The 119,016-nt window shown below is 52.8% G+C and overlaps 6 protein-coding genes, 1 long non-coding RNA gene and 1 pseudogene across 39 annotated transcripts; 4 read left to right on the top strand and 4 right to left on the bottom strand.

Moving 5' to 3' along the window:
* Positions 1–8,653: 8,653 nt before the first annotated feature.
* LOC136403866 (uncharacterized) lies at positions 8,654–22,626 on the bottom strand. Of its 2 annotated transcripts, none has more exons than XR_010751191.1 (3): positions 22,563–22,626; positions 10,942–11,084; positions 8,654–9,614 (listed from the first exon to the last, which is right to left on the bottom strand). It is a non-coding gene; the product is annotated as an uncharacterized lncRNA (long non-coding RNA). The 2 variants fall into 2 exon arrangements; XR_010751192.1 differs by lacking the exon at positions 22,563–22,626 and adding an exon at positions 15,697–15,794.
* ATXN2L (ataxin 2 like) lies at positions 21,406–38,974 on the top strand. 23 transcript variants are annotated; one of them, XM_066383127.1, is made up of 24 exons: positions 21,596–22,183; positions 23,979–24,015; positions 24,227–24,283; positions 24,365–24,436; positions 24,815–24,965; positions 25,546–25,670; positions 26,752–26,843; positions 27,304–27,504; positions 28,785–28,960; positions 29,112–29,222; positions 29,616–29,828; positions 29,910–29,981; positions 30,222–30,292; positions 30,461–30,756; positions 30,839–30,908; positions 31,318–31,464; positions 31,565–31,637; positions 31,731–31,918; positions 32,252–32,381; positions 32,470–32,591; positions 32,756–32,968; positions 33,128–33,371; positions 33,524–33,683; positions 33,936–34,412. In XM_066383127.1, the coding sequence occupies exons 1-23, from the start codon at positions 21,891–21,893 to the stop codon at positions 33,676–33,678; spliced, it is 3,309 nt and encodes a 1,102-aa protein (XP_066239224.1). In that variant the 5' UTR covers positions 21,596–21,890; the 3' UTR covers positions 33,679–33,683; positions 33,936–34,412. The 23 variants fall into 23 exon arrangements, 22 of the variants coding, with proteins under 22 accessions (XP_066239244.1, XP_066239224.1, XP_066239222.1 ...); XM_066383125.1 differs by having other exon boundaries at positions 33,913–34,412; XR_010751190.1 differs by lacking the exons at positions 33,524–33,683; positions 33,936–34,412 and adding exons at positions 34,495–34,651; positions 38,652–38,974 and having other exon boundaries at positions 21,598–22,183; positions 33,128–33,317.
* TUFM (Tu translation elongation factor, mitochondrial) lies at positions 37,884–42,065 on the bottom strand. The gene is made up of 10 exons (XM_066383172.1): positions 41,916–42,065; positions 41,618–41,812; positions 41,016–41,182; positions 40,216–40,320; positions 39,969–40,133; positions 39,695–39,827; positions 39,507–39,611; positions 39,235–39,386; positions 39,028–39,147; positions 37,884–38,254 (listed from the first exon to the last, which is right to left on the bottom strand). The coding sequence occupies exons 1-10, from the start codon at positions 41,956–41,958 to the stop codon at positions 38,081–38,083; spliced, it is 1,359 nt and encodes a 452-aa protein (XP_066239269.1). The 5' UTR covers positions 41,959–42,065; the 3' UTR covers positions 37,884–38,080.
* Positions 42,066–52,188: 10,123 nt separating this feature from the next.
* On the top strand, positions 52,189–61,658 carry SH2B1 (SH2B adaptor protein 1). Of its 7 annotated transcripts, none has more exons than XM_066383160.1 (11): positions 52,189–52,817; positions 52,930–53,042; positions 55,221–56,251; positions 56,507–56,608; positions 56,828–56,919; positions 57,015–57,190; positions 59,225–59,428; positions 59,617–59,828; positions 59,977–60,201; positions 60,596–60,695; positions 60,874–61,013. In XM_066383160.1, coding segments are annotated over exons 3-11 (2,055 nt in total). In that variant the 5' UTR covers positions 52,189–52,817; positions 52,930–53,042; positions 55,221–55,309; the 3' UTR covers positions 60,876–61,013. The 7 variants fall into 7 exon arrangements, with proteins under 7 accessions (XP_066239257.1, XP_066239254.1, XP_066239255.1 ...); XM_066383158.1 differs by lacking the exons at positions 52,189–52,817; positions 52,930–53,042 and adding exons at positions 53,084–53,223; positions 54,824–54,851 and having other exon boundaries at positions 57,084–57,190; XM_066383155.1 differs by lacking the exons at positions 52,189–52,817; positions 52,930–53,042 and adding exons at positions 53,087–53,223; positions 54,824–54,851.
* Positions 61,659–65,572: 3,914 nt separating this feature from the next.
* Positions 65,573–82,775, top strand: ATP2A1 (ATPase sarcoplasmic/endoplasmic reticulum Ca2+ transporting 1). 2 transcript variants are annotated; one of them, XM_066383151.1, is made up of 23 exons: positions 65,573–65,882; positions 66,228–66,245; positions 66,650–66,732; positions 68,068–68,172; positions 68,861–68,999; positions 71,125–71,205; positions 72,483–72,568; positions 72,725–73,022; positions 73,197–73,363; positions 75,600–75,688; positions 75,946–76,048; positions 76,285–76,416; positions 78,090–78,212; positions 78,321–78,539; positions 79,563–79,898; positions 80,090–80,310; positions 80,415–80,617; positions 80,800–80,885; positions 80,988–81,121; positions 81,210–81,327; positions 81,657–81,774; positions 82,053–82,097; positions 82,479–82,775. In XM_066383151.1, exons 1-22 carry the CDS (start codon positions 65,765–65,767, stop codon positions 82,055–82,057), a joined length of 2,982 nt encoding a protein of 993 aa, XP_066239248.1. In that variant the 5' UTR covers positions 65,573–65,764; the 3' UTR covers positions 82,058–82,097; positions 82,479–82,775. The 2 variants fall into 2 exon arrangements, with proteins under 2 accessions (XP_066239248.1, XP_066239247.1); XM_066383150.1 differs by lacking the exon at positions 82,053–82,097.
* Positions 82,729–95,806, bottom strand: RABEP2 (rabaptin, RAB GTPase binding effector protein 2). The gene is made up of 13 exons (XM_066383184.1): positions 95,187–95,806; positions 94,506–94,715; positions 90,730–90,887; positions 88,888–88,998; positions 88,450–88,800; positions 86,695–86,790; positions 86,504–86,602; positions 85,535–85,690; positions 84,611–84,788; positions 84,460–84,471; positions 84,323–84,378; positions 83,754–83,870; positions 82,729–83,362 (listed from the first exon to the last, which is right to left on the bottom strand). The coding sequence occupies exons 1-13, from the start codon at positions 95,245–95,247 to the stop codon at positions 83,261–83,263; spliced, it is 1,707 nt and encodes a 568-aa protein (XP_066239281.1). The 5' UTR covers positions 95,248–95,806; the 3' UTR covers positions 82,729–83,260.
* Positions 95,807–101,613: 5,807 nt separating this feature from the next.
* Positions 101,614–107,868, top strand: CD19 (CD19 molecule). 3 transcript variants are annotated; one of them, XM_066383169.1, is made up of 15 exons: positions 101,614–101,755; positions 102,008–102,265; positions 102,605–102,808; positions 102,932–103,225; positions 104,189–104,296; positions 104,577–104,625; positions 104,941–105,029; positions 105,395–105,508; positions 105,643–105,744; positions 105,826–105,894; positions 106,013–106,072; positions 106,180–106,236; positions 106,810–106,902; positions 107,411–107,512; positions 107,681–107,868. In XM_066383169.1, the coding sequence occupies exons 1-14, from the start codon at positions 101,668–101,670 to the stop codon at positions 107,500–107,502; spliced, it is 1,677 nt and encodes a 558-aa protein (XP_066239266.1). In that variant the 5' UTR covers positions 101,614–101,667; the 3' UTR covers positions 107,503–107,512; positions 107,681–107,868. The 3 variants fall into 3 exon arrangements, with proteins under 3 accessions (XP_066239266.1, XP_066239264.1, XP_066239265.1); XM_066383167.1 differs by having other exon boundaries at positions 101,639–101,755; positions 104,186–104,296; XM_066383168.1 differs by lacking the exon at positions 106,810–106,902 and having other exon boundaries at positions 101,639–101,755; positions 104,186–104,296.
* A 3,038-nt stretch (positions 107,869–110,906) lies between these two features.
* LOC136403375 (nucleoporin Nup37-like) lies at positions 110,907–112,455 on the bottom strand (annotated as a pseudogene).
* Positions 112,456–119,016: the final 6,561 nt, after the last annotated feature.

Genomic DNA, 119,016 nt, shown 5'->3' with positions numbered 1-119,016 from the left:
AGGTTCAAATACCCTAGGTTTCTGGCTTGAGCAGGGGATCACAGACATGAGCCCATAGTCGCTGGCTTGAAGCCCAAGATCGCTGGCTTGAGCAAGGGGTCAGTTGCTCTGCTGTGAATGCCCCCCCCCCCCCCGGGTCAAGGCACATATGAGAAAGCAATCAGTGAACAACTAAGGAGCTGCAACAAATAATTGATGCTTTTTACCTCTCTCCCTTCCTGTCTGTTCCCTATCTGTCCCTCTCTCTGTCTCTGTCACGCACACAAAAAAGAATGACAGGTGAAGTAGTTAGAATGTTGTTTGTGTTCAGGAACACAACAAGCACGCAGGGTGGGCTGATAGGTTGAGTTTGAGGGGTTTGGGAAATAAGCAAGGCAGCTGGAGATGAAAAGTTTGGGATGCGTATTAATTAGGCTATAGGCTAAGCTGCTATAGCAAAGGGATTCGAAAATAATGATTCAAACAAAATAGAGCTGACCCTTGAGTAGCATGGGGAACTGTGCAGGTCCTCTTATACACAGATACCAGGAGACAGCTTCAAGTTTTGGGGGAGTCAGAAGTTATAGACGAGTTTTTGACTACATGGGGGAGTCAGCGCCCCTAACTCCCATTTTTTAAGGGTCAGCTGTCATTTATTTCTCACGTGACAGTCCAGAGATAGGTGAGTGGTCCAGGGTCGGGGTTAAACAAGCTCATCTAGGGATTCAGGTTCCACTGTCTTACTGCTCCACCACCCTCCTGGGTGGTTGCTCCTGCACGTGCTAAGAGCTGGCTCACCAGCCCTGCATCCTTGTTCGAGCCCACAGGAAGAAAAAGGAAGTAGAGGGCCTGGAGATTACACTGATAAAATTGGCTAGAACTTAGTCTTCTATTCTTGCCACCCTGCGGGGAAGAAACTTGGGGAGTTCTGTTACTAAAAGATGGAGTGTGGACCCTGGAGGGACAATTGTTAGTCTATCGTAGATGGGGGGAAAAAGATTTTGAACCTAGTGGCTTATAAGTGGTTGTTAAAAATACGGTAGTGAGTAACATCAGCATTATTGCTATTGACTGCTTACATGCTGTGTGCTTTACATGCCCTACCCCATTTAATCCTCTTAGAATAGCCCTACCTGTGGATGGGGAGACTCGAGGCTCAAAGATATTAAGTGATTTGACTAAGGTCACATAACTTGTGAGGGAAATGGATGCACGCCAAGATAGCCTGACTCTAGCTCTTAACCTTAGCACTGATTATTTTTCTGGACTGGGCAGCTTAGAGGAGAGGGCTAAGGACTGGATGCTCTCTGGACAAGTGAGTGCTGGGTGAAAGGACAGCCGGAGAGGTGGTAGAACCGGGAGGAGAGGTGAGGGGAAGGCTGAAGAGCTTCTGCATCCCTGACCGTGCTACCTTATACTGAATTTGGTCAGCTCAGCATTCCCTGGCAGGAGGCGGAGCTGTTGTGTTGCCCCATTCTGTAACGTTCCTTTCATCCTGTAGTCTGGTAACCATCAAACAGGCCAGGATGACCCCCTGAACCTGTCTCAAGGCCCCCTTTTCTTGACTTTCCAGTGAGCCAGAGCAGCCCAGCTTGGCTCAGTGCTTTCGTATAAGGTTTCTAGAGAGCCAGAGCGCCCCACCTAAGCTCTCTGTTGCTGCTATCCTAAGCCCTTCCTGTTTCACTTCCCCTAGCTTTAATTAGTGTGCTCTCAAAAACAGAATCAGGGTTGTCAAAGCTTTTTCTGTCCAGGTAGATGCTAAATATTTTAAGCTTTGTGGGCCACATATGAGCTGTCACATACACCACTTTTTCTTTTTAACAACTTTTAAAGATTTTATTTATTGATTTTTTTTAGAGAGAGGGGAGAGTGAGAAGGTGGGGAGGAACGGGAAGCATCAACTAATAGTTGTTGCTTCTCATATGTGCTTGGACCCGGCAAGCCCAGGGTTTCAAACCAGCGACCTCAACATCCAGGTCAGTGCTTCATCATCCACTGCACCACCACAGGTCAAGCAACAAGTCTTAAAATGTAAAATCCACTCAGCTAACTGATAATACAGAAACAACCCACAGACCATGTTTGGCCCAATCCTAGATAGAGCTATTGGTGCTCCCTCAGTTGTACTGCATGTCTCTACGGACAGATGCCGAGATTATGTTGGACATGATTTTGCTTCTGCTCTGGCCTTTTGGAGAAAGGAGGAAGAGATGACCTCTCCCAATGCAAACCCTTTCATTTTTGGGAAAGGCTTAAATTCACAGATTTTTCTTATTTCAAAGTGTTATGAGAAAATAGCTGAAACAGTAGCTTTTGTAAACAAAACAAATCCTCAGATTCACAAATTATTCTCAGAAAGAAACTCTGAAGTGTGTTTGAGCACATCTTGGTTGAAGTGTAGCAGTTTTTGTAGAAATAAACCTGTATGCACAGAATATTAGAAGTATCTTCCCAGTCAAATTTAAAAAGCAAATTTAGATGAAAACCAGTAGTTTTGAAAACTCTGAAAGTCACTTCCCAATGTGAGTTTGAGCATATCTGGCTGAAACCCAGTTATTACTGTGCAAATAAGCACAGATTCAGGAGTTCACAAAATTAAGTTCTCAAGGTGAGTTCATTGCGCAGACCTGGCTGAAACAATAGTCCTCTGTGAAAACAAGATTAGATTCAAGAGTTCTCAAAACCAATGCCCCCGCAAATCTAGAGGATAAAAAATGTCTGTTAAAAGAAACTCCAAATTGTCTCAAAAATGTGTTCAAGCAAATCTGGATGAATAAGAATGAAGCATTTGCTGTGAAAATTAAGCTCAGATTCATAAGTTCTCTAACTTCCTGCCATGAGTTTGAGCAAATGTTGCTAACAGCTGTTTTTTGAAAGCAAGCTCAAATTCACAAAGTCTTCTCAAATATAACCTTCCTTCATCAGTTTGAGCAAATTTAAGTAGAAAACAACAGTACTGGTTGCTCTTGTGGAAAGAAATTTATGAGTTCTCAAGTTGCTTTCTAACCTCTGGTGCCGGCCAGGATTTAAGCAAGCTAAGCTCATCTCTCCCACTGATTAAAACTAAAAATTGGAAACAATATAATTACCTGAAGACTGGAAAATAAAAGTAGTCAGATTATAGAATCCATACAGAACTGTTGCCTGGTGTGTGTTCCTTTTTCATGGCTTTTACCTTTGAGGTCAGGCTGCAGAAGCCCCAGAGAACCCATCTTGGTTCTGGCCAGAAAACCAGAGAGAGAACTGGAGAACACAGTATGAAATCTGTCTTTTCCCTCCCCACCCCTCCTGACCTTTGAAGGCTGATGAAAGTTACAAGACTGCAACAGTTTGACTGGCAGCTAAAACTGTTTCTGGACAAGGACCAGGAAAGGGGACACTGTCTGAAGAAGTGTAATCACCATTTTATTTTCTCTTCCTGTTTTGCGCAAGGGTGGCCCTGCCATAGAACTATAGCTGCAGTGATGGTACAAGCAGCTAGAACTTCTGAAAAGCCCTGTCTTTCTGACCAGAGGTTAAATCACTTGCTGAAACAAAAATCTTGAGTCTCACAACATTCAAAATGTTCAGGATACAATCCAGAATTAGCATGGGACTGATTCTCAAGGGAGAAGTAGTCCGTGGACTGTAGAGCAGCTATTATAACGACTGCATAAAATAATATAAACATTAAATGAAAAGAGTTCTTAGCAGATCCTCAACAAAATACAAGCAAACTAAATCCAAGTGTATTAAAGAGTTATTTATTACACTCTATGACCAAAAGGGTTTATCACAAAAATGCAAGATCAAACATAAGAAAATCAGTCATGTGATGCATCACATTAAAAGAAAACCCATATAGGGCCCTAGCCAGTTGGCTCAGCAGTAGAGCATCAGCCTAGCGTGCGGAGGACCCGGGTTCGATTCCCGGCCAGGGCACACAGGAGAAGCGCCCATTTGCTTCTCCACCCCTCCGCCGCGCCTTCCTCTCTGTCTCTTCCCCTCCCGCAGCCAAGGCTCCATTGGAGCAAGGATGGCCTGGGCGCTGGGGATGGCTCTGTGGCCTCTGCCTCAGGCGCTAGAGTGGCTCTGGTCACAACATGGCGACGCCCAGGATGGGCAGAGCATCGCCCCATGGTGGGCGTGCCGGGTGGATCCTGGTCGGGCGCATGTGGGAGTCTGACTGTCTCTCCCTGTTTCCAGCTTCAGAAAAATGCAAAAAAAAAAAAAAAAAAGAAAGAAAACCCATATAATCAGCTCAATTGATGGAGAAGAGGCACTTGAAAAAAAATCTAATGCCCTTTTGGCCCTGGCCAGTTGGCTCAGTGGTAGAGCATTGACCTGGCATGTGGAAGTCCCAGGTTTGATTCCCAGTCAGGGCACACAGGAGAGGCAACCATCTACTCCCCTCCTTCCCTTTTCTCTCTGTTCTCCTGCAGTCATGGCTTGATTGGTTTGTGTACACCGGTCCCACCCAGGTGCTGAGGATAGCTCCATTGAGGCACTAAAAATAGCTCAGTTGCAAACGGCCCCCAGATGGGCATAGCATTGGCCCCAGAAAGGGGGCTCCTGGATGGATCCTGGTCAAGATACATGCAGGAGTCTGTCTCTTCCCTGCTTTTACTAAAAATAAGAAAGAACCCAATGCTCTTTCAATATAAAAACTCTAGAAAACTAAGAAAAGAACTTCCTTAATGTGATAAAGGGCATGTACAAAAACAGCCAACATCATACTCGGTGAAAAAGAAAGCTTTTCCCCAAGATCAGGAACAAGGCAAGAATACCCACTTTCACCATTGCTATTTAACTATGGTATTAGAAGTTGGAGCCAAAGTAATTAGACAAGAAAAAGAAATTTAAAAAACCTTAAAATTATAAATCTGATTTAAAAATGGGCAAAAGACTGGCTTGATTAGTTTGATCGTCAGCCTCCAGTGTTGAGGATAGCTTGGTTGGCCCAAGCACATCAGCTTCAGGCACTAAAATTAGCTGGGTTGATTTGAGCATCAGCTTCAAACGGGGGTTGTGGGGTAGATCCCAGTCAGAGTGTATATGGGAGTCTGTCTCATTAAAAAAAGAAAGAAGGCCCTGGCTGGTTGGCTCAGTGGTAGAGGGTCAGCCTGGCGTGCAGGAGTCCCGGGTTCGATTCTCAGCCAGGGCACACAGGAGAAGCGCCCATCTGCTTCTCCACCCCTCCCCTTCTCCTTCCTCTCTGTCTCTCTCTTCCCCTCCCGCAGCCGAGGCTCCATTGGAGCAAAGATGGCCTGGGTGCTGGGGATGGCTCTGTGGCCTCTGCCTCAGGCGCTAGAATGGCTCTGGATGCAACAGCAACGCCCCAGAGGGACAGAACATCGCCCCCTGGTGGGCATGCCGGGTGGATCCCAGTCGGGCACATGCGGGAGTCTGTCTGGCTGCCTCCCCATTTCCAGCTTTGGAAAAATGGGAAAAAAGAAAGAAAGAAAGAAAAGAACATGAGAAAACAAGTACAGACCGGAAGAAATATGCAAATCACATATCTGATGAAAGACATCCAGAATATATATATAAAGAATTCAAAACTCCATAAGAAAACAAACAAGCTGATTTAAAAATGAGTAAAAGGTTTGAGAGATACTTTACCAAAGATACATTGGTGGTCAATAAGCACATTAGAAGGAGGCTCAACATCACTGTTCATTAGAGAAATGAAAATTAAAACCACAAGATACCACCACATACCTACTAAAATGTCTAGAATTAAAGAGATTGGCCATATTAAGTGGTGGTGAGGATGTGGAGGAACTGGAAGTGGGAATGTAAAATGGCAAGCCCTCCCTGAAAACTGTGGCACGTTCTTTAAAAGTTAAACATGCAGGTACCACATGGACAGAGTCTCAAGAGGTTCAAAGCATTGAGGACACCTGTACATCTGCAGGGCCAGAACTTAGATTGGGTTCCTCTTCCACCACAACTGTGCATGTGTGACCTGGGGGGCAGATTTTTTTCAACCTCTCTGTGCTTCAGTTTCTTCAAGACCATGGTTAATCAGTGGCACACTATAAGATTTAATAAAAATGAGCCTGAGTTGCGGTGGTGTGGTGGATAGAGCATCAACCTGGGACGCAGAGGGCCCCATTCAAAACCCCAAGGTCTCTGGCTAGAGCATGGGCTGCTCAGCTTGAGCACAGACTTGGCAGCGTGAACACGGGGTCTCTGGCTTGAGTGTGGGATCATAGACACGATCCAAAGATTGCGGGGCTTGAGCAAGGAGTTATTCAGCTGGAGTCCCCCGGGCAAAGCATGTATGAGAAACAGTCAATCAGCAACTAAGGTGAAACAACTATGAATTGCTTCTCATCTCTCCCCTCCCTCCTTTCTAACAAAAAAAAACAAAACTAGATCACATTACACCATACACAAGAATAAACTCAAACTGGATAATGACTTAAATGTATAACTCAAAACCATTAAACCTCTAGAAGAAAAAGGCAATAAAGTCATGGACATTTCTTTTTCTTTTTTTTGGCTCCCCGTCAGGGAATCGAACCCCAGTGGACATTTCTTATAGCATATTTTTTCTGATATATCGCCTTGGATGACAGAAACAAAAGAAAAAAACCAGTGGCAGAGGTGGATTAAGGTCAGTTGCCCTGGCACAGAAGAAAATACTGGGCCCCTGTCATTAGAAAAAAGTGTAGCCTGACTAGGCAGTGGCGCAGTGGATAGAGCATCGGAGTGGGATGCGGAGGCCCCAGGTTTGAGACCCCAACGTCACCAGCTTGAGTGCAGGCTCATCTGGTTTGAGCAAAAGCTTACCAGCTTGGACCCAAGGTCACTGGCTTTAGCACAAGGGGTTACTCGGTCTGGTGAAGGCCCACAGTCAAGGCACATATGAGAAAGCAATCAATGAACGACTAACGTGCCACAACGAAAAACTAATGATTGATGCTTCTCATCTCTCTGTTCCTGTCAGTCTGGTCGCGACGGAGCAACGCCCCGGATGGGCGGTGCGTTGCCCCCAGGCGGGCGCATGCGGGAGTCTGACTGCCTCCCCGTTTCCAGCTTCAAAAAAATACAAAAAATAATAAATAAATAAATAAAACAATGAGTGTTGGTGGGGATGTGGAGAAAAGGGAACCCTCATACACTGTTTGTTGGTGGGAATGCTGACAGGTGGAGCCCCTCTGGGAAGCAGTATGAAGTTACCTCCCAAAGTTAAAAATGGAGCCGCCCTATGTCCCAGCAATTCCACTTCTGGAAATATATCTGAAAGAAAACCCCAATATTAATTCAAAAGGATATATGCACCCCTATGTTCATTGCAGCATTATTTATAATAGCCAAAATTTGGAGGCAGCCCAAGTGTCCATCAGTAGAAGAGTGGATAAAAAGTTATGGTATATTTACATAATGGAATACTACTAGGCCGTAAAAAGAAGAAAACCCTACCCTTTGGGACAGCATGATGGGCCTGGAGAACATGCTAAGTAAAGCCAGTAAGAAAAAGACAACATAATTTCACTCATATTTGGAATCTAATGAACAAAATAAACAAATAGACTCATGGATAGAAAACAGCCTGACAGCTGTCAAAGAGGAGATTGCAGGGCTGGGTGAAAAAGGTGAAGGGAGCCCTGGCCAGTTCCTCAGTAGATAGAGGATTGGCCCTGCATATGGATGCTCCAGGTTTGATTCCTGGTCAGGACACCCAAGGGAAGCAACCATCTGCGTCTCCTCAGCTCTTCCCCTCCTGCAGCTAGTGTATCAGTTGGTTCAAGCATTATCCTGGGTGCTGAGGATAGCTTGATTGGTCCGAGCATGGGCCTCAGGCACTGAAAATAGCTTGATTGATTCCAGCATCAGCCCCACACGGGTTGCTGGGTGGATCCTGGTTGGGGCTCATGCTGGAATCTGTCTCACTATCTTCCTTTCATTTAAAAAATTTAAAAAAAAAGTGAAGGGATTAAGAAAAACAAGATTTGCCTGACCAGGCGGTGGCGCGGTGGATAGAGCATCAGACTGGGATGCAGAGGACCCATGTTCGAGACCCCAAGGTCACCAACTTGAGCGCGGGCTCATCTGGTTTGAGCAAAGCTCACCAGCTTGGACCCAAGGTCGCTGGCTCGAGCAAGGGGTTACTTGGTCTGCTGAAGGCCCACGGTCAAGGCACATATGAGAAAGCAATCAATGAACAACTAAGGCAGGGGTCAGAAACCTTTTTGGCGGAGAGAGCCATAAACACCACATATTTTAAAATATAATTCTGTGGCCCTGGCCGGTTGGCTCAGTGGTAGAGCGTCGGCCTGGCATGCAGAAGTCCCAGGTTCAATTCCCGGCCAGGGCACACAGGAGAAGTGTCCATCCGCTTCTCCACCCCTCCCCCTCTCCTTCCTCTCTGTCTCTCTCTTACCCTCCTGCAGCGAGGCTCCATTGGAGCAAGGATGGCCCGGGTGCTGGGGATGGCTCCTTGGCCTCTGCCCCAGGTACTAGAGTGGCTCTGGTCACCAAGGAGCGACGCCCCGGAGGAGCGACACCCTGGAGGAGCAGAGCATCGCCCCCTGGTGGGCAGAGCGTCGCCCCCTGGTGGGCGTGCCGGGTGGATCCCGGTTGGGCGCATGCGGGAGTCTGTCTATCCCTGTTTCCAGCTTCAGAAAAATACAAAAAATAATAATAATAAATAAAATAAAATAAAATATTCGGTGAGAGCCATATAACGACCCGTGTACATTACGCATTATCCAATAAAAATTTGGTGTTGTCCCAGAGGACAGCTGTGATTGGCTCCAGCCACCCGCAACCATGAACATGAGCGGTAGGAAATAAATGGATTGTAATACATGAGAATGTTTTATATATTTTTTTATAATTTTTTTTATTCACTTTAGAGAAGAGATAGAGAATGAGAGAAAGAGAGAGAGAAAGGGGGGAGGAGCAGAAAGCATCAACTCCCACATGCGCATTGACCAGACAAGTGCAGGGTTTTGAACCAGCAACCTCAGCAGCGTTCCAGGTTGACACTTTATCCACTGCGCCACCACAGGTCAGGCAAGAATGTTTTATATTTTTAACGTTACTTTTTTATTAAAGATTTGTCTGCGAGCCAGATGCAGCCATCAAAAGAGCCACATCTGGCTCGCGAGCCATAGGTTCCCAACCCCTGAACTAAGGTGTCGCAGCGAAAAACTAATGATTGATGCTTCTCATCTCTCTCCGTTCCTGTCTCTGACCCTGTCTATCCCTGTCTCTGACTCTCCCTGTCTCTGTAAAAAATAAATAAAAATATATGCATTTGGCCCTGGCCTGGTGGCTCAGTGTATAAGTCGGCCCGTGTGCCAATGTTGGTGGATTCAACTCCCGGTCAGGGCAGAGAGAAGCATTCAATGACTACACAACTAAACATGAAACAACTAAATGGAACAACGATTTGATGCTTCTCTCCCTCCCTCCCCCTTTCACATTAATAGAAAAATAATTAAAAAGATATGCATTCAAATAAAATAATGCCTGACCTGTGGTGGCGCAGTGGATGAAGCGTTGACCTGGAACACTGGGGTTGCTGGTTCGAAACCCTTGGCTTGCCTGGTCAAGGCACATATGGGAGTTGATGCTTCCTGCTCCTCCCCATCTTCTCTCTCCCTCTCTCTCCTCTCTCTATAGTAATGAGTAGATAAAATCTAAAACAAAAAACAACAAAAATAAAATAATAAAAATATTGATTTAATAATATTTTTACTGCTTCAACAAGGTCTTTCTATGTAAAATGGATTTTTTAAGTGCATACTGGTAAAAAGTACGACTATTAATACAGTGTGCCAGTTAACCAATTTATTGCCCCTCGGCTGCAAATCCATGAATTGCTCCGCTTGCTACTGGAGTAGGAACGGCATATATTTCTTTGTCAGTAGAGGGCACTGGAGCGACACAAAGCAGAAGTTTCTCCTGGTTCCTCTGGGTTTGTTTTTCTTCCTCTAACTGGCAAGCAGCAGGGTACAGGACACCTGTACCTTGGTGGCATTCGACCTTCGGCTTGCCAGCCCAGCCCAGGGTTCCTCGTCTGAAAGACTTAGCACAACAGCACCCCAATGGGAGGGTTTCCAGCTTGTGGTTCCCTGGCCACCAGCCTCAGCCTGATGGCTAGGGACCAGCTCCGGCGTGGGGCGACCCAGCAAGTTTACCCACCAACCACTGAGCTGCAGCTACATCTCTCCAGTGAGGCCTGGATCCCGGCTTTGGGAGGCTCTCCCTCTCCTCCCTCTCAAGGTCGTTCTTTCCGCAGGTATTCTCTCTCAGCTCTTGGTACTTTGTAGAGTTCTCTTTTATTCACACTGACTAGTAGCCCCTATACATTTGTTATCTTCAAACTTCCCTGTTTAAATTACTGTGTGCTTTCTGCGTCATGATTTGATCCTGATAGATACAGAATTAGTACCAAGAGTGTCACTAAGAGACAGACCCACGAGAATGGGATCATGGGATTGGTTTGGTCATACCCGTGGGTCTGAGCACTATGCTGACTGAGCTCCTTGACAATGGGAAATGGGATATTGGTGATTAGGACATGCAGTAGCATTGCAGTTAATCAAGCTACCACCTGTGGCTTATTTTGATAAAAGGACTAACTAAAGCACCTGCCTTGGGAGCCCAAGTGACTGCTAGACTGATAGGCCAGTAATGATGACCATGAGAACTGTGGTATAGGATGGGTCTTCGAAGTGCACTGCATTGTTTACAGAGAGAAAATTACAGCCCCTGGTCCTCTCAGCTCATGTCCCAATGTCAGAAACAGGGAGCTTTCATAACAGCCCAAAAAGGATCTATTACTTGTCACAGCCACAGTACTGATTTTGCTTAAAATCAAAACCAAAACTATGGGGAGGAGTTCTGTTTCCAGCCAAGTTGGAGTAACAGGGACCCTTCCAAGAAAAAGTAAAATTCCTTTTTTTCACAGCGTACATGGTCATCATATATAAAGTCCAATAAAATCTGCAAAAAATGCCTGACCTGTGGTGGCGCAGAGGATAAAGCATCGACCTGGAACACTGAGGTTGGAAACCTTGCACTTGTCTGGTCGAGGTACATATGGGAGTTGATGCTTCCTGCTCCTCTCCCCTTTCTCTCTCTCTCTTTCTCATTTTCTCTCCTCTCTAAAATGAGTAAATAAAAATTAAAATCTGCAAAAAATGCTATTAGAATGAATAAGTTTGGCATGGTTGTAGAATATATCAATATACAAAAATAAATTGTATTTCTATATTCTAGCCAGAAGTGATTGAAAATTAAAATTTGAAACTACCATTTATAATAGCATCGAAAATATTAATTATTGCCTGACCTGTGGTGGCGCAGTGGATAAAGCGTCGACCTGGAAATGCTAAGGTCGCCGGTTTGAAACCCTGGGCTTGCCTGGTCAAGGCACATATGGGAGTTGATGCTTCCAGCTCCTCCCCCCTTCTCCTTCTCTGTCTCTCCTCTGTCTCTCCCTCTCCTCTCTAAAATGAATAAAAAAAAAAAAAAGTTAAAAAAAAAAAGAATATTAATTATTTAGATATGAATCTATTAAAAGGTGTGAAAGAAATGTACCCTGAGGACTACAAAATATGTCTGAAATTTAAAATAGATCATCTCAATAAACCAAGAGCTGTGCTTTGTTCCTGGACTAGAAGCCTCAGCATTATCAAGATAGCAGTTCTCCCAAACTGAACAATGCAATCCCCAACTAAATCCCAGCAGACCTGGGACTTGTAGAAATTAACAACTATTTCTAAAATGTATATGGAAATGTAAAGGACTAAAATAGTCAAAGCAACTCTGAAAAAGACGAGCAAAGTAGAGGGCTGCCACTACAGTAATTCAAGTATAACTATAAAGCTAGAGTAATCAAACCAGTGTAGTCTTGTTGTAAAGACAACTAAATTAATCAGTGAGATAGGAAGTCCCGAAATAAACAGACACATAAGCGGACAAATGATTTTTGACAAAGGCACTAATGCAATGCAGTGGAGAAAGGATAGCCTTTTCAATAAATGGTACTAGAATAAGCTATCCATATGTAAACAACAAAACAAACAAAGACTTTGAACTTATACTTCAGGCTCTATTTAAAAAGTAACCTGAAAAGGATTAAAGACCTAAATTTAAAACTAAAACTATGAGCCTGACCAGGCGGTAGAGCTATGGATAGAGCATCGGACTGGGACGCAAAAGACCCAGGTTCAAAACCCCGAGGTTGCCGGCTTGAGCACAGCTCACTAGGTTGAGCACGGGGTTGCCAGCTTGAGTGTTAGATCATAGACATGACCCCATGGTCGCTGGCTTGAAGCCCAAGGTTGCTGGCTTGAGCCAGGCATCACTTGCTCTGCTGTAACTCCCAGGTCAAGACACATACGAGAAAGCAATCAATGAACATCTAAGGAGCCACAATGGAGAACTGATGCTTTTCATCTCTCTCCCTTCCTGTCTGTCTGTCCCTATCTGTCCCATTCTCTGACTCTGTCTAAACAAAACTAAAACTATGAAACTTCTAAGAAGAAAACAGAGGAGAAAATCTTTGTGACTTTGAATTAGGCAAAGATTTATGTTCAACACCAAAAAGACAGTTCATGAAAGAACAAATGTATAAATTGGACTTCATTAAAATTTAAAAAAATAATGTATGCTTTCCAAAGGCATATATATATATATATATATATATATATATATATATATATATATATATATTTATTTATTTATTTTTTTAGTGAGAGATCTATATAGAAAGAGGGACAAGCCCTGGCCGGTTGGCTCAGCGGTAGAGCGTCGGCCTAGCATGCGGAGGACCCGGGTTCGATTCCCGGCCAGGGCACACAGGAGAAGCGCCCATTTGCTTCTCCACCCCTCCGCCGCGCTTTCCTCTCTGTCTCTCTCTTCCCCTCCCGCAGCCAAGGCTCCATTGGAGCAAAGATGGCCCAGGCGCTGGGGATGGCTCTGTGGCCTCTGCCTCAGGTGCTAGAGTGGCTCTGGTCGCAACATGGCGACACCCAGGATGGGCAGAGCATCGCCCCCTGGTGGGCAGAGCGTCGCCCCTGGTGGGCGTGCCGAGTGGATCCCGGTCGGGCGCATGCGGGAGTCTGTCTGACTGTCTCTCCCTGTTTCCAGCTTCAGAAAAATGAAAAAAAAAAAAAAAAAAAAAAAAAAAAAAGAAAAGAAAGAGGGACAAATAGGGTCAGACAGAAAGGAAGGGAGAGAGATGAGAAGCATCAACTTGTAGTGGCTGCACTTTAGTTGTTCACTGATTGCTTCTCATATGTGCCTTAACTAGGTGGCTCCAGCTGAGCCAGTGACCACTTGCTCAAGCCAGAGACCTTGAGCTCAAGCCAGCAACCGTGGGGTCATACCTATGATCCCACGCTCAGGATGGTGACCCCATACTCAAGCTGGTGACCTCAGGGTTTTGAACATAGGTCCTCAGCGTCCTGGGTTGATGCTCTATCCACTTGGCTTCCACCTGGTTAGGTTCAAAGGCACTTTTTTTTTTTTTACACAGACAGAGGGATAGACAGACAGGAACAGAGAGAGATGACAAGCATCAATCATCCGTTTTTCGTTGTGACACCTTAGTTGTTCATTGATTGCTTTCTCATATGTGCCTTGACCGTAGGGCTACAGCAGACCGAGTAACCCCTTGCTCAAGCTAGCGACCTTGGGTCCAACCTGGTGAGCTTTGCTCAAACCAGATGATCCCGCGCTCAAGCTGGCGACCTCAGGATCTTGAACCTGAGTCCTCCGCATCCCAATCCAACGTTCTATCCACTGTGCCACCGCCTGGTCAGGCTCAAAGGCACTCTTAAAAGAAAGAAGAGATAAGCTATTGACTAGGATAGAACCTTTGCAAAGCATATGCCTTATTTAGAATGAAGAATTCTTAAAACTCAACAATAGAAAGCAAACAACAGAATTAAAATATGGGCAAAAGGTTTGAACAAATACTTCACCAATAAGATATTGATGGCTAATAAGCACATAAAAAGATGGTTTAATTGCAAATTAAAACCACACTGAGGGCCCTGGCCGGTTGGCTCAGTGGTAGAGCGTAGGCCTGGCGTGCAGAAGTCCCGGGTTCGATTCCCGGCCAGGGCACACAGGAGAAGCGCCCATCTGCTTCTCCACCCCCGCCCCTCCTTCCTCTCTGTCTCTCTCTTCCCCTCCCGCAGCCGAGGCTCCACTGGAGCAAAGATGGCCCGTGTGCTGGGGATGGCTCCTTGGCCTCTGCCCCAGGCGCTAGAGTGGCTCTGGTCGTGACAGAGCGACGCCCCGGAGGGGCAGAGCATCGCCCCCTGGTGGGCGTGCCGGGTGGATCCCGGTCGGGCGCATGCGGGAGTCTGTCTGACTGTCTCTCCCCGTTTCCGGCTTCAGAAAAATACAGAAAAAAAATTTTTTTTTAATTGAAATACCACTCTATATGAGAATATCTAAACTCTGAAGGTTGACCATAACAAGTGTTGGCAAGGATGTGGAGCAACTGGGACTCTCATACACTGTGGGTAAAAACAATATGGCAGTTTCTTTCTTTTTTTTTTTTTTTTTGCATTTTTCTGACGCTGGAAACAGGGAGGCAGTCAGACTTCCGCATGCACCCGACCGGGATCCACCCGGCATGCCCACCAGGGGGTGATGCTCTGCCCATCTGGGGCGTCACTCTGTTGCATCCAGAGCCATTCTAGCGCCTGAGGCAGAGGCCACAGAGCCATCCTCAGCGCCAGGGCAAACTTTGCTCCAATGGAGCCTTGGCTGCGGGAGGGGAAGAGAGAGACAGAGAGGAAGGAGAGGGGGAGGGGTGGAGAAGCAGATGGGCACTTCTCCTGTGTGCCCTGGCCGGGAATTGAACCCGGGACTCCTGCATGCCAGGCCGACGCTCTACCACTGAGCCAACCGGCCAGGGCCAATATGGCAGTTTCTGAAAAAGTTAAATATATACCTACCATTTATTTGATCCAGCTATTGTGATTAAGGTATTTATCCAAGAGAAGAGGAAATATATATCTATTCAAAGATTTGTACATGAAGGTTCATATAAACTTTATTTGTAATAACCAAAAAACTGGAAACAACCCAAAATGTCCATCAACAGGTGAATGGATAAACACACTGTGATATACTTGTAACATGCTACTCTACAATAAAAAGGAGTGGACTACTGATATAACAACACGGATGAATAAGCTATTCAGTGAGGGAAGTCCAACCAAAAGAGGTCAAACTGCATGATTCCATGGATGAAGAACTCTAGAATATTCTATGTGAAAAATTGAACTCTACTTAAAATACACATGAGAAAGTGTCTAGGGTGAAGTTAACTTGAAAATGCATTTTTAAAAAGTGACCGATTGGGGCCCTGGCCGGTTGGCTCAGCGGTAGTGCGTCAGCCTGGCGTGCGGGGGACCCGGGTTCAATTCCCGGCCAGGGCACATAGGAGAAGCGCCCATTTGCTTCTCCACCCCCCCCCTTCCTCTCTGTCTCTCTCTTCCCCTCTCGCAGCCAAGGCTCCATTGGAGCAAAGATGGCCCAGGCGCTGGGGATGGCTCCTTGGCCTCTGCCCCAGGCGCTAGAGTGGCTCTGGTCACGGCACAGCGATGCCCCGGAGGGGCAGAGCATCGCCCCTGGTGGGCGTGCTGGGTGGATCCCGGTCGGGCGCATGCGGGAGTCTGTCTGACTGTCTCTCCCCGTTTCCAGCTTCAGAAAAAAAAATACAAAAAAAAAAAAAGTGACCGATTGCCTGACCTGTGGTGGTGCAGTGGATAAAGTGTCGACCTGGAAATGCTGAGGTCGCCGGTTCGAAACCCTGGGCTTGCCTGGTCAAGGCACATATGGAAGTTGATGCTTCCAGCTCCTCCCCCTCTTCTCTCTTTCTGTCTCTCCTCTCTCTCTCTCTCTCTCTCCCTCTCCTCTCTAAAAAAAAAAAAAAAAAAAAAAAAAAGAATAAATAAATTAAAAAAAAAAGTGACCGATTGCCTGACCAGGCGGTGGCACACTGGATAGAGCGTTGGACTGGGATGTGGAGGACCCAGGTTCGAGACCCCGAGGTCACAAGCTTGGGCGCGGACTCATCTGGCTTGAGCAAGGCTCACCAGCTTGGACCCAAGGTCACTGGCTCAAGCATGGGGTTACTCAGTCTGCTGAAGGCCCAAGGTCAAGGCACATATGAGAAAGCAATCAGTGAACAACTAAGGAGTCGCAACGAGAAACTGATGGTTGATGCTTCTTGTCTCTCTCCGTTTCTGTCTGTCTGTCCCTATCTATCCCTCTCTCTGACTCTCTCTGTCCCTGTAAAAAAAAATTTTTAATAAATAAATAAAAATAAGTGACCAATTAAAACATCCATAGAGTGGATAGATGGATATCTATGTGATAAGACAAGTATAGTAAAATGTTAATGATAGAATCCTATTCAGCATAAATTTCTCTCAAACATTTTGTATTTTTGAAAAATTTTATAATAAACATTTTGGGGAAAATGGGTAGGACAATAGGTTTGAATGGCTATTTCTTTTTTTTTTTACAGAGACAGAGCTAGAGTCAGAGAGAGGAATAGATAGGGACAGACAGGAATGGAGAGAGATGAGAAGCATTAATCACCAGTTTTTCGTTGCGACACCTTAGTTGTTCATTGATTGCTTTCTCATATGTGCCTTGACTGTGGGGCTACAGCAGACCATAACTCCTTGCTCGATCCAGCGACCTTGGGTCCAAGCTGGTGAGCTTTGCTCAAACCAGATGAGCCCGCGCTCAAGCTGGTGACCTCGGGTTCTTAAACCTGGGTCCTCCGCATCCCAGTCCAACATTCTATCCACTGTGCCACTTCCTGGTCAGACTGAATGGCTATTTCTGTTAACCATAGGATCCAAATGAGGATGTCAAGTAGGTGGTTGGATATTTAAGCATAAAGTTCAGAATACAGATTATGTCTTGAGATATACATTAGTGAGTCACAGTGTTTAGATCAGAGGTTGGAAAACTATAGCCTGCAGGCTAGATCTAGTCTACTGCCTATTTTTGTATGACTATGAACTAAGAATGGCTTTTACACTTTTAATTGGTTGAAAAAGATCAAAAGTATGACCTGTGAGGCCCTGGCCATTTGGCTCAGCTGTAGAGCATCAGCCTAGCCTATGGATGTCCTGGGTTCAATTCACAGTCAAGGCACACAGGAGAAGCAACCGTCTGCTTCTCTGTCCCTCCCCCTTCCCCTCCCCCTCCTTTCTCTCTCTCTCTTCCCCTCCTGCAGCCATGGCTTGGTTGGTTCAGTGCATCTGCTCTGTGCACCCAGGATGGCTCGTGGCCTCCACCTCAGGTGCCTGGTTCCACAGCAACAGAGCAACGCCCCAGACGGGCAGAGCATCACAGGGTAGGGGATTTGCTAGGTGGATCCCAGTCCAGGTGCATGCAGGAGTCTGTCTCTCTGCTTCCCCTCCTTTCACTTAATTAAAAAAAAAAAAGACATGAAAATTATATGAAAGTCAAACTTAAGTATCTGTAAAGTTTCACCAGAATACACCAATGCCCATTAGTTTACATACTGTCCATTGCAGCTATTGAGCTACACCAGCAGAATTAAAAAGTTGGGCTAGGGACTAATTATGCTGGCACTCTCTTCACTTCAAACTTCTGCAATGGGCACTACAAATCACAATGACACAGTTTAACATGGTAGTGTTTCAAGTGCCACGCATATTACTATACTGTGACTTTTTTAAAAAAATTACCATTCATATCCATCATGTCAAAATAAGAAAAGTGGCACTCGTGTAAATTATTTTTTCCATCAAATTAGATAGCAGAGGATTGTGTTTATTTAATAGCACTATTGGTGTGTTAGATGATACAATGATCTTACCAAGTTAAGCACTTACCATAATATCCCTAACTTATAAGTCAGAAAATTTAAATTAGAATATTTTACTACAGCAGAATTTCTTCACAAAAATGAAAAATAGAGGCTGCCATCAAGTTCAAGTAGCTCATTTGCTAACCAGACAAGGAAACGTATTTACTGAGAGTGAGTTCATTAAATCATATTCAACTGCAGTAGCCAAAGAAACGTGTTCAGAGAAAATAAAACTAGTTTAACTGACCAGCAGTGGCGCAGTGGATAAAGCATTGACCTGGAACACTGAGGTTGCTGGTTCAAAACCCTGGGCTTCCTGGTCGAGGTACATATGAGAGTTGATACTTCCTGCTCCTCCCCCCTTCTCTCTCTCCTCTCTAAAATGAAGTTTTTAAAAACTTAAGACTATTATCCACTAAGTGAGGACAGTTGCTCAAAGAGTTGAAATTGATAACAATTTAAAAACAGGTAAATGCTATCAAATGTTTTTTCTTGGCTCTTTATGATTTAGATGTTACCAGTATTGTTAGTGTTATCTGAGGAACCAACAATGAGTGTTAAGTGCCTCAAGAATTAGCCTCTATGAATAGTCCGGTGGAATAACTACAGGAAAAAGTATTTTTAAAGACCTTGAGAAAACACTAGTTCAATACAAACTGAAGTGGAATCTGCTAAGATGTGTTACAACCAATGCTGGTAAAAATATACGTGGAGTGGCCTGACCAGGCAGTGGTGCAGTGGATAGTGCATCATCCTGAAGCACAAAGGTTGATGGTTTGATCCCCCGTCAGGGCACATACAAGAATAGATCAATGTTCTTCTTGCTCTCTCTCTCTCCCTTCCTTTCTTGCTTAAATCAATAAATACAAATTTAAAATAAGTTGACCGTTAACATGATTTGAAAGGTCAAAACTATATGAAAAGGTATATTCAATAAAGTTTGCCCTTGCCCCAATGGCTTCCTTCAAGAATGTAACCCCGGCCCTGGTTGATTAGCTCACTGGTAGAGCGTTGCCTGCCAGTAATGTCCCAGGCTTGATTACCAGTCAGGGCACACAGGAGGAACCATTTGCTTCTCCACCTCTCCCCCTCCTGCAGCCACGGCTCCATTGGCTCCAGCAAGTTGTCCTCCCCAGGATGACTTCCTGGGCTCCACCTCAGGTGCTAAAAATAGCTCAGTTGCCAAGCAACAGAACAATGCCCTAGATGAGCAGAGCCTCTCCCCATGGGGGCTTGTGGGTGGATCCCATGGGGATGGGGGGACATATGCTGGAGTCTGTCTGCTTCCTCTGCTCTTAATTTAAAAAAAAAAAATAACCCAAACAACTTATCCTTTGTTTTCCCTACTCCTCATATGTAACCAGGTATTAATTTTTGTTATTAGTTTTGTCCTTCCTGAGTTTTTCTTTACAAAAATTTATTTTTCTACTCATTGAGAGGAGGGGAGGCAGAGAGACACCCACATGTGCCCCAGGATCCACCTTACAAGTCCACTAGGGAGCAATGTTCTGCCCATCTCAAGGCATTGCTCTGTTGCTTAGCAACATGCTCTTAGGGCCTGAGGCAGAGGCCATAAAGCCATCCTCAGTGCCTGGGCCAACTTGCTTCAACCGAGCCATGGCTGCAGGAGAGAAAGAGAGAAAGAAGCGAGAGGGGGGAGGGGTGGAGAAGCAAATAGCCATTCTACTGTGTGCCCTGACCAGGAATAGAACCCAGGACATCCACACGCCAGGCTGATGCTCTACCACTGAGCCAACCTGCCAGGGCATAGAGACACATTTTTCTTATTTCTTGTATGAAAGGTAGCACAGTTTATACTTTTTGAATTTCACTTTCTTCACTTAATATATCATGAAAATCACTCTATATCAAATCCATGATATAACTTCTAAATTACATATAAGACACTTCACTCATCTACCAATTGAATGACTGTATGCCAGGCACTAAGCTAGATGATAGGGAAAGGACTAAAATACAATCCTTTAATGACCTTAGCCTCCGGTGGAAAGGAGAGCCACATGAAACCATCTCAGTGCTCTGAGCGTCCAGAGGAGGGAGTCAATAACAGGATGTTCAAAGAGACTGACAACTGAGCTTGAAGAATGAGAAAGTAGGTGACAAAACAGTATGTACAAAGGCAGAGCTGAGTAAGGGCAAGGCATGTTGTGGAAATGGAAGTTTAATGGGACTAAAACAATTGAGTGTGGGAGCAGGATGTAGCTGCGGGAGACGGGTGCCCACAGTGAGGTTGAAGAGGTGGCATGGCACCAGGAGGTACAGGTAATGCTAGGAAAAATCTGGACTGTGTTACTTAGGCATCCAGGAGACATGGTCTTTAAAATACCACTGGAATGTATTCACTTCACAAGTATTTAATTGGCTGCTTGCAATAGGCCAGGTACTGCAGAAGGAGCAGTTAAGAGTAGATCCGAACCCTTGGAGAGCAAGAAGACAGAATTTAAGGAGCTCTTAGATAAAGTGGGGGACATTGCTGGGCAAGTACACAGGAAGGGAGCCGAGCACACATGAAGCTAGGAGTGAATGAATACTCCCCAAAGAGCAAGGCAGACTTTTATTTGGGTGCGTGTTTGAGGGAGGAGTGTTTGGGGAGAGTTCCTATGCTACTGTCTGGAGTGAAGAGGACCGAGTAGTAAAATTTTCTCTGGGACTAAGATCACAGACCCATCACTGCTTCACTCCTTTCTGCATGTAGCAATGAGTAATCCTTTAAAAATAGAAATCTGGTCTCTTTTGTTTCCTGCAAAAAACTCCCCACTGCTTTCAGGATATAGTCTGTCTCTTAAAAATCTGTCCCAGGTTACTTACCTATCCAGTTTCATTTTTTAAAACCTGCTCCCTCTTTCATTTTATTCTCTTAGCTTGTTGCATCCTATTCCTCCTGCCTAGAAATCCATCGCCCAACACTTGTTTTGGTGTTCACTCCTATTTGCTTTCATAGTGTCCAGTGCTCCACCTAATGTTACTAGCTTGAACTCCCTGAGGGCATAAAGTGGTTTAATTACAGTCCTATCCAGAGCATCTAGCCTAATGGCCAACTAATTTTAAATGAATGAAGATTGTCTTTACTGCAGAATTAGGTGGAGCATTTTCAACTGGACCCTAGAAACTTTGGCCTTCAAACAGTCTCTTTATTACTACAATTTAAGGGTTCATTTTAGTGCTTGGGAAAACAAACCACTTAGGACTAAATTATTAAAAGTTTCAAATAATTTGTGATTGGGCTAGGTTTAGCTGCAAAGATCAGCGTGCTCAAACTGACAATTCCGGAACCCCACTAGTCTTTAATTTAAAAGATAAAATGTCGAGAATAGCTTCACCTGAAACCTATCACCCGCCCAACAAGCCGCCCGTCTAGTCCGTGAGCTTTTTTTTTTGCACAATGACCCCGCCCACGGAGAGGAGGGGCAGATGGCGGAAGAACTGCACGCTACGTCGTGACACCTCACAGACTGCGGAGGCATCCCAACCTACGCCGGGGGCGTGGGCGGAGCGGCCGGTTCTTCCTTCCTCTCTGCTTCCTCGGCTCCTCCCCCCGCGCTTCACACGCTCATTGTGAAGCGACAGCGGCTGGCAGCCTCCGGGGCTGCTAGAGAACTACAGACCCTAAATCCTTGGCGCGCGTGAGCGCCCGCGCTGCTCCGCCCCCACCCGAAAGACTAGGGGCGCGAGGTTCACCTTTCTTTATTCTCTTCTGCCGCCGGCCTAACCGCCCCGGCGCGCGCCGAGACCACGCCGGCGCTCCCCCGCCCCTCCCCCTTCGGGAGCTCCCGCCCGCGCGCTCCTCCCCCTCCTCCCCTTTTCCCGGCGACGCGCACGCGCGCCAGCCCGGCTCGCGCCCTCTCGCTTTCCTCCGGCCCGCGAGACCCCCTCCCCTTCCGCCTCGCGGCGCTTCCTCGCGCCGCGATCTTCTCTAGCCACCCCCGACACCGCGGGCCTCCCCACCGCCCGCCAACGGCGGGCCCCCAGCTTCCCGATCCCCTTCGCTTCCCGCGCTGTCCGCCGGGGGCCTAGCCCCGGCCTCCTCTTCCCTCCCTTCCCACTAATTCCCCTTCCGGACGCTGCCATCATGTTGAAGCCTCAGCCGCCACAACAGACCTCCCAGCCCCAACAGCCGCCCCCCACGCAACAGGCCGTGGCCCGCCGGCCTCCCGGGGGCACCAGCCCTCCCAACGGTGGCCTCCCGGGCTCCCTGGTCTCCACCTCGGCTCCCCCAGGGCCTCCCGCTGCCGCTTCCCCCTGCCTGGGGCCTGTAGCCGCTGCCGGGAGCGGGCTCCGCCGGGGAGCCGAGGGCATCTTGGCTCCGCAGCCGCCGCCGCAGCATCAGGAGAGACCAGGGCCAGCGGCCATCGGCAGCGCCAGGTGAGGAGGGGTGGGTTTCCGGGCGCTGGAGCGCAGGCTGCGGAGCGGCGGCCGCTCGGTCCTGGCCTGGCAGCCGGGGGACCTCAGTGCCCCGAGCGAGGCGGGCTCCTATAGCCTGGCCACCTTTGACGGGCTCCAAGGGGCGGGGGGACCCCCCGTGAAGCCGGGGATGGGCTCACTCAGGTCCTAACAGGTCAGAGGACCCCCACCCCCATCCCCCTCGCAGCCACAGGGACATTTAAGGGCCATGCTCATCTCTTTCAGCCTAGTCGGGGCTTGCGGCCTGCGCCGTAAGGGCAGGCCGGGCGCATCCCGCTAGCGCCGTCGGAACCAGGAGTTGGGGGGGTGAAGAGGTGGTCGGGGTCCCCAGCTCCATTACCGCGAAGGGTCTCGCGGTTCCCGGCTTCACCCAATGGGGAGTCGGCTGCGGGAAGGGGTCCGGGCCGTAGCCAATGGAGGGGGCCGCGCGGCCCACAGTTTGGCCAATGGGGAAGGAGGGACTTGGAGCGGGTTGCCACCTCCCCCTTCCCAGTCTGGCCAGTAGAATGGGAGCGGGGCGGGCGGGGGGACGGAAGGAGAGACAACTGGGAGGACTGCGGCCCGGGAACCTCCAGAACGCGCGCGCTCTGTACGTACGTGCGCGTGGATGTTCTGTTTTATGACCCGGGCATTGGCAAGCACCGGGTAAATTAAGGCAGGGGCTGGGAGTGTGCGTGGAGGGGTTCGTGGCAGAGTGGTAGACAGTTCACTCGGTTTCTTCTGTGTATGGGTTAATGGAATTGAGCGTGGCAGTACACGCAGGCGCAGTAGGTTCTGACCGAAGGAGGGGGTATTTTGAAGAGGCCCGTGGGTCCTAGTGCGCAGGCGCAGGCCGGGCGAGGCCTCCCGGTGGCTGCCTTTTGCGGCTGCGCTGTCCCCCAGCCCCGCCAACGGCCCCCTCGTCACTCTTCTCAACCACTGGTTACATCAGCCAGCGAGGAGCAGGGTTACCAAGCGATTGACGACCCCTCCCAGAGTGGGTAACTGGCTGAATGAGTAAAGAGGTAGAGAGGGTGGGTTGAAGAGGGACCACCCTCCTCCCAGAGACTGGGGCGTAAGGCTCGGAGAATGATTGCCTCTGTTTGGGGAGGTAACGTGCTTGAGCTAAACTACTTAGAATGTGCACTCCCTGAGCCCCCACTTTTTTTTTTTTTAATTTTTATTTATTTTTTACAGAGACAGTGAGTCAGAGAGAGGGATAGACAGGGACAAACAGACAGGAACGGAGAGAGATGAGAAGCATCAATCATTAGTTTTTCATTGCACGTTGCAACACCTTAGTTATTCATTGATTGCTTTCTCATATGCGCCTTGACCGCGGGCCTTCAGCAGACCGAGTAACACCTTGCTGGAGCCGGCGACCTTGGGGTCTCGAACCTGGGTCCTCTGCATCCCAGTCCGACGCTCGATCCACTGCGCCACCGCCCGGTCAGGCCCTGAGCCCCCACTTTTACATTTTAGACAGGTTATTAGTTGTCAAATACTGTAGCATTGGTCTTTTGAAAGCATGCAGCCCTGGCCCTTTGGAGAAAGTGAGACAGCAGTTGTTGATTGAGGTCTGTTTTACTGGCATTTGGATGAAATGTGTTTACTGGTTTATGATGCCTTTTTCCTCTCTAAGGTGAGAGTTTGAAATTTAACTGTAACAAGATCAGCCTTTTCATGTGTTATGTTGTTCTAGGATACCAAGTCCTTTGAAATTGTGTAAGAGAGATTGAATAGATTTAAATAACTAGTTTTTTGTTTCCTTTTATAGGGGACAAAGCACAGGAAAGGGACCCCCACAGTCACCGGTGAGTGCCCCCCTCAAAGAACAGAGTTAAAAGACTTATACGTAAAAACATACAGAACAGATTACATGTAGGAATAGTCACTTGAGTTCAGGAGGACAGAAGGCTCACTCAGCACAGAACAAGGTTGGGTGTATGTGGAGTGTGGACATTTAGAAGGAAGGTGAGGTGTAAGCCTACACCTATTTATTTCTCCCTTTTATGTTACTGACAGGTGTTTGAGGGTGTCTACAACAATTCCAGAATGCTGCATTTCCTTACAGCTGTTGTGGTAAGTGAGTACCTAATCCCTATGTTGTCTGAGGATGTAATACGCCTGTTTGCTGGAGACTTATTTTTCTCGCTCTCTTAGGGCTCCACTTGTGATGTAAAGGTGAAGAATGGTACCACCTATGAAGGTATCTTCAAGACTCTGAGCTCAAAGGTCAGTTTACCCAACATAGCTAATTTCGGGAGTTGCGTAGAAAGAGAAGAGAAGGAAGGCGCTTGTTGAAGAGTGAATGGTGTTGGATGACATTGTGGCCGCTGCTCGTGTCTGTGTGCATGATGTGCTGGAGTGGTGCTGCAGGCAGGGAAGGACTTGAGTCTATAATGTGAGGGCTACTTCAACGTAAAAATGCTTAAATTTTAAAATGTCAGTTTAATTTGGGGATTTTTGCTAAGTACTGTGGTTGATACTGAGAAGACGTTATATATGATGCTGGGAAAAGTTGAGAGAAAGGGTAAGAGAAGAATAGTCATAGTTTTGCCTTCGTGTCTCTGGATACTGACCCATGCATGTCGGGCAATGGGACTTTTTTAGTTTGAACTGGCGGTAGACGCTGTGCACCGGAAGGCATCCGAGCCAGTAGGTGGCCCTCGTCGGGAAGACATTGTGGACACCATGGTGTTTAAGCCAAGTGATGTCATGCTTGTCCACTTCCGAAACGTTGACTTCAATTATGCCACTAAAGGTATTGTGCCCGGATATTATGTCAGGCCCACTTTGAGCAGAGAGCAGGTTACATGATGGCTTGATTCACCCCCTTAACTACCCACTTAACTGTCTTTTTGCCTGAGGAATAGGCTGATTGGATTTTTTATTTTTCTTTTATAATTTTTCCTTTGACTTAAGAAAGAAGGAGTTAGAGAGAAGCATCAACTTATTTCACTTAGTAGTTTTATTTAGTTGTGCACTCATTGGTTGCTTCTCACATGTGCCCTGACCACGGATCCGACCCATGACCTTAGCACACTGGGACCACGCTCTATTCACTGAACCACCTGGCCAGGGCCTGGATTTTTCTTCTTCAGAACATGTTTTGATATCAAATAAAGTGGGATGAATTCGGCCTGTATTGTGGTTCTTGTTTTCTGACTCCTTGCTGCTTATAAACTATTGATATGAGGCTTTTTACAGTGTGCCTGCCTGTCCCCACCCCCAAAGCCTGGCACGCATAAACTTTGCTTGTGAACAACTTGCGGGCAGGGAAGGGGTATTGGAAGAAAGCCTGTGAAGTATGCGACTCCTGGTCTTCCACTCTGCCTTCACAGACAAGTTCACTGACTCGGCCATTGCCATGAACTCGAAGGTGAACGGGGAACACAAAGAGAAGGTGCTGCAGCGCTGGGAAGGGGGCGACAGCAACAGTGATGACTACGACCTCGAGTCTGATATGGTACAGTGTCCTTCCCCGAGACCCCGAGGGCTGGGCGGCTCTGCTGTCAGAGTGTGGTTATTGACACTGATGTCATTCTTGGACCAGGTTGCTTCTGGGGAGGGGGGAGAGAAATTCTTTACTCTTGGCTGTTTGTGACAGTCAGATTCCAGATGGAAAGGTACAGAAGATAGCAGAGGTACCTGTTCTCTCTCACCATCTACGATTTAAAACTTAATGTTTGCTTCAAGTCATCTTTCCCCCCAAACTGAAAAGTATAATAGACACGTATTATATAGAGAGTGTAATAGACACAAGGGAGTACTATATAGGCCCATTTCCCTTTTGAAAAAACAGCTGCTATGAATCATTTAAAATTTCTCATGAGTGAATGCATTATTTTGCTGTTTAATTTGCACAAGAATTTACTTATTTACTTTTTCTGCTTGTTTTTTAATGTTTCCTGTTGCTACATACATCCAGTTCATTGCTTTTAACTGTTTTGTATTATTTTTTATTTTTTATTTATTTTTACAGAGACAGAGTCAGAGAGAGGGATAGACAGACAGGAACAGAGAGAGATGAGAAGCATCAATCATCAGTTTTTCATTGCGACACCTTAGTTGTTCATTGATTGCTTTCTCATATGTGCCTTGACCGAGAGCCTTCAGCAGACCGAGTAACCCCTTGCTCAAGCCAGCGACCTTGGGTCCAAGCTGGTGAGCTTTTTGCTCAAGCCAGATGAGCCGGCGCTCAAGCTGGTGACCTCGGGGTCTCGAACCTGGGTCCTCTGCATCCCAGTCCAACGCTCTATCCACTGTGCCACCCCTGATCAGGCTGTTTTATACTATTTTATTTACATACCATCCATGTATACCCAACAAGTGGTGTTTTATTTTTTTCCTGTTTTGTGGTTTTTTTGCACTGCTGCTTTACTGAATTTTTAGAATGTGTATCCCATGTACATATACCAGAATTTCTCTGGGATATAAACCTGGAAATGGACTTGTTAGGTCCTGAGACTTCAGTTTTTAAGTTTTTAATGATAGGTCATTGTTGCTTTTCTTACTGGGTTTTAAAACATTCTCCTTCTTCCCCCTAGTCCAATGGATGGGACCCCAATGAAATGTTCAAGTTCAATGAGGAGAACTATGGAGTCAAGACCACCTATGATAGCAGTCTCTCATCTTACACGTGAGTGTCTTGGTACTCCCAGTGTGGTACAGTTCGAGACCTGGGTCACTAACAGAAACTCTGAGTGAAGCGTGTCTTTTGTTCTGGGTGTTCCTGTGGCCTCTCTCCCTCGTATTGTGTCTTTGGACTGCTCAGAGGCTTGCTTTTAACCTGGATTCCATATTTAATATGTATTTTCCGATGGCTTTAGGCGACCCCTGTGTTTTGGTCGTTCGACCCCCGCTGGGGTCGCGACCCACAGGTTGAGAACCGCTGCTCTAGAGCTTAAAACGTACTTAAATATTTGTGTGTCTTCCAGATACAGAGGTGCCGTGCTGCTCTGTCTGGGCCCTAGTAGATGCCATTAAATATATGCGGAGTTGTTGAAGGGCTCTAACACCCATACTTGAGCTTGTAGTCACGCTTTTCCTTTTTTCCATTTTGTCCCTTGGCTCTGTGGTGGTGTCTGGTGGTGCCGTAGGGTGCCCCTAGAGAAGGACAACTCGGAGGAGTTTCGTCAGCGGGAGCTGCGTGCCGCGCAGCTGGCTCGAGAGATTGAGTCGAGCCCCCAGTACCGCCTGCGGATCGCCATGGAGAACGACGACGGGCGCACTGAGGAGGAGAAGCACAGTGCCGTGCAGCGCCAGGGCTCCGGGCGGGAGAGCCCCAGCTTGGTGTCCAGGTGACTGCGGGCAGCCTGATGCGGTTGGGGCTCCCTCTCTAGGGCAGGAGTTTTCTACACCCTAGATTTAAGCCTCACAGCCATGTGAGGTGTAGGTTAATAAATCGTTATTCCCACTTTCTGTTTTGAAAGATGGAAATGTAGTGGTTAAGTGATTTGTTCATAGTAAGAAATTTGAGGGGGGGTTTTTTTCTGTATTTTTCTGAAGCCGGAAATGGGGAGAGACAGTCAGACAGACTCCCGCATGCGCCCGACCAGGATCCACCCGGCACGCCCACCAGGGGGCGATGCTCTGCCCCTTCGGGGCGTCGCTCTGCTGCGACCAGAGCCACTCCAGCGCCTGGGGCAGAGGCCAAGGAGCCATCCCCAGCGCCCGGGCCATCTTTGCTCCAATGGAGCCTCGGCTGCGGGAGGGGAAGAGACAGACAGAGAGAAAGGAGAGGGGGAGGGGTGTAGAAGCAGATGGGTGCTTCTCCTGTGTGCCCTGGCCGGGAATCGAACCCGGGACTTCTGCACGCCAGGCTGACGCTCTACCACTGAGACAACCGGCCAGGGCTGAGGGTTTTTTTTTGTTGTTGTTTTTTACAGAGACAGAAAGTCAGGGAGAGGGATAGATAGGGACAGACAGACTGGAATGGAGAGAGATGAGAAGCATCAATCATCAGTTTTTCTTGCAACACCTTAGTTGTTCATTGATTGCTTTCTCATATGTGCCTTGACCGCAGGCCTTTAGCAGACCGAGTAACCCCTTGCTTGAGCCAGCGACCTTGGGGTCTTGAACCTGGGTCCTTTCGCAATCCAGTCCGACGCTCTATCCACTGCGCCACCGCCTGGCCAGGCATCAGAGTTTTGATATATGTTCTCTTTTTTCCTATGCATATTGGTCTATATGTTTGTCCTATTCTGTGAAAAGAAATCAAACTGTATGGGATGATCTGTATCTTGTAAAGGATGCGCTTTATGTATAGTGAGATATGCATACTACTTTTCTCATAGGTCAGGAGCGGTAGCATCGTGGGGCACTAGCCTGGTTGGTTCAGTCAGGGTTGACACAGCATAAAGTCATAAGCCTGTAGCCATAGAATGTTTAACCAGGACAGATCTTTAAGTGGGATAGTGCAAAAAGCTGGAGCCAGGTAGAGAGAGAGAGAGAGAGTGTGTGTGTGTGTGTGTGTGTGTGTGTGTGGAATGTGGACTTTAGAAGGAAGGGCTTTATCTTTCCAAAGTGGGTTTTGTAGCTACTTGACCTCATTTGAACTCTTCCTTCCCCGCACCCCCAGGGAGGGAAAGTATATCCCGCTACCCCAGCGAGTTCGAGAAGGTCCCCGGGGAGGAGTTCGTTGCAGTAGTTCTCGGGGTGGCCGGCCTGGCCTTAGCTCTTTGCCACCTCGCGGACCTCACCATCTTGACAGTAGCAGCCCTGGCCCGGGTTCTGAGGCACGTGGTATTAATGGAGGTGAGTTGTGAAGCAGACTTTTGTGGGGAGCAGGAAAGGGGTGGGAAGGATAACTGGAAGGATTTAGATGGGTTGGAAGGATGGTGGATCGATGGTGGTAATGTAATGGCGGATACTTTGCCTCTTCTTTTCCATCTTTAAAAAAAAATAGGCCCTTCTCGCATGTCCCCTAAGGCACAGCGGCCTATGAGAGGTGCCAAGACTCTGTCTTCACCCAGCACTAGGCCTTCTGGAGAAGCCTCTGTTCCACCCCCTTCTGCAGGTAAAATTTCAGTAGTGTTATATGGAGAAATGGATAGAGATTGGTAGAGGAATATAAATAATGTTAGTTGTTGGAATACTGGGGTGAGAGACTGAGGATGTGCAAGGTATTTGGAGTGGGGGGTTATGCTTGGAAATTTCTAATTTCTGTTGAAATACAGAAGTTCCTCCAACACGGACCTGTCTTGCTAATAGCTTTGGTTGGCTGGAACTGATGGTAACCACCCCTTAAAGTCTTTCATGATGCTGATGAAGCCATTTTACCTACTTATTACCTGCCTTGCCCTTTAGGCATTTAGGTTTGTGGCCTTGTGTATAAGAAGTGGATAAACTTGGTGTTTTTAGTAAGTCCTTTCTACCTACTGCAGATTGACCAGCAGTAACCATTGTACAGCTTTTCCTTTTCTTCCAGTGGGCCGGATGTACCCCCCGCGCTCTCCCAAGTCAGCCGCCCCTGCCCCGGTCTCTGCTTCCTGTCCTGAACCTCCCATCGGATCAGCGGTACCGACCTCTTCAGCTCCCATCCCTGTGACATCATCGGTTGTGGACCCTGGAGTAGGCTCTCTTTCCCCAGCTTCTCCAAAGATCTCACTGTGCCCTGCAGATGGTAAGAGCCGGGCGGTTGAGGGCTGTGGGCAGTAGGAAGGTTCTTGGAAGAGAGACCTTCAGACCATCTTCTCTTGCTCAGTAAAAGAACTTGCCATCAAGGAACCTGGGAGAACTCTGGAATCCCAGGAGCTGTCCCGGATATCTGGGAAAGGTGAGGATTTTTTTTCCTGCTAAAGTCTATTGCCTCTTTGATTAGGAGAGGATTTCAGTTAGGAAAGTTGTTGGGAGTCAAAAACAATGTTTGTTAGACCTTTGACCCTAACTTCTTTTAACAAGATTCTCAGAAACTCCTGTTTTTTGTTTTTGTTGTTTTGTTCTGTGGGCTTGATGGTACCATGTAGCCACCTTTGAGAAAAGAAATGGATGTTTTCTTTTTTACTGTTTCTCATAGTCCCTGGCCTTCAGAATGAACAGAAACGCTTTCAACTGGAAGAACTGAGAAAGTTTGGGGCCCAGTTTAAGGTGAGAGAAGTGTGGGAGTGAGCTGAGATGTGAACAGTGAGGGTGCGGTGGGCGTGGGGGCTGGTGGAAGGCACAGGACAGGGTGGGCTAGGGGAGATGGAACAAGGGTGGAAGCAAGCAGGGCCTGACGTCTGGCCCAGTGTTGTACGTGTGACTCTCTCCTTCCAGCTTCAGCCCAGTAGCTCTCCCGAGATCAGTCTGGACCCTTTTCCTCCCCGGATCTTAAAGGAGGAGGCCAAAGGGAAGGAGAAGGAAGTTGATGTTCTGTTGACTTCAGAGCCCTTGGGGTCCCCAGGCTCTTCTAAGACAGAGTCCATATTGGATAAAGAGGACAAAGCACCCCTGCCACCAGCAGGAGGCACCGAAGGGCCAGATCAGCCGCCACCACCTTGCCCAAGCCAAGCCAGCAGCCCCCCAGTGGGCCTCATCAAGGGAGATGACAAGGACGAGGGCCCCGTTGCTGAGTAAGTGGAACGGAGGTGGAGCAGGGCAGGTGTCAGGTGATGAGGGCAAGCCTTGGAGGGTTACTTTATTTTTCTCTCATAGACAAGTGAAGAAGTCAACATTAAATCCTAATGCCAAGGAATTCAACCCCACAAAGCCTCTGCTGTCTGTGGTGAGATTGGGAGAGTGGGGCGGTCGGGCTGGTTTGGGAAAACTGACCCGTTTCAGGGTGGTGTCAAGGGATTGCGATGTGCCCGACCAGCATCGGTGGGTTTCTGAGACTTGGCATTGGCCCCGGGAGTGTCTGAGTGTGATCCTTATGAGCCTGGGCTTCATTTGGGCCTACTGACTTGGCTTGAACTTTTGTATTTATAAGCTTTATGACAAGCTACTTAATTTGTTTTGTCACCTATAATTTGTGTCTATTCCATAGGATATGATATGAGGCTTAATCAAGATAAGAGTATAGAATGTTTGGCCCACAGCACTCCCCCTGTAAATGCTGTGGCCGTCAGCAAGGGGGTTGCTGTGGGAGACAGAAACTGTAAGGTATTTTATACACATTTTCCTTTGTCTCAAAGAACAAGTCCACCAGTACTCCGACTTCTCCAGGGCCCCGGACTCATTCTACTCCCTCTATCCCGGTGCTGACAGCAGGCCAGAGCGGGCTGTATAGCCCCCAGTACATATCCTACATACCTCAGATCCACATGGGACCAGCTGTTCAGGTAGGGGAAGAGGTCTGGTTGGGCTGGCAGAGGGCCGGGCCAGGCCTGTCCTGAGCATTTGTAACATGTCATTCGGCCTCATCTGTGTTCTTATTCCTAGGCACCTCAGATGTATCCATATCCTGTCTCCAACTCAGTGCCTGGACAGCAGGGCAAGTACCGGGGAGCGAAAGGTGAGCAGGGTTGGGAGGGGCCGTGGGGATGGCTGCCCGCTGCTTCCTGGCAGATGGAGCTTGAGCTCTGCACTCTCTTGCCCCCACCCCCAGGCTCCCTGCCCCCCCAGCGCTCGGACCAACACCAGCCAGCCTCAGCCCCTCCGATGATGCAGGCTGCCGCCGCTGCCGGCCCCCCTCTGGTGGCTGCCACACCTTACTCTTCTTACATCCCCTACAACCCACAGCAGTTCCCAGGCCAGCCCGCCATGATGCAGCCCATGGCCCACTACCCCTCCCAGGTGACTGCCGCCCGGGAGGAACGTGGGGATACAGAAGCCCTGCTAGCGGCCCCAGCTCCACCCACATTCTGGCTGGGTGAGAGGCAGGCAGTGTTCTGGACAGTGGTGTCAGGCGGGCTTTGGCCCTGGCTCTGTAGGGCCTGTTGCAAGGCACTTCAACACCCACGCCTTAGTGTATTTTCTCTATTAAAAGTGTTGGTAGAACAGCATCTGCGTAGTTAGGCTGTTGTGAACGCCCAACAAGGGAGCGGGGATCGGCCAGCGCAGTGTTGTGCAGAGGTCCTGCCTTCCGCGTCTTCCGCTGTGCCGACCCTTCTCTCCTTGCCACTTCAGCCGGTATTTGCCCCCATGCTTCAAAGCAACCCGCGCATGCTGACATCGGGGAGCCATCCCCAGGCCATCGTGTCGTCGTCCACCCCTCAGTACCCTTCTGCAGAGCAGCCCACCCCCCAAGCCCTTTATGGTGAGTTCTTCTGGCCCTCCCCCCCAGGCTGGGCCTCTGCTCCCTTGGGTGTGCCCGGCACTGATTCTCTTTCCCCTTCCCGCGGCAGCCACTGTCCACCAGTCCTACCCACACCATGCCACGCAGCTCCATGCCCACCAGCCGCAGCCGGCCACCACGCCTACTGGGAGCCAGCCACAGTCCCAGCATGCGGCCCCCAGTCCTGTCCAGGTGCCTGCCGTGGGGGATCCGAGTGGTTGGGCAGGAGTGGGTAAAAGGGGGTAGAGCTTGGGGTATTCCCCGGTGGAGAATATCAGGTGGGGTCAGCAGGCAGAAGGCCTGGGTACCGGAGGAGGGGATGGCACTCATCCTTCCCCTCCCCCCCTCCCCGACAGCACCAGGCAGGGCAGGCCCCACACCTGGGCAGTGGACAGCCACAGCAGAATCTGTACCACCCAGGGGCCCTGACGGGCACGCCACCCTCTCTGCCGCCGGGGCCTTCTGCGCAGTCCCCCCAGAGCAGCTTCCCCCAGCCAGCCGCTGTGTATGCCATCCATGCCCACCAGCAGCTGCCCCACGGCTTCCCCAACATGGCCCATGTCACCCAGGTAAGGGCCCGCGGAACCTGCTTTGGCTGGCTCTGTTCTGCCATGAGGACCTGAGCCCTGGGTAGTCCCGTTCCCATGAGTCCCTGATGTGACCCTACTGCGTGCTCCAATGCAGGGCACTCTGCAGTGGCGCTCCCAGCTGCTTTCTGTCTTCCGCAGGCCCATGTCCAAACTGGAATTACAGCAGCCCCGCCCCCGCACCCTGGGGCTCCCCACCCGCCCCAGGTGATGCTGCTGCACCCACCCCAGAGCCATGGGGGCCCCCCCCAAGGCGCGGTGCCCCAGAGCGGGGTGCCTGCACTCTCAGCTTCCACACCCTCACCCTACCCCTACATCGGACACCCCCAAGGTGAGCAGCCCGGCCAGGCGCCTGGATTTCCAGGAGGAGCCGATGACAGGATTCGTGAGTTCTCGTTAGCTGGGGGGATTTGGCATGGAAGAGCTGATGGGCTGCAGGTGGGGCAGGATGCACGGGTTCTGGGTGGGGAGTGATGAGGGGTCTTGGAGGCAGGGCTGTCCCACAGGGCGCCTGCCGACCTGCACCTGTCTGTGAAGTATGTAGGGTGGGCAGAAGCCACAGTCGCCGCCGCCAGGGGCTTGCTCCTGGCTCTGTCCTTTGCTTCCCTCCGTCCTCGCTCAGTTGTGATCCAGCAGCCCCCCTCCCCACTGCCTCCCCAGCTCTCAGTGACCCCGACTGTCTCCTGACTTAGCCGAGGTAAGGTCAGCGCAGACAGGGCCAGGCTGGGGTGTGGGGGGCTGAGCTGGGCACACGAGGAAGGGCTCTGGCTCACTGGGAAAGTGATCCGTGCTTCCCACAGCCCCGAGGCACCTTGAGGAGGCCGTTCCTGCCCAAACTCCCCGCCCCCACGCTGGACGGCAATGGATGCAGGGACAGCTGCTTGGGTTCTAATGCTCCTGCTTTCTTCTCTTTCCCCTCCAACCAGTTCAATCTCATCCCTCCCAGCAGCTCCCCTTCCACCCCCCGGGGAACTGAAGATTGTCCTGGCCGCGACCTGAGACCTCCATGAATTGGAGGGAAGAGTGATCTAAGTCTCTTCCCCCAGCAGCTCGGACCAGTCCCAGCCCCCAGCCCCCAACCTCCCCTCTCCCCTGGGGGAGCTGGGGAATTCCTGCCAAGCACCTTGAATGGGAGAGGCTTCAGTGGGTGGGCCAGGGTCCAGCGGGGGTGGGGGTTCCTGCTCTGCCCCTGCCCGTCCCCACCTTATCTCCCTCCCATCTTCTTATCCTCCGCTGGAGACAGAAGATCTTTTATTTTCTATTATTTATAATGTCAAGACTTGGGCCCCCTGTTCTTTATTCCCCATTAACTTGAGTGACCTGCGTGAGAGACAGATGCCCCACAGGATGGTTGGACAAGGACTTTTACTTTTTATTACGTAAAAATATTAAAAAAAAATTTAAAAAAAATAAAATTTTAAACTAACTTAATCTGCCTGTAGTTTCCTCTTTGGAGAATAGAGTAAGATTGTAGCTTTCAACTTTTATTTTTTATTGATTGATTTTAGAGAAAGGGAGAGAGACTGATCTACCCAGCCATGCGTTCATTGGTTGATTACTGTGTGTGCCCTGACCAGGGGTCAAACCTGTAACCTGCTGCATTGGGACAAAGCTCCAGCAAACCGCTGTGCAGCCAAGGCTGTGTAGCTCTCGGGCTTAAATATGGTAAGCTGTGGCTCTGAGGTGGGGCAGGTGTGGCAGGCAGTACAGCCTCAGGACACTGTCCTGGCTCTGCCACACTGGGCACCTAACCTCCCAGTGACTTCTCACCTCAAAATTGGTCCTCACGAAGTAAGCGTTCCTCTTTACACTGAAAAACTTGAGCACGTGTGGTCCCTAGAAATGAAGGCCTGACTGGCAAGAGGTCTTCATTGTAGGGAGACCTACAAAGACGCAGCTGCAGTGGGGCAGAGAGCTGGGTAGGGGCTGGAGCTAAACGAGGGTCTGTGGGCAGGACGAGCCAAGCATGGGGGTGTAGAAAAACTCAGGCTCCTGGTGTTTTTGTTCAAGGCAGCATTTTGAATTGTTCCTCAGACCTGGCCTTGGTTTCCTTGTCTGTGGAGATGATTTCACCTTGTAGTTGAAGGAGGAGACTGGTGCTCGATGTTAGGCAGGGGGACTTCAGCTCTGACCTGGGCCAGAGAAACTCGGCTGAGACCAGGACTGGAAGAACGAAGGTTAGATAAGTGGGAAAATCCCAGACTGAAGATCTGAAACCTGGTGGGCATGGGGTGGGGGTGGGAGGGAGTGAAGGGGACTGAGAAGGGGACTGAAGAGCTGTGGGGGATGTCGTGACGCTGAGAAGGGGACCGAAGAGCTGTGGGGGATGTCGTCACGCTGAGAAGGGGACCGAAGAGCTGTGGGGGATGTCGTGACGCTGAGAAGGGGACCGAAGAGCTGTGGGGGATGTCGTGACGCTGAGAAGGGGACCGAAGAGCTGTGGGGGATGTCGTGACGCTGAGAAGGGGACCGAAGAGCTGTGGGGGATGTCGTGACGCTGAGAAGGGGACCGAAGAGCTGTGGGGGATGTCGTGACGCTGAGAAGGGGACCGAAGAGCTGTGGGGGATGTCGTGACGCTGAGAAGGGGACCGAAGAGCTGTGGGGGATGTCGTGACGCTGAGAAGGGGACCGAAGAGCTGTGGGGGATGTCGTGACGCTGGGCGGTGAGCAGCGCAGGAAAGCCTCAGCTGGGCTGAGGGTGTTTGAAGTGCACGTGGAGCCTGACCGGGCGGTGGTGAGCATCACCCTGGAATGCTCAGGACCCAGGACCCAGGTTGGAAGAACTGAGGTGACTGGCTTCAAGCCCAAGGTTGCTGGCTGGTCTAGACCCCTGCCCCAAAAAAGCACACATGAGAAAGCGATCAGTGAACTATGAGTTGATGCTTCTCATCTCTCTCTTCCTCTAATAAGATTGCAGATGAAGAAATGGGTCTCTAAAATAAGGCCTACCGGAAAGTTCTGTCTGTTTCTATCACAAGTTTCGACACGTAAGCACGTTTATTTGGCGCATGTGTGCCTCTCTATTTTTATCACTTAATGTATACATATGTAGCAAATTAACTAAAACAAAGTTGTTTCACGTTAGTCTTATGTGTGAAGCGATAGTGTACCCATGGCTACTGATAAAGTTCATTTACGCCACTGTAATTTTTACGAATTTCAACAAGGAAGAAATGCTACAGAAGCATGTCTGTTGCATCCACCATATTCCACGGACTTAGCACCCTCCGACTATCACTGGTTTTTGTCCTTACAAAATTTTTTGAAGGGCAAAAAATTCAAAAATGAAGAAGATACCAAACAAGCACTGGTTCAATTTTTCACATCAAAAGATAAAACATTTGGCCCTGGCCGGTTTGCTCACTGATAGAACGTCAGCCTGACGTGCAGGAGTCCCGGGTTCGATTCCCGGCCAGGGCACACAGGAGAAGCGTCCATCTGCTTCTCCACCTCCCCCCCTCCTTCCTCTCTGTCTCTCTCTTCCCCTCCCGCAGCCAAGGCTCCCAGAGCAAAGTTGGCCTGGGCGCTGAGGATGGCTCTATGGCCTCTGCCTCAGGTGCTAGAATGGCTCTGGTTGCAGCAGAGCAACGCCCCCTGGTGGGCATGCTGGGTGGATCCCGGTAGGGCACATGCGGGAGTCTGACTGCCTCCCCGTTTCCAACTTCAGAAAAAAACAAAACAAAACATTTTTCAAAAATGGGATATACAAATTGCCCTCACACTGGCAAGAAATCATTAATAATAATGACAATTATATTACTTAATAAAGTTTATTAACGGTAAGAAAAATTTGTATTTTGTTTTATTCCAAAAATGGACTGAACTTTCCAGTAGACCTTATACTAATAGATATAAATGCAGGTGTTACCACCCAGTACTTTTGATGCTTTAAGGATGAATTGCAGATTGGTTTTACCTTCCCTTGCTCCTAAGAGCAGAAATGTCAAAGTTGAAAGGGATTCTTATTCCCTCGTCAGGAATTCCCGTGAAACCTTTCAGCCTCTCCTTGGACAATGAGGATAAAACAAACCTGCCTTAAGTTCTTAGCAGTCAGACTGGGTTCTGAGCTTCACAGAACAGCTCACATGGAGAGCCTCCCCTCAGGCTGCTTGTCAGGCCGTCTGGAATACACTCATCTGCCAGGACCCACGTTTAAAAGGCATGCCCATTAATCCTGCTGAAGGGTACCTTTTCTTTTGTTTCAAGTCAGCATCCTGGTCAGTCATTTCAATTTTTAAAAACCTACTCATCCTGACCAGGTGGCACAGTGGATAGAACGTCGGACTGGGATGCAGGAGGACCCAGGTTCGAGACCCCGAGGTCGCCAGCTTGAGCGCAGGCTCATCTGGCTTGAGCAAAAAGCTCACCAGCTTGGACCCAAGGTCGCTGGTTCGAGCAAGGGGTCACTCGGTCTGCTGAAGGCCCGCGGTCAAGGCACATATGAGAAAGCAATCAATGAACAACTAAGGTGTTGCAATGAAAAACTGATGATTGATGCTTCTCATCTCTCTCCGTTCCTGTCTGTCTGTCCCTGTCTATCCTTCTCTCTCTCTCTCTGTCCCTGTAAAAAATAAATAAATAAATCTCAGCACTTTATTTCCTATGTATTTGATACACAGCATTTTTCTCTTTAAATCTGAATTATTAAAAATGAAACCTTGATTCTACAACATCTCGAGCCTTTTTGGAATTAATGGCGACACCATATCAAATACAGATTAGGTGTTAATAAAGTAGTTCTTAGGTGCTAGGTGCTGGTTCTAAAAGGTAAGATAGAGTCCTCAGTATCAGCTTAAACAAGAGTGGCTAGACATTAAATGCCTAGTAACTACACAAATGGTGCTGGCTTCAAGTGGTACGCCCCCTCCTTCCAAATGACACAAGACCCAGGCTAACTTACTATTATTCACAGAGCAGTTTATTGACCTACCTCACCTGGCAGGCCACGTGGCCCCTTCTGGCCAGGGGAAGTGTCAGTCTCGCTGCAACTCTGCTAGGCTGCAGCCTGTGCCCTGGGACGGGGCATCAGAAGCACGAGGGAATACTGGCCAGCACAGCCCTGAACATGAATGGGCCTGAGCACAGGTCCACACTCAACTCCACTTGATGTTCTTGTCCTCCTCAGTCATGACTGGCGTCTCAGTGACGAGGCCGGTGCCAATGGTCCGGTTGCCATCTCGCAGAGTAAAACGCTGGCCCTTTTCTAAGATCATTGGCTGCCGCAGGATCAGGGTCAGCTTCAGGTCCTCCCCGGGCATGGCAAGCTCCTGGAGAAGGCAGAAACAGGGACCACGCATGGCCTTCAGGGAGCCTTCATTCCGACTGCTGGCTGGCTACAAGGCACAGGACTGGGAAAATGCAGCAGAATGATTATTCTTTCTGGGGAGAGCTTCATCCCAGCTGCCAGGCAGATGCAAACAGGATACATCAAGGCAAAAAAAAAAAAAAAAGAACCACTCATCAGTGTTTCTAAAGTACGTGTGTGAGGGAAAATGCTGAGGAAATTTTGGGTTGTGCAGGCTTCTTAGCCATGGGGGGGGGGGGGGGGGTTGTGTGTGTTTGTGTGTTTTTCTTTTTTTTTGAAACTCTCAAGAAGAAATCTTTTCCAGGAAGTCTTTCTGGATAAATGCTAATTAGCTAAGTTCTTAATCTATTTCAACATAGGGAACACTGGATGAGGACTCCCTCCCTCCCTCTAAATCCACTGGTCCAGACCCTTCCGTCACTCGCTGCTTCTACATCACCAGCCAGCATCTCCGCACCACACTGCTGCACACATCTGTGACACTGAAGCAGACCGAATACAAAGGGCGTTCCACCTGGACTGGAGGCGCAGTGGATAAAGCGTCAACCTGGAACCCTGAGGTCGCGGGTTTGAAACCCTGGGCTTGCCCGGTGAAGGCACACATAACAAGCAACCAATGAACAACGAAAGTGAAGCAACTATAAGTTGATACTTCTTGCTCCTTCCCCTCTATAATCAATAAAATCTTTAAAAACAAACAAAAAGGATTCCTTCACATCCCTTGACCCACCATACCTTCCCTGGAGGCAAGATGACCCGACAGGACATATCCCAAGTCAGGGAGAACATGACAGGCATGAAGTGGGACACAAAGGGCTTGTGGCGGCCACCTTCCTCTTTGCTGAGGATGTAAACCTGGAAGAGAGAGCCAGCAGCTAGAAGTACTGCCTCTCTAGGGGAAACTGATCTCAGCCAGCCCGCCCCAGCCTCTGCAGCCCTCACCTGGGCCTCCACCTTCTGGTGGGGCCGGATGGAACCCGGTTTGGCCATAACCAGGCCCCTTCTCAGGTCCTCCCGTTTCAGGCCTCGAACCAGGGCCCCAAGGTTATCCCCGGCCTCTGCCCTCTCCAGGCTCTTGTGGAACATCTCAATGCCTCAGAGAGAGGAGACAAGGGAGGGTGAGGGTAACCGGGCAAAGGGAAGGCACCAGGGATCTGAAAGGGGAGAGGTCACCCTGGAACAGACCCCTGGGTGTCAAGGCTTTCTTCCTCTACCTGTCACCACACTGCGAATGTTCTTGTTGTGTCCCAGGAACTCACACTCATCTCCCTTCTTCAAAATGCCACGTTCTAGTGTACCTGTCACCACCGTGCCCCGGCCTAGGAGGGAACAGGAAAGGACATCAGGGACTGTGAGCCAGACTCTTGCGACGGACAGGAATGCGCATGTGCGTGGTCCTCACCAGGGATAGAGTAAACCGACTCTACCGGAAGCAGGAAAGGCTTCTCCAGATCCCGGGTGGGCACCGGGATGTGGGTGTCCACAGCATCCAACAGCTTCTGCACAGACTTCAGGCCTAGCTCAGGGTCACGTTGCTGGGTGGGGGGCAGGGATGACAGGCCTCTGAAATTTATATTCTGCTAACCAAGACCCACTCCCCAGACTCAGAGCTTAGCTCCGATGCTCATCCAGCCCCATCCTCTGCCACAGCAACCCTTGCCTGACCCTGCCCTCACCTCAAGGGCACAGAGGGCAGAGCCTATGATGACTGGGGTCTCCTCCCCTTTGTAGCCAAACTCGGTGAGCAGTTCCCGGATCTCCAGCTCGACTAGCTCCACCATCTCGGCGTCCTGGACGGCGTCTGCCTTATTCACATACACTACAACGTGCTCTACTCCAATCTGCTCACGGCAAAGAGATGCTGTCTGCAGCGGCCCGCCAACCCATTCCTCCTCCCTCCACTCCTACCCAGGCGCTGCATACCTGCTTGGCCAGTAACAAGTGCTCTCGTGTCTGCGGCATGGGGCCGTCATTGGCTGCCACCACCAGGATGCAGCCGTCAAGGGGGGCAGTGCCTGTGATCATATTCTAGGTCGAGTAAAGAGAGGAAACTATCAGCCTAGGTCAGTGACCTCTTCAGCTCCACACCTATCTAGCCAAACACGGCAGTTAAGAACTTCTTTGTTTTTAAGGGGCGATAGACAGGAAGGGAAAGAGACGAGAAACAACAATTGGTCATTGTGACACTTCAGTTGTTCACTGACTGCTTTTTCATATGTGCCTTGAGTGGGGCAGGGGGGGCTAGAGCCGAGCCAATGATCCTTTACTCAAGCCAGCGACTTGGGCTTCAAGCAAGCAACCTTTGAGCCCACACTCAAGCCAGCACCCTCGGGGTTTTGAACCTGGATTCTCAGTGTCCCAGGCTGACGCTCTATCCACTGCACCACCACCTGGTCAGGCAAGGCTCACCTTTCTCTGCCATATCCTTACCACCCACTTTATTTATTCATTTATTTGTTTGTAGGTTTTATTGATTTTAGAGAGATAAGAGGGGGCAGGCACGGGAAGGATCAACTCGTAGTAGTTGCTTCTCGTTGGTGCCTTGACTGGGCAAGCCAGGGCTTCGAACTGGCGACCGCAGCATTCCAGGTCGATGCTCTCTATCCACGGCGCCACACCACAAGTGAGGCTCACCACCCACTTTAAGTGGCATGCCTCCCCACAAGTCTACCTCTTTCCTGACAGAACGAAGCTCCTGGCCCTGTCCCCAGCAATGCACTCACCTTAACATAATCTGCGTGACCTGGGCAGTCTGTGTGGGCATAGTGGCGGGCAGCAGTGCTGTACTCCACATGAGCTGCATTGATGGTGATGCCACGGGCACGCTCCTCCGGGGCATTGTCAATCTCCTCATACTTCTTAAACTTGGCCCCACCTCCCTCGGCTAAAACTAATGGGTGGAGGGAAGAGAACACAGCTCTCAGCTCAAGTTCCAGAGGTAGAGGCAGGTCTCAGGACACACCCCTGGGCCCCTCCCACTTAAACTACAGGCAGCCTGGGAGGACTGCCCCTCCCTCAACTCCTCCTGAAGAAGTAACCAGTCCAAGAGACGTTGAAGGGTTTCAGTCCTGCCCAGCGACTTTTTAGAGACAGTCTCTCTAAGGTCTAACCTACGGCTAGAAGGTCAGTAGGGTACCCCAATTTATGCATCACAAAGCTTTTCATTTTCATGGGAAATCTGTCTGGTGCATTTGCCAACCGACCGCCCACTGGAGTTCTGGCTCCTGGGACTACACTAAACCTCCAGCAGCCACTCTGTGGGCCCCACCTCCCTGACTCCAGGTCTGCCTGCAAAGCGGGCGCTGCCGGATGCACCCACGCTTACTCTTCGTTATGGCCGCGGTCAGTGTGGTCTTGCCGTGGTCCACATGGCCGATCGTACCCACATTCACGTGGGGCTTGTCGCGCACATAGGTCTTCTTGGCCTCCACGGCCAGGCCCCGGCAAAAGGGGGTCAGTGCCGGAGTCTTCAGCGGCCGCAACAGGCCCTGCAGTAGTGGGGTCGGGCCGGCGCCGAGACCTGCCGGGGCAGAGGCTTGGAGTCAGAGCGCAAGTCCGAGCCGGGTCACTCCAGACGACCCCCATGTGTCCTCGGACCGCCATTGCCCTCCCCGCCTCCTCACCGCTGAAGAGGGGCGTCGCGCGCAGCAGGGTGGTGGCCGCCATTGTGGTCGTACTCACGCCCCGAGCACCGGGTAGCGGATGCCCGCGCGTGCACTAAGAGGGCAGTTGCGCCTGGAGGTCACTTCCGGCGGAAGTGAGAACCCGGAAGGCAAGTCCGGGCGCCTCTAGCCACTAATTTTTATGGCCATCTCCATCCACTTCCGGGCGCGAGACGGAAGACGTCAAGGAAAGGAAATGCTGCTGCTCGGGGGCGGGGAAGGAGAGAGGTTTCCACAATCCCCTCTGGCCTCGCGGTGGGGAGGAGGCGCCCCGCAGTTCTCTCCGGCGACTCCGGGGGGCGCTGTGGAGCGTCCCGTCATGCACTGGGACCCGGAAGACCCGTGGGCCGCCGGGGTTCCCAGAGCCGAGGGCTGTGTTCGCGCTTAGAGGAGGAGTTAGGCGGGGTTCGGCCGGCTCCGGACGGAGGGTCCCGGCCTCTGCAAAGCAAAGACGGCCTCGGGGACAACTGCTCCGGAAGGTCTTAGACCCGAACCTCCTGGCCCCACAGCCAGGCTGAGGAAGACGGTCCCGGGCGCCTTTCGCGGGGGTGGGACGGGGCTCCAGTGGGACCCATCTTTCCGCTGCGTTTGGTTTTCTTATCTGTAAGGTGGGATTGCAGTGGTAATACCTGCTACCTAAAGAGGCCCTGGCGTCCTGCTCTGAGAGTAACTGAGCCGCGAAGGAGGCGGGAGTGGGGACCTTACTCCCCAAAACACCCTCCTCGCTCAGAGCCTACGGGGATAGACTAAGCTTTGCTGTCCGCCCCTGTCGCCCCTCAGCAGTCCCAAGAAACAATTTCCCTGTGGTTGCTCCACCCGCACACCCAGTTTTACCGATGACACCAAGGGACCAACCCCAGGTCCCTTCAAGAGCAACCAGAGCCTTTCTTGTTCCTGCTTGTCCCCAGCACCTAGCACAGGGTGGGATACCCAGAGAGGGTTCAGTAGGTGTCTATTGACTGAATGATTGAGTGCAAGGATAGTGTATAAACTTTAACTTTCACATCCATCATCTCAGCACCCTGGGATGATAATAGCAGCTGCTTACTTAACCCTGGTTAATGTTTGCAAAACTCATTGGATCTTAGGACTCAATTGACTTGACTACGTTTCAAATAGATTCCTGGAATCCCCCCCCTCTTAGAAATTACGACTCAGTGGGATCTGGGCACAGACAGGGAAACCATATTTATTACACACACACACAGGGAAACTATATTTATTACACACACACACCCTTTTTAGCTCAGAGGAGTTTGGGACACAATGAACTAGAGCTTTTTATGGATCAGGCATTGTGCAAATGCTTCATACTGGGTCCCAGTCAGTGCTCCCACTGTCAGCCTGGTACTTCCCCATTTTACAGGTGAGAAAACTGAGCATCAGGGCGATTAAGAAACACAACTAAACTCCAAAAAAGTATGCACTTGGTTACTGCACTGTACCATGTCATTTTACTGCTCAGGTAAAATGAGGAACTTGCTAAGACTTCTGTCCTGGTCCTCCAACACTTCAGCCTGCTTAGGAAGGGGCTGGTGCCTGACCAGGTGGTGGCGCAGTGCATAGAGCATCGGACTGGGATGCAGAGGACCCAGGTTCGAGACTCCGAGGTCACCAGCTTGAGTGCGGGCTCATCTGGTTTGAGCAAAAGCTCACCAGCTTGGACCCAAGGCCCCTGGCTTGAGCAGGGGGTTGCTCGGTCTGCTGAAGGTCCGTGGTCAGGGCACATATGAGAAAGCAATCAATAAACAACTAAGGTGTCGCAATGAAAAACTGATGATTGATGCTTCTCATCTCTCTCCGTTCCTGTCTGTCTGTCCCTGTCTATCCCTCTCTCTGACCCTGTAAAAAAATAAAAAAATAAAAGGAAGGGGCTGGCACAGTATAAAAGGGTGTTTGTTTGTTTTTTGTCCCTCATTCATTCCACTCCTGAGACTTTATCCTATGACACTCTTGGCGACAGTGACAAAAGAAGGGCTTAGGACAGAGGAAGCAACAGGAGAGACTAGGCAGGGCTCTGCTTTGGCTCTCCAAAAATGTTATGGGTAATAAGTGAGCCAAGGCAGGGCTGCTATTGGCTCACTAGGAGGTCAGAGGACAGGGAGCCTTGGGGACAGGTCCAGTGGGTTAGCCTGGGATTGCCACTGTTCATTGCTCCCTAGTAGCAAGTCTCCTGGGGACCCTTAAGGGGAGAAGAGGGGGGAGGGAAACGCGTGGGTGTGCTCCAGGGGGAGAGAGCGCTACATGAATCAGTTCTAAAAACAATATATTTGGTAGGTAATGTTAAGGGTGATGGGAATATGAGGCAAACTTTGGGGAAGATGGTACCTGAATAACTAAAATTTGAGAAAAACAATGCTCCCAAAAGTCCAAAAGGAGAAAACCTTTTATAGAGCTGTTGATACAGCATCCCCTGTAATAGTCAGGAGTCTTGATTCACAGATACCAGATTTACATTGGCTGATTTAAGTGGAAGAGGGATTTGTTTAAGGGTGTGGGCAGCTTACAGAATTGTGGGATGGGCCGGAGAAATAGCTCACGAGCCACAGAACTGATCTGACCTGGCAAGAAAACCGCTGCAACTGCCACCAAGCACTAAATGCCAGGACTTAGACTTGTCTGCTGCAACTACTACTGGTGGCACTGAAGCCACTGCTGCCTCAAGAAAGGGGTCTCCCGCCTGACGGGTGGTGGCGCAGTGAATAGAGCATCGACCTGGGACACCGAGGTCTCCAGCTAGAGCATGGGCTCACCTGGCTTGAGCACAGGCTCATCAGGTTCACCTTGAATTAATGAGCCTTCCAAACAAGGGTGCCACCACGTGGTGCCACAGACTTAACATATCCAAAATCGGAGCCTCATCTCTCTCACTCTCCTTACATGTCTAATAAATGGCATTACTGTTCACCTTCCCCTCGCTTTGCGTCTTAGCCAGTACCCGGTCCTGCTGGTTCTTTCTCCAAAACGTATCCCGAATGTGACCACTTCTCTGTCTGTCTCTACTGTAGGTGGACATTGTGGTTCAATCTGGGATCATCTCATCTAGGTTACCTCACGGGTTCTGCAATGGTCCTCCCAGCTTCTAACTGATACCGGTCAAATCCATCCTCTACACAGCAGCCTCCTGTCTTTAAAATGTGGGTGAGAAATTAATTCCCCCTCAATGACTCCTTATGACACAGTATAAAAGCCAAACTCTTACTTGGAATGGGTGAATTGTATGGAAGGTAAATTGCCTCAATAAAGCTTTTATTAAAAAATCCCAACTCCTCTGGCCCATAAGACCTGCATGATCTGGCCCCTGCCTACCTTTTTGACCCCCATCTAGTATGATTTTTCTCTCCCAGTGCCGCTGGCCACCTGCAAACATTCAGTTGTTTCCAAATCAGTGTCTGATATTTTTCCTTGTAACTTTCCCCATAGCTCCTGTATACTCCTCACTCAGGTCCCGATGTAATGCCGGTGGTTGAGGCCAGGCAGGTTTGCAGTGGATTCGGGCAGACGGTGGAGAAACTGGAGCCAGGAAGTGTTAGTCCATTCCCCTTTAATAGAGTCTCTCAACGGCGGACAAGCACACAGGCAGGGAAAACCGCTTCTCAGGCCAACAAACAGAGAAATGGCCCCTTTTAGTGGCGGGAAGGCAATCTGCAATCCGCCACCTGCAATCCACCCTGAGTGCAACCACCCGTAGCCTTACCTAGACTATACACACATGGCGCTGCCACGCGCTCACACACTAATGAAACAAAGTGCTTGCAGCTGGTAAACCAGTGAGCAAGCCTAAAACAGCTGTTTCCCCACTCTGTCTCTGAAACAAAGAAATTAAGCCCTGGCCGGATAGCTCGATTGGCTGGAGCATCATCCCGGAGCGCAGAGTCCCGGGTACAGCACATACAGGAGCAGCGCAATGTTCCTGCCTCCCTGCCTCACTCAGTGTGAGTCACTCATTTTTGGGTCCTCTATTATCTATGAAATGGGGATGGAGTGCCAAGGTTAAACTGGATGATTCTAAGGTTTCTTGGAGCTCTAAGTTCTCTAAAAGCAGGGTGGGGTCTGGTAGAGCTGAAATGTGTACTGGACTGGGCTGGCCAGCAACATGCTAGCAGATTGAGCGTCAGGACCCAGAGCTTTGTCCGCAGTGTCACTAAATAGACTTTTTTGGAAGCTCAGGGGCACCCTGCGCTCTTTCCCTACCAGCCAGCCTGGCAGTGCGTCCTCAGAAATCTCTCCGGACATTCTCCTCGGTACTAACCCCACGGCACTGCCCTGGCCAGGTCAGCATCGACCCTCTCGCAGACCACTGCCCCAGTGCCCTCTCCGCTTTCAGCACTGGAATGCTGGTGGCCGAGGCCAGGCAGGTTGACAGTGGACTCGGGCTGACGGTATGGAACTGCGGGCCAGGAGAGCGTCAGGCCATACCGGTTTACCAGAGGCTCGCAGAGACAGACGAGTGAATAAACAAAAGAGAACCGCTTTTTGCAGTGGAGGGCAAAGGATCGGGAAAACCGCACCTCGCAGGGGCAGGGCAGTGATCTGGGGGAATCGCCCGAGGGCGAGCACCCATAGCTTTTCATAGAGACACACACGTGGCTTTCTGCCACGTGCTCAAGCACTAATTGCGCAAAAGACTTGCAGCCAGTAAACCAGCAAGCAAGCCTAACACGGCTGTTTTCCCACAGGCACCCCCAGCCCCATGCTGGGCCTGATGTCCTTCCACACACAGAGCTTTGAGCACACTCATGTCACTCAGCTGTGACTGGAGCTACTCCAATTGAAAAAAACATTTGGTGAATGTCACACAAAAGCTACTGAGAGGTGGCCTAGGTGGTTCAGCCATGCCTGGCTTCCTCCAGGAGGACACACTGAATCCTAAAACTGGAGGACAGAAGATGACAGAAGCGCGGGAAGGGGTGTGTGTGGGTTCCGAGGCAGAGCCTAACAAAGCTGGAGTGCTTGCAGCTGTCACAGTCCTGAGAGAGCAGAGGCTGATGTGGAGGGGCAGCAGGTCCAGGCCAGAGCACCACGGCTGACTGACAGCCCAGAAAAGAAGACAAAACACAAGAAATCCCCTTCTCTTGGGTGTGGGAGGATCAGAATGACCCCCATAAGAAGCCCACAAGCAACCACTTCCCCCTCAGTCAGACCCTGGTTTTCCTTTGAAGAGCCACCTCCTGCCGTGCTCAGCGCATCCCAATCTCAGAGGGTTTCACGATCCAGCGCTTACCAGTCAGCGTAATTAACCCTCCTGGGCACCAGGATTGGTTCAGGGCTAGTATTCCGGTTCAACCCCAGTTGAAATTCAGTTCCTGCGCCAACGGCCCGAGGTTGGCACAGAATCCACAAACTGAAGGTTCAGTCCTTCACGAGACTGGCTCCACTTCAAATGCCAGCTGCACGTGGAGTCCCCCAGCCACCTGTACTTCTGATCAACCTGCTGCAGACCTGTCAGTTCCCCACTCCCAACTCACAGAATGCAGGAGAGAGATTATATTGATACTTCTACAGTTATACAGTGTGTCCGTAAAGTCGGTGCACTTTTGACTGGTCACAGGAAAGCAACAAAAGATGATAGAAATGTGAAATTTGCACCAAATAAAAGGAAAACCCTCCCAGTTTCTGTAGGATGTGGCAGCATGTGCGCATGTGCAGATGATGACATAACACCATGTATACAGTGGAGAAGCCCACGGCCATGCCAGTCGAGATGTGGACGGTACAGAGGAAAGTTCAGTGTGTTCTGTGGCTTGCTAAATTCAAATCCGTGACCAAAGTGCAATGTGAATATCGGCGTGTTTATAATGAAGAGCCACCAGATAGGAATAACATTACTCGGTGGGATAAGCAGTTGAAGGAATCCGGCAGTTTGGTGGAGAAACCCCGTTCTGGTAGGCCATCAGTCAGTGACGAGTCTGTAGGGGCTATACGAGATAGCTACCTAAGGAGCCCTAAAAAATCAGTGCATGAGCCCACATCGAACTGCACTGAATAGGTATAAACTGGGAGAGTTTTCCTTTTATTTGGTGCAGATTTCACATTTCTATCATCTTTTGTTGCTTTCCTGTGACCGGTCAAAAGTGCACCATGACTTTACGGACACACTGTAGTTTTATAATAAAGGATACAAGTCAGGAATAGCCAAATGAAGAGACGCATAGGGGAAGGTCTCAGAGGGTCCAAATACAGAGTATCCATTCCCTCTCCCCGTGGAACTGGTACGTCTCCCTCCTGGAACATCAATGTATTCACCAACCAGGAAACCCCGTTGGGCCATGTCACTGAACTCAATCTCCAGGCTCCCTCCCCTTCCTGGAGGTCAAGCTGGCTCAAAATCCCAACTCTTATCACAAGATGAGTGTTTCTGGTGACCAGCCCCATCCTGAAGATAATCGAGCTGCTTGCCATGTGTCACCTCATTAGTAAAAACTCGGGTGTGATTGAAGGGGCTCATGAATAACAGACACTTCTATCACTCTGGAAGTACTATGCATTTTTAATCCCTGTGCCGGGAACATGGGACAAAGATCAGATAGATTCTTGATTATACAACAGATGGTCACTGGATGACCCAAGCTTGCTACCTATGAGCGTACAACCTGGGAAACCTGACCTGAGAATGAAGAGAGTCCAGAGGAAAGCAGAGCTCAAAGAATGAGAGCCTGACCAGGCGGTGGTGCAGTGGCTAGAGCGTCAGACTGGGATGCGGAGGACCCAAGTTCGAGACCCCAAAGTCGCCAGCTTGAGCCCAAGGTCACTGGCTCGAGCAAGGGGTCACTGGGTCTGCTGTAGCCCCTGGGTCAAGGCACATATGAGAAAGCAATCAATGAACAACTAAGGAGCTGCAATGAAAAATTGATGCTTCTCCTCTCTCCTTTTGTCTGTCTGTCCCTATCTGTCCCTCTCTCTGACTCTGTCTCTGTCACACACACCAAAAAAGAATAAGACCAAGTTCAAATGGACATCATTTGAGCTTCTGGTTGTAGTCATGCCTAAAGTCATTCTATCTTTGATTTTTCAACTCGGTGAACCAACAAACTCCCCCTCTTTTCATGTCAAGCCAACCTTAAACTAGAGTTTCTATTACTTGTAGCTGAAAGCATCGTTGAGTATTACATGCCCTGTTACTGAGGAAGAAATGTTTCTCACTTTCTCATTAATACCTTGGCTTAACCTGGGCCCTGGGTCCCATCCTTCACACCTTCCCCAAAACTCACTCCTTTAGTTACCATCCTTTCTACTGGCTCCTTTCTCCTTAGACTTCTGAAATAGTTGGAGAATCCCCTAGGATATAAACAAGCAAATCTTTACTCCCTCTCAAACTACAACCCTCCCTCCACAACTCCTTCCTTCTCTTTTTACCCAAACCTCTGTAAGACAGCTCTCCACATCCCTCTTCTACTAATTCAGCTTCCATTCATTCCTCAATCCTCTACCATTTGGCCTCTGCTTCCACCACTTCCCTGAAATTACTCTCACCAAGGTCACTCAGCAAGGTAGTCATCAGTGTCTTCTACGGGGGACAACAGCAGCACCATGGAACCCTGTCTATCATTTGTTTTTGCCCAGCCCCCTCCCCACGCACATACTCTATACTCCCACACCCCTTGGTCTTTGGTGTGTGGTTTCCTCAAAATTTTCAGGGTTTTGTTTTTTAGGAATGCCCTCAGGCTCCTGGAGGCTTTGCCTTGGAATTGACATCTCCCGGGTAACGCTTGGTCAACAGCTGAGTATGCTGGTCTATGTAAAGCCCAGTTCTCTTGTCTCCTGACAACCTGAAGCATAACTTACATCCAGAGCTCCCCTTTGGGTTCAGGCTGCCTGAGACTCATTATATGATTGTTTGGTTTCCTCTCCTTCACTCCCCTGCTTTCCCACTCCCTTACTGGTTTCTTCTGGTAGTACTTTTAAAATAAATCACTTGCATACAAATCCTCATCTCAGGGTCTGCTTCTGGGAAGCCTGACCCCAGGCATCATCTCAACACCTTTTATTCTTTGTCTGCCTGTTAAGTGTTGCTTGTTCCCCAGAATTAGGCCCTGACCCTTTTCTCATTACCTAGCCCAGTGGTCAGCACACCGCGGCTCGTGAGCCACATGCGGCTCAACCAGATTGAGGTTTTTAGCAAAGGCCAGCTTAGGAGTTCCCTAATTAAGTTAATAACAATGTACCTACTATATAGTTTAAGTTTAAAAAATCTGGCTCTCGGCCCTGGCCGGTTGGCTCAGCGGTAGAGCGTCGGCCTAGCGTGCGGAGGACCCGGGTTCGATTCCCGGCCAGGGCACACAGGAGAAGCGCCCATTTGCTTCTCCACCCCTCCGCCGCGCTTTCCTCTCTGTCTCTCTCTTCCCCTCCCGCAGCCAAGGCTCCATTGGAGCAAAGATGGCCCGGGCGCTGGGGATGGCTCTGTGGCCTCTGCCTCAGGCGCTAGAGTGGCTCTGGTCGCAATATGGCGACCCCCAGGATGGGCAGAGCATCGCCCCCTGGTGGGCAGAGCGTCGCCCCTGGTGGGCGTGCCGGGTGGATCCCGGTCGGGCGCATGCGGGAGTCTGTCTGACTGTCTCTCCCCGTTTCCAGCTTGAGAAAAATGAAGAAAAAAAAAAAAAAAAAAATCTGGCTCTCAAAAGAAATTTCAATCATTGTACTGTTGATGTTTGGCCCTGTTGATGAATGAGTTTGCCGATCACTGGTCTAGACAATCTCATTCATATCCATGGTTTCAACCACTACTCATGTCTGATCACTAACCTGCTTCGTGCGGCTCAGGCCACAGACCTATCTCTGCTGGAGAGCTCCCCCTGATTGGCCGTGGATTTCTCCTGTACTGTCTAGTACAGGAGTCACTAGGTATATGTCCCTTAGTCACACTAGCCACGTTTCAAGGGCTCAAGCAGCCAGTGGCTACCACACTGAATAGTGCCAATATAGAACACTTCAGTTACTGCAGAAAGCTTCACTGGACAGCTTAGACACGTTTCCAAACTTAACCTCATTAGCAGCCCCTCACCTTCCTTGTATTCCTCAACTGTTTCTGTCCTAGGCAACAATGCGCCAAACGCAGAGAAAGGGCGTGTAAAGGTATCAGGGAGGAGGAAGACGACCACAGAAACTAACGTCTTCTTCATTGATATCTTTCTCTGGCCCTGGCCGGTTGGCTCAGCGGTAGAGCGTCGGCCTGGCGTGCAGGGGACCTGGGTTCGATTCCCGGCCAGGGCACATAGGAGAAGCGCCCATTTGCTTCTCCACCCCCACCCCCTCCTTCCTCTCTGTCTCTCTCTTCCCCTCCCGCAGCCAAGGCTCCATTGGAGCAAGGATGGCCCGGGCGCTGGGGATGGCTCCTTGGCCTCTGCCCCAGGCGCTAGAGTGGCTCTAGTCGCTGCAGAGCGACGCCCTGGAGGGGCAGAGCATCGCCCCCTGGTGGGCAGAGCCTCGCCCCTGGTGGGCGTGCCGGGTGGGTCCCGGTCGGGCGCATGTGGGAGTCTGTCTGACTGCCTCTCCCCGTTTCCAGCTTCAGAAAAATACAAAAAAAAAAAAAAAGATATCTTTCTCTGAACTGGGAAGATGGGCAGACAGAGATGGTGATGGGGACACTGACAAAGGCCGTCTGTGAGCTGATACTAGTTTGGTTAGAGCAAAGGTAGATCTGGGGAACTAAGGCTGGCTAGGCCGGAATTTGTCCTTCCACAATGAATTTTCCAACTCCATGGGCAGCCTCAGCCCTGAACAGATAATTCTTGTGTTGAGTTAAAGCATTTTCCCATAGCCAAACTCTTGGGTCACTTGCCTCTGCGTTCCAGGATGAGCACTTAATCTAAACCAGGGGTCGGGGAACTTTTTGGCTGAGAGAGCCATGAACGCCACATATTTTAAAATGTAATTCTGTGAGAGCCATACAACAACCCGTGTACCTTACATATTATCCAATAAAAATTTGGTGTTGTCCTGGAGGACAGCTGTGATTGGCTCCAGCCACCCACAACCATGAACATGAGCGGTAGGAAATGAATGGATTGTAATACATGAGAATGTTCTATATTTTTAACATTATTATTTTTTATTAAAGATTTGTCTGCGAGCCAGATGCAGCCATCAAAAGAGACACATCTGGCTCACGAGCCACAGGTTCCCGACCCCTGATCTAAACCAATAAACTAACATCAGTTCTGGAAATACTGCAATCTCAGAAAAGAGACATGCTCCTACTAGAGTTGCTAAGCTATTAGGACTTTAAGTCTGAAGCTATGGAAAACCATTATGCTGCTTAGAGAGGAGAGCCTGCCCAAAAGTGATGCGTGGTGAAAGCAGAGCCTAGAGAAGGTGAACCACAGGTTCCTGACACCATTTGGCCCTTTTATTCAGCTAGTCCTGAAGAAACTTAATCTACTGTAGAATTTTCCATTGCTTGTGCAAATAGATTTCCTTATTGCTTAGGTCAGTTGGAATTGGTCAATGAGAGACTGGATTGATGATCTCTTTGTGCTTAAGATTTAAACCACCCTCTAAGCCTTAATGATTCTCAATTTCTGTATCTGGCCTTCTGGCTCTCCTGAACTCCAGACTGTATGTCCACTTGCCTCCTGACGTCCAAAAGCATGTCCAAAACTGACCTCATTATTTCTGGCTCTCCCTACCCCCGCCTTTATTTCCCGTCTCAGATTTGGAGTCTCTTCCGACCTCCAGTCGTGTTTCCTCAGAGAAAGCCAAAGTTGTAAGTTCAGGCCCCTCCTCCTCGCAGGTCCTCACCAAGGTCACCCGCGTCTTCCCTGCCCAGCTCCTTGAGGGCGGTATCACAAAGCCGGCAGCAGCACGGCCAGGCGCTCTAGGCTGCAGTGGGCTCTACAAAAAGTCTTCTCATCTCACTAGTTTCCGGTACCAAGTAGCCGCTCTAGCCTTCAACAGGACTTCGAGCCTCTTACCCTTCTACCCCCTAAAGTGGCTTCTCTATGGTTGACTTCTCTTCTTTGTCCCGAATTTCCTCCAGGAGGACGCTCTGGTGGGACCCAATCCCTCCTACGGCTGCTTCTGTCACCGAGCCCTCCAAGAGTCACACCCTCTTCAATCTTCAGGGTTGCGCGGAGTGGGAGGATGGCAGAAGTGAGCGTGAAGGTGCCCTTCCCTCTCGCCGCTCTTCTCTATGGTCGCTTCCTTCGGTGACGGGAAAAGGGGTCCCGGAGCCTGCGCAGAACCGGGCTGGGAGATAGTCGCGGAGGGAGGGGGCAGGGAGCGGGAGCTGCCGCCACCGCCGCCGGAGCTCACCGCGGGGACCGAGATGCAGGTGGGACCGGAACCGGAACCCCCCTCTTCAAGTCCTTCTTCCCTCTCCGCGACCCGGCCGCGGCGCCTCCGAGGAACCCTGGGTGGGAGCGGGCGTGGGGGGAGGGGAGGCAGAGGCAGGAGGGGCGCTCGGCCCGGAATAGTGCAGCAGACAGGGCTGGTCCCCAGGAGACTGCGGCCCTGGGGAATGGGTGGGTAGAGGGGGTCCAGGGAGTAGGGTCGGGTCAGAGCTGACTGCACCCGGCCCGGAGGGTCCGAGCCAGGAGCGGGGCCTGCACCCTGCACCACCCTTCCTTCGGGAAATACCAGAACTGAGTCAAGAGGCAGGTGCACGGGATAGAACGTGTCCAAGTCCTGCTTGACAGAAGAGAAACTGAGTCACCAGCTCAGGACCCGCGTGGTCAGCGGGCCTGAAGGGGGCTGGGTCTGCCTGCGGTGTAGAGGATTGGGTGGGCCTGTGTGAGTTGAGGCGGCCTCTGCCTGGAGATGGGTTTCTGTTCTGGTCCGCACCTCTTGGCTCAGTTCCCTTGTGCTCTGTGACTCTCGCATCTTCTGGCTTCTCGTTGGTTTGGAATTGTCCCTATGAGTGGAGCCATCTCAGTGTGTAGGGCCTAGGCCAGGGAGGAACAGGTAGGGTTGCTGACTGGGGGGTCTGAACAGGAGTTTGAGGTTCTGGGTAGACTTTTCTGAGCTGTCCTGATCCTAGTCCTGGTGCCAGTCATCCCCCAGTATAATATGGGGGAGGAACACTAACGGAAGAGCCATGGGTTGTAAATTCCGTGCCCAGCTCTGCCATTTGCTAGTTGTAAGACCTTGGGATGTCTCTTTCTTTCCTTTCTCTTTTAGAAGATTGGGACCCGTAAAGATAGTAATGATGATAGTTGTTGATTACGTGCTTACTTTGTGTCAAGCACTGACACGTTCCATTTAATTCTGGGGTTAGGGATCATTAGTCTGTTTCATAGATACAAAAACTAAAGCTCAGAGAGGACATATAATTTGTTCAAGATATCACAGTTGATAGGTGTCAGAGCCTGGATTTCATCCCAAGTCTGACTCCATGACCCAGGACCTTAACCAGCAGGCTACCCAGCCTTTAGGGCACACTCCCCCGACCCCCATGAGAGAAGAGGGAGGTGAAAAGTCCTAGGACCCCAGCTCCCTGTTATGTTTTATTTACTTTGTGGCCAGCAAAGACTTGCCCTGACCCAATTCATAGTCTTTCCTCACCTGGTGCTGCTGCCTCTGAGCCCCAGACGCAAGGGGCGCCGAAGAAGTGGGCTGTGACCACCCCAAGCCTTCCCCACGCAGTGCTTGGGTGCTGGGCCCTGGGGTCAGCTTTCCAGACAGTTGCAGTTTCAATCCATCCTCCATCTGTCCTCAATGAGCACTCTCCCTCCTCAGAGCTGGACCTCAGGATGCGTGAGACAGGGTCTCTAAGCTCTGCAGGCCTAGCTCCTCGGAGAGCTGGGGCATTGAGGGGACTGTGACTGAGGCCGGTCCAGTGAGTAGTCCCTGGGGACAAGAACTATGCAGTGGGAAAAACAGTAGACTTGAAAGTCTGAAACTTTTCTGAGCTTCGGTTTCCTCATCTGTTATAGAGGTTATTCAAACCTCTCCCAGGGAAAGGTAAGAACAGCACACGGGGAGTATGTTCTTGCTGTTGATAAATATTGAAGGATCTGTTGTAGAGAAGGGAGGTGACATGGAAAAGATTCCTTTTTAGAGGAAGAAGCTCCCACAGCCGTTTATCACTCCCGGAACCAGAACCTGGGGAGTGGGTTGGCAAGGCAGCAGGCTCGGCGCAGGCTGAGCCCTGGGGCGCTGGCTGGCTGGGGCTTGTGGGCTGCGAGGGTCTGAGAAGGAGAAGGGATGCACATGGTGTTCTTCCCGTTGCTTTCTGGGGCGTCTAGACCAGTGGGGTCTGGCTCGGGCGGGGCTCTGACCCAGTCCCAGCTCAGCAGTGACGTGGTGTCTGTGCCTCTCTTCCTTCTGCAGCTGCTGCCGCTCACTTCGTGTCTTCTGGCCGCTTCCCTCTTTGCCGCCCCTCCCCACAGGCGCCCCCTCTCCACCTCCTGGGGACCATCATGAATGGTGCCCCCTCCCTGGAAGATGGGGCCTTCCCCTCCCCTCCCCCCGTGCCACCCCCCCCTCCTCCTAGTTGGCGGGAGTTCTGCGAGTCCCATGCCCGGGCTGCTGCCCTGGATTTTGCCCGCCGTTTTCGCCTCTACCTGGCCTCCCACCCCCAGTATGCGGGGCCTGGGGCCGAGGCTGCCTTCTCCCGCCGTTTTGCGGAGCTCTTCCTGCAGCATTTTGAAGCTGAGGTGGCTCGCGCCTCTGGCTCCCTCTCCCCACCCATCCTGGCTCCTCTGAGTCCCGGTGTGGAAAACCACCCTCAGGACCTGTCCCTGGAGAGCTGCAGGGTGGGTGGGCCCCTGGCTGTGCTGGGCCCCTCTCGATCGTCGGAGGATCTGGCTGGGCCCCTCCCTTCCTCGGTCTCTTCCTCTTCCACGACCTCCTCCTCGAAGCCAAAGCTAAAGAAGCGCTTCTCCCTCCGCTCAGTGGGTCGCTCTGTCCGCGGTTCAGTCCGTGGCATCCTGCAGTGGCGGGGGGCCGTTGACCCTCCCTCCCCAGCCGGGCCCCTAGAGACCACATCAGGCCCCCCGGTATTGGGTGGAAACAGCAATTCCAACTCCTCTGGTGGGGCCGGGACCATTGGCAGGGGACTGGTTAGTGATGGGACATCCCCGGGGGACAGATGGACTCACCGCTTTGAGAGGCTGAGACTCAGCCGGGGAGGAGGGGCCTTAAAGGATGGAGCAGGGATGGTGCAGAGGGAAGAGCTGCTGAGCTTCATGGGGGCGGAAGAGGCAGCACCTGACCCAGCTGGCACGGGCCGGGGAGGAGGGGCGGCCGGGCCCACCTCAGGGGCAGGCGGGCAACCCCAGTGGCAGAAGTGTCGCTTACTGCTTCGGAGTGAAGGAGAAGGAGGAGGAGGAAGTCGGCTGGAGTTCTTTGTACCACCCAAGGTGAGACCCAGAGGAGGGGTGACTGGGAGTGAGTGACTGAGCTGCCCACGGGACAACAGCCCGCACACATAGCCTTGCTGCCCTTGGTTTCTAAAGCTGGCCCCTGATCCTGAGATGGGAGCTGTGGGCAGGACTGGGAAAGGAGCGTTACTGCTTTTTGCTGACTTCCTGTAGAAGGAGAGGGGAACCACTGGAGGGAAGGGCAGGGTAGGCTTCGCCCACCCGGAACCTGGATCTTGCTCCCTTCCGACCTAGGCATCTCGGCCTCAACTCAGCCTTCCCTGCTCTGCCATCACGGACGTGCGAGCAACCACAGCCCTGGAGATGCCCGACCGGGAAAACACGTTTGTGGTTAAGGTGGGAGCTCCCGTGGAGCACCTGGGTCGGGGAGAAAGCACTTGGCACACATAAGCAAGGGACGCTGGTGGAAGGAGGTGCGCGTAGATCAGGTTCCTGGAGAGCATGTCCCTGAGGCTCCAGCTTCTCAGGGAGAAGGAGGTTCTTGTTCTCAGTAGTGGTGACTGAAGGCCTCAGGCCGACTGGAAACGGCTGTTGGGCCACCTCCTGTCCCCGCAGGTGGAAGGCTCCTCGGAGTATATCCTGGAGACAGCCGACGCCGTCCACGTGAAGGCCTGGGTGTCTGACATCCAGGAGTGCTTGAGCCCAGGGTGAGGAGCCTGGCCGCGCGGCACTGGGGACCAGGGCTTGGGGTGGGGCGTGGCCTTGTGCTCACATGTGAGCGCCCTTTTCCCTGTCTCTGCAGACCCTGCCCTGCTACCAGCCCTCACCCCATGACCCTTCCTCTGGCCCCTGGGGCCTCGTTTCTTACAAGGGAGAACCCAGACAGCCTGGAGTTGCCATGCCTGAATCACTCAGAGAGTCTGCCCAGCCAGGATCTACTGCTGGGGCCCAGCGAGAGCAACGACCGTCTGTCGCAGGGTAAGGGTGGATCCCTAGAGATCTGCGAGTCTTAGGACCTGCCACGTTAGACCCCCTGCTGTCAGGCCCCAGGCACCCTCCATGCTCTACTGTGTAACCCATTCCTGCCCCTCGGCTGCACACCCTACACACCAGATGTTTGTCCTCTGTTCCTGAGCATGCCAAGCACAGTTGGCCATTTAGCACCGTGAGCATCGCCACCCCCACAAGTTCCAGGGAAGCTCCTAGACTGCCTTCCATGCCCACCTTTTCCGTAGTCCTTGTACAGACCACCTGTGTCTCTGGACATGTGGCAGTGATACCAAATTTCCTCTGGACGCTGTACTTCTCGGCCTGACTGACCACAAACATGCCCGTACCTGCCCACATAAACACACGGACAGCCTGACCCCAGCTCACCTTTCCACACTCCACTCCAGTGTTTCTCAGCTGCCGGTCCGCCACAGACTTCACTGGTCCACAAACACGTTAACAACACAGGTGTTTTATGAAGGTGATAGACCCGGTGGTCTCAGTTGGATTCACTTACGCTCAGGGTGGTTCTGCCTGAGCAGTGTCCAGAATTACTCTGTTTGCGTCGGTCCCAAGTGTACAAGAGTTGGAAACTGCTGCCCGCCGCTCTGAGCCAGTTTCACAGCACCCAGCACACAGGCTGGATTTGGTGAGGAAAACAAAGGATTGAGTCTTTTTTTCAGAGACAGAGTCAGAGAGAGGGATAGACAGGGACAGACAGACCAGAACGCAGAGAAATGAGAAGCATCAATCATCAGTTTTTTGTTGTGACACCTTAGTTGTTCATTGATTGCTTTCTCATATGTGCCTTGACCGTGGGCCTTCAGCAGACTGAGTAACCCCTTGCTTGAGCCAGCGACCTTGGGGTCCAAGCTGGTGAGCTTTGCTCAAACCAGATGAGCCCGTGCTCAAGCTGGTGACCTCAGGGTCTCGAACCTGGGTCCTCCACATCCCAGTTCGACGCTCTATCCATTGCGCCACCGCCTGGTCAGGCAGGATAGAATCTTAAAGCTCCAACGGACCCTACACACCGTCAGCTCCAGTCCCCTCAGTTCTCAGGTTGCTAACACCAGGAAGGAGAAGTGGCTTTTCTGATATCACCTGAGAGTCACTGACATACGTGGGCTGTGCCAGTTTGATGCCTGAGCCACTGCTGTCTACATAGACGCCTGTTTTATGAGCAGCGACTGTGCAGCATTCCTGTAGGCTCAGGCCTGCCTCTCGGCAGACACTCAGGAGTTCCCTGTGCCTACCTGGCCCTGTGCTAGGCTCGGGCAGGGTGGGGAAATGCGGGCATGCCTGAGACCACCTCCTCGCCCTCCATGGACTCGCAGCTGAGTTGAGTAGACAAGACTCTCAAATGGGGAGCCTTTGCTTAGTGTCCCCGGGCAGCACAACAGGAAGTGCCTCGGGGACTCAGAGAGGGAGGAGAGTCGGGGAGGTGGAGTGGAGCGGAGCAGACGGACTCCTACACCCCGAAGGTGAGAGGAGAGCACCGCGCGGTGCAGGCACGGGGTCAGAGCACAGACCAGCAGTGCGGGGAGCCTCCCAAGATTTGGAAAAACTGGGTGGGACGAGGGGGCTGAAGTGGGAGCTACGTGACTGCAAGTTAACGTGGCGATCGAGTGGCTTAGGTTGGGGGGGTGACTGGCATGAGGGTCTTTGATGCCTGATATTTGGAGGCTTTGACCTGTTGGCCAAAAAAAGGACCCCGATTTCATGTAAAAATATTTGAGGGACTCTACTGTCCATTTCTGTAGCAATAGCTGTCAATGAGGCACTTTTGGATTCCAGGGTTTCCTTTCAGCATCTGTAGTCCCTGCACAGCATGTGGAACACAAGTTAGCTGTCGGTAGACAAAACAGAACATCGGAGTCCCTGTCTAGAGAAGGACCCGGCATTCCAGCCGGCTGACCCCCCCAGTGCGCACAGGCAGGCTGGCGGGAGCTGGCCTGGGCAGACCAGTCCCGCTAAGGACTAGCTCCCGGTTCTCAGCGCGGCCCTCCTCTGCTTGCTTTTCAGGGGCTTATGGGGGCCTCTCGGACCGCCCCTCGGCATCCATCTCCCCCAGTTCTGCCTCCATTGCCGCCTCCCATTTTGACTCAATGGAACTGCTCCCCCCAGAGTTGCCACCCCGCATCCCCATTGAAGAGGGACCCCCAGCAGGGCCAGTTCATCCCCTCTCGGCCCCCTACCCACCCCTGGACACTCCAGAAACGGCCACAGGTACCAGAGGTGTGAGTGTGTCTCCGTCCAGGCCTGGTCGCCTGCCTGGCTGGAACTCTTGTCTTGGGGTCCCCAGGGGTCTGACCGGGGTGGGGGGGGGCAGAGAGAAGTGACCCAGGAAGGGTTTCTTCTCCCAGGATCTGGGAGGCTTCCTGACCCAGGTTTCCCTCCCTCTCTCCTTCCGGAAGGGTCGTTCCTGTTCCAGGGGGAGTCGGAGGGAGGTGACGGGGACCAGCCCCTCTCGGGGTACCCTTGGTTCCACGGGATGCTCTCGCGACTCAAGGCTGCCCAGTTAGTGCTGGCCGGAGGCGCCGACTCCCACGGGGTTTTCCTGGTACGGCAGAGCGAGACGAGGCGGGGCGAATACGTCCTCACTTTCAACTTTCAGGGCAAGGCCAAGGTGAGTGGCCGAGGACACGGCTCTGAGCTGCGGGCGGGCGTGGGCGCAGTGTCGTGGGTGGAGGCGGGAGCATTGCCCTCTGAGGGGAGATGTGCTCTGGTCGGCAGGGGCTCGGGCTCCTGCTTCACCTTGCCCGTCCTGCCCTCAGCACCTGCGTCTGTCACTGAATGAAGAGGGCCAGTGCCGTGTCCAGCACCTGTGGTTCCAGTCCATTTTTGATATGCTCAAGCACTTCCGGGTGCACCCCATCCCTCTGGAGTCTGGAGGCCCCAGTGACGTTGTCCTTGGCAGCTATGTCGTGTCCTCCCAGCGACAGCAGGGTGAGCAGAGCAGGTCTGCAGGGGAGGTGCCCGTGCACCCAAGAAGTGAGGAGGTGTGTGTGCCAGAAAGGTGGGGGGCCTGTGAGGAAGAGACGCTTTGTTCGGGGAGCAGGGGGGCGAGGCCTGTGTGCTGGGGTTTCAGAGGGAAAGAAATGTGCCAGAGGAGGCAGGAAGGCAGCGGGCTCCTGGCTGGAGCCGGGGAGGAAGCCGAGAGTGGGCTGGTGCATTCCCATTCCATCAGACGCCTCTGTCCCATCACTTGTCTGTCTCCTGGATACATCCCCCCTTGTCTTTGCCTCTTCTCACAGCCTTGCCTGGGCCTGCCCTTCTTGGGAATGCTTGGTTTGATCCCCCTCCCTCTTCCCTTGATGCCTGATGTCCCTGTCTGATCTCTCCCTTTTCCCCACCCGACATCCCATCTGTCCCCACGTTGCCCCTCCCCCCCAGGCCGAGAGCAGGCCGGGAGCCATGCAGGGGTGTGCGAGGGAGATCGATGCTACCCCGATGCCTCCTCCACCCTCATGCCCTTCGGAACGAGTGACTGTGTGTAAGTGTGGTCCTCCTCTCACCGCCGCCCATGATCCATCTTCCATGGATGGGGGGTTGCTCAGGAGACGGGATGTGGGGGAGATAGCACATGGTGCGGGGGGTCGAGTGAAGGGGAGGCTGCGCTAAGAGCTTGCCTCCCTCCACAATCGGTCCGTCTCACTGCTGTTCCTCTGCAGAACCGAGCACCTCCCACGACCCACCCCCGCCCCCTGAGCTCCCCTCACGGACAGATCCCCCACCTCCTGGGGCAGAAGAGGCGTCGGGGGCGCCAGAAGTGGCGGCAGCAACAGCCACAGCAGCCAAAGAGAGGCAAGAGAAAGAGAAAGCGGGCAGTGGAGGGGTCCAGGAAGAGCTGGTCCCCGTGGTTGAGCTGGTCCCCGTGGTTGAATTGGAAGAAGCCGTAGCACCAGGCATGGAGGTCCAGGGAGGCCCTGGATCTGGTGGGGTCTCTGGGGCAACACTGATGGTGCAGCTCCAGCAGCTACCACTAGGGGGCGATGGAGAAGAAGGGGGCCACCCCAGAGCCATTAATAACCAGTACTCTTTTGTGTGAGATACCCTACCCCCACCTTTCTCCACTTTCTTGCTCCCCAGCCCTCAGTTCCTGAGATAGGCTGGGCAGGGACATAGGGGAGTGGTAGGAATTCCCTCCCTCCCCATATGCTTCCTCACCCTTGATGGCCAAGGGCATATACGTTGGTACAAGAAGAGGTTCAAGAACCCTGTTACCCTCCCAGTTCATACACTACAGGTGCCCCGTCCCCTGGGGAGGGGATTCGGGCCCCATTATCTCCCCGAGGGGCTCTCATGGTCAGCCCCACCCCTGGGGGCCATTTCCCCATTAACTACCCCCCAGCCCAAGGAGGGGTGAGGGAGAAGGGCTGTCAGTTAATATTAAGGTGTTGTTGTTGTTGTTTTAAACAAAATGGAGACGCATAAATAAATAAAAGGGTTTATCTCAGTTCATTGTGGTGGCTGTGGCCAGTGTTTGCAGTGGGGGCTGTGACAGGCGGGTCAGGAAGGTAGCCCACTCGTGCTGTGAGCTCCAGGGCTGAGAGGCCGGGGGGCCGGGTCAGCGGCAGTCCGTGGCGCTCCCTCGTCCTGGCCTTTCCGTCTGTGGCCCTGTGAGGGCTGTCCTGTTGGTAGAGCGGTAGGCGCAGAGCCAGACAGCGCTTCTCGGGGTCTGCAGCCGAGTTCTCTTAACGGGACAGCACAGCAGCCAGCGGCCTAATGATCTCCAAGGCCCTTCCTGCTCTGAATTCTTCCCACCGTAGGGAGAAAGCAGGCAGATGGAGAGGACGCTGGGCTGGGGGCGCGGTCCCTGTTGGGAAAGAGAGTGTGGCGGCCACAGAGCGTGGCTGCAGAGGGGCCCAAGGGCAGGCGGCTCCCGTTCTCGGAGCCGAGCTGCGAAGCCGGGGGGTAGGTAGCCAGGAGCACTGGATCCCACTCCACAGGAGAGCTTTGCCTCTCCTGTGCTGTGTGGCCTGGGCGAGGTGTAGCCAATCCAGGTCTCAGTATTCCCATCTGTAAAATGAGCTGCATCTAGGTTGGAGCTGCTGACTTGATTTGCTTGACCTGGGTAATGTTTCCACTGGAATTTCACTTAGAAGTTCAGATTATTGGCTTCTCTTAAAAAGCAGACAATCCAGCCTCACGCAGGTCACCTTCCACATCTGCTGGTCCCTGCCAGACCACTTCCCTCATGACACATCTGCCCTGTGGGTGTTTGAGTTTGCAGTACCTTCCCTTCCACCATCCTGCTCTCCCCCACTCTGCCCTCACTGCCCACCCCCCAGTTGAACCCAGGCTGTGCCCTCCTCCAGTGGGGGGCACCCGTGGGCTTCCCAGTTGTGCGGGTGGTGGGTGCCAACGAGGAGGGACCAGATTCGCAAGACCCTCGCCTGTTTTGCTTGACCCTCCCCCCCCCAGCGCTGCCTCTTGCCATTCTGCCTCCTTTTCCTCCCAGGCAGCGTGGAGAGACACTCCCCACTCACGCCCCTCAGCCTCTGCCCCCACCGCCAGGCCCTACCATGCTTATGACCTTGCTATTCTAGGCCTCATGTCCTGTTGGAAGATGGACAGGGGACAGCTGGGCTCATAGGCCACCGGCTTGGGGCTAGCCGGGGGAAGCCTGCTGGCTCTCCCGGTTTTGTCTAATCCCGGGGATCCCCCAGACCTTGGCCTCGGGAGACTAGGGATAGAATTGGCCTTGCAGAGGGGGGATGGTTTGGGGACCTGGGTGCCCTATTCTAAAAGCGAGATGGTGAGGGGAGACTGGCACCTCGGCGGAGGCAGGGCCTGATGATCCTCCTAATCTGGTGGCAGCTGGTGCTAGGAGCCTCCCCGCCCCCTACACCCTTCCAGCCCTCTGGGACTTGCCTTCTGAAGATAGATGGGGAGGGGTACATGGACCCCTCCTGTGCCCCAAGATGTGCATGTCTCGGCTGGAGGAACCCAAGAGACTACTTCCCTCTAAGCCTTTAGGGATGTTTCAACTCAAGTTCGGAACTGGTCAGGGATTGGTTAGGCTCTATAACCGTATCCTTCAGAATTAGACCTCTCCCATCCTACGTCTCAGCCCTCAGATGGGAAGGGAAGAACACCTTCCAAGTCGGGGCGTAGAGACCCCCAGTGGGAGGGATCGGAGAGAGAGCACCTCACTGCTCGGCCTTCCTCCTTCCCAGTTCACAGCCCTGACTGGGATCCTCGCGCAGCTCTTGGCTGGCGGCTTCAGCTTCCTCCTGGGAAGTCGAGGGAGGCAGAAACGACTAACCTTAAAGGGCCCTGCTGGCAGCAGCGTCCTGAGAGCCCGCCTCCTTTCCTCAGCCTCACGCCCCCAGCTCCCTTGAAGCTGTGACGGTCCAGTCTTCTCCCCCTTCTCCATGTTTGGGCATTCCTGCTCCTTTAAGAAACTGCTCCTGTCACCCCTCCAGGTGATGGCACAGAGGAGCCAGTCCATGCACAAGGTTTGGCAGATGCTGAGCCTGACTGGCCCGAGCAGGTGGGCGGGTGCCAGGCCAGGTGGAGGTGCCTGTCCATGAACACTCACAGCCCATTGTCTGAGCCCCCTCCCCAGGTCACAGCAGGATTCTGCTCGAGGGGAGGGGTTTGCTGGAACCAGGGGGGGGGGGACTGTGTCCTCAACTCACCCAGGAGGAGGAAGAGATGAGTTTGGGGGACTGAGTCCTCAGGTGCCAGCCACCCTGCTGACCCTCCCAGAGTAGGGCTTCCCTGTCCTTTGCCGCGCTGTCTCCTGGGCCATTGTCTGCTCAGCAACCTGAGCCCCAGAGAGGAAAGCGGCCTCCCATTCGGGAGTCGATAATCCTCACTGTTTGTTTCAGGAAACTGAGGCCTAACCTGGGGAAGGACTTGAGGTCAGGGTCACGAGGCTGCTTCCCCTCACTGCCCTTTCACCGTGACTCGCGCTCCTCTCTCTGCCATCTTTCCTCCCCCACCCAGACCCCAGGCTCCCCTCCTGCTCCCCCAAGCAGCTGCCCTCCTAGTAACCAAGAGATGCCCCCATCCCAGAGCAGGCATGGGGGTTGGGGGCTCAGAGCAGCTGCTTCCCCAAGGAAGCTGACACCAAGGCCGGCCGCTCAGCAACGACGTGTGGCTTTGCACCCCGCTCCGGCCCCCGCCCACCTGGCTGCCACATGCCAGCGCCCTGCGCTCCTTTCCCCACTCTGCCTCAGACTGCCTTCTGCCCCTGGCAGCTCTGGCTCTGCTCCCCCAGCTCTGCTCTGTCCTTACGGCCCCTCGACCTGTCCCATCCACCTGCCCCGCCCTGTGCCTTTGGTCTGGAGCCTCTGCTGGATGCAGCTTCCCCAGGCCCCTTGCCTTGATATCTTGACGCCCCCTCCCTTGTGTTTCCTCATGCCTCTCCCCACAAGGTGTGCCCAGGGCCCCAGCACAGGGCTGACCCTCGCTCCCTTTGAGGGTAGCCACCTTAGGGCCAGGCAGACGGCAGACTACGGGCCGTCTGGGATCTGCCAGGGAAACCCCTTGGGTTAAAGAGAACAGTGTGGGATGCGATGACTCTTCTGCCATGACTTGGGGTGTCCCCCACCCCCATCGTGACACATTTATCCCTCCCCCTCTGCCATCAGCACATTCTGTCGCCTCTAGGGTTACCTTGCTGCCTGGGTATCCCATTTTCTTGGTGGGGGATTCACTGTTAGGGATGGGGGGGCCTGAAGGCCGTGTTCCCAGAGGCTGAGTTAGAGCCATGGGGGTGGGGGGGAGTTTAGGGAGAGACAGGCAGTCCTGGCTTTGCTCACCAGGGCCTGGACACTAAATCCCTTGTTGATGGCTGCAGCAACCCCTCCCTAGGGTAGGGTTACCATCTTCTGCCCTGTCTCCTTGACCCTCTCCCCTCCTTGTGTCCCCTGTTCCTCTAGGGACACTTCCTCTGTCCCCCGAAAGGTGTTCTCCCCCATCCGGTTACCCTTCAGGTTGGAGTATGTCTGCTGTCCTTTACACAAACTGGGTGAGGACGCAGACAGCAGTGGAGACGGGTTCAGGGCGGACAGGCCCGGAGGATCGAGGACCTCGCGGGGCTGAGGGAAGAACTGGCGGGTGTGTTTGGGATGCGCCCGGAATCCAGTGCAACTGAGGAAGTGGAGGCACCTGGGGGAGGGGTCAGCAGAAGAAGACAGAAGTGAAGCCTGACCCTCCCCCCCTTTCCTGTGGCTGGGCCACCTTAGCTTGCCTCTGAGTGACACCTCGGGCTGCAGCCCCACTGTTCCCCCTCTGTCAGCAGAAATATCTCTCTCTTCTGACCCCTCCTGCTAGAGCCTCGGCCAGCCAATCCCTGATCTGGGGGAGGGGGGAGCCTGGCCCCCCCGACTCGCTCATAAGGACCAGCTGGGGGCTGGGGGGGGTGGCCAGCTGCTGCCAGTGGGACGGGGGTCAGAGCTTTGCGGAGGGAAGAAGAGCCTGGGGGGGGGCAGGAGAGAAAAAGGAAGAAACCCAGACCCATAGGCAGGCAGACACACTGAGCAAGGCCCCCCACGCGTGAGGACCCCCCCAGAAGAAACACCGCCCCCTGGCCCCCAGGAAGGGAGCACAATGGAGGCTGCACACTCCAAGAGCACAGAAGAATGTCTGGCCTATTTTGGGGTGAGCGAGACCACAGGCCTCAGCCCGGACCAAGTTAAGCGGCATCTGGAGAAATATGGCCCCAATGGTAAGTGCCCTTTGGAGGAGAGGCTGGTAATGCCCCCTTGCACCCCCGCAGCGTGTGCACACGCTCACGTGTGTACTCACACTGACACACGCCAGAGCCTCTCCCTCCGGTGTCTAGGGGGAGCGCTGGGCCATGGTCCAGTGACTGCAGAGGGGAAGAGAATGCTGGGAACAGGGTCTGTGGGACCCGGAGTTCGGGAGGTTTGGTTTTATGGGATGACCTTGGTGAACCTCAGATGCCCTACGGATGGCCTGGTTCTCCTACCTTAGCTGCGGACCTCTGGGTGTGGGGGCGTTGGACTGAACCCCAAATGAGTATGTCCTTTTCTTCTTTTTCTCTGGGTAGAGCTCCCTGCAGAAGAAGGTAAGCTACCTGTATCCCTGGGTTGTCACAAGTGACCCCTAGCTCCCCTGAGCCCCACTCCCTTCTCCCTGCCTCCTCCCTCCTTACTTCTGGGACAAATGTCCCTCCCCGAAGGTTCCAGTCTGGTGGGGGGCAGACGTTCCCAGGTACTTTCTCCCTGAGGCATCCAGTCTGGAACAAGTGCCCGCCACTTTGAAGAAGAAGCCTGGTTTCGGAGCTCTAGCAAGCTCCCTCAGCCCTTCTCCAAGTACCAAGGGGCCTGCCCATCACCCCAGAACCTCACTGCTCCAGGCGGGAAGGCAGGGCACTCTCAGTCCCCGGACCCCAGCTTGCACCTGGAGCCCACGGGTCGGTCTGCTAGACCTTAACCGCGGAGAACCCCTATCCCTCGTCTCTCCCCTCAGGGAAGTCTCTGTGGGAGTTGGTGGTGGAGCAGTTTGAAGATCTCCTGGTGCGGATCCTGCTCCTGGCCGCCTGCATTTCCTTTGTGAGTGTGGAGGGCGTCTGGGGGAATGGCTGGGGTTCAGGGTTGGGGAGCTCTGGAGAGGGTACGGGGGGCTGGGCTCCAAATCAGAGGCTGCTATAGTCCAAGCCCTCAAGCTCCTGTTCTACAGACCAGAACCGAGGGGGGGGGTGGAGCTGATTTGCGTCCTCTTCTGTCCTTCCCCACACCCCGCAGGCAGGTTTTATTTTAAGCTTTAAGGGTGTTCTCAGCCAAAACACTGAAGCTAAGCCACCCCCAAAGCTTCAAGGGCCCCGACGGCTCGGGTTACCCCATGAGCACGGGGCTCTGGGACTAGACACTGCCGCCACCTACGGCATCACTACTCCCTTCGTGCCCTGGGCCCACGCGCCATTCCGCCAATCCGCGAGCAGCCTGGTGCCGCTGCCCCGCCCTCCTGGCACTGATTGGTGGAAGCAGACTCTTCCCAGCAGCGGGAAAGAGGGGCTTGTGCGAGCTGGACTCCGCATGCTGGAAGGCCCAGCTCTCTCTTGCCTCTTCGCCCCCCAATTCGGTCTGGCCCTCCTGAGAACCCCCTCCTCAGCACTGTGTCCGGACCCTCCCCTTCCCCGCCCTCCGCAGCCTCCTCACAGCCTCCTGGGGGCCTGGCACCCTCCTTGTCCGGAGCTCGCTCCGCACCCATCTTCCCAGCGGCCCCTCCTGCGGCTGGTAGTTTCTTCCTCAGCATCTTAGTCCTGCTGGGAGACAAGACTCTGGAGGCAGAAAGCCTTCCTGTCCCCTGGGCGGCTTCGCGAAGGCCCTGTGGGCCCCTGAGCCCTCGCTGGCAGGGCCTCCCTTCTCCCTTCTCAGATTTGCTCCTTGACATTTGCCTGTGGCTGCGGCCTTTGCCTGGCAGAGGCAACAGCTGGGGTGGGGTGTGTACAGGAGGCCCAGTAACACTATCCCCCCTCCTGCACCCTCATGAAATTGGAGCTCCCCTGCCCTGGGCTGTGGGGGAGGGGTACGGGTGGGCCAGGCACCCGCCCATGAGGACCACAGGGTTTTTCCTATCGAGTTTTTGGCTCCCATGGCATGGATGGAACTCGGGGGGTGGCTGGCCTGGGTGTCCCCTGAGCTTTGTTTACAAGCCAGCGACTCAGGGATGACTTGGGCATGTCTGTGCCCGCCTGTTCCCGCTGAATCTCAGCAGGGGTAGTGCTTGTGTGACTGTGCCCCTTGGCGTGTAGACCTCGCATAGAGGCGTGATGTCGAGGCCCGTGATGGCTGCCCCTTTGCCTGCACGTGGACTCACCTTCATTGGCTTCCTTTACCTGTTTGAGGGGCCATGTTTCCTGTTCTTTCCCTTTCCCTGCTTCCCAGGTGCTGGCCTGGTTTGAGGAAGGGGAGGAGACCGTCACTGCCTTTGTTGAGCCGTTTGTCATCCTCTTGATCCTCATTGCCAATGCCATCGTGGGGGTTTGGCAGGTGAGCTTTGACCCCTCCTCACTCCTTCACATCCTGAGCTGAACAGGAGGCCAGCCGCCCTCTCCCTCTGTCCCTCTGTCCCTTCCCCTGCACTTGCCTTGCTCTCTGGTCCTATTGCTCCATTTGGAAATGGGACAGAGTGTTGTAAAGATTGGGGGGGGGGGGGACCGTTGCTCCCACTGTCACTAGCTGGCTGTATAACCCTGGGCGAGTTTCTTCATCTCTCTGAGCCTCAGTTTCCTCATCCATAAAATGGGGCCAATAATCCTGCCGCTCAGAGTTGAAGATGATGAGGGCAAACGCGCCTGGCCCTGCGCCTGGCAGATGGTAGAAGTTCAATAAGTACTAGTTTGAGTTTCTTCTTTCTCTTGCCTTACACCCTCGACTTTTCCTGTCCCCTGCTTTCTGAGTTTCTTTGACTCATTTTTCTTTTCTCCCTAAAACCTCTGTACCTGTTTACAGCCCTAAGTGACAGTTTCCTCTATGCACACACACTGACCCTCCTGTGTGGTCCGTCTGCTTCCCTGTGCCAGGAGCTAGGACCGCGTAACGTCCCTCTTGCTCTGTGATGTCCTTAGTGCCCCCAGGACTCTGGACCCTGCTCTGTCATTTCTACACTCTGCCCTCCCTAGCCAGTCCCCTCCCTTCCACAGCCTTGCCCCCTCTGATGACCCTCCTGTGCCCCCAGGAACGTAACGCAGAGAACGCCATTGAGGCTCTGAAGGAATATGAACCCGAGATGGGTAAAGTCTACCGGGCTGACCGCAAGTCAGTGCAGAGGATCAAGGCTCGGGACATTGTCCCCGGGGACATTGTGGAGGTGGCTGGTGAGTGATGGGAATGAGTGGTCCAGAATGGGAGGCTTTGGGGTTGAGGCCAAGAAGATGTGTGTGTTGGGGATAGGGGCCGGTTAGTCCAGGGGGTAGCCAGGGTGGTGGAGTCTTTGCTTCTCCTTCCCAGACTTCTCAGGAGGTCATCCCAGGGCACTGTGGCCACAGCACCCTCTCCCTGTCAGTGTCTCCGCAAGAACAGCCAGTCCTGTCCCTGAAGCTGCAGACAGACCCCTGTCCCCCGCCTCTCACCCAGTACTTGCAAGCAACAGGTGGAGCCCAGTTCCTGCCAATGGTCCCATCCCCACCCCCTCCCGAGGCCTGGCTCCCCTCTCCGTTCACCCACCCCCAAGCTTGGTCAGCCTGAAATCTTGACCTCTCCATGCCCTTGAGGCCTCTCAAAGGAGAAGGAGCGAGGGTAGAAGGGAGGAGGGGGGCCACAGGCTCAAGCCCCCGACCATGTAAGGGAAACTGGGCCCCAGCGGCGAGCACGGGACCGGGAGGAGGGGAGCTCAAGGAGGGGCCCCGCCTCTCCGGTGAGGGACACTTAATGCCTGACCAGGGAGAGGTGGGGGCCGGGTGGCTAAGATTACTGCGATTCTGCCCCCTTCAGCGGTTTTATATTTGCCCTGCGCAGGCCTCCCCACATCTCCAGGCCCCTGGCTCGGGAGAGTGTATCTTCCTCAGTGGGCCTCCCTCCACCAGACACCCACGTTGCCACCATGGGCAACTTGGAGAGAGGGAGGGAGGGAGGGTAGGCCGAAGACCCCGCTGCCTGTCACAGGGTTGTCCGGCTATGGTGACAGTTTGGAGTCAGCACCGTGCATGTCTATAAATATCACTTTGACTTGGGTGACAGGGTGTCCCGCCCAACGTCATGGCCGACCTCCTCCCTCCTCCGTCAGCTTCCTCTGGCACAGGAAGAGGAACCTTAGAAACAAGGGGAGGAGAGCGGGCGAACTGCATCCCCCGTCCCATCCTTGGGACCAGGCAGGATTGGGCAGAGGCCCTGGGAGGCATTTCACTTCCTCAGTGGTCTCAAGTCTGCTGGGGCACCTGCCGGGCAGCCTCCCCGCGAGGCGGCGCCCTGGACTGACCCCTGCCGTCCGGGCCCCCCGCCACGACGCCTCAGCTCTCTGCTGTGTGCCGCTGCCCTGGCCCCCCAGCCCTGGTGCGGGCACACCTCCCCTGCTGCCCATCTCCCCAGCCCACTCTCCAGCTCCTGCCCCGCCCCCCGTGCTCGCACTGCCAGCCAGTTCGGATGTGTCTGATTTCCCAGTTCCCGTATTTCTTCCTGTCTCTTCTTACCCTCCTTGGCTGTTCTACTTCATTCTCTTCCCCCAACACACATCTCTCCACCTCACCCTGTTTCCTTTCTTTCTTTTTTTCTTTCTTAAGATTGTATTTATTGATTTTACAGTGGGGGGAGTGAGAAGTATCCACTCATAGTTGCTTTGCGTTAGTTGTTCATTGACTGCTAGTCCTACGTGCCTTGAGTGGGCAAGCCCTGGGTTTTGAACCAGCGACCTCAGCATTCCAGGTCGTCATTTTATCCACTGCGCCACCACAGACCAGGCCTCACACTGTTTTTTTGTGGGGTTTGTTTTTTTTTTTAGTTTCTTCCTTGCCTTTCCCTCCTCACCTTTCTCAGCTTGGGTCTCTCTCTGCCTCGCTGGCTCCCACTCTCAGTGTTAGTTTCTTCCTTGCCTTTCCCTCCTCACCTTTCTCAGCTTGGGTCTCTCTTGGCTTCGCTGGCTCCCGTTCTCCGAGTCAGTTTCTCCTTACCCAGCTGGCTCATTCACAACTTCCCCGCAGTCACTCAGCGTGTGTGTATTCAGCAGGCAGGCCGCACGCCAGACCTGCCTCCACGGGCGCAGAGCCCAGTGGGGAGAGGAGCTTCAGCGAGGGGACACTTGGAGTGAGTGTGGACGGGGAGATGCTGGGGCTACAGGAGCGCATGCCGAGGGCCTGACCCGAGCCCAGGGCTGGGCACCCAGCCCGGTGACCGCTCCAACACCTGGAGGCTGAGCTGAGGAAGCTGGACAAAAAAATTACGTTTTTCTTAGGAAGGAAGAAAAATAACTTTCTCAACTGACATCACTCTCCTCTGCTTTCTCCACAGTGGGGGACAAAGTCCCCGCAGATATCCGCATCCTCTCCATCAAATCCACCACCCTGCGGGTTGACCAGTCCATCCTGACAGGTCCGGCGGCCCAGGGGGAGGGAGCACCCCTCCAGGGAGCATGGTCACGGGTTTGATGAGCAGGAGCTGGGGGGACAGATGGGGGTGAAAGTCCCCGTGAGAAGAGAACCCCTGGCTGTAGTCCCCTCCTGGGTCCACAGGGGCGGGGCATCGACGGCCACACTGCTCAGCTTTGCTCACTGTTGCAAAACTGAAACACAAGGGCCATGGCAGAGGGTGGGACATTTGTGCCCATTTTTCTGATGGCCATCGACCCGTCCTTCCCACACAGACTCTCATCCAGAGAACCGTCCTGGATGCTTAAAAGCCCACAAGTATAGAACTATAGATTCTAGAACAAGAAGCAGGGTTCAGAGGCACATAAAACAAAGCTGCTTCTGTGTGTCCACTGGGAGAAAGAGGGCGGGGAAAGGCCAGTGTGCATTCCCCCTGGCCCAAGGAGGCCAGGCCTGTCTGGCCAGGGTGATTGAGCCTCTGCCACTTGGGTGAGGGAGGTGGGGTCCCATGGCTCAGGGCCTCCCCCTCCTAGGAACGTGCTCTACCGTGGACAGTGCACTGTCACAGAAGTCTTGATTTCTTTTTTTTTTTTTTTTGTATTTTTCTGAAGCTAGAAACGGGGAGAGACAGTCAGACAGACTCCCGCATGCGCCCGACCGGGATCCACCCGACACTCCCACCAGGGGCGATGCTCTGCCCACCAGGGGGCGTCGCTCTGCCAGGACCAGAGCCACTCTAGCGCCTGGGGCAGAGGCCAAGGAGCCATCCCCAGCGCCCGGGCCATCTTTGCTCCAATGGAGCCTCGGCTGCGGGAGGGGAAGAGAGAGACAGAGAGGAAGGAGAGGGGGAGGGGTGGAGAAGCAGATGGGCGCTTCTCCTGTGTGCCCTGGCCGGGAATCGAACCTGGGACTTCTACACACCAGGCCGATGCTCTACCACTGAGCCAACCGGCCAGGGTCTTGATTTCTTTCTTGATTTTACCAAGACCTTGTTCTGGAATGTACATATCATCATCACCGTTTTAGAGAGGAGCAAACAGGTTAAGCGATCCTAAGTCCTGCGGCTTGTCCATGGCGAAACCGAGGCTTGGGTTTCTCTAAGTGCAGTGAATTTCCCATTTGCCTCCAGTGGCTTCTTCCAGAGTCCAGACTTCCTGCAGGATTGCTGCTTGGTCCTTAACCAGGCCCCATGCTGTCAAACAGTGGGGGGAGTCAGGGACAGGAAGTATGGGAGAAGGACGTGATGTCATCTGCAAACCCCCCTTGTCCCTTTCTCTGCAGGTGAGTCCGTATCTGTCATCAAGCACACAGAACCGGTTCCTGACCCCCGAGCTGTCAACCAGGATAAGAAGAACATGCTTTTCTCGGTGAGCCATTCGGGGCCAGCTGTCGTGAGCCTGAGCCGGAGGCCCTGGCCTGGGAGGGGACACGGCAGCGCGAGAAGAGACCAGTGCCGCCGTGGAGGGCCCGCGGCATGAGCGTCACCTCCTGCCTCATTCCCTGCCTCTTTTTCGCCTCCCCAGGGCACCAACATCGCCGCTGGCAAGGCCATAGGCATCGTTGCCACGACCGGCGTGAGCACGGAGATTGGGAAGATCCGTGACCAGATGGCCGCCACAGAGCAGGAGAAGACGCCCCTGCAGCAGAAGCTGGACGAGTTTGGCGAGCAGCTCTCCAAGGTCATCTCGCTCATCTGCGTGGCCGTGTGGCTCATCAACATCGGCCACTTCAACGACCCCGTCCATGGCGGCTCCTGGTTCCGCGGCGCCATCTACTACTTTAAGATTGCCGTGGCCCTGGCCGTGGCGGCCATCCCAGAAGGTACAGCAGTCCCCCAGCCCCCCACCAGATTAACGGTCGCTAATCTCATCTACACAGACCGTTTGTCCAAATGAGGTAACAAGTCTCAGGGACTGGGGCCTCATATCTTTGGGGGCCATTCCTTCCATCTCTAGTATTGTTCCCTCACCCCCTCCCCCCCGATTCCCCCCACAGGCCTGCCTGCAGTCATCACCACCTGCCTGGCCTTGGGCACCCGCCGGATGGCAAAGAAAAACGCCATCGTGAGGAGCTTGCCCTCTGTCGAGACCCTGGGCTGCACCTCTGTCATCTGCTCTGACAAAACAGGCACCCTCACCACCAACCAGATGTCTGTCTGCAAGGTCAGAGAAGGGTGGGCGACGCCCACTCAGGAGACCATCCTGTGGGGAGTGAGCCCCCTGGAGATAGGGTCACCCCTTCATCACTAACAGCTTCGCATCTGACCTGGGAAAGAAATGCTCGCAGGGCAAATAGAGTGCCATCCTGCGAGCGATGGGGGTCAGAGGGGCCCCTCTGCCCGGCCGGCTGCGCAGCTCCCGACAGTGCCGTTCGGGTGCCAGGCCTGGCCCGGTGCTGTCCCTCGTCCGCCACAACATGGCGGGGAAAGGGCTCGAGTACCCCGTTTCCGGAGGAGGAAACGGGCTCTGGGGAATGTGGCCCACAGTTCATAAGGAGCAATACTGAGTTTCAAACCCACGTCTCTCTGGCCCAGAGCTCTTACCTGTCCCCCAGATGAGAAAGCAATGATTTAAGCACAGTTATCAAAGTAGTTTTTTGGGTTTTTTTGGTTTTTGGGGTTTTTTTGTGGCAGAGACAGAGAGAGAGTCAGAGAGAGGGACAGATAGGGACAGACAGACAGGAACAGAGAGAGATGAGAAACATCAATTTTTTTTTTTTTTTCATTTTTCTGAAGCTGGAAACAGGGAGAGACAGTCAGACAGACTCCCGCATGCGCCCGACCGGGATCCACCCGGCACGCCCACCATGGGGCGACACTCTGCCCACCAGGGGGTGATGCTCTGCCCCTCCGGGGCGTCGCCATGTTGCAACCAGAGCCACTCTAGCGCCTGAGGCAGAGGCCACAGAGCCATCCCCAGCGCCCGGGCCATCTTTGCTCCAATGGAGCCTTAGCTGCGGGAGGGGAAGAGAGAGACAGAGAGGAAAGCGCGGCGGAGGGGTGGAGAAGCAAATGGGCGCTTCTCCTGTGTGCCCTGGCCGGGAATCGAACCCGGGTCATCCGCACGCTAGGCCGACGCTCTACCGCTGAGCCAACCGGCCAGGGCCGAGAAACATCAATTTTTTGTTGCGTTTCTGTAGTTGTTCATTGATTGATTTCCCATATGTGCCTTAATTTGGGGGGCTACAGCAGACCGAGTGACCCCTTGCTCGAGCCAGCGACCTTGGGCTCAAGCTGGTGAGCCTTGTTCAAACCAGATAAGCCTGCACTCAAGCTGGCGACCTCGGGGGTCTCGAACCTGGGTCCTCCACATCTCAGGCCGACACTCTATCCACTGCACCACCACCTGGTCAGGCTATCAAAGTAGTTTAAAAACAAACCTGTGACCCGGTAACACCCGTGCTTCTTTCCTGATGCATTGAAGTAGTGAGTCGAGCAGCGGGTCTATGAACTACCGTCATGTTGAAGTGGTAGGTCGTAGCCCGCATCTGTAATGGAAAGGAAACACGAAATGTCAGTCAGAGACAAAATTTAAAAATCTCTCTCTCTCTCTCTCTCTCTCTCTCTCTCTTTGCCATCAAAGTTTACAAACCCCTTGGCGGGGTGGGGTCATCTATGGGCCTAGGCCAAAACCCGTGCCCCCAACAAGGTTCTTGGAAAAAGTGTCTCCCTGAAATATAAATTGCTGTTGTGGGAATCGAGGCCTCTGTGGTCAGACCAGGGAGAGAGAGGCTGTGCCCTGGGCCCCTCGGGACCATTTGAAAGCCTTGGAGAAGGCTGACTGGAAGAGGGTGTATTTCACTTTGTTTAACCCGAGTTCCCCAAACTTCCTTGACTCCAGAAGCGTTTTGTCTCGGGGCGTGTTGAAGCCCTCTCCCTTCCACGCCTGCCCCGGTTCACAGCGGCTGCTCCCTGTGCACGCTCCGTACTCTCCCTCCGTCCAGAGCACAGCCTTCAGCACCAGGCCCCAGGCCGGTGCAGCTGAGCTCCTGTCCTGTTTCATTGCCACACTTGAAAGTCAAAAGAGATCTCGTAGGGAAATGACTTGAATTTCTACCTGTTCCTGTGAGACTGGCAGATCTAGCCGCAAGTGGCTGGAGCTGTAGATGAGGCACGTGTTCACCAGTGGACGGGGAGCGCAGTCCCCACGGTGCACTATGGTGCCTGTCTTAACTTCTGTGCTAAGGCCACTAACCAAACAGGAGAATGAGCTCAGGGGGACAGTGGGAGAGGGGACGGCGCAGGGAGAGCAGGGAGAAAGCCGGAGATGGTAGGACGTTCCCTTAGTCTGCCCGGGTGGCCGGGCAGAGGGACCCTCGGGGCCGGGGCCTCCCTTCAGTGCAGACCGCCCTTGGGGGAGGAGAGCCGGACATCCATGCACGTGCCCTTCTCTCCTGCAGATGTTCATCCTCGACAGGGTGGACGGGGACTCCTGCGTCCTGAACGAGTTCTCGATCACCGGTTCCACTTATGCTCCAGAGGGAGAGGTGTAAGTTCCCCCCGTCTTCTCAGCTCTTCATGCCCCCTCCACGCCCCCCCCTTCCTCCCTGGGGCCCTCCCTCTGCTTTTGTCTTCCTCTCTCTCTCTTCTTCCTGCCCTGCCCTCGCGCTCTGTCCCCCCTGATCTCCGAGTTGGTCGCCGTCCCCCAGCTGTGCCTCGCCACTGTCCCCTTGCTCTCTCTACGTCTCATTCCCCGTTCTTCTCTGCTTGTCTCTTTTCCTCCCTTCCTCCTCACCCCGCTGCCAGCTTGAAGAATGACAAGCCAGTGCGGGCAGGGCAGTATGATGGGCTGGTGGAGCTGGCCACCATTTGTGCCCTCTGCAATGACTCCTCCTTGGACTTCAACGAGGTAACCTCTGCACTCCTGAAGGAGCCCCGTCCTTCCCTTTCCAGCTGGCTCAGAGGCCAGGTGTACTGCACTGCTCACAAGGAAGGGGTCATGGGAAGGGGTCCCTCGTACCAAGTCCTTTCCTGGGGGTAAGGGAAAGGGAGTGGCTTGCTAGGTGGAAGGTGGATATGATTGGTGGGAGCGAGGGACCGGGAGCCCAGGAACCTACTTCCTCTTTCTCCCCCCCGCCCTCTCAGGCCAAAGGTGTCTATGAGAAGGTAGGCGAGGCCACCGAGACGGCACTGACTACCCTAGTGGAGAAGATGAATGTATTCAACACCGAAGTGAGAAGCCTCTCAAAAGTGGAGAGAGCCAATGCCTGCAACTCGGTGAGTCTGGCTGGTCCCTCCCACAGGGTCCTTTACCCCCGTGGGCAAGGCAGGACCCAAGGGACCTCAGAAAGCAGAGCCCTCCCCCCCCCCCGTCGGGCTGGGACCCCAACCAGGACAGACTGCTGGCGTCTCCACAGCTTCTCTTGGTCAGGCTGACTTTGGCTAGGACCTACTGCCCCTGGACCAATACTGCTCTTTCCGCTGCCCAACTGCAACATCCCAGGATGAATTTAAGATCGTTTCTTCCTGTTCTGTCCCTAGTTGAAAAGGAATGGAGCTGGGCACAGAAACCACAAGTGACCCATCCTGGGGCAGCCCTGATGTTGGCATTGTCCCTTTGTCTCTTGAAGGACACTTGTTTTCATCAGACAGATCTCAAGACCTGACTGAGGGTGTGGGAAACGTGACTACTACACACTCTCCCCATTCCCCTGGTCCCGGTGAACAAGCCCAGTTCTGTTGCTCTTACTCTGAGTTCTTGCTAGTCATGTTTACTCATCATCCTCATTGAGTTCCTCTGAGGTGTTAGGTTCCCCGTATCACCCAGTCTTATAGAAACATGCACACACACATATATATATGTACCTGCAAGAGGCTCCTGTGTATCCGTCAGTGCATATTTGATATCTATTTCAATCATTTACGAGTGCTATTTTTACGTGTCTTTAAATTATAGGTGATAATATAAACATCAACTCATTTTTTTTGTGAATTGATGTTTTTATTTTTGTTTTATTTTATTTTATGGAGAAATATCCATGATGAATTTGGTAAAAAGACTCTCATTCATTTTCGTGGAGCACTTATTATTTTATGCCAGGTACTAGGACTGCACTCTCCCCCAACCACACATCTCTAGAAGCACACACACGTCACTGTTTAAATTTAAATTAATTAAAATTAGCCTGGCCAGGCGGTGGCGCAGTGGATAGAATGTTGGAGTGGGACCTGGAGTACCCAGGTTCAAAACCCCGAGGTCACCGGCTTGAGTGTGGGATCGCAGATATGACCCCATAGTCACTGCACTGGCTTGAAGCCCAAGGTCACTGGCTTGAACACAGGCTCATCTGGTTTGAGCAAGGCTCACCAGCCTGAGCCCAAGGTCGCTGGCGTGAGCAAGGGGGTCACTCGCTCTGGCTAGAGGCCCCTGGTCAAGGCACATATGAGAAAGCAATCAATGAACAACAAAGATGCCGCTACAAAGAATTGATGCTTCTCATCTCTCTCCCTTCCTGCCTGTCTGTCCCCATCTGTCCCTCTCTCTGTCTCTCTCTGTCTCTGTCACACACACAAAAAATTAAATATAAGTAAAAACTCCACTGTGCAGTTGCACCGGCCACATGTCCCATGCCTAGTCGCCATGGCTCAGTCATCCCACACTGGACAGTTCCTATTATAGAACATTCCATCATCGCTGAATATTCTGTTGTCGGTGCCACACTGCGCATCTTGTTTCTGCTGTGCTTGAAGCCAGACGCTGGAACGCAGCGGCGGCCCTGGCCTTGGGATTTTTCTGTTTGTGTGTAGCCTGACTCTGCCTGGGCCGCTTGACCTCCAGATCCCTTTGACGATGTTTGAAGGTGTCTGGACTCTTCCTTCTAGCACAGCGTTGTCGCTCTTTCCCCAGCAGCCTCATGTCCGGCCCCTCCCTCCCTGTCGCCTCTCTCCAGGTGATCCGCCAGCTGATGAAGAAGGAATTCACCCTGGAGTTCTCCCGAGACAGGAAGTCCATGTCTGTCTACTGCTCCCCAGCCAAATCCCGGGCTGCTGTCGGCAACAAGATGTTCGTCAAGGTCAGCAAGCAGAACTACCCGGCCCCTTTCCCTCCTAATCCTGAGCACCCCTGCCGTCCCTGCCTTCTCACTGTGCCCAGGTCTCTGAATGCCAATCTGGTCCCCTAGGGTGCCCCCGAGGGCGTCATTGACCGCTGTAACTACGTGCGGGTCGGCACCACCCGGGTGCCGATGACAGGGCCCGTGAAGGAGAAGATCATGGCCGTGATCAAGGAGTGGGGCACCGGCCGGGACACCCTGCGCTGCCTGGCTCTGGCCACCCGGGACACCCCCCCGAAGCGAGAGGATATGGTCCTGGATGATTCCGCCAAGTTCATGGAGTACGAGGTGGGCAGATGGAAGCCTCCTGTCGTCCCGGAGTCCTGTGCCTCAGCCCTCCACCACCCGTGTCATTTCCTGCTTTATCACGGGTCCTAGAGTCACAGGGCACTAGAGCTCGAAAGCGTCTGGGAGCTGCTCTGTGGGCCTGGGTGTGAGGAGGTGGGGCGCTGAGCGCTCTGTTCAGCTGCCGTGTCTCCACAGTGAGATTTCCTCTGTACAAGGAACGGCGCGTCCACCTGCATTCTGCCACAACCTCCTTTAGTGGTGGGCCGGCTCCCTGAGTAGCGCCCAAGTCCACTCCCTTCACACTATAGAGCGGACACTGTGGCATGACAGCCGACACAGATTTGCTCAGAGTTGTCGGCCTAGTGAGCGGCCCTTCTGTATTTTTCTGAAGTTGGAAATGGGGAGGCAGTCAGACAGACTCCCGCATGTGCCCAACCGGGATCCATCCGGCATGCCCACCAGGGGGCGATGCTCTGCCCATCTGGGGCGTTGCTCTGTTGCAACCAGAGCCATTCCAGCGCCTGAGGCGGATGCCACGGAGCCATCCTCAGCGCCCGGGGCAACCTTGCTCCAATGGAGCCTCGGCTGCGGGAGGGGAAGAGAGAGACAGAGAGGAAGGAGAGGGGGAGGGGTGGAGAAGCAGATGGGTGCTTCTCCTGGGTGCCCTGGCCGGGAATCGAACCCGGGACTCCTGCACGCCAGGCCGACGCTCTACCACTGAGCCAACCGGCCCTTCTGAAAGCAGAAACCAGCACCCTGATGTCTAGCTCACGTGCTTTCTGTGGAAGACACAGTGGCCACGTACAGTGCGCCTGGCTGCCACGCCTGCGGTGCACGTGCAAACAACACTTTGCGTCCCTGACCCTCTGAGGCCCCCTGCGGATTAAACACTGGGCCCAGACTCAGTCCTCTCCCAGCAAACTGAGCTTTCTCCCTGAGCCCCCAACAGCTACCTCCTGGCTTATTTGCTGAGCCCCCACCACCACCACCACCACTGATCCTGTCACTGCTCTGTCTCCCCAGATGGACCTGACATTCGTTGGTGTGGTGGGCATGTTGGACCCTCCCCGAAAGGAGGTCACAGGCTCGATCCAGCTGTGCCGGGATGCCGGAATCCGGGTGATCATGATTACTGGGGACAACAAGGGCACGGCCATTGCCATCTGCCGACGCATTGGCATCTTTGGGGAGAACGAGGAGGTGACAGACCGCGCCTACACTGGCCGCGAGTTCGACGACCTGCCCTTGGGTGAGCAGCGGGAGGCCTGCCGTCGCGCCTGCTGCTTCGCCCGCGTGGAGCCTGCACACAAGTCCAAGATTGTGGAGTATCTGCAGTCTTACGATGAGATCACAGCTATGGTGAGAAGACCGACGGGGCTGCCCAGGCTGGGGCCCTGTGGGGTCCGGCATGGGGCGCTTTGCTTAGTGTCCATTGAGACCGCCGTCCCCGGAGCTGGGGGCCCCGGGGAGGAAGCGCTGGGTGGGGGCCCTGGCCAGGGGCACGGGGGCTGTGGGGGAGGGGCCAGGTCCCACCTCCTCTCTCCCCGCAGACAGGCGATGGTGTCAATGACGCCCCCGCCCTGAAGAAGGCTGAGATCGGCATTGCCATGGGCTCCGGCACTGCCGTGGCCAAGACCGCCTCCGAGATGGTGCTGGCCGACGACAACTTCTCCACCATCGTGGCCGCCGTGGAGGAGGGCCGGGCCATCTACAACAACATGAAGCAGTTCATTCGCTACCTCATCTCCTCCAACGTAGGCGAGGTGGTCTGGTGAGCAGCCGGGGAGGGCGCCCAGGAGGAGCCAGGCGGGGGGGGGGGTGGATGGCCACAGGTCTGGGAGCAGGACGGACATGTGACCGCTTTCCTTCCGGTAGCATCTTCCTAACAGCCGCCTTGGGGCTGCCTGAGGCCCTGATCCCTGTACAGTTGCTGTGGGTGAACTTGGTGACTGACGGGCTCCCGGCCACCGCCCTGGGCTTCAACCCGCCAGACCTGGACATCATGGACCGGCCCCCCCGGAGCCCCAAGGAGCCCCTCATCAGTGGCTGGCTCTTCTTCCGCTATATGGCAATTGGAGGTGAGAAGGATGAGACCCCCGCGATCCTTTGCAGCCCTCCAGGCTGACCCCCGCCTGGGACACCAGCCCTCCGGCGCAGCTGCTCTGACTGCTCCTTTCCCTACACCAGCTCTTCATGGGCTCTTGGCGCCTCCCATCTCCCCAGCTCGGAGCCCCCAGCTCCTGTCCTCTCTCTCCCACAGGCTATGTGGGTGCAGCCACCGTGGGAGCGGCCGCCTGGTGGTTCCTGTACGCGGAGGACGGGCCTCACGTCAGCTACAGCCAGCTGGTAGGGGCCGGTGGAGCAGGCCGGTCTGAGCAGGCGGCCAGGGCGGGGGCAGGAGGGGCTGCAGGCCTGGTGCGACCCCAGCTTGTCCCCCGCCCCCTGCAGACCCACTTCATGCAGTGCACCGAGGACAACCCTGACTTTGAGGGCGTGGAGTGTGAGATCTTCGAGGCCCCCGAGCCCATGACCATGGCCTTGTCTGTGCTGGTTACCATCGAGATGTGCAATGCTCTCAACAGGTAGGGACTGCGCCACGTCCCCTGCCCCTTCTCTCTCACCACTCCTCTGTGTCTCCCGCCCTCACCGCCCCTGGCCGTCTGCCTGCAGCCTCTCTGAGAACCAGTCGCTCATGCGGATGCCACCCTGGGTGAACATCTGGCTCCTGGGCTCCATCTGCCTCTCCATGTCCCTCCACTTCCTCATTCTCTACGTTGACCCCCTGCCGGTGAGCCTCCTTCTGGTCAGGGCCGCCTGTCCCCACCACACAGCGACCACTCTAAGTGCTCACAGAGGGAGGTGGGGGCAGTGTTGAGTCTGCTAGCCCCTGCCCACCCCTCCTCAGGGCCCCCCCTCACCGCCTCCACCCACCCCTCCTCAGAGCCCCCCTCACCGCCTCCACCCACCCCTCCTCAGGGCCCCCCCTCACCACCTCCACCCACCCCTCCTCAGGGCCCCCCTCACCGCCTCCACCCACCCCTCCTCAGGGCCCCCCTCACCGCCTCCACCCACCCCTCCTCAGGGCCCCCCCTCACTGCCCCCTCCTGTCCTTCCCAGATGATCTTCAAGCTCCGGGCCCTGGACTTGACCCAGTGGCTCATGGTCCTCAAGATCTCATTGCCAGTCATCGGGCTTGACGAACTCCTGAAGTTTGTTGCTCGGAACTACCTGGAGGGTAAGAGGCTCGCCCCCTCGGAGCCCTGCCTGCCCTGGGCCCTGAACACAGCCCCCTCGTCTGCGCTGCGAAGGCGCCCGCCCCCAACCCTCTTCCTTTGCAGGTGGGTCCTTGTCTTGTCCACCAGGGACGCGCACCAGGCCCGTCCTCCCCGCCCCACTCTGCACCTGGTGCACACCCCTTCTCCGTGTGCCCCCACAGCCTCCTCCGCCCGCTCGGCCCCCCACACCACCTCCCCCCCTCAATAACAGCTGTCTCTCTGTCCTCTCTGGCCATAGGATAACCCGTTTCCCCCTCCTCCATCTCTTTGAACCGTGTCACAGGTATCGCCCCCCTTCTTGCCCGCGCCCCAGCTGCTGATGCCTGACCCTCTCCCCCCTCGGGTAGCATCCGAGGTCACTTGCGCTCGCACACTGCCACTGCACACCGCCACTGCCGTGCTTCCAAGCAGGGGGTGGGCTGCTGCCCTTCCTCTGCGCGCTGGCGCTGCCCGGGCCTCCGGGCACCACCGTCTGCTGGGCTGCGTGCGCCGCGACGCGCTGGCTGGGCGCTGCGCTGTCTGCCGCGGGGCTGCAGGGGTTGGGGCTGGGGCTGGGGCTGGGGGTGCGGGGCCCCTCCAGGTGAGTCCGGGGCCGGGAGCAGGGCTCTGGGAGGGACTCCTCCTCTCCTGTCCCTGGTCCCAGCGCTTCCTTTTCTCCTTCCAGATCCAGAAGATGAAAGGAGGAAGTAACCAGTCCTTCTGCCCCTCCTTCCCCGCCCTGACAGTGACACATCTTCAGCCAGAGCTGTGGCACAGACCCCCACCACCTCACCCTCGACATCCTCGTTTATAAACAATGTCCTTTATAAACACAATGTCCCCTCCACTCCCCCTCCCACCCCCAGCTGCCCCCTTCACCTCATGAAACCCCCCTTCCCCAGCCACGTGGGGCTTGCAGGGACAAGGCGACCGACTGAGCTGAGCTGCTTATTTATTGAAAATAAATGACAGAAAAGTCTGAGCTTGCCTCCATGCACATCTTGGGGCCGGGGTCGGGCCCTGGGGACAAGCCTCGTAGTGTCATGCAGTCCAGAAGGCAGCTGCCTGTCCAGGGCACATGTGTGGAGGGAGGCTCCCCACCACCACCTGCGGCTCGGCTGAGCCTTAGGGAAGGGGACCGGGGATGGGCTGGGAGCCTGGCTGGGGGACAGGGGCACGAGGGTGGGGACCCAGGAGGCAGCACAGCAGCCAGAAAGCTGCAGGGCTGAGCCTGCACCTTTGGTTCCAGGGAGTTGGGACTCTGACCCAGTGGCATCCTTGGGAGCTGAAGGCCCAGCGACTCCTGGGAAGAGACCCTGGAGGGCCAGGGCAGCGGTGGCCCTGTCCCCTATACCCCAGGCTTGGAGAGAGGGAAGACTCCGTCCTGAGACACCCTCCCCCCAAAGCCTAGGCCTCATGTTTCTGCAGTGGAGAAAGGCAGTTGCCCCAGTGGGTGGGTGTGGCCCCTCAGGTGTCCTTGATGTCCCTGATGTCCCTGAGGGGCGCCTCGTCCATGATGCTGCGCACCTGCTCCAGACTCTCGGCCTGGCGGATCTGTTCCAGGCGCACCTGTGGGAGCCGGGAGGAGAGCAGGGGGCTCTTGGCGGGGATGCAGCCCACCCCACCCCACCTGCCAGCCCCACAAGGGGCAAGGGCCTAGGACCAGTGTGCTCAGGAGCCCCACCTCCCCCAACCCACGGTGAAACTGGGCTCAAGGGGGCAGCCTGAGGCAGCAGGGGCAGCTGATGTGAGCAGCAGGCCACGTGTCTGTGCCAGGCCCTGGGCTAGGGGCTTCCCGTGACTGACAAAGACATACAAGAGCTTTAACATATTTGAGTAGCTCAGGAAAGAACCATGCCAGCCCCAGAAAGAGGAAGAGGACTCCCTTAACCGGGGGCTGTCCTTGATGACCCAGGACAAGTCACCTGGAGCACCCTGGTGATGAGGGGACATACCGTACCTGCAGGGCCTGGGACAGTCGTACAAAATCCCTCTGCACCTGTTCACTGGTCTCCAGCTCAGCTTGCAGCCGTAGCACCTTGGCCCTCTGTTCTGAGAGGAGGTCCGTGAGCTGGGCCTGGGGGGAGAGTATGCGGACTGGGGCCTTGGGCCAGACAAGCGGGTGTGTGGCCAACTGGAAGGGCAGCCGCTCTACACCAGTAGTTTTCAACCTTCATACGCTTATAGACGGGCGAAAATAGAATTATTTCAGGGACCGCTAAGGCAGAAATCACCCTGAGCATCAGCGAATCTAAGATCATTGGGTCTGCAATCCTCATACAACATCAGGGTGGTTCAGTCTTTTGCAGACTGGCACTAAATTTCTGGCGGACTGGTCTGAGGACCGCTGCTGGAGAACACTGCTCCATACCGCCCCGGACTGACCTCTCCCGGAGGGCCAGAGCCTGGCGGCTGCCGCAGGCCTCCCACCACCTGGCCTGACACAGACAAAGGGCGGCAAAGTACCGGTTAGGGTCTCGTCCCTTCCCTCATCCTCCCCCCCGCCCTCTGGCCTGACTTCCGCCTCACCTTGCTCTGTTCCTGCTGGATGCGCTCCATCTCTGTCCTCAGGCTGCACAGGGAGGCTAGGAAGCCAGGCAGGAATGTCAGGCCAGGCCGCCCTCCTCCCTACCTCCCCATCCGCTCCAGGCTCCAGCCATACTCACCCTCTAAGACCTCTGCGTGGAAAGGAAAGAAAGAGAGGTCAAGGCTTGTTCTCACACCGTCTCCGCTTCCCCCTCTTGGTACCCAGGTGGTCCCACGGGGAGGTTGCCCCGCCTGAGAGTGGGGTGCGTGGCCCATCTTCTCTCCGCTCACCTGTCTCCTCCCGCTGCACCCGCAGCTGCCCCTCCAGGCTGGCCCTGGCCGCCGTCTCTTCCTCCAGCGCCTCCCGCAGCGTCACGATCTCGATCCGAAGGCGCTCCGCCTCGTGCTCCCGGGCCTGCTGTTGGGCTCTTGCCTCCTGTCCTGTGCGCCGCACCAGCTGCTGCAGCTCCTGGAAGGGGTTATGGGGAGGGGAAAGGAAGCTGTTACAAGGGCAGACGACCCACATGCCAAAGGTCCAGCGCCGGGCAAGTGGACCAATACTGGCAGAGCGGTGACTGTTAGCAGCAAGCAGCCCCGCCCCCGAGGGGGAGGAGCCTGAGGAACGTGCAGAGTTTCAGATCACCTTCAATAAAGCTCAGAACCCACTCAAATTAGGACTCCATTGTTGAGGCAGGCACGTGTGTGTCATAAAAATGGTACCAAAAAAGAGCAAGGGGATGGTCACATTCAGGGAGGTGGACACAGCAAAGCAGTATGGGTACACATAAGGAGATTTACGTTGTATTTTCTGGGTTGGCAGGGGTTCTGGGCAACGCTCATATTTTTAATAAATTAATATCAGACCATGCGCAGATCAATGATGACAACTTGTTAAGAACCAAAGATTATGATGAATTCAACTTTGTGGATCTCACGTCACTTACAAATAAACCAACTAAAGCTTCTTTCACGTCAAGCACTCTGTTAACTCATTTTTCTCTTCATGCCCTGCTGGCGAGGGGGTTTGGTCCCCTTTTCAGATGAGGAAACCGAGCCTTAGAAAAGTCAAGTGAGCTGGCCAAGGTGACACAGTTAGAACATAGCAGCCTGGGTCTGTCCTGCAGTCCCACGGTCCCGGGACAGTGCTTTTCTGTGCACACAGCAGAAGCACCAACAGGGAGAAGCCCAGGCCCTCACTGCCTGTGCTCCCCTTACCTGGACGGAGGTGGGCAGTGACTCCTCCTGGCCCTCATCCTGCTCCAGAGCCTGGGGGGCTGAAGATGAGGGCTGCTCAGCCCGGAGCCCTTGATTTTCCTCAGTCAGCCGCTTTACTTCATGGCTCAGGCACTTGTGAGAGGTGGCCAGCTCTGCCTGGGTACAGAGTCAGCACAGGGCAATGAGGGGGGACAAAGTATCCCTGGTCCCCTGAGGCCAAACCCTGAGCTCTCCCCCCAGACCGGCTGACAGCCAGAAAGCCCTCGCCCTCCTCCTCTGCGGAGGCGGGAAGAGGCACCTTTATTATGCGACAGTCTCCCAAGTTCTTCCTACACCATTCTCAGGGCCTCGGAGGTCACACACTGGCAGCCACAGGCCACGGGTGTTTTATTTAGTCCATGTTTTTTTTTAAACCTTAAATTAGTTGCTAACTTTACAAATTGGGAGACTACACACAAATACCCAGATTTCTGGCTCTCTTGACATCAGGAAGCCTGGCAGCACTGAGCTCGAATCCCCACACGGCGCAGCCGAGGGCAGGCGCCCCGGGCACATCTCTCTGCTCGTCAGGCTGCGCCTTCCCACCACACACCTGGCCCAATTCCGTCATTCACAGCTCTCAGCTGATCCTGGGAAGTATCTGATTTTGCAATCCTTGCTTTTAATCCTCCTGACTCTGTAAACTAGGTCCCATTATCTCAACTTCAAGGCAGCACGGCTGTGGCTCCCGGCTTGTGGGATCAGCTAAAGACCACAGAGCAGACATGTCACGGGCTCTACCTGAATGCACAGCCCCTGCTCTGGCCACAGGGCCAGGTACCCTGGAAACCCTTAACCCACTTGGCACCAACTCCAGGTGCAGCCTGCACAAGACAGGTGCCTCAACCCCTCAACCTTCCATGTGCCCCCCTCAGCCAATTCCCATCACACTGCCCCCCCTCCCGCCCGCCCCAGCCCCCACGCCCTCACCATCTGCAGCTGGACCCGCTCCTGAGCCTGGCTCACGGTCCCCTGCAGGGTCTGCAGCAGCTGCTCTGAGTTCTGGACCTGGGCCAGGAGCACCTGCATCTGTGGGTGGAAGGGGCAAGCGTGAGGTCAGGGCCCGGGAGGAGGCACGCAGCCAGAGGCCATGCTGGGGCCTGAGTCGAGGCTGGACCCACCTGCTTGGCACAGTCCTCATTGCTTCGTCTCAGGCCCTCTTGCAGCTCGTCCCGCTCACGGCTGATGCTCTCCAGGTCCTTTTGTAGCTGCCGCCCCTGCCACAGACCCTGGCCTCAGTCTTAACCTCCAGGGGAGGCCTCCCTCCTCACAATGCCTCTTATGCCTTGCTTTTTTTTTTTTTTTTTTTTTTTAAAGTGAGAGGCGGAAGGCAAAGAGACAGGCTCCCGCATGCGCCCCAACCGGGATCCACCCAGCAAGCCCCCTACAGGGTGATGTTCTGCCCATCTGGGGCCGCTGCTCCATTGCTTAGCAACCAAGCTATTTCAGTGCCTGAGGAGAGGCCATGGAGCTATCCTCGGCGCCCGGGGCCAATTTGCTCGAACCATTCAAGCAATGGCTGCGGGAGAGGAAGAGAGAGAAAGAGAGAGAGAGAAAGAGAGAGAGAGAGAGAGAGAGAGAGAGAGATGGGGGATGGGGTAGAGAAGCAGAGGGTCACTTCTGCTGTGCCCCTGACCAGGAATCAAACCTGGGACATCCACACACCAGGCCAATGTTCTACCCTCAGCCAACTGGCCAGGGCCTTTTTTTTCCTTTTTTTTAATCTCAGTGGGTGGTGCCATCATCTTCGCAGTTGCTCAAGTCAAAAGCTCAGGAACTGATGCTGATTCTTCTCTTTCCTCCACTCCAGATTTCCAATGCCCCAGCAGGCCCTACCAGTCTGCCTCCCAAGTGGATTCCAAATTCACTTCTCTTCACCTCTGCTGCCATCTCCTGGTCCCAGTCACAACTTTCTTCTATGCCAGAGTCTCCTAACTAGCCGCCTCACTCCTCCTGTTGCCCTCTCCCCTCACGACGGTCCATTCCTACAGAGGCCCAGCGGTCTGCTAACAGCTAAAGCAGAGCAGGCCTCTCCCTGGTTTAAACTCCTTAGAGCAGTGGTTCTCAACCTTTCTAATGCCGTGACCCCGCAATACAGTTCCTCATGTTGCGGTGACCCCAAACCAAAAAATAATTTTGGTGGCTACTTCATAACTGTAATTTTGCTACAGTTATGATTCGGAATGTAAATATCTGATATGCATTATGTATTTTCCGATGGCTTTAGGCGACCCTGCTGGGGTCGCGACCCACAGGTTGAGAACCGCTGCCTTAGAGGCTTCCCACTGCGCCTCATCTGAAATGCAAACTCCCTACAGGGTGATGTTCTGCCCATCTTGGCCTCGGGCGCCGAGGATAGCTCCATGGCCTCTCCTCAGGCACTGAAATAGCTTGGCTGCTAAGCAATGGAGCAGCGGCCCCAGATGGGCAGAGCATCACCCTGTAGGGGGCTTGTAGGCACGGAGACTGACCTCTGGGGACCCTGCCTTGCTTTCTGGTCTCATCTCTCTTCTCCCTCTTGGTGACCTTCCTGTTTCAGACACACTAGTCTGTCCAACCTCAGGGCCTTTGAACTTGCAGCTCCTTCTGCCCCCAATCTTTGAAGAGTGCTCTTTTCCCCATCCAGGTTGGTCTCCAGCACTGCTGTGACCCTATTCGTTGGTTCTGGACCTCTCGTCCTGTGGCACTGACTTCCTCATGTGCCCATGTGCATGTATGGGCCTGGTTCTCTCTCTAGGGAAGCGCCAAGAGGGAAGGAGTCTTCTCTTCACTGTGGAGCCCCCAGCTCTTGCTCAGCCTGGGCGTAGCAGGGCTCACTAGTACTGATGCAGGGAGACGGGTGCACGCACAGACAGGCACCTGCCCACTGCACTCACCTCCATTTGCAGCTGCTCCCACTGGGTGTCTGGGATGAGCTGGTAACCAGGAGGAGGCAGGTAGATGCCCTCAGGGACCAGGGTGCCCGTGGACACCAGAGAGGCTGTCTCTTCCTGCTCAGGGCTCAAAGCCTGGCGGCCACGGGGCAGCGAGGCGCTGCTGCCAGCCCCGCCGCCGAGGGAGAAGGAGGAGATGGAGGCACTGTCGTCACAGTTGTGGGCGAAGGCCTCGGCCGCTGCACCCCCATCTCCACTCAGCTCCTCCAGAGGCTCCAGTGGGGGAGACAGGTCCCGGGACGGAGGCAGCAACTCCGTGGAGCCATGCAGGGAAGGGGGATACCGGGGACGTCTCTAGGGAAGGGGGGCAGGGCAGAGGCTGGAGGGCCAGGGTCCCGCGACGCCCCCTCACCCCTCTGCGCCCCCCGGCCTCCCGCTCACCTGGATCTCCTGAATCAGCTCCTCTGCCCTCTGCAGTTTGGCCTTCAGCTCGTCGATCTCCTGCTCCATGGGCAGCACGATCTCCCGCAGTTTCTCCGAGTCCTCGTGGGCCTGAGGGCATAAGAGGTTGAGCCATGACGGTCCCCCTCCCGACTGCAGGACCCCTCAGGTCGGTTCAGAGCTTTCTTTCCAAGCACACCAGCTTTTCCAGTCCTCCCAAGGCTCTGCCCACCCCCATTTCAGAGGCTCTGGGAGCCCCACGATCTGCCCCAGGTCACACGGCACATAAAGGGGCCCGAGTCACGAAGACCTTTCTGTTGCCCAACTACCCACCATACTTCTCTTCCCCAATATCCATTTTTTAATTTTATCATAGAATTGACCATTTTTAGTTGGGAACATAGCCTAAATTCTAGAATACCATCTACATGTCTCAGCTTTCCTATACTAAGCATGGCTACCTAAGTTACAGCTAATGAGATGGAAGCCAGTGTGCCGTGCAACTTCCAGGACAGCTCCTTAAAGGAAGAGAACGTGCTCTCCTCCTTCCTGCTGGCAGGAATGTAGACAGAGCTAGCACTGAAGCAAGCATCCTGGACCGTGAGGCAGTAAGCTACCTACGGCAAAACAGCAACATAGAAGGGGCCTGAGTTCCTAATGACTTTTTTCTAAAACAGAGTTTATTTGAGCCGAACTGACAACATATGCTGGAGAACAAGATCTCAAATGCTCTGGAGAATAACAGCTTTGCAGCTTCCCTAATGACCTGAACTGCCCTATCATTCCAGTTCCTCATCGTTTCCAGGTTGTCTTGGAAATGTCTACCTCTGGACTTGAAGAAAAACAAATCTCTGCCCTGGCTGGATAGCTCAGTTGGTTAGGGTGCTGTCCCAATGTGCCAAGGTTGCGGGATTGTTGACTGCTTCTCATCCATGCTTTGACCAGGGGGCTCAAGCCAGCGACCTTGGGCTTCAAGCCAGCGACCTTTGGGCTCAAGCCAGCGACCTTTGGGCTCAAGCCAGCGACCCCATGCTCAAGCCAATGAGCCCACACTCAAGCTAGCAACCTTGGGGTTTCAAACCTGGGTCCTCAGTGTCCCAGGTCCATGCTCTATTCACTGCACCATCACCAGCCAGGCCTGACCTTCATCTTTCTAATGAGGCAACTGACTCTATTGGGCCTCATCTTTCTAATGAGGCAACTGACTCTATTGATTTCCTCAGGCATAAAATGAGCTAAATACCTACCTCACAGGGCTGCTGTGAGGCTCATGTCAGGTAATGAAGTGAACTTGCTTTGAAAGATGGAGAATTTGGTAATATGTCCTTCCTACTATATAGTTAATAACAGCAACAATAAAGGAGACGATATAATATCTTGAGAACAAAAATTTTAGAACCAGATTGTTTAGATTTTAAGTCCCAAATCTCCTTTTTATGTGCAAAAGAACTGCAGAGAACTACTGAACTTCTCTGAGCCTCATCTTCCTGTTAAATGGCTCTCACGGGCCTTGTTTTCAGGGGGAAGGCTGGGGACCCTGAATCTGCCAAGCAGTTATCGGAGTGCCCCGCACAAGGGGCGTCCTCGAGGTCAGCTCCCTTTGCTCTGCATGACTGTCTTTAACTTCGGAGGTACATGAATCTAGTGAAGCCCCTTGTGAGTGGCAAGCAGGACCGTGGTAAGTATGGAGCTAACACGTGCCACACCCAGAATGAAGACTGGGTGCCATGCTCCCAGTGATCTGGGAGTGGCACGGTGACAATCCCTCTGCCCCACAGTCACCTGTGACTGCCTCGACATCTTTCCCAACTCTGGGGGGTTGAGAGGCCATCCCAGCCCCACCTTTTCCATCTGCTTCTCCAAGGAGTCCAGGGGGTGAGCCCGGGACAGAAGCTGCTTCAGGCGGCCCAGCTCCCGCTCCTTCTCCTCGCAGTCCTGCTGCTGCTGCTGCCGCTCCTGCTTCAGAGACGTGATCTGGGCTTCATAGCTGCTGATGGAGTCTGGCAGGGCGGGAGAGCAGAGGGCGGGAGCGTCAGTGCGCTGGCCCCACTGTGGGCGCGTAGGGGGCTCTCCAACACTGACACGCTCGGAGAGGCGATTACTACAGCGATTAAGACAGTGGGCTTTGTGGAGAGACGGCCCGGGACAATCAGTTAGTCTCTTTGCCTTAGTGTCCTCAGCTGCAAAGTGCGGACACTAATGACTACCCCACTGGGTTGTTCCAAGATCAAAGGAGAGGACATGCGGAAGGTGTTCAGCCCTCTTCCTAGAAACAATAATGCTTAAGATACGGTTCTATTCCATATATATATATACCAGTAACAATATATACATATATATATATATATATATATCAATTGACATATATCAGTAATACCAATAATAATCAACATCTAAAAATAGTAATGTTTATTATTTATTTTCATAGTTATTTATTTTAACAAATCCAAGTAGTTCAACCAATAGCCAGGCAGCACAACTTAATCAGGAAAACAAATGAGTTTATGAGGAAAAGAGTAGTTTCAGCCACTGGTGAACAAAGCAGGAATGACCCATAGCAGAAAACTGATCTATGACTCTTCTTTATCATTGTTGAGTATAATTACCCTCCCAGTAGAAAGGCTAACAAATTTTAAGTGCCACAGGTTTTAAGAATTCTGCAGGAAAAAAAAGAATGTCATTTAGTTTAGAACCTACAAAAGCTTATAGAACTTGAGTAATGTATTTTTTTTTTTGTTTTTTGGTTTGTTTTAGCGAGAGACAGACAGGAAGGGAGAGAGATGAAAAGCATCAACTCATAGTTGCAGCACCTCAGTTGTTCATTGATTGCTTTCTCATATGTGCCTTGACCAGAGGGCTCCAGCCGAGCCATTGACCCCTTGCTCAAGCCAGCGACCTTGGGCTCAAGCCAGCCACCATGGGATCATGTCTATGATCCCACACTCAAACCAGCAACCCCACACTCAAGCTGGATGAGCCCACACTCAAGTCAGCAACTTGGGGTTTCAAACCTGGGTCCTCAATATCCCAAGCCAATGCTCTATCTACTGCACCACCACCTGGTCAGACATTAATGTACTTCTTTTTTTAACAGAGACAGAGCGAGAGTCAAAGAGAGGGATAGATAGAGACAGACAGACAGGAACGCAGAGACATGAGAAGCATCAATCATCAGTTTTTTGTTGCGACACCTTAGTTGTTTATTGATTGCTTTCTCATATGTGCCTTGACCGTGGGGCTACAGCAGACCGAGTAACCCCTTGCTCGAGCCAGCGACCTTGGGCTCAAGCTGGTGAGCTTTGCTCAAATCAGATGAGTTCGCGCTCAAGCTGGCGACCTCGGGGTCTTGAACCTGGGTCCTCCTCATCCCAGTCCGATGCTCTATCCACTGCGCCACCGCCTGGTCAGGCAATATACTTTTTATTGCATAGTGTGAACTACGTTATTGCTTACATAAATTTGTAATATATCCTGTTAAAGAAAAATAAAAGAAGAAAAAGAAATAAAGGTTCTGCTGCCAAATTGCCTGGGTTCAAATCTGCTGCTTGTTAGCTGTATAACCTTGGGCAATTTATCTAACCTCCCTGGAACTCTGAGCTTCCTCTGAAAAATGGAGCTAGTTAATAGTTCCTACCTCATAGAGACTGTTATGAATACTAAATACTTATAAAGCATTTAGCTCATTGTTTGGTATATATATATATATATTTTTTTTTTTTTTACTTTTTTATTTATTTATTTTTTACAGAGACAGAGAGAGTCAGAGAGAGGGATAGATAGGGACAAACAGACAGGAACAGAGAGATGAGAGCATCAATCATTAGTATTTTGTTGCACATTGTGACACCTTAGTTGTTCATTGATTGCTTTCTCATATGTGCCTTGACCGTGGGCCTTCAGCAGACCGAGTAACCCCTTGCTGGAGCCAGAGACCTTGGGTCCAAGCTAGTGAGCTTTTGCTCAAACCAGATGAGCCCGTGATCAAGCTGGCGACCTCAGGGTCTCGAACCTGGGTCCTCAGCATCCCAGTCCGATGCTCTATGCACTGTGCCACCGCCTGGTCAGGCTGATATATATATTATTACTGTCATTGTTATGATGTACTCAAATAAATGTTAGCCATTAAAAAAATGTTAGCCATTATTACTGTCGTTGTTGTTATGATAAAAGATTTAAGATAGCCTGACCTGGTGGTGGCGCAGTAGATAGAACATCAGACTGGGATGCGGAGGACCCAGGTTCGAGACCCCAAGGTCGCCAGCTTGAGCATGGGCTCATCTGGTTTGAGCAAAGCTCACTAGCTTGGACCCAAGGTCACTGGCTCGAGCAAGGGGTTACTGGGTCTGCTGAAGGCCCACGGTCAAGGCACATATGAGAAAGCAATCAATGAACAACTAAGGTGTCGCAACAAAAAAAACTGATGATTGATGCTTCTCATCTCTCTCTGTTCCTGTCTGTCTGTCCCTACCTATCACTCTCTCTGACTCTCTCTCTGTAAAAAAAAAAAAAAAAAAGATTTAAGATAGTTTCTCTCATAGGTATAGAAATTTCCTTTAAAATAAATATATGTAAGTTTTTAAAAGGTGGACCTAGACCCTGGCTGATTGGTTGAGTGGACAGAGTGTGGGCCTGGGGTATGGACGTCTGGGTTCAATTCCCAGTCAGGGCACACAAGAGCACTGACCTGCTCCACCCCCTTTCTCTCCCCCTTCGTTTGCTCTTCCCTACCCACAGCCAGTGGCTCAACTGGTCCAAGTGTGGGCCTGGGCGCTGAAGACAGCTCAGTTGGTCAGGAGTGTGTTTCACTATGTCCTCTCCTCTCACTTAAATAAAACTGCAGAAGTCTGGAGGCAGGGACCAGTGCTAGAAAGGGAAATGATATGATGGATGGGGATTTCAGAACAGTTACTCTGGAAGCCAATGTCAAGGCCAGACTATAGAAGGAGTCATGTGAGAAGGCTGGGGTAACAGCCCAGTGGAGTTATCCAGAGTTTCACTACAGCAGTGACAGTGGAAGCAGAGGGCTGGGACAGGACTGGAAGCTATTTCAGAGACCCTGGCCTCTGACTAGAAGAGAAGGGGAAAACAGAAAAAACTGGGGTATCTTGTGCTGCATCCCAAGTACATACAGAGGTTGGAAGGGAGGAAAGGAAGTCAGTGCACACGTGTGTGTCGGGTGCAGTATGGGGTGCGAATGCAGGGGTGCTTGGGGAGGGAAGGAAACCAGAGGATTAGACTCACAGACAGGGCCCAGGGCTGAACCTGAAGCCCAGAGGCTCAAATGAGAAGCTTCTCATTTTCAGGGATGATCAGTCATCAGTGAAGGACAAGAAATGACAGAGGGCAAGGGGACAGGTAGAAGCTGAGAGATAAACTTAGCTAGGACTGACAGAGCTGCTGCCAGCACAAGCAGTGCCACTGTGACAATTAGCAAAGGATGCCCTCCGCCCCTGCAAAAAAAAAATAAAGAAAAAAAAGGATGTCCTTCCATAGGCCTAACCCTGGGGTAAGCAGCCCTACTAACCTGCCCCGTAGTTTATCTGACCCCTTGACCCTTTTCTGGTCATGCAGTCCCATCTACGGGCTGATGGGGCGTCTGGAAAGAGACCCTGCCTCACCTTTCAGGATGGCATGCAGGGAGGCCACCTCCTCTTGACATTGCCGCTGCACCGCAGCCACAGCCTCGGCCTTCGTGCTCTCGCTCACCTCGGCCACAGCCTTCATGGTCTCCATTTCTGCCAGGGCACCTGCCAGCTCAGCCCGAAGTCGGCCGAGCTCCCCTGACTCAGCCTCAGCCTTTGCCCCCTCCTGGGGCTGGGGCTCAAACGCTGTAAGGGACAAAGATCATTCTCTCTTCCCATCACTCCAGGATCCCAAATAACCCAGGACACCAAATCCGAAAGTTCCGCAACCTAGTAAGTAGTACTGCAGCGCAGGTCACCGTCCCTTCCCCAGACCCGCCCCGCTCACCTGGCCCCGCCTCCTTTTCACCTAGGCGTGGCCTAGCCCAGCCTCTTCCCCTCAGTTCACCAATCCCCTTTCCCTTGACACGACCACACCCTTCCAACGGCCCCGCCCCTTGCCCACCTGGCCCCGCCCCTCACCCACTGGGCCCCACCTCTCACCTAGCTTCATCCCTGGAATTGCCAGGCTAGACTCCACCCCTCTTTCCTGGTGGCGCGACCCCGCCCCTTTTCCTAGTCTCCCTTCCTTATCACTCCCCCCATCCGCCGGCTGCTAAGCGTGGCCCCGCCTCTGGCTTTGCCGCTCCTCGCGTGCACGGACGCATCCTCACGTACCAGGCCCCGGCCTCTGTCGCCGGCCATCGTCGCCCGCAGCCGCCTGCGCAGCTGCCGCCATCGCCTCCGCACAAACGGCGGGGTCCCACACTCCCTGGTGACCGTGCTCACAGCTTCCGGGTCCCCTCGGCTATTTCCGGATCCGCTCGGCAGTTTCCGGATCAGCCCGGCTTGAAGCTGAGGCTGGACTTGAGGGAGGGGTTTCCGAGCGTCGGCCGAAGGTATCCGAGTTGACCGGACCGCGGCCCCAGGCCCCGCCCTCTCCGCCTTCCTTCTTGGGTAGCGCTGTTCGAGGACACTAGTCCTTCAAACCCCGAAGTTCTTTTCATCAAAGGCTTCCTGGTGTCTCCGCGTGACCCTGCAGGCTCTGCTCAAATTACACCTACTCCGGGACGCCCGCCGGCCTCAGCCAAAGGAGGGCGGAGCTCTCGCGGGCTCTCTCGAGCCCCGGAGCCGGCCCCTTGCTCGGTCTCTGGCCACCCTTCCGCTGGGGCCTGGCTCACATTACAGCGAATTGTGGCCCGGCCTCCCTGCATCTCCGCCCTCGTGGCGAGTCCCTCGGGGCAGGGCTGGGTCGGCTGCACGCTTCTGGACGCCGAGAGCCCCCGCGTAGCCAGTCCTAGAAGGCAGCAACTTTCACGTCGCCCCGCCCACTCTGATATTCAACCATTCACCGCTTCTCGCTCCTCCCACCCCCTCCCAGTGCCTCTCAAATCCCTCCCCTCCTCCCTCCGCCACTGCTCTAAGTCAGGCTCTTACCTGTGACCTCTACCTCCGACAGGGGACCTGACATCTCCCCTCCTCCCTCGGCCACTGCCCTAAGTCAGGCTCTTATCTGTGACCTCTCCCTCCGACAGGGGACCTGACATCTCCCCTCGATGGTGACAGACAACTCAAACTTAGGTCCAGAGCCTCGATTCCCCGTCTCTCAAACCCGTTTCTCCCTCTGTGAAGTGCACTCCCGGAGGCTGGAAGTCCTGGAAACCCTACTTTCAAAGGACTGAGTGTTACAGAATATGTTCCTTTTTCTTCATTTCCAGCCCTAAAACCCAGCCCCAGTTCCAAGCATTTCTCCTGAACTTCCAAAATGCCTCCTGACTGTTCCCTCGTGTGCCTTTTTGGCTCCTTGAGTTATTCTCCAAACTAGAGTCATCTTTGTAAAAACAGATCGTGTCTCATCCCTGCTTACAATCTAGTTCAATCCAATTTGAAAATGGAAAAAGGACAGGAATAAACATTTCACTGATGTCACAGATGGCAAATATGCACACAAAAAGATGTTCATCATTAGCCCTTAAGGGAGTGCAAATTAAAACCACTAGGAGATACACCTGCCAGGATGGCTAAAATAAGAGAGTGATATTACCAAATTCTGGTCAGTCTGTAGAGAACCTGGGTTCCTCAAGTATCTTAATGGGAATGTGCAATGGTATATAGCCACTCTGGAAGAAGAGTATGACAGTTTCTAACAAAACTAAACACGACCCACCTGACCAGGCGATGGTGCAGTGGCTGGGATGTGGAAGACCCAGGTTCGAGACCCCGAGGTCGCCAGCTTGAGCGTGGGCTCATCTGGTTTGAGCAAAAGTTCACCAGCTTGGACCCAAGGTTGCTGGCTCCAGCAAGGGGTTACTCGGTCCGCTGAAGGCCCGCGGTCAAGGCACATATGAGAAAGCAATCGATGAACAACTAAGGGCTCGCAACAAAAAACTGATAATTGATGCTTCTCATCTCTCTCCATTCCTGTCTGTCTGTCCCTATCTGTCTCTGTTAAAAACAAAAAAAAACCAACATGACCTTACTTGAACACACCAAGCTTTAACCCCACCACCACCACCACCTAAGGTCTTTGCTCAAAAGTCTCCTGCTCAGTGAGGTTGTCCCTGACCACCCTATCCAAAGTAGCCATCCCCAACCACCTGTTCACCATTAGATTACATCAGAGATTTTTCACCATCTGAAATTGTTTATTGGTTACTGTAAGGTATTTTTCCCCTCCGAGAAGGAAGGAAGGGGCTGGAGCCACGAAGTGTGGAATAGTAAAAGGCTTTATTGAGTACAGAGCGCGTATCCCACCCAGCAAGGTTCCCTGGCCCCGAGGAAAGATGGAGGCCAGGGAAGTTGCAAGGGGTGACCTGTGTGGGAGATATTTAAATTATTTTTTTTAATTTATTCATTTTAGAGGAGAGAGAGAGAGAGAGAGAGAAGGGGGGAGGAGCAGGAAGCTTCAACTCCCATATGTGCTTTGACCGGGCAAGCCCAGGGTTTTGAACCAGCAACCTCAGCATTCCAGGTTGATGCTTTATCCACTGTGCCACCACAGGTCAGGCTGTGTGGGAGATATTTAAAGGGTCCCTAAGGTGATCGAGCTAATATGACGTGGTGAAATCTCACTGGCTGGCAGACGGTCGCTGTTTTCCAAGGTGTTCCTGGGAAGTTTCTTTTGGCGCGCTTGGTTGTGGGCAGTCCTAGCCAAAGTTTGCGGGTCTGAGTTCCCCACGTGACCATCCCTCATTATCCACCGACCTTACAGTTACCTTGTTTATTACCCATCCCCCTTTACTCTTCTGTGATCCCCAATACCAGACAGACAGGAAGGGAGAGGGATGAGAAGCATCAATTCTTTGTTGTGGCCCCTTAGTTGTTCATTGATTGCTTTCTCATATGTGCCTTGACCAGGGGTAGGTGGGGCTACAGCAGAGCAAGTGACCCCTTGCTCAAGCCAGCGACCATGGGGTCATGTCTATGATCCCCAGCTGAAGCCAACTACCCCATGCTCAAGCTGCTGACCCCATGCTCAAATCAGTGACCTCGAGGTTTCGAACCTGGGTCCTCCGCATCCCAGTTCGAAGCTCTATCCACTGTGCCACCAACTGGTCAGGCTGTGATCCCAAAATTTGCACCAAAGCTCCATGAGATTAAGAATCTTTTCTTTTATTTATTTATTCATTTTAGAGGAGACACACAGAGAGACAGAGACAGAGAGAAGGGGGGAGGAGCAGGAAGCATCAACTCCCATATGTGCCTTGACCAGGCAAGCCCAGGGATTTGAACCGGCAACCTCAGCGTTCCAGGTCAACGTTTTATCCACTGCGCCACCACAGGCCAGGCGAGAGATCAAGAATCTTGTCTTTCTTGTTCCCTGCTATTTCCTCAGCACCTAACACAGTCCCTGAGAAATAAACTTCTGGTGAGTAAACGAATGAATAAACATTTTCCTTACTGATCTCTCTGGCCTTCCTCCAATTCCTCCACACTGCAGGCAAGAGGAGTTTTTATTTATTTTTATTGTTTTAAAGACTTTATTTATTCATTTTAGATAGGAGAGAAGGAGGAGAGAGAGAGAGAGAGAGAGAGAGAGAGAGAGAGAGAGAAGGGGGGAGTAGCAGGAAGCATCAACCCCATATATGCCTTGACCAGGTAATCCCAGGGTTTTGAACCGGTGACCTCAGCATTCCAGGTTGATGCTTTATCCACTGCACTACCACAGGTCAGGCCTATTTTTATTTTTAAAAGGTTTTATTTATTGATTTGAGAGAGAGAGAGAGAAAGGCAGGGTGGAGTCGGAGAGTAGGAAGCATCAACTCATAGTAGTTGCTTCTTGTATGTGCCTTGACCAGGCAAGCCCAGGGTTTTGAACCCGTGACCTCAGCATTCTAGGTCCACGCTTTATCCACTGCACCATCACAGGTCCAGGAGGAGTTTTTAGAAAGTGCAAATCTGGCCAGGACAATGCCTGGCTTATAAATGCCCAATAGTTTACTACCCTCAGTAGCTTCAGGATTCCCTGTGTAGGTGGCAGGGTTTCTTAGGAAGGGGGTGAAATAATGACTCTAAATAAAGCTCCAGTCAACTGTCAGGCTTGGATTTTATCCTGAGATCCTTGGAGCCACTGAAGTCTGTTGAGCAAGGGAAGTATATGGCTCATCCCAAGGAAGCTCTCTCCCTGGAGTGTAAGTGGGAAGCAAAGGAGGTAGAAGACAGAAAGCCCACAAAAGAGGCTGTTGAAATGGTTCTGGTTGGGAAGGAAAGAGTCTAAAAAGAGGAGAAAGTTGGATCTAGAAAGAGGCTAGAAAATGGACTGGCCTTGGTGATGGCACATGGGGGGAAGAGGAAGGAAAGTTTTCTTTCGCTCTTCCTAACTTCCTTCTGTTACAGTACAACTAAACTTACCAAGCATCTTCTAGATGTCGGTGCATAAGACAGTAAAGATGCCTGTCGTAGAAGAGGGGACATCGGGGGCAGAAAGCACAGGAGAAGACTAAGAAGCAAGCACACTTTTAGGAAGGAAATAAATAGGGTGAGAGAAAGCCTCTCAGAGGAAGGGACGCCTGACCTGAGACGGCACTCATGAAAGGTGCAGCGGGTGCAGGGCTGAGGTGGGATGTACAGGTGGGACAGCCCCTCTCAGCCCTCTGGGGGCCGTGGTTGGAGGGTTTCCTTTAGGTAGATGGAAAGCCACTGACCTGTTCTAAGCAGGGGACTGATGTGCTCTCGCAAGGAGGCTTGGCCTGTGAGGTAGCCGGGAAGCTAATGATGGGATTAGAGAGATTCTGTTGAATGAAAAGTAAAAGAAAGGTCCTGCCTGACTAGGCGGTGGCGCAGTGGATAGAGCATGGGACTGGGCCACGGACGACCCAAGTTCGAAACCCCGAGGTCGCTGGCTTGAGCGTGGGCTCATCTGGTTTGAGCAAGGCTCACCAACTTGAGCCCAAGGTCACTGGCTTGAGCAAGTGGTCACTTGCTCTACTGTTGCCCTCCGGTCAAGGCACATATGAGAAAGCAGTCAATCAACAACTAAGGTGCCACAACAAAGAATTAATGCTTCTCATCTCTCTCCCTTCCTGTCTGTCTGTCCCTATCTGTCTCTCTCTGTCTCTGTCACAAAAGAAAAAAAAAGAAAGGTCCTGCCTGCTCACTCTCTCCACTCCCCGATGCTCCACTCTTACCTCCCCTTCCAGCTACCCCAATCTGACTAAAGGGAAGTGGGGGCCCTGCCAGCTGGGGGGTCCCCTGGGGTTTGCCTGTGGCAAACAGGAAGCCGCAGCAGAGTGAGGCGGCCCTGGGAACTAGCAACTGAGAAAGCATGTCTCCTGGGTCCCTGGCCCCTTTCCCTGAGTGACTGCAGCAGTAAAAGACCCAGCTACACACACACACACACACACACACACACACACACACACACACACACACATATATATATAGAGAGAGACAGAGAGACAGAGAGACACACAGAGAGAGACAGAGAGAGAAGCAAAGAAGGAGAAAAAGAGTAGCAGGAGGAGGAAGGAGAGAGAGATGAGAGGAATGAGGGTCAGAACAGATTTGGGTTCTAGTGCTCATTGTACCATGTGTTCAATATGTGATCTCAGGCAACACCCTACCCTTCCGGCAGAGGCAGATTAAGGACGGTTGAGTCCCCGGGCGCAGAAGAAAATACTGGGCCCCTTACGCTAGAAAAAAGTGTCAAGCTGGGCTTTTGCAGGGTCCTTAAGAAGTCGGGGCCCAGCGCGCGCAATCCGTGTGTCCACCGTTCAATCCGCCTCGGCCTTCTGAGGGGCTCAACTTCTTTATCTCTAAATGGGTCCCTTCCATAACTGAAGCAGGTGCTCCCTGGGAAGAACTGGGAGAGAAAGGGGGTTAATCACCAGCCATTTCTCAGGACTGCTGCAACGGAGCTACTGTGGCGGTCGGGCTTGAGCTCTCAGCCAAAATCGATGCTGTCTCTCGTTAACTGAGCGCCTTCTGCGTGCTGGGTGCTGGGCTAAAAATGCCATACGTGCAGTTTACAGGTAAAGAAACTAAGGCTTAGAGAGATGAAGAAATTTGGCCAAGTAGTAGAGGTGGAGGGGTCCAAGTCAGGTCTGCCAGATCCCAAAGTACCAGTAATGGGCTGGTCGTATAGAAGTGGATGGTGACCCAAGAAGTGTTGGTTGAAGGAGGAATAAATGAGCAGTGGTGTGTGTGTGTGTGTGTGTGTGTGTGTGTGTGTGTGTGTGTGTGTGTGAAGGGAAATAGATTTAGTGCCTGAGGTTGTAGGGGGGAAGGGGGGAAGAAGGAGGGAGCCCCTAAGACACTATCCACTCACTCAGTAAATATTATATTTCCTGGGCTTCTGCAATATGCCAAGCACTGTTCCAGGGTACCATGCATACAATGGTGAATAAGATGGTACCTGCTGCCCAGGGCTTACTCTAGGGAGGGAAACAGAAAGTGAACAAGTAAATTCAAATAACATCATTTCACTGGTGGTAAGTGCTAGGATGAAAATAAAACAGTACAGCAGAGAGGAGGGGAGTTTTGAGGGTCTAGAGAGGTGTACCGAGAAGGGGGCCTGAGGCGTGACCACCCCTCCCTCCCCCACCCCGGGGGACTGCCCACCCACCCCCGCAGACATCCATGGTTCAGTGCCCACCAGGCCCCCACCTGCCCCAGCATCCCCTGCGCGGGGAAGCTGGGTGCCTCGGGGAGTCTGGCCACCATGCCACCTCCTCTCCTCCTCTTCTTCCTCCTCTTCCTTATCCCCATGGGAGTCAGGCCCCAGACACCACAGCTGGTAGAGGCTAAAGGTATGTCCAAAGGGCGCAAGTGGAAGGAGTTGGGGCTGGAAATCTGGATTCTGGCTGGATGCCCTTGGCCAAGTAATTTACCCTCTCTGAGCCTCCATTTTCTTAATTGTAAAATTCAGGTCAGTGTTGGAAGGATCCCGAGAGCTCATCTGCTCCCAGCTGGTGGGGTCGGGGGTCACTGGGTTTGTAACCCGAGAGTGAGAAGTGAAGGGGGCTGGGAGCTCCTCTCTCCCCACCTCTCTCTTTTCACAGAGGGGGACAGTGCTGTGCTGCCGTGCCTCCAGAGCTCCTCAAATGGTTCTCTCGATCAGCTGTCCTGGTATCGGGAGTGCCAGTCAGCACCCTTGTTACAGCTGAGCCGAGGACTGGGCATCCAGGTGGGGCCCCTGGGCATCCTGCTGCTCATCTCCAACATCTCTGACCAGATGGGGGGCTTCTACTTGTGCCAACAAGAGCCCCCTTCCGAGCAGGCCTGGCAGCCTGGCTGGACAGTCAGCGTGGAGGGCAGCGGTGAGGTCTAGGGTGGGGCAGGGAGGGCTGGATGAGGAGAGGGAGGCCCAGCATGGAAGGAGGACGTCTAGAGGCTCAGATGGACCTGGAGGGGTGGGGCTGGCGGGTCAGAGGAACAAGCAGGAAGCCAGCTGTAGGTGGCTCCTAAAAACTCCTGTGGCTTTGGGACTTCAACACGGAACTTCAGCTCCGTACCTCTCTGTTTCATCTTTCTCTGAGACGCTGTTCTGCTCTCTCTCTCTCGGGGTCTCTGTTTCTATTTTTCTCTGTCTTTCTGGGGCTCTGTGTCTCTCTGCTTCCCCTGGATGTCTCTGTGTCTGGTTCCGGGTCTCTTCCCAGGGGAGCTGTTCCGGTGGAAGGCTTCAAACTTAGATGACCCAGACTGTGACCTGGGGAACAGGTCCTCAGAGGACCCCAGGCCCTTTTCTGATCCCCTCACAAGCTCCAAGCTCTATGTGTGGACCAAAGACCACCCCGAGATTTGGAAGACAGACCCTGCATGTGCTTCACCTATGAGTAGTCCAAACCAGAGCTCCACCCAAGGTAAGGTGCTAGGAAACTGCCAGGAAGTGGAGGGAGGGGCCCAGGCCTGGCGAGCGGTGAGGGTCGGTGGAGGAGGAGACTCCAAGGCCTGCATTTCCCTAGCCTTGGTTCTCCTTGCCCCAGACCTCACAGTGACCGCTGGCTCCACACTCTGTCTGCCTTGTGGGGTGCCTTCTGCCTCCATGGCCAGAGGACCCATATCCTGGATCCATGTGCACCCCAAGAAGCCTAACACCTCATTGCTGAGCCTAAACCTGAGTGAGGATGCTCCAGCCAGAGAGATGCGGGTCCCGGGCACCCTCAGGGGAGGGGCTGCTCTGTGGCTGCACCAGGCCACACCTCGAGATGCTGGCCTCTATCATTGTTACCATGGCAACACAACCATCAAGCTGCAGCTGAAAGTCATTGCCCAATCAGGTAGGGTTTTTCCCAGTTGCGGGTCCCGTGCGTAGAGCTATTGGGAAGAACTGAAAAACCCAGCCGACACACCGAACACTGGTGCCCCTCTTTCCTCCTGCTGCTCCTTCCCATCGGCTGTGGCAGTCTTCCTTCCTTCCCCACTCCTCACCATTGCAGTCCTGAGCCGTCTTCTGACCCCTGTCTACACTCTCTCATTCTTGTCTACACACTCTTCCTATTTGACCTCCTTAACTCTCTTGGCTTCTTGGGCCAGCATACTTTGGTGACTGGATTCTAGGCTCTCTGTCCCTACATCCAGCCATCTCCTGGAATTGCCATTCGATGTCCCATAGACACTGCAGGTTCAATACAAACAAAACAAACAAACAAAAAAAATAGAACTCAACATCTTCCCTGAGCATAGTCTTCTGGGCGACCCTCTGTGGGTGAAGGACTCGACCACCTGCCCATAAGCCAGAACCAGGAATTCGGGCATCCTTCCTTTGCCTTACCCTGTTCAGACAGTTTGTCACAATGTTCTGCCCATTGTCTCCCTTGATACAATCCTACCATGCTACCCTAAACACAGTTCTCAAACTCAACCTCAGCTTCCACTCCCAACTTACCTGGGTGCCTTGCTGCTCCCACCTTCCAGCTTGTGCACTCAACTCTGCCCTTCGCTTTGACCATGGCTGTTCTTAACTGTAGCGGGAAGCTGACCATCGTGCTTGTCCTAGTCCTAGCATCGTCTCCGACTAGTCATGGTTTTTCATGGTTTGCTTAAGAGATTCTGCTCCAGGCCCTGTGTCAGGCTCTCAGGCACAATCCCTGTCCTCAGCGGAAGGGAGGAGAGCCCTCCTTGTAGCCTGGACCTGTGTCTTGCTTGCCCTGTCCCCCGGGTTTATGGCCCTCTGCGGTCTGGAGGCTGGGAAGTAAGATGCCAGCCCTGGTCCTGGTCTCATAGCTCCTTCTCCCTAGCAGTACAGTACTGGCTGCTGAACACTGGCGGCTGGAGAGTCCCTGTTGTGACTTTAGTTTACCTGATCTTCTGCATGGGTTCCGTGGCAAGCTTTCTTTTTCTTCGAAGAGGTGAGTCCTGTCCTCCGAAAGGTCTCGCAAGCCTTACACCATCTCCCCCAGGAGAGCCCACAGTGGTGGGTCTGGCAGCCGTCTCTCCCTCCTCCCGTATCTCCCCCACAGACTTCCCAACCCTGTCCCCAGCCTTCTCTGTACACCCTCCTGACTTCCCTCGCCCCTTGGAATGTGAACTCCCACCTCATCCATTGACCCCAGGGATCCCCCAGCACCCCCCAAAATCTTCACCCAGCCAAGGAGCTCTCCCCTGATTACTCCCATTAACTCCTATCAGTGCTGATCCTGAGGAGGAAAAGAAAGCGCATGACTGATCCCACCAGAAGGTAAGGGTGGGGTGCGGCCTCGGTACCCCACTCCTGCACTCTCACAGCGTGCTTTGTGCTTAGTTCCTCTGCGGAGGGAGCCTTTTCTCCATCTCTGCGGTTGAAATACTGCTCAATCTCCCCGCTCCCAAAACTACCTCTCCCGTGAAGACCTCCTTGAAGTGATCCCAGAGCGCTCGGTCGGCTGTCCCTGGACAGAGGAACTCATGACAAGTGACCACACTTTAGTCTCTGAGGGCCTGTCCTGAATCCTGAATGTGTCTCCCAGTCCCCTCCAGGCCTGGCCTCACGGTGCAACTGTCCTTCCTCCTCCAGGTTCTTCAAAGTGACGCCTCCCCCGGGAAGCGGGCCCCACAACCAGTATGGGAACGTGCTCTCCCTTTCCATGCCCACCGCTGGCACGGGTAGGAGGCTGGGCAAGGTCTCTGGCCCACAGCTGGAGCCCCCCACCCACGCTTCCCACCCCTGCAGGCCCCAGAGCTCAAGCCTTCCCAGCTCCGAGCTCCGCAGGAAAGATCCCACCGGAAGGGGCGAGGGGGCGGGGTCGCGCAGTCCCGCCCAGATTTAAGCCCCGCCCCCAGGGCCAAGGCCAGCCCCCAGGACTCGGGACCGAAGTCCTGCTCCGAGAGTAGAACCTCACCGACAACGCGAGGCCACGCCCCTAGCCTTAGATCCCGGGAGCCTATAGACCCCTGAAGCATCCTCTCCCTCAGCTCCCACCGCCCCCATCTCTTCTCCTTCGCCCCCTGACAACGCTCCTCTCTTCCAGGACGCTCCCTGCGGTGGGCTGCAGGCCTGGGGGCCACCGTCCAGTCCTATGGAAACTCGGGTAGCGACGTCCAGCAGGCTGGAGCCGCGGGGTCCCGGAGCCGGACTGGAGCTGGTGATGGTGGAGGGGTCTTGACTCATCTGGGGGATGTTGGGGCGGGCTGTCTGTGGTAGCCCACAGAATAGTTGACCCGGGACTGGGGGAAGGGGGCTGTGACTCTGCGTCCCACCCCTATCCCCAAATCCCAGTCCCAGAAGAAGAAGGGGAGGCCTACGAGGAACCGGACAGTGAGGAGGGCTCTGAGTTCTATGAAAATGACTCCCACCTTGGGCAGGACCAGCTCTCCCAGGGTAAGATTGCCCTCTCCCATGACTCCTTCTCAGCGGGGTGGGGGGCTGTCTGCTGGACAACCCCCCCTCCCTCTCCACCAGATGGCAGTGGCTATGAGAATCCTGAGGAGGGGGTCTTGGGTCCTGAGGATGAAGACTCCTTCTCCAATGGTAATTAGGGGTCCTCATGCTCCAGAGACTTGGGCGGACCCGCAGACCTGTGGAGGCCCTACAGGGCAGGAGTGGGCCTTGCAGTTTGTCTTGACTTTCGGTTTTGTTTTCCTGGCAGCATCTGAGATGTATGAGAATGAAGATGAGGCGCTGGCCCAGCCAGTTGCCAAGACAAAAGGTGTGCGTATGAGGGTGGTCACATCCTGAGGGGCGTGAGTGGTGGTGATGACGCGTGTGACCGGGAGGCTGGGAGGAGGAATAGTGACTCCCCTCTTCCTTCTCCAGACTACCTGACCCCCCATGGGACAGCCTGGGACCCCAGCCGGGAGGCAACATCCCTTGGTGAGCAATGCTTGGGACCCACCAACCTTTTCCAGATTGGCTTGGCCCGGCCTCAGCTCTAAGTCCAGACAGAACCTTGACCTTGATCCCCAAACCAAGCTCTATCTTGACCTTAAATATGACTCTGACCTCTAACCTCAACACCTGCTCTAACCCTAATCCTGACTCTGGTATCTATCCATCCCTAGCTGTGAATGTCAACCCTGATCCTAGTCCAATTCCAGCCTGAACTTTGACCTCCACCTCACCCCAGCCCCCATGCAGACCTCAGCTTTGACACCATCTCTCTCTATAACCTCCTCATGACTCCGACTTTTGACTCCTTCCAGTTCTATTCTTGACTGTTTCTCTGACTGAGACCATATTCCAACCCATACTTGACCAAACCCCTACAGTTAACAAGGGCCCTGAACCTGATGCTGACCCTAATCCCTCCTTCCTAGTACAACCTGGGTAAAGCCTTCCACCTCTCGCTGCCTCTCAGGCTCCCTCCTCATCTTAGGCTGCACCTCCCTTCCCCAAAGCCCCAGCATGGCTCCCGAGCCTCCGACTCTCTACCCCCTGCCCGCACAGGGTCCCAGTCCTATGAGGATATGAGGGGGCTCCTGTATGCAGCCCCCCAACTCCGCTCGCTTCGGGCTCAGCCTGGTCCCAATCACGAGGAAGGTGGGTGCTTCTACTGCTGTCCCCTGAGGCTGACCCTTTCCTAGCCTACTTCCAGCTCTATCTTTGTATCACTCCTTCTTGGGTTTGTTTTGTTTTGATTTCTATATTTTTCTGAAGCCAGAAATGGGGAGAGACAGTCAGACAAACTCCCACATGCGCCCGACCGGGATCCACCCGGCATGCCCACCAGGGGGCGACGCTCTGCCCACCAGGGGGCGATGCTCTGCCCCTCCGGGGTGTCGCTCTGCCGTGACCAGAGCCACTCTAGCGCCTGGGGCAGAAGCCAAGGAGCCATCCCCAGTGCCTGGGCCATCTTTGGTCCAGTGGAGCCTCTCTGCGGGAGGGGAAGAGAGAGACAGAGAGGAAGGAGAGGGGGAGGGGTGGAGAAACAGATGGGCGCCTCTCCTATGTGCCCTGGCCGGGAATCGAACCCGGGACTTCTGCACGCCAGGCCGATGCTCTACCACTGAGCCAACCGGCCAGGGCCTTCCTTCTTGGTTTTAACCAGATGCAGATTCTTACGAGAACATGGATAATCCTGATGGGCCAGAACCAGCATGGGGAGGAGGGAGCCACATGGGGACCTGGGGCACCCGGTGATTCCCTTCAGGTGAGCTGGGCACTGCTCTCTATGGAAGGGGGAGAAGGTGGGAAGTGAGAAGCAGGGACAGAAGTGGGGTTCTGGCTCTCAGGGAGGGTGAGGAGAAAAGGTTCCCAAGGCCTTGTGGGCAAGGGGAGGACTCCTAGACTCCTCCCCGTCCTACTTTCTTCTACATAGCCTGGGCCTCCTCAGGCTCCTGAGATCCACAGCTGACTCTGAAATCTGGGGACCCGAAGCAGAGGATGTCAACCTGGAGCGACATGGCTCAGGATGTGTGTATCTGTATGCGTTTGTGCACACCAGTGAAACTTCCAATCCCTTTCGCACTGCCGCACTGCCCGAATAAAATCCATGAGCTCTTTCAATCCTGCGATGTAGTTCCCTTGTGTGGGAGGGGGCGGGAAGGTGAGGATGGGTGTGCCATCCTCTCTAACCCAGTAGAAGAGAGAGAGCTGCATCCTTGGTACAACAGGGCCTTCTCCTTCCTGTGGCTTGGCTTGCACCCATCTCCCCTGCTTGCCTGCCATTCCCACCACCCAGTTACTCAATCGTTCATTCAGCAGTTATATGCTGGGTGTGCAATGAAAAGAAAGCAGTCTAGGAATTGGCAGTCACCACTGACATTTATTGAACATCTACTATGTTCTAACATCAATTAACTTAATTTTTACAATAACCTCACAGGGTTATTAAAGCACTTATGTGCAGGATTGTATTAAAAGTATTTTATGGATGTATTATATATACATGTGTTCATGTATATTAGCTAATTTTATCTTCATAAACATTTCTATTTCACAGACGGGGAGACTGAGGCAGAGAAGCTCAATAGCACACTCAAGCCTTGCCTAGTTAGTAGATGCTGGGTTCTGGACTTGAACTCCGGCAGTCTAATTCCAGAGCCTTCGCTCAGCCTAGACACTCTCCCCTCCTAGGTGCACTTCTGCAGATGGGAAGCCAAGTAAGTGTCAGAGGGCCAGCTAACACGTCCGAGGTCACACCCCTAGCACCTCACAGAGCTGGATCTCAATCCAGAAATCTGGCTGCAGTTCTAGCCACTGTGCCTACCACCCGATCAACCGCCTACTTCTGATATGAACCATGAACACAAACACTTCACCACGGAAAGTGTCCAGGCCCTGAAACCACTATGCAGCGAGCTCCGCCACACCCACGTTCTTGTCTCAGGCGGAGGTGGGATCAGTCACCGATATCCCGGGTGTCTCCTGCCTGGTCCCCTCAGCTCCGGTGCTGCTCGGAAACCCAGTCTCTCCTCTGCTTAGGAAGTGTCAATGTCTTTGCAAGACTGACTAGGCTTTTTTAGTATCTACATTTTTATTTCTCGAATTTCTTTTCCTAATGCACCAGTTCTTTCTTCCCAATGTTCTATTTTTTTTTATTTTAGAGACTATTCCTTCTCTAACTTTGACCCTCTAAAATTATTTTAACACTATTTTTATGTGCCAGGCATTGTTCTAAGAAGTGATTTGCAGGTAGCATCTCGTAGGAGAAAGGGACACTCAAGTGATTGTCAGTTTACAGCTGAGAAGACAGGCACAGAGAAATGAATTAATTGCTACCTGACCTTAGGCAACACACCTGAACTCAATGACTCAGTTTTTCCAATTATAAAATAGCATTAGGGGAGAGGCATGGTGTGGTTACTATTATCTCTTCAACAGGGTGAATTGTCCTATGGGAGGTTTCTTTGACTTTTTTTTTTTGAAAGGAGGAGAGAGAGAGAGAGAGAGAGAGAGAGAGAGAGAGGCATCAACTCGTTCCACTTAGTTGTGCCATTGATTGTTTCTCATATGTGCCCTGACCGGGACTTGAAACTGTGACCGAGCTGGTGCCCTCTGAATGAGGCGGCACCCTCTGGGTTGAGCCTTGATCAGGACTTGAACTGGCAACCTCAGGGTCGAGCTGGCGCTCTTGGGATTGAGCCCGTGAACCCGGGATAAAACTGGCGGCCCTGGCGCTCTGCGATGATGCTTTATTTACGGCGCCACTGGCCAGGGCTCTTTGACTTTTTGTGTTTCTCCTGCTGCAGGAGTCCCATGAGTTAGTTACCTGGGCCTCACTGCCACCCCCAGGGCCAGTTTGCTTTGGCTTCTGCCACAGTCTTACAGGCTACACAGGTTTCTGCCGATTTTATTCGGGAGTTTCTCAGAGCAGGTTTTTGGACCTGAGGTTTGGTCTGAATTCAAGTTCGTACTTCGGTGGTCTTCGGGAGCCTGATTTTCTGCTGTGATTTTTCCATCCGCTGCCTGTTGGGTGGCTTGCTTCCATATTGCAGCCTTTTTATAGTAACTTCTATGAAACTGCAGGGCACTCAGTTCCAGCTCTCCGCTGTTCCCAGGGTCGCTGCTCCCAGGGTTGCCACCTTGACCTCTGTCCCCACAGTGGTGTTAAAACTCCAGGCCCCCGGATCCCAACTTTCCTGGGGGGCTGCTTGACTTCAGCCCCTCCTACTGCTGTGGCTGTGAGTTCCTTCTTTATTTTATTTATTTTTAACTTTTCAAACAATCAAACTTTTATTTAACAAAAACAACCAAGATATTTCTAGGGCTTACAGTATATTTAATATAAAAATAAGGAATTTTTGCTCTGGTTGGATAGCTCGTTTTGTTAGACCATGGTCCCCACATACAAAAGTTGTGGGTTTGATCCCAGTCAGGGCATATACAGGAGCAGATTGATGTCTCTCTCTCTCTGTCCCTTTCCTCTCTCTCTAAAAAAACAAAAAATCGCCAGAGCTCTGGTGGCACAGTGGATAAAGCGTCGACCTGGAACACGGAGGTCGCTGGCTCAAAAGCTTGGGCTTGCTTGGTCAAGGCACATATGAGAAGCAACTACTACGAGTTGCTGTTTCCCATTTCTCTCCCATCTTTCTCTCTTCTTCTCTAAAAAAACCACACACACAATAAAAAAGAAAAAGAAACCCCCCTACACACACAAACTCAATAAATTTAATTTTAAAAAATTTAAAAAAGGGAATTCTCCAAAATATGTACTAAAAATACAAAGCTTATGGAGCTAAGCTAGAAAAAAATAAATTATTTTACATTTCAGTTACCCGGAGCATTTCAGTGTTGTTGTTTTTTATTTACAGAGACAGAGAGAGAGTCAGAGAGAGGGATAGATAGCGACAGACAGAGATGAGAAGCATCAATCGTCAGTTTTTCGTTGCAACACCTTAGTTGTTCATTGATTGCTTGACCACGGGCCTTCAGCAGACTGAGTAACCCCTTGCTCGAGCCAGGGACCTTGGGTCCAAGCTGGTGAGCTTTGTGCAAACCAGCTGAGCCCGAATTCAAGCTGGTGACCTCAGGGTCTCGAACCTGGTCCTCCGCATCCCAGTCCGACACCCTATCCACTGCGCCACCACCTGGTCAGGCTCATTTCAGTGTTTTATCCTGAAGTCTTCTCCAACCTCAGGTAGCGGGAGAGAGCTATGCCAGGCAGGCCAGACCAGTGGCTGTGGAACCAGCGGGGAGGGGTGGGACATGCCCTGCGTGACGGGTTTGAAGCTGGCTTGCCATTTTGCCTGGATAACGTGCTTGCCAGCAAGTTTTCTTCCACTGTGGACCACCTACATAAGCAGGCTTGATCCTTTTGGACAGGTCTCTCAACTTGATGGTAACTGGATCGAGTAATATTCCAAATTAACCAGTCATTCCCTGCAACGGCTCCAACTTTGAAGGTGTATTTTTAAAATTTGTGTTTATTTTTATTGATTTTAAAGTGAGAAGAAGGGGGAGTGAGATTGGTTTGTTGTTTCATCAATTTATGCATTCATTGGTTGATTCTTTTATTTGCCCTGACTTGGGATGGAACCTGCAACCTTGACATATTGGAACGATGCTCTAACCCACTGAACTCACCAACCAGGGCTCATTAAGGTGCTTTTTAAGCACCAGTGTGCCGACATTAATGGCATCTGTTCTGATTCAGGAGATAAAATAGCCTGATGGGCCGAAAGATCATAAAATCAAATTGTTACATTCTTTTCTGCAACCATTAGCTTAGAAGTTTCCTCAGCATGCCAGTACACCAGTGGTAGTCAACCTGGTCCCTACCGCCCCCTAGTGGGCATTCCAGCTTTCATGGTGGGCGGTAGCGGAGCAACCAAAGTATAAATAAAAAGATAGATTTAACTATAGTGAGTTGTTTTATAAAGATTTATTCTGCCAAACTTAGCAAAAATCCGACATAAAGTACTTGGTAAGTAATTACTATTATATGCTTTAACTTGCCATAACTCTGCTTTATAAATTTTATAAAGTAAAGTTACTTCCCTACTTTATAAATCACCATTACTGTGGAACCGGTGGGCGGTTAGAAGATTTTACTACTAACAGGGATACAAAAGTGGGCGGTAGGTATAAAAAGGTTGACTACCCCTGCACTACACACTCATTCCAAAGGAATTAAGAACAAAAGGAAATGTCTGCATTCCCTCTAAGTTCCAAAGCCTGCAGGTATGATAATCCGTCAGGCTTGCAATCCCTTGGCCGTCTTTGGGGTCAAAATAAATAAATATTATTTATTTTAGAGAGAGAGAAACATCAATTTGTTGTTCCACTTATTTATGCACTCATTGGTTAATTCTCGTATGTGCCCTGACTGGGGATCAAACCCACACTTGAACCAACTGAGCATGAGTGAAACCTGAATGGGCCTCTAAAACCTTATATTCATTTTTATCTTGAAGATAGGAAGTAAACAACCGAATTATCCTGTCAGCACCTGAAGTACAAAGTTTGGTCACTGGAGGCAATGAGTCAAGTCTAGTCTCTGGGCTCCGAGACTGACTCCATGGTGAATTGTTTGTAGTGTTTCATACTGATGTCCTTCGATGTCTGCTCCTGAAACGAACACGTTCCAATGACCACATAACTATTGCCATTGTATGCAGTTAGGTTTCCTGAATCCCCGCTGTCAAAGGAATTAAATTAGTCAACATGCGCACAAGCTTCACAATCCACAGCGCAGTCTGCCTTTCCTCTGGCATCTTGCTTGCTTCATCTTGTATGTCAAAACGTGAGCTGTTTTAGGAATAAAATTGCCTTCTACTTGCCTGACCGGTGGTGGTGCACTGGATAGAGCATCGACGTGGGATGCTGAGGACCCAGGTTCGAAATCCTGAGGTTGTTGGCTTGAGTGCGGGCTCACCAGCTTGAGTGCTGGGTCGCCAGCGTGAGCGTGGGATCATCAACATGACCCCATGGTCGATCGCTTGAGCCCAAAAGTCACTGGCATCCTGCTTCTTTTCTTTTCTTTTTTTTTCATTTTTCCGAAGCTGGAAACGGGGATGCAGTCAGACTCCCGCATGCGCCCGACCGGGATCCACCCGGCACGCCCACCAGGGGGCGTTGCTCTGCCCATTTGGGGCATCACTCTGTTGCATCCAGAGCCATCCTCAGCGCCCGGGCCAACTTTGCTCCAGTGGAGCCCCCGCTGCGGGAGGGGAAGAGAGAGACAGAGAGGAAGGAGAGGGGGAGGGGTGGAGAAGCAGATGGGCGCTTCTCCTGTGTGCCTTGGCCGGGAATCGAACCCGGGACTCCTGCATGCCAGGCCAACGCTCTACCTCTGAGCCAACCGGCCAGGGCCTTCTTTTTTTATAAATATTTTTAAAAATTTATTTATTCATTTTAGAGAAGAGAGACAGAGACAGAGAGAGAGAGAGAGAGAAGGGGGGAGGAGCAGAAAGCATCAACTCCCATATGTGCCTTGACCCAGCAAGCCCGGGGTTTTTTTGAACCAGCGACCTCCAGCGTTCCAGATCGACACTTGATCCACTGTGCCACCACAGGTCAGGCACCTGCTTCTTTTCTTTTTTCTTCTCTTTTCTTTTCTTTTCTTTTCTTTTCTTTTCTTTTCTTTTCTTTTCTTTCCTTTCCTTTCCTTTCCTTTCCTTTCCTTTTCTTTTCTTTTCTCTCTCTCTCTCTCTCTCTCTCTTTCTTTCTTTTTAATTTTAAAAAATTCACCTGGGCCCTGGATCGTTAGCTCAGTCTGTTTTTTTTTGTTTTGTTTTTTAAATTGATTTTAGTGACAAATGACGGGGGAGAGAGAGTGAGAGAGAGAAAGAAACATACATAGGTTCCTCTATGTGCCCTGACTGGGGATCGAACCAGGAACCTCTGAGCTATGGGATGATGTTCTTTTAAGACTTTATTTATTGGTTTTAGAGAAAGGAGGTGGGGTAGGTAGGAGCAGGAAGCTTCTAATGGTTGCTTCTTGTAGTAGTTGCTTCTCATATGTGCCTTGACCGGGCAAGCCCAGGGTTTTGAACCAGCAACTTCAGTGTTCCAGGTTGACGCTTTATCCACTGCACCACCACAGGCCAGACTGCTTTTCTTTTTTTAATTGGGATGATACTTTAACCAACTGAGCCATCTGACCAGGGTTTAGCTCAGCCAGTTAGAGCATTATCCCAAAATGACAAGGTTGCTGGTCCAATTCCCAGTTGGTCAGGGCGCACACAGGAAGCAACTAATGAATGCACAACTGAGTGGAACAACAAATGGATGCTTCCCCCCCCCCCCCCGTCTCTATCAATGAACAAAAAAGCATTGAGCCCTGGCTGGATAGCTCCGTTGGTTGGGGCGCCTACCCGGAGCGCAGAGGTTGCCAGTTCGACTCCCCGGTCAAGGCACAGACAGGAACAGCTCAATGTTCCTGTTGCTCTCTCCCTGCCTCTCTCAAAAGAAAATAAAACAATTGCCTGATTGGTGGTGATATAATGAATAGAATGTGGACCTGGAACGCTAAGATCCCAGGCTTTGAAACCCTGACGTTGCCAGCTTGAGCATGGGATCACCAGCTTGTGCAGAGTCGCTGGCTTGCGCATGGGATCATCAACATAGTTTGACTTAAAGATTGCCAGCTTGAAGTCCAAGGTCCCTGGCTTGAGCACCGTGTCAGTGGTTTGGCTGGAGCCCCCCCCCCCCCCCAGTGAAGGCACATATGAGAAACAATCAATGAACAACTAAAGTGATGCAACTACGGCCCTGGCCGGTTGGGTCAGTGGTAGAGCGTCGGCCTGGTGTGAAGGAGTCCCGGGTTCAATTCCCGGCCAGGGCACACAGGAGAAGCGCCCATCTGCTTCTCCACCCCTCCCCCTCTCCTTCCTCTCTGTCTCTCTCTTCCCCTCCAGCAGCTAAGGCTCCATTGGAGCAAAGTTGGCCCGGGCACTGAGGATGGCTCTGTGGCCTCTGCCTCAGGCGCTAGAATGGCTCTGGATGGAACAGAGCGACGCCCCAGAGGGGCAGAGCATCGCCCCCTGGTGGGCGTGCCGGGTGGATCCCGTTTGGGTGCATGCGGGAGTCTGTCTGACTGCCTCTCTGTTTCCAACTTCAGAAAAATACAAAAAAAAAGAATAAAAAAAAAATAAAGTGATGCAACTACAAGTTGATGCTTTTCATCTCTCTCCCTTGCTGCCTTTCTCACTCTCAAAATCAATAAAAGAATAATAAACATAAATTTTAAAAAACTGATTTTAGTGAGAGAGCGAAATATCAATTTGTTGTTTCACTTTTTTTTTTTTTTTTTTTGCATTTTTCCGAAGCTGGAAACGGGGAGGCAGTCAGACAGACTCCCGCATGCGCCCTACTGGGATCCACCCGGCACGCCCACCAGGGGGCGATGCTCTGCCCATTTGGGGCGTCACTCTGTTGCATCCAGAGCCATCCTAGCGCCTGAGGCAGAGGCCACAGAGCCATCCCCAGCACCCGGGCCATCTTTGCTCCAATGGAGCCTTGGCTACGGGAGGGGAAGAGAGAGACAGAGAGGAAGGAGAGGGGGAGGGGTGGCGAAGCAGAAGGGCGCTTCTCTTGTGTGCCCTGGCCGGGAATCGATCCTGGGACTCCTGCACGCCAGGCCGACGCTCTACCACTGAGCCAACCGGCCAGGGCTTTGTTTCACTTATTTATGCATTCACTGGTTAATTTTTTTATTGGTTAATTCTTTTGGGTTTGATGGGGATCAAACCCAAACCCTTGGGGGTATATGGGCAATGCTGTAACCAATTGAACTACTCGGCCAGGACTACAGCCTGCCTCCTGAGAGGGAATCCACTTCTGAGTCTTCTCTGTGTCCCTTCTTCTCAGCCAGGGGATGGCAAGATGGGAAGTTCAGGAAATGAGCGAGGAAGGAGGAGGGAAGGTCTGCGGACAGGCCTGAGACTCAGGCTGCAGAGGATGGAGACACTCCTGAGGGCTCTGCCACCCAGGGAAGCCTCAAGGGCAGTTGAGGAACAGAGGTGTGCCCACTCCAGCCCGGTGTTCAGGAATCAGACTCTCTGAGTGTGAATCCCCTTTCTAAAGATTTGACTTGAGCTCTTTGCACTGTAGGTTTCTGGTCTGTGAAATAGAGAGCATAATTAGAGCTACCTTAATGAGTCTTAGATGTAAAGCACGTGACAGTGGCATAATAAGCACTCAAACATTAACCATTACTATTACTTGGCATTTATTAAGGGCCTACTGTGTGCCAGGAGCCAGACGGCACCTCGACCATTTAGACTGGGTAGGTCTCTACCCAGGAGGAAGCCATACTGCAGAGCTTCTCAACTGCCATGCTAAGTCACCTGGTTTTAAGACGGAGGCTTGACCACTTACGGTACTTGAGCAAGGTGTAGGGAGGAGACTCGAAGGAGGTTTCAGAGCCACGCCCAGCTTCTGTAGTTAGCAGTGCCTTGCTTCCCAGGTGGCCTCAGGTCTGGCAGAAGGGCTTTTGGTTCGATCTCTATGCTTCCAGCCTGGCTACAAAGAGCAGCTGAAAATTTCCTGGGGGTGGGAGGTCCTTGGAGTCCCCTCTGCCAGAACTTAGGAAACTTTGTTACCTGGGAAACAGCCTCACCTTTAGTCTTGGTCTGGGCGAATGTACATGGAGGATTTGGGGCGCGGGCTGACTGAGCTGGGGTATATGTGTGGGAGATATCAGTGTGGCAGAGAAGAAGGATGGGATGGGATATGGACAGTGGTCTGGATGCCATACTGGATGGTTGTGTGAAGTACACATTATGTGGACATTGTGTGAGAGGTAAGTAGTCTTAGGCCGAATAGACAGCAGGGCCAGATAAGGGGAGTGGGAAAAACAAATGGGGTTTATCTTACTCACTGAATGAGGGAGTCAGCAGTCTTAAAATCTACCAAAAGAAAATCACTAGGTGTTCCAAATGGCCTTGTATATTACTCCCAATATCAAAGAAGGGGAGCCTTCAAATCCTATATGTTAGTCCTGATATGAGGGAGGGAAAGTGTAAGACCAGTAGCTGTGGCCACCATCACAGCTGCCTGGCCCGTGCAGGTGCAGGTTTGACTCTGACAGACAGTAATGAAACAACGGAGCCAAGAACTGGTGGACCATTACCTTTAATCCTAGCTTGCACCCAGCAAGCGAGTAAATACACACAGCAGGAAAACACTTCCCTTTCCATTCAGGGTTCCCAAAGCCACTGACTCATCCAAGATTTTTTAGAATCAAAAGCCCCACCAGCCTTATTCACCTCTGTTCTCCATCTCCTTCTCTTTGCACAAACTCTGCACAAACTGGCTTCTCCTTCAGCACTCCACCATCTTGGCTGTCTCTCCTCTGCAATGCTGATGGCAGGAACCACAAGAGTGCCCCCGGTCTGCTTTATTATATAGTGTAGAAAATTAAAGCCCTTTAAGCCAATATACAAATATGAAAGTCTCTGATACAAAGCCACTTATCTGAGGCATAAATGGGATTCCTCATAAGAGTGCACCATCCCCCATCATGCAACAGTCAAGGGTGTGGGGAAAAGCTTAGTTTTGAGAAGATCTTAGTATTAGAAGGAAGTTGAAAATATCTAAGTATTAAAAGGGTGGGAAAGGCTTAGTCTTAAAACTAAGCGTTAGGTCAGTGGTTCTCAAAGTGTGCGTCGGGGCGCACTGGTGCACCCTAGATTTCCAGGTGTACCCTATGGTACCTGCCTGATTAGGTTGCAAAAGGCTGTTAAGCTGTGGTGCTGGATTGTTTACACTACCCCCCATGTTCCCTGGAAAGACTGGAGGCAAGTTTCTTCTATCCTTTGTTTGGTGTAAAGTTAAGATGATATGTATGGCGGGGGTTTTCTACATTCAACACAAGAGTAAAAAGAGAGGAATTCTTCAATGTATTGATGAAGAAATGAGAGTTTGCCTTTCAAATAGATGGCCAAACATTGAAGAAATCACTTGGACACATCAGGCTCATGTTTCTCAAGAATGAAAAAACACATTTGTGCCGGGCCTGCCGAATTTACTAAATCTTACTAAGAATGCATCCATCTATATAAAAAGATAACTTTTTTTTGTCGTTTTCAAATTTTTAAAAAAAATTTTTTTTTTTCTGTATTTTTCTGAAGCCGGAAACAGGGAGAGACAGACAGACTCCCGCATGCGCCCGACCGGGATCCACCCGGCATGCCCACCAGGGGGCGATGCTCTGCCCCTTCGGGGTGTCGCTCTGTCGTGACCAGAGCCGCTCTAGCGCCTGGGGCAGAGGCCGAGGAGCCATCCCCAGCGCCCGGGCCATCTTTGCTCCAGTGGAGCCTCGGCTGCGGGAGGGGAAGAGAGAGACAGAGAGAAAGGAGAGGGGGAGGGGTGGAGAAGCAGATGGGCGCTTCTCCTGTGTGCCCTGGCCGGGAATCGAACCCGGGACTTCTGCACGCCAGGCCGACACTCTACCACTGAGCCAACCGGCCAGGGCCGTTTTTTAAATTTTTTAACCTCTTTTTTACGAATTCTAAAAAGGATAACTCAAAAAATGTAACATAAAAATGTTTTTTAATGTCAGAATAAATTTAATTTTGTTATATTTATTTTGTTTAATTACCATAAAAGCATGCTTGGACTTTACATTTTTAAAATATTTGACTTAATTATTATAACATATTTCTCAGAAATTTATATATAGTGCGCCTACAATTATTTGTAGGATTTTAAATGCACCCCAACTTCAAAAAGTTTTAGAAACACTGACTGCTCTAAAGGCTTTTAAGAAAAGAGAATTGAGCCTGACCAGGCGGTGGCACAGTGGAGAGAGTGTCAGACTGGGATGTGGAGGACCCGGGTTTGAGACCCCGAGGTCGCCAGCTTGAGCGTGGGCTCATCTGGTTTGAGCAAAGCTCACCAGCTTGGACCCAAGGTCGCTGGCTCAAGCAAGGGGTTACTCCGTCTGCTGAAGGCCCGCAGTCAAGGCACATATGAGAAAGCGATCAATGAACAACTAAGGTGTTGCAATGAAAAACTAATGATTGATGCTTCTCATCTCTCTCCGTTCCTGTCTGTCTGTCCCTATCTATCCCTCTCTCTGTAAAAAAAAAAAAAAAAAAAAAAATTGAGAGGATTCTCAGAGAAGTTCCATCTTCCAAGCTCTGTAGTTAAATTATGACTTATATGAGGCTTTGCAAGCCTCTCCTCCTGCATTCTTCTCTTTCCTTTCTCCACAGAAAGGAGGTGATAAGAGGCCTGACTTTTCCTTTTTAAAATGGCGTTGCTAAT

This window comes from Saccopteryx leptura, chromosome 4, assembly GCF_036850995.1.
Source record: "Saccopteryx leptura isolate mSacLep1 chromosome 4, mSacLep1_pri_phased_curated, whole genome shotgun sequence".
Classification (NCBI taxonomy): Eukaryota; Metazoa; Chordata; class Mammalia; order Chiroptera; family Emballonuridae; genus Saccopteryx; species Saccopteryx leptura.
This window is presented reverse-complemented; position numbering and strand designations above follow the sequence as displayed.

Excerpts from the sequence above, each read along its gene's own strand:
- ATXN2L (XM_066383127.1), top strand. The coding sequence starts at position 21,891 with ATGTTGAAGCCTCAGCCGCCACAACAGACCTCCCAGCCCCAACAGCCG. Across the intron at positions 24,284-24,364 it reads ATTTCCTTACAGCTGTTGTG|GGCTCCACTTGTGATGTAAA; the intron begins GTAAGTGAGTAC and ends TCGCTCTCTTAG. Across the intron at positions 31,465-31,564 it reads ACATGGGACCAGCTGTTCAG|GCACCTCAGATGTATCCATA; the intron begins GTAGGGGAAGAG and ends TCTTATTCCTAG.
- TUFM (XM_066383172.1), bottom strand. The coding sequence starts at position 41,958 with ATGGCGGCCACCACCCTGCTGCGCGCGACGCCCCTCTTCAGCG. Across the intron at positions 41,813-41,915 it reads CGCGACGCCCCTCTTCAGCG|GTCTCGGCGCCGGCCCGACC; the intron begins GTGAGGAGGCGG and ends CTGCCCCGGCAG. Across the intron at positions 39,148-39,234 it reads ACCAGAAGGTGGAGGCCCAG|GTTTACATCCTCAGCAAAGA; the intron begins GTGAGGGCTGCA and ends TCTCTCTTCCAG.
- SH2B1 (XM_066383157.1), top strand. The coding sequence starts at position 52,892 with ATGGTTGACTTCTCTTCTTTGTCCCGAATTTCCTCCAGGAGGACGCTC. Across the intron at positions 56,609-56,827 it reads AAAACACGTTTGTGGTTAAG|GTGGAAGGCTCCTCGGAGTA; the intron begins GTGGGAGCTCCC and ends CTGTCCCCGCAG. Across the intron at positions 60,202-60,595 it reads TGCACCCAAGAAGTGAGGAG|GCCGAGAGCAGGCCGGGAGC; the intron begins GTGTGTGTGCCA and ends CCTCCCCCCCAG.
- ATP2A1 (XM_066383150.1), top strand. The coding sequence starts at position 65,765 with ATGGAGGCTGCACACTCCAAGAGCACAGAAGAATGTCTGGCCTATTTT. Across the intron at positions 78,213-78,320 it reads GCAACAAGATGTTCGTCAAG|GGTGCCCCCGAGGGCGTCAT; the intron begins GTCAGCAAGCAG and ends CTGGTCCCCTAG. Across the intron at positions 81,328-81,656 it reads TCTACGTTGACCCCCTGCCG|ATGATCTTCAAGCTCCGGGC; the intron begins GTGAGCCTCCTT and ends TGTCCTTCCCAG.
- RABEP2 (XM_066383184.1), bottom strand. The coding sequence starts at position 95,247 with ATGGCGGCAGCTGCGCAGGCGGCTGCGGGCGACGATGGCCGGCGACAG. Across the intron at positions 85,691-86,503 it reads AGCGGGTCCAGCTGCAGATG|GCAGAGCTGGCCACCTCTCA; the intron begins GTGAGGGCGTGG and ends CTCTGTACCCAG. Across the intron at positions 83,363-83,753 it reads GACTGTCCCAGGCCCTGCAG|GTGCGCCTGGAACAGATCCG; the intron begins GTACGGTATGTC and ends CGGCTCCCACAG.
- CD19 (XM_066383167.1), top strand. The coding sequence starts at position 101,668 with ATGCCACCTCCTCTCCTCCTCTTCTTCCTCCTCTTCCTTATCCCCATG. Across the intron at positions 102,809-102,931 it reads AAACCAGAGCTCCACCCAAG|ACCTCACAGTGACCGCTGGC; the intron begins GTAAGGTGCTAG and ends TCCTTGCCCCAG. Across the intron at positions 105,895-106,012 it reads TGAAGACTCCTTCTCCAATG|CATCTGAGATGTATGAGAAT; the intron begins GTAATTAGGGGT and ends TTTTCCTGGCAG.